Source organism: Phyllobates terribilis, unplaced genomic scaffold (genome assembly GCF_046119375.1).
Source record: "Phyllobates terribilis strain yellow unplaced genomic scaffold, ASM4611937v1 Scaffold_39__1_contigs__length_11870865, whole genome shotgun sequence".
Lineage (NCBI taxonomy): Eukaryota > Metazoa > Chordata > Amphibia > Anura > Dendrobatidae > Phyllobates > Phyllobates terribilis.
This window is the reverse complement of record NW_027362799.1, coordinates 6,318,532-6,459,385: the sequence shown is the minus strand read 5'-3', so window position 1 is coordinate 6,459,385 and position 140,854 is coordinate 6,318,532.

The following is a 140,854-nucleotide window of genomic DNA, read 5'->3' as shown; positions in this document are numbered from 1 at the left end:
GAAAAGACGTGCAGGTCGCAGTAGTTTAGCAAGACGGTTTGAATGCCCATTGGAAGAGACATGCAGGTCGCAGTAGCTTAACAAGACTGTTTAAATCCCCCTTGGAAGAGACGTGCAGGTCTCAGTAGCTTAACAAGAGGGTTTAAATGCCCCTTGGAATAGGCTTGCAGGTCGCAGTAGCTTAACAAAACGATTTAAATGCCCCTTGGAAGAGACGTGCAGGTCGCAGTAGCATAACAAGATGGTTTAAATGCCCCTTGGAAGAGCGGTGGCGGTAGCAGTAGCTTAACAAGACGGTTTAAATGCCACTTGGAAGACACATGCCGGTCGCAGCAGCTTAACAATACGGTTTAAATGCCACTTGGGAGAGACGTGAAGGTCGCAATGGCTTAAAAAGACGGTTTAAATGCCCCTTGGAAGAGACGTGCAGGTCGCAGTAGCTTAACAAGACGGTTTAAATGCCAGTTGGAAGAGCGGTGGAGGTCGCAGTAGCTTAACAAGACGGTTTAAATCCCACTTGGAAGAGATGTGCAGGTCGCAGTAGCTTAAAAAGAGAGTTTAAATGCCCCTTGGAATAGGCTTGCAGGTCGCAGTAGCTTATCAAGACGCTTTAAATGCCCCTTGGAAGAGACGTGCAGGTCGCAGTAGCTTAACAAGATGTTTTGAATGCCCCTTGGAAGAGCAGTGGAGGTCGCAGTAGCTTAACAAGACAGTTTAAATGCCCCTTGAAAGAGACGTGCAGGTTGCAGTAGCTTAACAAGACAGTTTAAATGCCCTTTGGAAGAGACATGCAGGTCGCAGCAGCTTAACAAGACAGTTTAAATGCCCCTTGGAAGAGACGTGCAGGTCGCAGTAGCTTAACAAGACGGTTTAAATGCCCCTTGGTAGAGACATGCAGGCCGCAGTAGTTTAACAAGACGGTTTAAATGCCCCATTGAAGAGACGTGCAGGTCGCATTAGCTTAACAAGACGGTTTAAATGCTCCTTGGAAAAGTGAAGGAGGTCGCAGAAGCTTAACATGATGGTTTAAATGCCCCTTGGAAGAGACGAGCAGGTCGCAGTAGCTTAACAATAAGGTTTAAATGGCCCTTGGAAGAGCGGTGAAGGTCGCAGTAGCTTAACAAGACGGTTTAAATGCCCCTTTGAAGAGTGGTGGAGGTCGCAGTACCTTAACAAGACGGTTTAAATGCCCCTTGGAAGAGACATGCGGGTCGCAGTAGCTTAACAAGATGGTTTAAATGCCCCTTGGAAGAGACGTGCAGGTCGCAGTAGCATAACAAGATGGTTTAAATGCCCCTTGGAAGAGCGGTGGCGGTAGCAGTAGCTTAACAAGACGGTTTAAATGCCACTTGGAAGACACATGCCGGTCGCAGCAGCTTAACAATACGGTTTAAATGCCACTTGGGAGAGACGTGAAGGTCGCAATGGCTTAAAAAGACGGTTTAAATGCCCCTTGGAAGAGACGTGCAGGTCGCAGTAGCTTAACAAGACGGTTTAAATGGCCCTTGGAAAAGACGTGCAAGGCGCAGTAGCTTAAGAAGACGGTTTAAATGCCCGCTGAAAGAGACGTGCAGGTCGCAGTAGCTTAACAACACGGTTAAAATGTCCCTTGGAAGAGCGGTGGCAGTAGCAGAAGCTTAACAAGACGATTTAAATGCCCCTTGGAAGATACGTGCAGGTCGCAGTAGCTTAACAAGAAGGTTTAAATGCCCCTTGGAAGAGCGGTGGAGTTCGCAGTAGCTTAAGAAGACGGTTTAAATGGCCCTTGGTTGAGACATGCAGGTCACAGCAGCTTAACAAGACGGTTTAAATGCCCCTTGGAAGAGACGTGCAGGTCGCAGTAGCTTAAAAAGATGGTTTAAATGCCCCTTGGAAGAGACATGCAGGTCGCAGTAGCTTAAAAAGACGGTTTAAATGCCCCTTGGAAGAGCGGTGAAGGTCGCAGTAGCTTAACAAGTCAGTTTAAATGCCCCTTGAAAGAGACGTGCAAGTCGCAGTAGCTTAACAAGACGGTTTAAATGCCCCTAAGAAGAGATGTGCAGGTCGCAGTAGCTTAACAAGACGGTTAAAATGCCCCTTGGAAGAGCGGTGGCGGTAGCAGTGGCTTAACAAAATGGTTTAAATGCCCCTTGGAAGAGGCGTGCAGGTTGCAGTAGCTTAACAAGACGGTTTAAAAGCCACTTGGAAGAGACATGCAGATCGCAGTAGCTTAACAAGACGGTTTAAATGCCCCTTGGAAGAGACGTGCAGGTCGCAGTAGCTTAACAAGACGGTTTAAATGCCCCTTGGAAGAGACATGCAGGTCGCAGTAGCTTAACAAGATGGCTTAAATGCCCCTTGGAAGAGCGGAGGAGGTCGCAGTAGCTTAACAAGATGGTTTAAGTGCCCCTTGGAAAAGACGTGCAAGTCACAGTAGCTTAACAAGACAGTTTAAATGCCTCTTGAAAGAGACGTGCAGGTCGCAGTAGCTCAACAAGACGGTTAAAATGCCCCTTGGAAGAGCGGTGGCGGTAGCAGTAGCTTAACAGGACAGTTTAAATGCCCCTTGGAAGAGCGATGGATGTCACAGTAGCTTAACAAGACGTTTTAAATGCCACTTGGAAGAGAAATGCAGGTCGCAGCAGCTTATCAAGACGGTTTAAATGCCACTTGGAAGAGAAATGCAGGTCGCAGCAGCTTATCAAGACGGTTTAAATACCCCTTGGATGAGACTTGCAGGTCGCAGTAGTTTAACAAGACGGTTTAAATGCCCCATTGAAGAGACATGCAGGTCGCATTAGCTTAACAAGACGGTTTAAATGCCCCTTGGAAAAGTGATGGAGGTTACAGTAGCTCAACAAGACGGTTTAGATGCCCCTTGGAAGAGACGTGCAAGTCGCAGTAGCTTAAAAAGACGGTTTAAATGCGCCTTGGAAGAGACGTGCAGGTCGCAGTAGCTTAACATGATGGTTTAAATGCCCCTTGGAAGAGACGAGCAGGTCGCAGTAGCTTAACAATAAGGTTTAAATGCCCCTTGGAAGAGCGGTGAAGGTCGCAGTAGCTTAACAAGACGGTTTAAATGCCCCTTTGAAGAGTGGTGGAGGTCGCAGTATCTTAACAAGACGGTTTAAATGCCCCTTGGAAGAGACATGCGGGTCGCAGTAGCTTAACAATATGGTTTAAATGTCCCTTGGAAGAGACGTGCTGGTCGCAGTAGCTTAACAAGACAGTTTAAATGCCCCTAGGAAAAGACATGCAGGTCACAGTAGCTTAATAAGACGGTTTTAATGCCCCTTGGAAAAGACGTGCAGGTCGCAGTAGTTTAGCAAGACGGTTTGAATGCCCATTGGAAGAGACATGCAGGTCGCAGTAGCTTAACAAGACTGTTTAAATCCCCCTTGGAAGAGACGTGCAGGTCTCAGTAGCTTAACAAGAGGGTTTAAATGCCCCTTGGAATAGGCTTGCAGGTCGCAGTAGCTTAACAAAACGATTTAAATGCCCCTTGGAAGAGACGTGCAGGTCGCAGTAGCATAACAAGATGGTTTAAATGCCCCTTGGAAGAGCGGTGGCGGTAGCAGTAGCTTAACAAGACGGTTTAAATGCCACTTGGAAGACACATGCCGGTCGCAGCAGCTTAACAATACGGTTTAAATGCCACTTGGGAGAGACGTGAAGGTCGCAATGGCTTAAAAAGACGGTTTAAATGCCCCTTGGAAGAGACGTGCAGGTCGCAGTAGCTTAACAAGACGGTTTAAATGCCAGTTGGAAGAGCGGTGGAGGTCGCAGTAGCTTAACAAGACGGTTTAAATCCCACTTGGAAGAGATGTGCAGGTCGCAGTAGCTTAAAAAGAGAGTTTAAATGCCCCTTGGAATAGGCTTGCAGGTCGCAGTAGCTTATCAAGACGCTTTAAATGCCCCTTGGAAGAGACGTGCAGGTCGCAGTAGCTTAACAAGATGTTTTGAATGCCCCTTGGAAGAGCAGTGGAGGTCGCAGTAGCTTAACAAGACAGTTTAAATGCCCCTTGAAAGAGACGTGCAGGTCGCAGTAGCTTAACAAGACGGTTTAAATGCCCCTTGGAAGAGACGTGCAGGTTGCAGTAGCTTAACAAGACAGTTTAAATGCCCTTTGGAAGAGACATGCAGGTCGCAGCAGCTTAACAAGACTGTTTAAATGCCCCTTGGAAGAGACGTGCAGGTCGCAGTAGCTTAACAAGACGGTTTAAATGCCCCTTGGTAGAGACATGCAGGCCGCAGTAGTTTAACAAGACGGTTTAAATGCCCCATTGAAGAGACGTGCAGGTCGCATTAGCTTAACAAGACGGTTTAAATGCTCCTTGGAAAAGTGAAGGAGGTCGCAGAAGCTTAACATGATGGTTTAAATGCCCCTTGGAAGAGACGAGCAGGTCGCAGTAGCTTAACAATAAGGTTTAAATGGCCCTTGGAAGAGCGGTGAAGGTCGCAGTAGCTTAACAAGACGGTTTAAATGCCCCTTTGAAGAGTGGTGGAGGTCGCAGTACCTTAACAAGACGGTTTAAATGCCCCTTGGAAGAGACATGCGGGTCGCAGTAGCTTAACAAGATGGTTTAAATGCCCCTTGGAAGAGACGTGCAGGTCGCAGTAGCATAACAAGATGGTTTAAATGCCCCTTGGAAGAGCGGTGGCGGTAGCAGTAGCTTAACAAGACGGTTTAAATGCCACTTGGAAGACACATGCCGGTCGCAGCAGCTTAACAATACGGTTTAAATGCCACTTGGGAGAGACGTGAAGGTCGCAATGGCTTAAAAAGACGGTTTAAATGCCCCTTGGAAGAGACGTGCAGGTCGCAGTAGCTTAACAAGACGGTTTAAATGCCAGTTGGAAGAGCGGTGGAGGTCGCAGTAGCTTAACAAGACGGTTTAAATCCCCCTTGGAAGAGATGTGCAGGTCGCAGTAGCTTAAAAAGAGGGTTTAAATGCCCCTTGGAATAGGCTTGCAGGTCGCCGTAGCTTACCAAGACGCTTTAAATGCCCCTTGGAAGAGACGTGCAGGTCGCAGTAGCTTAACAAGATGTTTTGAATGCCCCTTGGAAGAGCAATGGAGGTCGCAGTAGCTTAACAAGACAGTTTAAATGCCCCTTGAAAGAGACGTGCAGGTCGCAGTAGCTTAACAAGACGGTTTAAATGCCCCTTGGAAGAGGCTTGCAGGTCGCAGTAGCTTACCAAGACGATTTAAATGCCCCTTGGTAGAGACGTGCAGGTCGCAGTAGCTTAACAAGACAGTTTAAATGCCCCTTGGAAGAGAGGTGGAGGTCGCAGTAGCTTAGCAAGACAGTTTAAATGCCCCTTGGAAGAGACATGCAGGTAGCAGGATCTTAACAAGACAGTTTAAATGCCCCTTGGAAGAGACGTGCAGGTCGCAGTAGCTTAACAAGACGGTTTAAATGTCCCTTGGTAGAGACATGCAGGTCGCAGTAGCTAAACAAGACAGTTTAAATGCCCCTTGGAAGAGACGTGCAGGTCGCAGTAGCTTAATAAGACGGTTTAAATGCGCCTTGGAAGAGACGTGCAGGTCGCAGTAGCTTAACATGATGGTTTAAATGCCCCTTGGAAGAGACGAGCAGGTCGCAGTAGCTTAACAATAAGGTTTAAATGCCCCTTGGAAGAGCGGTGGAGGTCGCAGTAGCTTAACAAGACGGTTTAAATGCCCCTTTCAAGAGTGGTGGAGGTCGCAGTACCTTAACAAGATGGTTTAAATGCCCCTTGGAAGAGACATGCGGGTCGCAGTAGCTTAACAAGACGGTTTAAATGCCCCTTGGAAGAGACGTGCTGGTCGCAGTAGCTTAACAAGACAGTTTAAATGCCCCTATGAAAAGACATGCAGGTCACAGTAGCTTAATAAGACAGTTTAAATGCCCCTTGGAAGAGAAGTGCAGGTCGCAGTAGTTTAGCAAGACGGTTTGAATGCCCCTTGGAAGAGACGTGCAGGTCGCAGTAGCTTAACAAGACAGTTTAAATACCCCTTAGAAGAGACGTGCAGGTCGTAGTAGCTTAATAAGACACTTTAAATGTCCCTTGGAAGAGACGTGCAGGTCGCAGTAGCTTAACAAGACGGTTTAAATGCCCCTTGGAAGAGACATGCAGGTCGCAGTAGCTTAACAAGAATGTTTAAATGCCACTTGGAAGAGCAGTGGAGGTCGCAGTAGCTTAACAAGACAGTTTAAATGTCCCTTGGAAGAGACGTGCAGGTCGCAGTAGCTTAACAAGACGGTTTAAATCCCCCTTGGAAGAGACGTGCAGGTCGCAGTAGCTTAACAAGACGGTTTAACTGCCCCTTGGAATAGGCTTTCAGGTCTCAGTAGCTTAACAAGACGATTTAAATGCCCCTTGGTAGAGACGTGCAGGTCGCAGTAGCTTAACAAGACAGTTTAAATGCCCCTTGGAAGAGAGGTGGAGGTCGCAGTAGCTTAGCAAGACAGTTTAAATGCACATTGGAAGAGACATGCAAGTAGCAGCATCTTAACAAGACAGTTTAAATGCCCCTTGGAAGAGACGTGCAGGTCGCAGTAGCTTAACAAGACAGTTTAAATGCCCCTTGGAAGAGACGTGCAGGTCACAGTAACTTAATAAGACGGTTTAAATGTCCCTTGGAAGAGACGTGCAGGTCGCAGTAGCTGAACAAGACTGTTTAACTGCCCTTTTGAAGAGACGTGCAGGTCGCAGTAGCTTAACAAGACGGTTTAAATCGCCCTTTGAAGAGACGTGCAGGTAGCAGTAGCTTAACATGAGGGTTTAAAAGCCCCTTGGAATAGGCTTGCAGGTCGCAGTAGCTTACCAAGATGGTTTAAATGCCCCTTGGAAGAGACGTGCAGGTCGCAGTAGCTTAACAAGATGGTTTAAATGCCCCTTGGAATAGCGGAGGAGGTCGCAGTAGCTTAACAAGATGGTTTAAATGCCCCTTGGAAGAGACATGCAGTTCACAGCAGCGTAAAAAGACGGTTTAAATGCCCCTTGGAAGAGACGTGCAGGTCGCATTGGCTTAACAAGACTGTTTAAATGCCCCTTGGAAGAGACATGCAGGTCGCACTAGCTTAACAAGACGGTTTAAATGCCCCTTGGAAGAGACATGCAGGTAGAAGTAGCTTAACAAGTCGGTTTAAATGCCCCTTGGAAAAGTGGTGGAGGTTACAGTAGCTTAACAAGACGGTTTAAATGCCCCTTGGAAGAGACGTGCATGTCGCAATTTTTTTAAAAAGACGTTTAAATGCGCCTTGGAAAAGACGTGCAGGTCACAGTAGCTTAACAATACTGCTTAAATCCCCCTTGGAAGAGATGTGCAGGTCGCAGTAGCTTAACAAGAGGGTTTAAATGCCCCTTGGAATAGGCTTGCAGGTCGCAGTAAGTTTCCAAGACGCTTTAAATGCCCCTTGTTAGAGATGTGCAGGTCGCAGTAGCTTAACAAGATGGTTTAAATGCCCCTTGGAAGAGCGGTGGAGGTCGCAGTAGCTTAACAAGACGGTTTAAATGCCCCTTGGAAGAGACGTACAGGTCGCATTAGCTTAACAAGACGGTTTAAATGCCCCTTGGAAAAGTGATGGAGGTTACAGTAGCTTAACAAGACGGTTTAAATGCCCCTTGGAAGAGACGTGCAGGTCGCAGTAGCTTAAAAACGTAGTTTAAATGCGCCTTGGAAGACACGTGCAGGACGCAGTAGCTTAACAAGACGGTTTAAATGCCAACTGGAAGAGACGAGCAGGTCGCAGTAGCTTAACAAGAAGGTTTAAATGCCCCTTGGAAGAGCGGTGGAGGTCGCAGTAGCTTAACAAGACAGTTTAAATGCCCCTCGAAGAGACATGCAGGTCGCAGTAGCTTAACAAGATGATTTAAATGCCCCTTGGAAGAGACGTGCTGGTTGCAGTAGCTTAACAAGACCGTTTAAATGCCCCTAGGAAGAGACATGCAGGTCGCAGTAGTTTAACAAGACGGTTTAAATGCCCCTTGAAAGAGACGTGCAGGTCGCAGTAGCTTAACAAGACGTTTTAAATGCCCCTTGGAAAAGTGGTGGAGGTTACAGTAGCTTAACAAGACGGTTTAAATGCCCCTTGGAGAAGATGTGCAAGTCGCAGTAGCTTAACAAGACGGTTTAAATGCCCCTTGGAAGAGACGTGCAGGTCGCAGTAGCTTAACAAGACGGTTTAAATGCCCCTTGGAAGAGCGGTGGAGGTCGCAGTAGCTTAACAAGACGGTTTAAATGCCCCTTGGAAGAGACGTGCACGTCGCAGTACCTTAACAAGGCGGTTTAAATGCCCCTTGGAAGAGACGTGCGGGTCGCATTAGCTTAACAAGACGGTTTAAATGCCCCTTGGAAGAGACGTGCAGGTCGCAGAAGCTTAACAAGTTGATTTAAATGCCCCTTGGAAGAGATGTGGAGGTCGCAGTAGCTTAACAAGACGGTTTATATGCCCCTTGCAAGAGACGTGTAGGTTGCAGTAGCTTAACAAGACGGTTGAAATGCCCCTTGGAAGAGCGTTGGCGGTAGCAGTAGCTTAACAAGACAGTTTAAATGCCCCTTGGAACAGACGTGCAGGTCGCAGAAGCTTAACAAGACGGTTTAAATGCCCCTTGAAAGAGACTTGGAGGTCGCAGTAGCTTAACAAGACGGTTTAAATGCCCCTTGGAAGAGACATGCAGGTCGCAGCAGCTTAACAAGACAGTTTAAATGCCCCTTGGAAGAGACGTGCAGGTCGCAGTGGTTTAACAAGACGGTTTAAATGCCCCTTGGAAGAGACATGCAGGTCGCAGTAGCTTAACAAGACGATTTAAATGCCCCTTGGAAGAGACGTGCAGGTTGCAGGAGCTTAACAAGACGGTTTAAATGCCCCTTGGAAAAGAGGTGGAGGTTACAGTAGCTTAACAAGACGGTTTAAATGCCCGTTGAAAGAGACGTGGAGGTCGTAGTAGCTTAAAAAGACGGTTAAAATGCCCCTTGGAAGAGCGGTGGCGGAAGCAGTAGCTTAACAATATGGTTTAAATGCCCCTTGGAAGAGACGTGCAGGTCGCAGTAGCTTAACAAGATTGTTTAAGTGCCACTTGGAAGAGACATGCAGTTCGCAGTAGCTTAACAAGACGGTTTAAATGCCCCTTGGAAGAAAGGTAAAGGTCGCAGTAGCTTAACAAGACGGTTTAAATGCCCCTTGGAAAAGACGTGCAAGGCGCAGTACCTTAACAAGACTGTTTAAATGCCCGTTGAAAGAGACGTGCAGGTCGCAGTAGATTAACAACACGGTTAAAATGTCCCTTGGAAGAGCGGTGGCAGAATCAGTAGCTTAACAAGACGGTTTAAATGCCCCTTGGAAGAGACGTGCAGGTGGCAGTAGCTTAACAAGACGGTTTAAATGCCCCTTGGAAGAGCGGTGGAGTTCGCAGTAGCTTAAGAAGACGGTTTAAATGCCCCTTGGTTGAGACATGCAGGTCGCAGCAGCTTAACAAGACGGTTTAAATGCCCCTTGGAAGAGACGTGCAGGTCGCAGTAGCTTAAAAAGATGGTTTAAATGCCCTTTGGAAGAGACATGCTGGTCGCAGTAGCTTAACAAGACGATTTAAATGCCCGCTGAAAGAGACGTGCAGGTCGCAGTAGCTTAACAACACGGTTAAAATGTCCCTTGGAAGAGCGGTGGCAGTAGCAGTAGCTTAACAAGACGGTTTAAATGCCCCTTGGAAGAGACGTGCAGGTCGCAGTAGCTTAACAAGACGGTTTAAATGCCCCTTGGAAGAGCGGTGGAGGTCGCAGTAGCTTAACAAGACGGTTTAAATGACCCCTTGCAAAAGACGTGCACGTCGCAGTAGCTTAACAAGACGGTTTTAAATGCCCCTTGGAAAAGACGTGTAAGTCGCAGTAGCTTAACAAGACGGTATAAATGCCCCTTGGAAGAGACGTGCAGGTTGCAGTAGCTTTGAAGACGGTTTAAATGCCCCTTGGAAGAGACATGCAGGTCGCAGTAGCTTAACAAGATGGTTTAAATTCCCCTTGGAAGAAAGGTAAAGGTCGCAGTAGCTTAACAAGACGGTTTAAATGCCCCTTGGAAAAGACGTGCAAGGCGCAGTAGCTTAAGAAGACGGTTTAAATGCCCGCTGAAAGAGACGTGCAGGTCGCAGTAGCTTAACAACACGGTTAAAATGTCCCTTGGAAGAGCGGTGGCAGTAGCAGTAGCTTAACAAGACGATTTAAATGCCCCTTGGAAGAGACGTGCAGGTCGCAGTAGCTTAACAAGACGGTTTAAATGCCCCTTGGAAGAGCGGTGGAGGTCGCAGTAGCTTAAGAAGACGGTTTAAATGGCCCTTGGTTGAGACATGCAGGTCACAGCAGCTTAACAAGACGGTTTAAATGCCCCTTGGAAGAGACGTGCAGGTCGCAGTAGCTTAAAAAGATGGTTTAAATGCCCCTTGGAAGAGACATTCAGGTCGCAGTAGCTTAAAAAGACGGTTAAAATGCCCCTTGGAAGAGCGGTGGCGGTAGCAGTGGCTTAACAAAATGGTTTAAATGCCCCTTGGAAGAGGCGTGCAGGTTGCAGTAGCTTAACAAGACGGTTTAAAAGCCACTTGGAAGAGACATGCAGATCGCAGTAGCTTAACAAGACTGTTTAAATGCCCCTTGGAAGAGACGTCCAGGTCGCAGTAGCTTAACAAGACTGTTTAAATGCCCCTTGGAAGAGACATGCAGGTCGCAGTAGCTTAACAAGATGGCTTAAATGCCCCTTGGAAGAGCGGAGGAGGTCGCAGTAGCTTAACAAGATGGTTTAAATGCCCCTTGGAAAAGACGTGCAAGTCGCAGTAGCTTAACAAGATAGTTTAAATGCCTCTTGAAAGCGACGTGCAGGTCGCAGTAGCTCAACAAGACGGTTAAAATGCCCCTTGGAAGAGCGGTGGCGGTAGCAGTAGCTTAACAGGACAGCTTAAATGCCCCTTGGAAGAGCGATGGATGTCGCAGTAGCTTAACAAGACGTTTTAAATGCCACTTGGAAGAGAAATGCAGGTCGCAGCAGCTTATCAAGACGGTTTAAATACCCCTTGGATGAGACTTGCAGGTCGCAGTAGCTTAAAAAGACGGTTTAAATGCCCCTTGGAAGAGACGTGCAGGTTGCAGTAGCTTAACAAGACAGTTTAAATGCCCTTTGGAAGAAACATGCAGGTCTCAGCAGCTTAACAAGACTGTTTAAATGCCCATTGGAAGAGACGTGCAGGTCGCAGTAGCTTAACAAGACGGTTTAAATGCCCCTTGGTAGAGACATGCAGGCCGCAGTAGTTTAACAAGACGGTTTAAATGCCCCATTGAAGAGAAGTGCAGGTCGCATTAGCTTAACAAGATGGTTTAAATGCCCCTTGGAAAAGTGATGGAGGTTACAGTAGCTTAACAAGACGGTTTAGATGCCCCTTGGAAGAGACGTGCAAGTCGCAGTAGCTTAAAAAGACGGTTTAAATGCGCCTTGGAAGAGACGTGCAGGTCGCAGTAGCTTAACATGATGGTTTAAATGCCCCTTGGAAGAGACGAGCAGGTCGCAGTAGCTTAACAATAAGGTTTAAATGCCCCTTGGAAGAGCGGTGAAGGTCGCATAGCTTAACAAGACGGTTTAAATGCCCCTGTGAAGAGAGGTGGAGGTCGCAGTACCTTAACAAGACGGTTTAAATGCCCCTTGGAAGAGACATGCGGGTCGCAGTAGCTTAACAAGATGGTTTAAATGCCCCTTGGAAGAGACGTGCTGGTCGCAGTAGCTTAACAAGACAGTTTAAATGCCCCTAGGAAAAGACATGCAGGTCACAGTAGCTTAATAAGACGGTTTAAATGCCCCTTGGAAAAGACGTGCAGGTCGCAGTAGTTTAGCAAGACGGTTTGAATGCCCATTGGAAGAGACGTACAGGTCGCAGTAGCTTAACAAGACTGTTTAAGTCCCCCTTGGAAGAGACGTGCAGGTCGCAGTAGCTTAACAAGAGGTTTTAAATGCCCCTTGGAATAGGCTTGCAGGTCGCAGTAGCTTAACAAGACGGTTTAAATGCCCCTTGGAAGAGACGTGCAGGTCGCAGTAGCTTAACAAGATGGTTTAAATGCCCCTTGGAATAGCGGAGGAGGTCGCAGTAGCTTAACAAGATGGTTTAAATGCCCCTTGGAAGAGACATGCAGTTCACAGCAGCGTAAAAAGACGGTTTAAATGCCCCTTGGAAGAGACGTGCAGGTCGCATTGGCTTAACAAGACTGTTTAAATGCCCCTTGGAAGAGACATGCAGGTCGCACTAGCTTAACAAGACGGTTAAATGCCCCTTGGAAGAGACATGCAGGTAGAAGTAGCTTAACAAGTCGGTTTAAATGCCCCTTGGAAAAGTGGTGGAGGTTACAGTAGCTTAACAAGACGGTTTAAATGCCCCTTGGAAGAGACGTGCATGTCGCAATTTTTTTAAAAAGACGTTTAAATGCGCCTTGGAAAAGACGTGCAGGTCACAGTAGCTTAACAATACTGCTTAAATCCCCCTTGGAATAGATGTGCAGGTCGCAGTAGCTTAACAAGAGGGTTTAAATGCCCCTTGGAATAGGCTTGCAGGTCGCAGTAAGTTTCCAAGACGCTTTAAATGCCCCTTGTTAGAGATGTGCAGGTCGCAGTAGCTTAACAAGATGGTTTAAATGCCCCTTGGAAGAGCGGTGGAGGTCGCAGTAGCTTAACAAGACGGTTTAAATGCCCCTTGGAAGAGACGTACAGGTCGCATTAGCTTAACAAGACGGTTTAAATGCCCCTTGGAAAAGTGATGGAGGTTACAGTAGCTTAACAAGACGGTTTAAATGCCCCTTGGAAGAGACGTGCAGGTCGCAGTAGCTTAAAAACGTAGTTTAAATGCGCCTTGGAAGACACGTGCAGGACGCAGTAGCTTAACAAGACGGTTTAAATGCCAACTGGAAGAGACGAGCAGGTCGCAGTAGCTTAACAAGAAGGTTTAAATGCCCCTTGGAAGAGCGGTGGAGGTCGCAGTAGCTTATCAAGACAGTTTAAATGCCCCTCGAAGAGACATGCAGGTCGCAGTAGCTTAACAAGATGATTTAAATGCCCCTTGGAAGAGACGTGCTGGTTGCAGTAGCTTAACAAGACCGTTTAAATGCCCCTTGGAAGAGACATGCAGGTCGCAGTAGTTTAACAAGACGGTTTAAATGCCCCTTGAAAGAGACGTGCAGGTCGCAGTAGCTTAACAAGACGTTTTAAATGCCCCTTGGAAAAGTGGTGGAGGTTACAGTAGCTTAACAAGATGGTTTAAATGCCCCTTGGAGAAGATATGCAAGTCGCAGTAGCTTAACAAGACGGTTTAAATGCCCCTTGGAAGAGCGGTGGAGGTCGCAGTGGCTTAACAAGACGGTTTAAATGCCCCTTGGAAGAGACGTGCACGTCGCAGTACCTTAACAAGGCGGTTTAAATGCCCCTTGGAAGAGACGTGCGGGTCGCATTAGCTTAACAAGATGGTTTAAATGCCCCTTGGAAGAGACGTGCAGGTCGCAGAAGCTTAACAAGTTGGTTTAAATGCCCCTTGGAAGAGATGTGGAGGTCGCAGTAGCTTAACAAGACGGTTTATATGCCCCTTGCAAGAGACGTGTAGGTTGCAGTAGCTTAACAAGACGGTTGAAATGCCCCTTGGAAGAGCGTTGGGGGTAGCAGTAGCTTAACAAGACAGTTTAAATGCCCCTTGGAACAGACGTGCAGGTCGCAGAAGCTTAACAAGACGGTTTAAATGCCCCTTGAAAGAGACTTGGAGGTCGCAGTAGCTTAACAAGACGGTTTAAATGCCCCTTGGAAGAGACATGCAGGTCGCAGCAGCTTAACAAGACAGTTTAAATGCCCCTTGGAAGAGACGTGCAGGTCGCAGTGGTTTAACAAGACGGTTTAAATGCCCCTTGGAAGAGACATGCAGGTCGCAGTAGCTTAACAAGACGATTTAAATGCCCCTTGGAAGAGACGTGCAGGTTGCAGGAGCTTAACAAGACGGTTTAAATGCCCCTTGGAAAAGAGGTGGAGGTTACAGTAGCTTAACAAGACGGTTTAAATGCCCGTTGAAAGAGACGTGGAGGTCGTAGTAGCTTAAAAAGACGGTTAAAATGCCCCTTGGAAGAGCGGTGGCGGAAGCAGTAGCTTAACAATATGGTTTAAATGCCCCTTGGAAGAGACGTGCAGGTCGCAGTAGCTTAACAAGATTGTTTAAGTGCCACTTGGAAGAGACATGCAGTTCGCAGTAGCTTAACAAGACGGTTTAAATGCCCGTTGGAAGAGAGGTAAAGGTCGCAGTAGCTTAACAAGACGGTTTAAATGCCCCTTGGAAAAGACGTGCAAGGCGCAGTACCTTAACAAGACTGTTTAAATGCCCGTTGAAAGAGACGTGCAGGTCGCAGTAGATTAACAACACGGTTAAAATGTCCCTTGGAAGAGCGGTGGCAGAATCAGTAGCTTAACAAGACGGTTTAAATGCCCCTTGGAAGAGACGTGCAGGTCGCAGTAGCTTAACAAGACGGTTTAAATGCCCCTTGGAAGAGCGGTGGAGTTCGCAGTAGCTTAAGAAGACGGTTTAAATGCCCCTTGGTTGAGACATGCAGGTCGCAGCAGCTTAACAAGACGGTTTAAATGTCCCTTGGAAGAGACGTGCAGGTCGCAGTAGCTTAAAAAGATGGTTTAAATGCCCCTTGGAAGAGACATGCTGGTCGCAGTAGCTTAACAAGACGATTTAAATGCCCGCTGAAAGAGACGTGCAGGTCGCAGTAGCTTAACAACACGGTTAAAATGTCCCTTGGAAGAGCGGTGGCAGTAGCAGTAGCTTAACAAGACGGTTTAAATGCCCCTTGGAAGAGACGTGCAGGTCGCAGTAGCTTAACAAGACGGTTTAAATGCCCCTTGGAAGAGCGGTGGAGGTCGCAGTAGCTTAACAAGACGGTTTAAATGACCCCTTGCAAAAGACGTGCACGTCGCAGTAGCTTAACAAGACGGTTTTAAATGCCCCTTGGAAAAGACGTGTAAGTCGCAGTAGCTTAACAAGACGGTATAAATGCCCCTTGGAAGAGACGTGCAGGTTGCAGTAGCTTTGAAGACGGTTTAAATGCCCCTTGGAAGAGACATGCAGGTCGCAGTAGCTTAACAAGATGGTTTAAATTCCCCTTGGAAGAGAGGTAAAGGTCGCAGTAGCTTAACAAGACGGTTTAAATGCCCCTTGGAAAAGACGTGCAAGGCGCAGTAGCTTAAGAAGACGGTTTAAATGCCCGCTGAAAGAGACGTGCAGGTCGCAGTAGCTTAACAACACGGTTAAAATGTCCCTTGAAAGAGCGGTGGCAGTAGCAGTAGCTTAACAAGACGATTTAAATGCCCCTTGGAAGAGACGTGCAGGTCGCAGTAGCTTAACAAGACGGTTTAAATGCCCCTTGGAAGAGCGGTGGAGGTCGCAGTAGCTTAAGAAGACGGTTTAAATGGCCCTTGGTTGAGACATGCAGGTCACAGCAGCTTAACAAGACGGTTTAAATGCCCCTTGGAAGAGACGTGCAGGTCGCAGTAGCTTAAAAAGATGGTTTAAATGCCCCTTGGAAGAGACATTCAGGTCGCAGTAGCTTAAAAAGACGGTTAAAATGCCCCTTGGAAGAGCGGTGGCGGTAGCAGTGGCTTAACAAAATGGTTTAAATGCCCCTTGGAAGAGGCGTGCAGGTTGCAGTAGCTTAACAAGACGGTTTAAAAGCCACTTGGAAGAGACATGCAGATCGCAGTAGCTTAACAAGACGGTTTAAATGCCCCTTGGAAGAGACGTCCAGGTCGCAGTAGCTTAACAAGACTGTTTAAATGCCCCTTGGAAGAGACATGCAGGTCGCAGTAGCTTAACAAGATGGTTTAAATGCCCCTTGGAAGAGCGGAGGAGGTCGCAGTAGCTTAACAAGATGGTTTAAATGCCCCTTGGAAAAGACGTGCAAGTCGCAGTAGCTTAACAAGACAGTTTAAATCTCTCTTGAAAGCGACGTGCAGGTCGCAGTAGCTCAACAAGACGGTTAAAATGCCCCTTGGAAGAGCGGTGGCGGTAGCAGTAGCTTAACAGGACAGTTTAAATGCCCCTTGGAAGAGCGATGGATGTCGCAGTAGCTTAACATGACGTTTTAAATGCCACTTGGAAGAGAAATGCAGGTCGCAGCAGCTTATCAAGACGGTTTAAATACCCCTTGGATGAGACTTGCAGGTCGCAGTAGCTTAAAAAGATGGTTTAAATCCCCCTTGGAAGAGACGTGCAGGTTGCAGTAGCTTAACAAGACAGTTTAAATGCCCTTTGGAAGAGACATGCAGGTCTCAGCAGCTTAACAAGACTGTTTAAATGCCCATTGGAAGAGACGTGCAGGTCGCAGTAGCTTAACAAGACGGTTTAAATGCCCCTTGGTAGAGACATGCAGGCCGCAGTAGTTTAACAAGACGGTTTAAATGCCCCATTGAAGAGAAGTGCAGGTCGCATTAGCTTAACAAGACGGTTTAAATGCCCCTTGGAAAAGTGATGGAGGTTACAGTAGCTTAACAAGACGGTTTAGATGCCCCTTGGAAGAGACGTGCAGGTCGCAGTAGCTTAACATGATGGTTTAAATGCCCCTTGGAAGAGACGAGCAGGTCGCAGTAGCTTAACAATAAGGTTTAAATGCCCCTTGGAAGAGCGGTGAAGGTCGCAGTAGCTTAACAAGACGGTTTAAAAGCCCCTTTGAAGAGAGGTGGAGGTCGCAGTACCTTAACAAGACGGTTTAAATGCCCCTTGGAAGAGACATGCGGGTCGCAGTAGCTTAACAAGATGGTTTAAATGCCCCTTGGAAGAGACGTGCTGGTCGCAGTAGCTTAACAAGACAGTTTAAATGCCCCTAGGAAAAGACATGCAGGTCACAGTAGCTTAATAAGACGGTTTAAATGCCCCTTGGAAAAGACGTGCAGGTCGCAGTAGTTTAGCAAGACGGTTTGAATGCCCATTGGAAGAGACGTACAGGTCGCAGTAGCTTAACAAGACTGTTTAAGTCCCCCTTGGAAGAGACGTGCAGGTCGCAGTAGCTTAACAAGAGGGTTTAAATGCCCCTTGGAATAGGCTTGCAGGTCGCAGTAGCTTAACAGGACGGTTTAAATGCCCCTTGGAAGAGACATGCACGTCGCAGTAGCATAACAAGATGGTTTAAATGCCCCTTGGAAGAGCGGTGGCGGTAGCAGTAGCTTAACAAGACGGTTTAAATGCCACTTGGAAGACACATGCCGGTCGCAGCAGCTTAACAATACGGTTTAAATGCCACTTGGGAGAGACATGAAGGTCGCAATGGCTTAAAAAGACGATTTAAATGCCCCTTGGAAGAGACGTGCAGGTCGCAGTAGCTAAACAAGACGGTTTAAATGCCAGTTGGAAGAGCGGTGGAGGTCGCAGTAGCTTAACAAGACGGTTTAAATCCCCCTTGGAAGAGATGTGCAGGTCGCAGTAGCTTAAAAAGAATGTTTAAATGCCCCTTGGAATAGGCTTGCAGGTCGCAGTAGCTTACCAAGACGCTTTAAATGCCCCTTGGAAGAGACGAGCAGGTCGCAGTAGCTTAACAAGATGTTGTGAATGCCCCTTGGAAGAGCAGTGGAGGTCGCAGTAGCTTAACAAGACAGTTTAAATGCCCCTTGAAAGAGACGTGCAGGTCGCAGTAGCTTAACAAGACGGTTTAAATGCCCCTTAGAAGAGGCTTGCAGGTCGCAGTAGCTTACCAAGACGATTTAAATGCCCCTTGGTAGAGACGTGCAGGTCGCAGTAGCTTAACAAGATAGTTTAAATGCCCCTTGGAAGAGAGGTGGAGGTCGCAGTAGCTTAGCAAGACAGTTTAAACGCCCCTTGGAAGAGACATGCAGGTAGCAGGATCTTAACAAGACAGTTTAAATGCCCCTTGGAAGAGACGTGCAGGTCGCAGTAGCTTAACAAGACGGTTTAAATGTCCCTTGGTAGAGACATGCAGGTCGCAGTAGCTAAACAAGACAGTTTAAATGCCCCTTGGAAGAGACGTGCAGGTCGCAGTAGCTTAATAAGACGGTTTAAATGCGCCTTGGAAGAGACGTGCAGGTCGCAGTAGCTTAACATGATGGTTTAAATGCCCCTTGGAAGAGACGAGCAGGACGCAGTAGCTAAACAATAAGGTTTAAATGCCCCTTGGAAGAGCGGTGGAGGTCGCAGTAGCTTAACAAGACGGTTTAAAATGCCCCTTTCAAGAGTGGTGGAGGACGCAGTACCTTAACAAGACGGTTTAAATGCCCCTTGGAAGAGACATGCGGGTCGCAGTAGCTTAACAAGATGGTTTAAATGCCCCTTGGAAGAGACGTGCTGGTCGCAGTAGCTTAACAAGACAGTTTAAATGCCCCTAGGAAAAGACATGCAGGTCACAGTAGCTTAATAAGACGGTTTAAATGCCCCTTGGAAGAGACGTGCAGGTCGCAGTAGTTTAGCAAGACGGTTTGAATGCCCCTTGGAAGAGACGTGCAGGTCGCAGTAGCTTAACAAGACAGTTTAAATACCCCTTAGAAGAGACGTGCAGGTCGTAGTAGCTTAATAAGACACTTTAAATGTCCCTTGGAAGAGACGTGCAGGTCGCAGTAGCTTAACAAGATGGTTTAAATGCCCCTTGGAAGAGACGTGCAGGTCGCAGTAGCTTAACAAGAATGTTTAAATGCCACTTGGAAGAGCAGTGGAGGTCGCAGTAGCTTAACAAGACAGTTTAAATGTCCCTTGGAAGAGACGTGCAGGTCGCAGTAGCTTAACAAGACGGTTTAAATCCCCCTTGGAAGAGACGTGCAGGTCGCAGTAGCTTAACAAGACGGTTTAAATGCCCCTTGGAATAGGCTTGCAGGTCTCAGTAGCTTACCAAGACGATTTAAATGCCCCTTGGTAGAGACGTGCAGGTCGCAGTAGCTTAACAAGACAGTTTAAATGCCCCTTGGAAGAGAGGTGGAGGTCGCAGTAGCTTAGCAAGACAGTTTAAATGCACATTGGAAGAGACATGCAGGTAGCAGCATCTTAACAAGACAGTTTAAATGCCCCTTGGAAGAGACGTGCAGGTCGCAGTAGCTTAACAAGATGGTTTAAATGTCCCTTGGTAGAGACATGCAGGTCGCAGTAGCTTAACAAGACAGTTTAAATGCCCCTTGGAAGAGACGTGCAGGTCACAGTAACTTAATAAGACGGTTTAAATGTCCCTTGGAAGAGACGTGCAGGTCGCAGTAGCTTAACAAGACTGTTTAAATCGCCCTTTGAAGAGACGTGCAGGTCGCAGTAGCTTAACATGAGGGTTTAAAAGCCGCTTGGAATAGGCTTGCAGGTCGCAGTAGCTTACCAAGACGGTTTAAATGCCCCTTGGAAGAGACGTGCTGGTCGCAGTAGCTTAACAAGACAGTTTAAATGCCCCTAGGAAAAGACATGCAGGTCACAGTAGCTTAATAAGACGGTTTAAATGCCCCTTGGAAGAGACGTGCAGGTCGCAGTAGTTTAGCAAGACGGTTTGAATGCCCCTTGGAAGAGACGTGCAGGTCGCAGTAGCTTAACAAGACAGTTTAAATGCCCCTTGGAAGAGAGGTGGAGGTCGCAGTAGCTTAGCAAGACAGTTTAAATGCACATTGGAAGAGACATGCAGGTAGCAGCATCTTAACAAGACAGTTTAAATGCCCCTTGGAAGAGACGTGCAGGTCGCACTAGCTTAACAAGACGGTTTAAATGCCCGTTGGAAGAGACATGCAGGTAGAAGTAGCTTAACAAGTCGGTTTAAATGCCCCTTGGAAAAGTGGTGGAGGTTACAGTAGCTTAACAAGACGGTTTAAATGCCCCTTGGAAGAGACGTGCATGTCGCAATTTTTTTAAAAAGACGTTTAAATGCGCCTTGGAAAAGACGTGCAGGTCGCAGTAGCTTAACAATACTGCTTAAATCCCCCTTGGAAGAGATGTGCAGGTCGCAGTAGCTTAACAAGAGGGTTTAAATGCCCCGTGGAATAGGCTTGCAGGTCGCAGTAAGTTTCCAAGACGCTTTAAATGCCCCTTGTTAGAGATGTGCAGGTCGCAGTAGCTTAACAAGACGGTTTAAATGCCCCTTGGAAGAGACGTAGAGGTCGCATTAGCTTAACAAGACGGTTTAAATGCCCCTTGGAAAAGTGATGGAGGTTACAGTAGCTTAACAAGACGGTTTAAATGCCCCGTGGAAGAGACGTGCAGGTCGCAGTAGCTTAAAAACGTAGTTTAAATGCGCCTTGGAAGACACGTGCAGGACGCAGTAGCTTAACAAGACGGTTTAAATGCCAATTGGAAGAGACGAGCAGGTCGCTGTAGCTTAACAAGAAGGTTTAAATGACCCTTGGAAGAGCGGTGGAGGTCGCAGTAGCTTAACAAGACGGTTTAAATGCCCCTTTGAAGAGTGGTGGAGGTCGCAGTAGCTTAACAAGACAGTTTAAATGCCCCTCGAAGAGACATGCAGGTCGCAGTAGCTTAACAAGATGATTTAAATGCCCCTTGGAAGAGACGTGCTGGTTGCAGTAGCTTAACAAGACCGTTTAAATGCCCCTTGGAAGAGACATGCAGGTCGCAGTAGTTTAACAAGACGGTTTAAATGCCCCTTGAAAGAGACATGCAGGTCGCAGTAGCTTAACAAGACGTTTTAAATGCCCCTTGGAAAAGTGGTGGAGGTTACAGTAGCTTAACAAGACGGTTTAAATGCCCCTTGGAGAAGATGTGCAAGTCGCAGTAGCTTAACAAGACGGTTTAAATGCCCGTTGGAAGAGACGTGCAGGTCGCAGTAGCTTAACAAGACGGTTTAAATGCCCCTTGGAAGAGCGGTGGAGGTCGCAGTAGCTTAACAAGACGGTTTAAATGCCCCTTGGAAGAGACGTGCAGGTCGCAGTACCTTAACAAGGCGGTTTAAATGCCCCTTGGAAGAGACGTGCGGGTCGCATTTGCTTAACAAGACGGTTTAAATGCCCCTTGGAAGAGACGTCCAGGTCGCAGAAGCTTAACAAGTTGGTTTAAATGCCCCTTGGAAGAGATGTGGAGGTCGCAGTAGCTTAACAAGACGGTTTATATGCCCCTTGCAAGAGACGTGAAGGTTCCAGTAGCTTAACAAGACGGTTGAAATGCCCCTTGGAAGAGCGTTGGCGGTAGCAGTAGCTTAACAAGACAGTTTAAATGCCCCTTGGAACAGACGTGCAGGTCGCAGAAGCTTAACAAGACGGTTTAAATGCCCCTTGAAAGAGACTTGGAGGTCGCAGTAGCTTAACAAGACGGTTTAAATGCCCCTTGGAAGAGACATGCAGGTCGCAGCAGCTTAAAAAGACAGTTTAAATGCCCCTTGGAAGAGACGTGCAGGTCGCAGTTGTTTAACAAGACGGTTTAAATGCCCCTTGGAAGAGACATGCAGGTCGCAGTAGCTTAACAAGACGGTTTAAATGCCCCTTGGAAGAGCGGTGGAGGTAGCAGTAGCTTAAGAAGACGGTTTAAATGCCCCTTGGTTGAGACATGCAGGTCGCAGCAGCTTAACAAGACGGTTTAAATGGCCCTTGGAAGAGATGTGCATGTCGCAGTAGCTTAAAAAGATGGTTTAAATGCCCCTTGGAAGAGACATGCAGGTCGCAGTAGCTTAAAAAGACGGTTTAAATGCCCCTTGGAAGAGCGGTGGAGGTCACAGTAGCTTAACAAGTCAGTTTAAATGCCCCTTGAAAGAGACGCGCAGGTCGCAGTAGCTTAACAAGACGGTTAAAATGCCCCTTGGAAGAGCGGTGGAGGTCGCCGTAGCTTAACAAGACGGTTTAAATGACCCCTTGCAAAAGACGTGCACGTCGCAGTAGCTTAACAAGACGGTTAAATGCCCCTTGGAAGAGCGGTGGCGGTAGCAGTAGCTTAACAATATGGTTTAAATGCCCCTTGGAAGAGACGTGCAGGTCGCAGTAGCTTAACAAGATTGTTTAAGTGCCACTTGGAAGAGACATGCAGTTCGCAGTAGCTTAACAAGACGGTTTAAATGCCCCTTGGAAGAGAGGTAAAGGTCGCAGTAGCTTAACAATATGGTTTAAATGCCCCTTGGAAGAGACGTGCAGGTCGCAGTAGCTTAAAAAGATGGTTTAAATGCCCCTTGGAAGAGACGTGCTGGTCGCAGTAGCTTAACAAGACGGTTTAAATGCCCGCTGAAAGAGACGTGTCGGTCGCAGTAGCTTAACAACACGGTTAAAATGTCCCTTGGAAGAGCGGTGGCAGTAGCAGTAGCTTAACAAGACGGTTTAAATGCCCCTTGGAAGAGACGTGCAGGTCGCAGTAGCTTAACAAGACGGTTTAAATGCCCCTTGGAAGAGCGGTGGAGGTAGCAGTAGCTTAAGAAGACGGTTTAAATGCCCCTTGGTTGAGACATGCAGGTCGCAGCAGCTTAACAAGACGGTTTAAATGCCCCTTGGAAGAGCGGTGGAGGTCACAGTAGCTTAACAAGTCAGTTTAAATGCCCCTTGAAAGAGACGCGCAGGTCGCAGTAGCTTAACAAGACGGTTTAAATGACCCCTTGCAAAAGACGTGCACGTCGCAGTAGCTTAACAAGACGGTTAAATGCCCCTTGGAAAAGACGTGCAAGTCGCAGTAGCTTAACAAGACGGTATAAATGCCCCTTGGAAGAGACGTGCAGGCTGCAGTAGCTTTGAAGACGGTTTAAATGCCCATTGGAAGAGATGTGCAGGTCGCAGTAGCTTAACAAGACGATTTTAATGCCACTTGGAAGAGCTGTGGAGGTCGCAGTAGCTTAACAAGACTGTTTAAATTCCTCTTGGAAGAGACGTGCAGGTCTCAGTAGCTTAACAAGAAGGTTTAAATGCCCCTTGGAAGAGATGTGCAGGTCGCAGTAGCTTAACAAGACGGTTTAAATGCAACTTGGAAGAGACGTGGAGTTCGCAGTACCTTAACAAGACGGTTTAAATGCCCCTTGGAAGAGACATGCAGGTTGCAGTAGCTTAACAAGACGGTTGAAATGCCCCTTGGAAGAGCAGTGGCGGTAGCAGCAGCTTAACAAGAGGGTTTAAATGCCCCTTGGAAGAGACGTGCAGGTCGCAGTAGCTTAACAAGATGGTTTAAATGCCCCTTGTAAGAGCGGTGGAGGTCGCAGTAGCTTAACAAGACTGTTTAAATGCCCCTTGGAAGAGACATGCAGGTCGCAGTAGGTTAACAAGACGGATTAAATGCCCCTTGGAAGAGCGGTGGAGTTCGCATTAGCTTAACAAGTCAGTTTAAATGCCCCTTGAAAGAGACGCGCAGGTCGCAGTAGCCTAACAAGACGGTTAAAATGAAACTTGGAAGAGGGGTGGAGGTCGCAGCAGCTTAACAAGACGGCTTAAATGATGCCTTGCAAATGACGAGCAAGTCGCAGTAGCTTAACAAGACTGTTTAAATGCCCCTTGCAAGAGACGAGCAGGTCGCAGTAGCTTAATAAGACTGTTTAAATGCCCCTTGGTAGAAACGTGCAGGTCACAGTAGCTTAAAAAGATGGTTTAAATGCCACTTGGAAGAGACGTGCAGGTCGCAGTAGCTTAAAAAGACGGTTTAAATGCCCCTTGGAAGAGCGGTGGAGGTCGCAGTAGCTTAACAAGACGGTTTAAATGCCCCTTGGAAGAGACATGCAGGTCGCAGCAGCTTAACAAGACGGTTTAAATGCCCTTTGGAAGAGACGTGCAGGTCGAAGTAGCTTAACAAGACGGTTTAAATGCCCCTTGGAAGAGACTTGCAGGTCGCAGTAGCTTAACAAAATGGTTTAAATGCCACTTGGAAGAGACATGCAGGTCGCACTAGCTTAACAAGACGGTTTAAATGCCCCTTGGAAGAGACATGCAGGTCGCAGTAGCTTAACAAGACGGTTTAAATGTCCCTTGGAAAAGACGTGCAAGTCGCACTAGCTTAACAAGACAGATTAAATGCCCCTTGAAAGAGACGTGAAGGTCGCAGTAGCTTAACAAGACGGTTAAAATGCCCCTTGGAAGAGCGGTGGCGGTAGCAGTAGCTTAACAAGATGGTTTAAATGCCCCTTGGAAGAGACGTGCAGGTCGTAGTAGCCTAACAAGACGGTTAAAATGCCCCTTGGAAGAGACGTGCAGGTCGCAGTAGCTTAACAAGACGGTTTAAATGACCCCTTGCAAAAGACGTGCAAGTCGCAGTAGCTTAACAAGACGCTTTACATGCCCCTTGCAAGAGACGTGCATGTCGCAGTAGCTTAACAAGGCAGTTTAAATGCCCCTTGGAAGAGCGTTGGAGGTCGCAGTAGCTTAACAAGACGGTTTAAATGCCCCTTGGTTGAGACATGCAGTTCGCAGCAGCTTAACAAGACGGTTTAAATGCCCCTTGGAAGACACGTGCAGGTCGCAGTAGCTTAGCAAGATGGTTTAAATGCCCTTTGGAAAAGCGGAGGAGGTCGCATCAGCTTGTCAAGATGGTTTAAATGCCCCTTGGAAAAGACGTGCAGTTCGCAGTAGCTTAACAAGACGGTTTAAATGCCACTTGGAAGAGACGTGCAGGTTGCAGTAGCTTAACAAGACGGTTAAAATGCCCCTTGGAAGAACGGTGGCGGTAGCAGTAGCTTAACAAGACGGTTTAAATGCCCCTTGGAAGAGACGTGCAGGTCATAGTAGCTTAACAAGACGGTTTAAATGCCCCTTGGAAGAGCGTTGGAGGTCGCAGTAGCTTAACAAGATGGTTTAAATGCCCCTTGGAAGAGACATGCAGGTCGCATTAGCTTATCAAGACGGTTTAAATGCCCCTTGGAAGAGACTTGCAGGTCGCAGTAGCTTAACAAGACGGTTTAAATGCCCCTTGGAAGAGACTTGCAGGTCGCAGTAGCTTAACAAAATGGTTTAAATGCCACTTGGAAGAGACGTGCAGGTTACAGTAGCTTAACAAGACGGTTTAAATGCCCCTTGGAAAAGACGTGCAAGTCGCACTAGCTTAACAAGACAGATTAAATGCCCCTTGAAAGAGACGTGAAGGTCGCAGTAGCTTAACAAGACGGTTAAAATGCCCCTTGGAAGAGCGGTGGCGGTAGCAGTAGCTTAACAAGATGGTTTAAATGCCCCTTGGAAGAGACATGCAGGTCGTAGTAGCCTAACAAGACGGTTAAAATGACCCTTGGAAGAGACGTGCAGGTCGCAGTATCTTAACAAGACGGTTTAAATGACCCCTTGCAAAAGACGTGCAAGTCGCAGTAGCTTAACAAGACGCTTTACATGCCCCTTGCAAGAGACGTGCATGTCGCAGTAGCTTAACAAGACAGTATAAATGCCCCTTGGAAGAGCGTTGGAGGTCGCAGTAGCTTAACAAGACGGTTTAAATGCCCCTTGGTTGAGACATGCAGTTCGCAGCAGCTTAACAAGACGGTTTAAATGACCCTTGGAAGACACGTGCAGGTCGCAGTAGCTTAGCAAGATGGTTTAAATGCCCCTTGGAAAAGCGGAGGAGGTCGCATCAGCTTGTCAAGATGGTTTAAATGCCCCTTGGAAAAGACGTGCAGTTCGCAGTAGCTTAACAAGACGGTTTAAATGCCACTTGGAAGAGACGTGCAGGTTGCAGTAGCTTAACAAGACGGTTAAAATGCCCCTTGGAAGAACGGTGGCGGTAGCAGTAGCTTAACAAGACGGTTTAAATGCCCCTTGGAAGAGACGTGAAGGTCATAGTAGCTTAACAAGACGGTTTAAATGCCCCTTGGAAGAGCGTTGGAGGTCGCAGTAGCTTAACAAGATGGTTTAAATGCCCCTTGGAAGAGACATGCATGTCGCATTAGCTTATCAAGACGGTTTAAATGCCCCTTGGAAGAGACGTGCAGGTTACAGTAGCTTAACAAGACGGTTTAAATGCCCGTTGAAAGAGACGTGCAGGTCGCAGTAGCTTAACACGATGGTTAAAATGCCCCTTGGAGGAGCGGTGACGGTAGCAGTAGCTTAACAAAACGGTTTAAATGCCCCTTGGAAGAGAGGTGCAGGTCGCAGTAGCTTAACAAGACGGTTTAAATGCCCCTTGGAAGAGACATGCAGGTCGCAGTAGCTTAACAAGATGGTTTAAATGCCCCTTGGAAGAGCGATAAAGGTCGCAGTAGCTTAACAAGACTGTTTAAATGCCCCTTGGAAAAGACGTGCAAGGCGCAGTAGCTTAACAAGACGGTTTAAATGCCCGCTGAAAGGGACGTGCAGGTCACAGTAGCTTAACAACACGGTTAAAATGTCCCTTGGAAGAGCGGTGGCAGTAGCTTAACAAGACGGTTTAAATGCCCCTTGGAAGAGACGTGCAGGTCGCAGTAGCTTAACAAGACAGTTTAAATGCCCCTTGGAAGAGCGGTGGAGTTCGAAGTAGCTTAAGAAGACGGTTTAAATGCCCCTTGGCTGAGACATGCAGGTCGCAGCAGCTTAACAAGACGGTTTAAATGCCCCTTGGAAGAGAGGTGCAGGTCGCAGTAGCTTAAAAAGATGGTTTAAATGCCCCTTGGAAGAGACGTACTGGTCGCAGTAGCTTAAAAAGATGGTTTAAATGCCCCTTGGAAGAGACGTGCAGGTCGCAGTAGCTTAAAAAGATGGTTTAAATGCCCCTTGGAAGAGACATGCAGGTCGCAGTAGCTTAAACAGACGGTTTTAATGCCCCTTGGAAGAGCAGTGGAGGTCACAGTAGCTTAACAAGTCAGTTTAAATGCCCCTTGAAAGAGACGCGCAGGTCGCAGTAGCTTAATAAGACGGTTAAAATGCCCCTTGGAAGAGCGGTGGAGGTCACAGTAGCTTAACAAGACGGTTTAAATGCCCCTTGGAAGAGACATGCAGGTCGCATTAGCTTATCAAGACGGTTTAAATGCCCCTTGGAAGAGATTTGCAGGTCGCAGTAGCTTAACAAGACGGTTTAAATGCCCCTTGGAAGAGACTTGCAGGTCGCAGTAGCTTAACAAAATGGTTTAAATGCCACTTGGAAGAGACGTGCAGGTTACAGTAGCTTAACAAGACGGTTTAAATGCCCGTTGAAAGAGACGTGCAGGTCGCAGTAGCTTAACACGACGGTTAAAATGCCCCTTGGAGGAGCGGTGGTGGTAGCAGTAGCTTAACAAAACGGTTTAAATGCCCCTTGGAAGAGCCGTGCAGGTCGCAGTAGCTTAACAAGACGATTTAAATGCCCCTTGGAAGAGACATGCAGGTCGCAGTAGCTTAACAAGATGGTTTAAATGCCCCTTGGAAGAGCGGTAAAGGTCGCAGTAGCTTAACAAGATGGTTTAAATGCCCCTTGGAAAAGACGTGCAAGGCGCAGTAGCTTAACAAGACGGTTTAAATGCCCGCTGAAAGGGACGTGCAGGTCGCAGTAGCTTAACAACACGGTTAAAATGTCCCTTGGAAGAGCGGTGGCAGTAGCAGTAGCTTAACAAGACGGTTTAAATGCCCCTTGGAAGAGACGTGCAGGTCGCAGTAGCTTAACAAGACGGTTTAAATGCCCCTTGGAAGAGCGGTGGAGTTCGCAGTAGCTTAAGAAGACGGTTTAAATGCCCCTTGGCTGAGACATGCAGGTCGCAGCAGCTTAACAAGACGGTTTAAATGCCCATTGGAAGAGACGTGCAGGTCGCAGTAGCTTAAAAAGATGGTTTAAATGCCCCTTGGAAGAGACGTGCTGGTCGCAGTAGCTTAAAAAGATGGTTTAAATGCCCCTTGGAAGAGACGTGCAGGTCGCAGTAGCTTAAAAAGATGGTTTAAATGCCCCTTGGAAGAGACATGCAGGTCGCAGTAGCTTAAACAGACGGTTTTAAAGCCACTTGGAAGAGCGGTGGAGGTCACAGTAGCTTAACAAGTCAGTTTAAATGCCCCTTGAAAGAGACGCGCAGGTCGCAGTAGCTTAATAAGACGGTTAAAATGCCCCTTGGAAGAGCGGTGGAGGTCAGAGTAGCTTAACAAAACGTTTTAAATGACCCCTTGCAAAAGACATGCACGTCGCAGAAGCTTAACAAGACGGTTTAAATGCCCCTTGGAAAAGACGTGAAAGTCGCAGTAGCTTAACAAGACGGTATAAATGCCCCTTGGAAGAGACGTGCAGGTCGAAGTAGCTTAACAAGACGGTTTAAATGCCCCTTGGAAGAGACGTGCAGGTCGCAGTAGCTTAACAAGATGGTTTAAATGCCCATTGGAAAAGTGGTGGAAGTTACAGTAGCTTAACAAGACGGTTTAAATGCCCCTTGGAAGAGCGGTGGAGTTCGCAGTAGCTTAAGAAGACGGTTTAAATGCCCCTTGGCTGAGACATGCAGGTCGCAGAAGCTTAACAAGACGGTTTAAATGCCCATTGGAAGAGACGTGCTGGTCGCAGTAGCTTAAAAAGATGGTTTAAATGCCCCTTGGAAGAGACGTGCTGGTCGCAGTAGCTTAAAAAGATGGTTTAAATGCCCCTTGGAAGAGACGTGCAGGTCGCAGTAGATTAAAAAGATGGTTTAAATGCCCCTTGGAAGAGAAATGCAGGTCGCAGTATCTTAAACAGACGGTTTTAATGCCCCTTGGAAGAGCGGTGGAAGTCACAGTAGCTTAACAAGTCAGTTTAAATGCCCCTTGAAAGAGACGCGCAGGTCGCAGTAGCTTAATAAGACGGTTAAAATGCCCCTTGGAAGAGCGGTGGAGGTCACAGTAGCTTAACAAGACGGTTTAAATGACCCCTTGCAAAAGACGTGCACGTCGCAGTAGCTTAACAAGACGGTTTAAATGCCCATTGGAAAAGACGTGAAAGTCGCAGTAGCTTAACAAGACGGTATAAATGCCCCTTGGAAGAGACGTGCAGGTCGCAGAAGCTTAACAAGATGGTTTAAGTGCCCTTTGGAAAAGTGGTGGAAGTTACAGTAGCTTAAGAAGACGGTTTAAATGCCCCTTGGAAAAGACGTGCAAGTCACAGTAGCTTAACAATATGGTTTAAATGCCCCTTGGAAGAGACATGCAGGTCACAGTAGCTTAAAAAGACGGTTTAAATGCCCCTTGGAAAAGACATGCAGGTCGCAGTAGCTTAACAAGACGGTTTAAATGCCCCTTGTAAGAGACGTGCTTGTCGCAGTAGCTTAACAAGACCGTTTAAATGCACCTTGGTATAGACATGCAGGTCGCAGTAGCTTAACAAGATGGTTTAAATGCCCCTTGGAAGAGACGTGCAGGTCGCAGCAGCTTAACAAGACGTTTTAAATGCCCCTTGGAAAAGTGGTGGAGCTTACAGTAGCTTAACAAGACGGTTTAAATGCCCCTTGGAAAAGACGTGCAAGTCGCAGTTGCTTAACAAGACGGTTTAAATGCCCCTTGGAAGAGACGTGCAGGTTGCAGTAGCTTAACAAGACAGTTTAAATGCCCCTTTTAAGAGACATGCAGGTCGCAGTAGCTTAACAAGACGGTTTAAATGCCCCTTGGAAGAGACGTGCAGGTCGCAGTAGCTTAACAAGATGGTTTAAATGCCCCTTGGAAGAAACGTGCAGGTCCCAGTAGCTTAACAAGACGGTTTAAATGCCCCTTGGAAGAGAGGTAAAGGTCGCAGTAGCTTAACAAGACGGTTTAAATGCCCCTTGCAAGAGATGTGCAGGTTGCAGTAGCTTAACAAGACGGTTAAAATGCCCCTTGGAAGAGCGGTGGCGGTAGCAGTAGCTTAACAAGACGGTTTAAATGCCCCTTGGAAGAGACGTGCAGGTCGCAGTAGCTTAAAAAGATGGTTTGAATGTCCCTTGGAAGAGACGTGCTGGTCGCAGTAGCTTAAAAAGATGGTTTAAATGCCCCTTGGAAGAGACGTGCAGGTCGCAGTAGCTTAAAAAGATGGTTTAAATGCCCCTTGGAAGAGACATGCAGGTCGCAGTAGCTTAAACAGACGGTTTTAATGCCCCTTGGAAGAGCGGTGGAGGTCACAGTAGCTTAACAAGTCAGTTTAAATGCCCCTTGAAAGAGACGCGCAGGTCGCAGTAGCTTAATAAGACGGTTAAAATGCCCCTTGGTAGAGTGGTGGAGGTCACAGTAGCTTAACAAGACGGTTAAAATGCCCCTTGGAAGATTGGAAGAGCGGTGGAGGTCACAGTAGCTTAACAAGACGGTTGTCACGGGTGTGTTGCCACGAAGATCGTCACGAGTACACAGCCTGACTTCTCGCAGCTGACTTGTTGGTGCTTTGTGTTTTCTCGGCAGTGAAGGAGTTAATTCTCTCTCTCTCTGGGCTAGCTGAGGTCCAGCCTCGCCCAGCTGCAATCAATGCTTCGTTAGTGAGACTCCTTTATATTCCTGCAGGTCTGTTTGTGAGGTGTCGGTGAAAGCTTTTCATTCAGACTTACAGAGCGGATCGTGGTGTTTGGAGTTGCTGAGATAAGTGTATTTGGAAGTGTTATTTCCCTTTCCTCGCTTTATCATTTATCTCCTTTCCCGTTGGTGTTCCCTCTGTTGTAGTTGTGTTGAAGTTGTATGCAAGGTGGTTTTGGTTTTTCCCTTGTACTGTCTCGTTCGTCTAAATACTGTGTGTGGGCATATTATTGCTGGTTCCCAATTGTTGTGATCGGGGTCCTTCTCAGGACTAGATTACTGTGGTGCAGGGATCCTCAGGAGGTAGGGGTTACGCTGGCGGCCTGGACCTCTGTACCTTTAACAGTACCTCCAGGATGAGGGATTAGTCAGGGCCCCAGCTTAGGGTCAGCTTAGGCCCCCTACCTCCAGTATTCTGTGACAGTGTGACATTTTCACCGACCAACTTAGTTTTTCTCCAGCTACCATGGATCCAGTAGCCGGTCTAGCTCGGCAGTTGCAGAGTTTGTCCATGGGGCTGGCGGACGTTAGGTCCAAGGTTTTGCATCCTCTGGAGCAAGCCGGACCAGAACCTAAAGTAGCTCTCCCTGACAGGTTCACTGGGGGGCGGGACAAGTTTTTTGTTTTCCTGGAGGCATGCAAATTGTACTTTCGGCTGCGGCCTCGGTCATCGGGCAGTGAAGAACAAAGGGTGGGAATTGTCATCTCGCTCCTACAAGGGGACCCACAATCTTGGGCGTTCTCTCTTCCCCCAAGCTCCCCGGTTCTCCAGTCAGTGGATAGGTTTTTCGCTGCTTTGGGACTCGTATATGATGACCCAGATCGGATCTCCCTTGCTGAGTCTAAGTTACGTAGGATTCAGCAGGGAGATCGTCCGGCGGAGGAATTCTGTTCGGAGTTCCGTAGGTGGGCCACGGACACCCAGTGGAATGACCCGGCTCTTAGGAGCCAGTTTTGTCATGGTTTATCCGACAAATTACAGGATGTGTTGGCACAGTATGACTCTCCCGCGTCACTGGAAGCCGCTATGGCCCTTGCTATTCGCGTTGACAGACGGCTTCGGGAGAGGTGCGGGATAACTCTACCCCCAGTAATGTCTCCACCTCTTACAAGGTCCCCTCATATGGTGGTTCCCCTGGTCAGTCCGGAGGAGCCTATGCAATTAGGAGGGACATCATTTCGGGGAAGGGGACCGGTGGTGCGCCATAAGACAGGAAGGTGTTTCCTCTGCGGGAAAAAGGGACATTTTATTGGGGGGTGTCCATCCCGCCCCTTGCAGAGTAAAGAGTCGTCGAAAAAACTGTTGATCCCAGGTTGTGTGGTGGACGGCAATCTGGGAGTAGGTATTTCGTCCCTAGGTTCGTCTCAGTTTCTCGTACCGGCGGAGGTGGTGGTGGGTACGAGAACTGAGAGGATATCTGTTCTGCTGGATAGTGGGGCCGGGGCTAATCTGGTTGATGCTCGGTTTGCCCGGGTTCAAGGTATGCGATTGAGTGAGTTGGCTAAACCCATCCCCATATTCTCGATCGATGCCAGGCCTCTCGGTCAGGGAAGTTTTTTGCAAGCTGTGCATGGCGTAAAACTTCAAGTGGGGGCAATACATAAAGAACTGTTGTCTTGCTACGTGTTGGAGGGTCTTCCCACTCCTATAGTGTTGGGCCTTCCTTGGTTAGCTAAGCATAACCCGGTTATTAATTGGCAAACCAGAGAGATAAGCCAATGGAGTAAATTCTGTAATAAAAACTGCATGAACACGGTCATCGGTGCAGTTACTCCTTGGGTCTTACCTCCATTTCTGGCAGACTTTGAGGATGTATTCTCGGAGAATGGGTGTCAGGAACTACCTCCTCATCGCGAGTATGACTGTTCTGTAAAACTGCTCCCTGAGGCCAAGTTACCTAAAGCTAGGTTGTATAACCTTTCTGGTCCTGAGAGGCAGGCCATGAAGGATTATATTTCTGAAAGTCTGGCTAAGGGGCATATTAGACCTTCATCTTCACTGGTGGCCGCGGGGTTCTTCTTTGTTAAGAAGAAAGATGGAGGCCTACGCCCTTGTCTGGATTTCCGTGAACTTAATCGGATTACGGTCCGAGATCCGTATCCGCTCCCACTTATTCCCGATCTCTTTAATCAGATCGTGGGTGCCAAATGGTTCTCTAAGTTGGATCTCAGGGGGGCGTACAATCTGATTAGGATGAAGGAGGGGGATGAGTGGAAGACGGCTTTTAACACTCCGGAGGGGCATTATGAGAACCTTGTCATGCCATTCGGTCTGACTAATGCCCCGGCGGTGTTTCAACACTTTGTTAATGATATTTTTCGCCACCTGGTGGGACAGTTTGTTGTCATATATCTGGATGATATCTTAATTTACTCGCCGGATCTGGTGTCTCATCAGGAGCACGTTAGACAGGTGTTACAGATCTTGCGGGATAATAAACTGTATGCCAAGTGGGAAAAGTGTGTGTTCGCCGTACAGGAACTCCAGTTTTTAGGCTTCCTGGTTTCAGCGTCCGGTTTTCGTATGGACCCTGGGAAAGTGCGGGCAGTTCTTGAGTGGGATCGGCCGGAGAATCTTAAGGCACTACAACGTTTCCTGGGGTTTGCTAACTATTACCGGAAGTTCATTCGTAATTTATCGTCCATGGTTAAGCCTCTCACAGACATGACTAAAAAGGGGACGGATTTTTCTAGGTGGTCTGACAAGGCTTGTCAAGCATTCTCCTCCTTGAAAAAATGTTTTGCCTCGGCACCCATACTCATTCAACCTGATGCGTCTCAGCCATTCTTTGTAGAGGTAGACGCTTCCGAGGTAGGGGTGGGAGCAGTATTGTCACAGGGTTCGTCCCCTGGTAAGTGGCATCCGTGCGCCTTTTTCTCTAAAAAATTGTCGTCCGCTGAGAGGAATTACGATGTCGGCAATAGGGAACTCCTGGCCATTAAGTTAGCTTTTGAGGAGTGGCGCCATTTTTTGGAGGGGGCAGTTCATCCGGTCACCGTCATCACCGATCACAAGAACCTGCTATATCTGGAGTCCGCTAAACGTCTGAATCCCAGACAAGCTAGGTGGTCATTGTTTTTTACCAGGTTTAATTTCGTCGTTACATATCGTCCTGGGTCTAAAAATGTAAAGGCGGATGCCTTATCTCGTAGTTTCCCTGGGGCCGGGAATACGGACGACCCGATTCCTATTCTTCAGGAGGGGGTGGTGGTTTCGGCAGTATGCTCTGAGCTGGAGGAGGAGATATTGGAGGCTCAGGGGGACGCCCCTGTTGGACCTCCGGGGAGACTGTTCGTTCCAGATCAGTTGCGACAAAAGGTGATCGAGGCACACCATAACTCAGTTTTTGCAGGACACCCGGGGAGTAAAGCAACTGTGGATCTCCTCTCGCGTCGGTTTTGGTGGCCTAACTTACATAAAGAGGTGGTAACTTTTGTCGCGTCCTGTGGGGTTTGTGCGCGCTCTAAGACCTCACATACCCGTCCGTCTGGGGCCCTCTTACCTTTGAAGATCCCGGAGCGTCCTTGGACTCATCTGTCTATGGACTTTATTACGGACCTCCCTCCGTCTTCGGGTAAAACGGTCATACTCGTTGTAGTGGACAGGTTCAGCAAGATGGCACATTTTATCGCTCTTCCGGCTCTCCCTAATGCTAAAACTCTTGCGCAGGTGTTCATTGGGGAGATTGTGAGGCTTCACGGGGTACCCTCCGAGGTGGTGTCTGATCGGGGGTCTCAGTTTGTGTCCAAGTTCTGGAAGGCGTTTTGTGCACGGCGGGGGATGCATTTGTCATTTTCGTCGGCTTTTCATCCTCAGACCAATGGTCAGACGGAACGTATGAACCAGAGCTTGGAGACATATCTTCGGTGTTTTGTGTCAGAGAACCAGGAGGACTGGGCTTCTTTCCTACCTCTGGCAGAGTTTGCTCTCAATAATAGGCGGAGCGAGTCCACTGGTAAGTCCCCGTTTTTTGGGGCATATGGTTTTCACCCCCAGTTTTGTACTTTCAGTAGGGGGGGCTCTTCGGGGGTTCCGGAGGAGGAACGATTTTCCTCATCTCTCGCTTCAGTATGGAGAGGGGTGCTGAAGAATCTGAATACTATGGGGAACCGATACAAACGTATGGCTGATAGGAGGAGAGTGTCTGGTCCGGACCTAAGTGTGAACGATCAGGTATGGTTGTCTACCAGGAATATTAAACTTAAGGTTCCCTCCTGGAAACTGGGTCCCAGGTTCATCGGGCCGTACAGAATCAGTTCTGTTATTAATCCGGTGGCATTCCGTCTTGACCTCCCCCCTACGTTTAAAATTCACAACGTGTTTCACAGATCATTGCTTAAGAGGTATGTGGTGCCGGTGGTACCGTCACCTTCACCTCCCCCTCCTGTGGTTGTCAATGGTAACTTGGAGTTCCAGGTATCGAGGGTCATTGATTCACGCTTTAATCGCCGGTCCCTTCAGTACTTGGTTCATTGGAAGGGGTATGGTCCTGAGGAGAGGATGTGGGTTCCTGCGTCGGATATTAACGCAGACCGATTAGTTCGGGCCTTCCACACGACTCACCCGGATAAACCTGGCCCTGAGGGTCCGGAGGCCCCTCGTAGAAGGGGGGGTACTGTCACGGGTGTGTTGCCACGAAGATCGTCACGAGTACACAGCCTGACTTCTCGCAGCTGACTTGTTGGTGCTTTGTGTTTTCTCGGCAGTGAAGGAGTTAATTCTCTCTCTCTCTGGGCTAGCTGAGGTCCAGCCTCGCCCAGCTGCAATCAATGCTTCGTTAGTGAGACTCCTTTATATTCCTGCAGGTCTGTTTGTGAGGTGTCGGTGAAAGCTTTTCATTCAGACTTACAGAGCGGATCGTGGTGTTTGGAGTTGCTGAGATAAGTGTATTTGGAAGTGTTATTTCCCTTTCCTCGCTTTATCATTTATCTCCTTTCCCGTTGGTGTTCCCTCTGTTGTAGTTGTGTTGAAGTTGTATGCAAGGTGGTTTTGGTTTTTCCCTTGTACTGTCTCGTTCGTCTACATACTGTGTGTGGGCATATTATTGCTGGTTCCCAATTGTTGTGATCGGGGTCCTTCTCAGGACTAGATTACTGTGGTGCAGGGATCCTCAGGAGGTAGGGGTTACGCTGGCGGCCTGGACCTCTGTACCTTTAACAGTACCTCCAGGATGAGGGATTAGTCAGGGCCCCAGCTTAGGGTCAGCTTAGGCCCCCTACCTCCAGTATTCTGTGACAGTGTGACAACGGTTTAAATGACCCCTTGCAATAGACGTGCACGTCGCAGTAGCTTAACAAGACGGTTTAAATGCCCCTTGGAAAAGACGTGAAAGTCGCAGTAGCTTAACAAGACGGTATAAATGCCCCTTGGAAGAGACGTGCAGGTCGCAGTAGCTTTCAAGACGGTTTAAATGCCCCTTGGAAGAGACATGCAGGTCGCAGCAGCTTAACAAGACGGTTTAAATGCCCCTTGGAAGAGACGTGCAGGTCGAAGTAGCTTAACAAGACGGTTTAAATGCCCCTTGGAAGAGACGTGCAGGTCGCAGTAGCTTAAAAAGATGGTTTAAATGCCCATTGGAAAAGTGGTGGAAGTTACAGTAGCTTAACAAGACGGTTTAAATGCCCCTTGGAAAAGACGTGCAAGTCGCAGTAGCTTAACAATATGGTTTAAATGCCCCTTGGAAGAGACATGCAGGTCACAGTAGCTTAAAAAGACAGTTTAAATGCCCCTTGGAAAAGACATGCAGGTCGCAGTAGCTTAACAAGACGGTTTAAATGCCTCTTGTAAGAGACGTGCTTGTCGCAGTAGCTTAACAAGACCGTTTAACTGCACCTTGGAAGAGACATGCAGGTCGCAGTAGCTTAACAAGATGGTTTAAATGCCCCTTGGAAGAGACGTGCAGGTCGCAGCAGCTTAACAAGACGTTTTAAATGCCCCTTGGAAAAGTGGTGGAGCTTACAGTAGCTTAACAAGACGGTTTAAATGCCCCTTGGAAAAGACGTGCAAGTCGCAGTAGCTTAACAAGACGGTTTAAATGCCCCTTGGAAGAGACGTGCAGGTTGCAGTAGCTTAACAAGACAGTTTAAATGCCCCTTTTAAGAGACATGCAGGTCGCAGTAGCTTAACAAGACGGTTTAAATGCCCCTTGGAAGAGACGTGCAGGTCGCAGTAGCTTAACAAGACGGTTTAAATGCCCCTTGGAAGAGACGTGCAGGTCGCAGTAGCTTAACAAGACGGTTTAAATGCCCCTTGGAAGAGAGGTGCAGGTCGCAGTAGCTTAACAAGACGGTTTAAATGCCCCTTGCAAGAGATGTGCAGGTTGCAGTAGGTTAACAAGACGGTTTAAATGCCCCTTGGAAGAGCGGTGGCGGTAGCAATAGCTTAACAAGACTGTTTAAATGCCCCTGAGAAGAGACGTGCAGGTCGCAGTAGCTTAACAAGACGGTTTAAATGCCCCTTGCAAGAGATGTGCAGGTTGCAGTAGGTTAACAAGGCGGTTTAAATGCCCCTTGGAAGAGCGGTGGCGGTAGCAATAGCTTAACAAGACTGTTTAAATGCCCCTGAGAAGAGACATGCAGGTCGCAGCAGCTTAACAAGATGGTTTAAATGCCCCTTGGAAAAGACGTGCAAGTCTCACTAGCTTAACAAGACGGATTAAATGCCCCTTGAAAGAGACGTGAAGGTCGCAGTAGCTTAACAAGACGGTTTAAATGACCCCTTGCAAAAGACTTGCAAGTCGCAGTAGCTTAACAAGACGGTTTATATGCCCCTTGCAAGAGACGTGCAGGTCGCAGTAGCTTAACAAGACAGTATAAATGCCCCTTGGTAGAGCGGTGGAGGTCGCAGTAGCTTAGCAAGACGGTTTAAATGCCCCTTGGTTGAGACATGCAGGTCGCAGCAGCTTAACAAGATGGTTTAAATGCCCCTTGGAAGAGCGGAGGAGGTCGCAGTAGCTTAACAATATGGTTTAAATGCCCCTTGGAAAAGACGTGCAAGTCGCAGTAGCTTAACAAGACGGTTTAAATGCCTCTTGAAAAAGACGTGCAGGTCACAGTAGCTTAACAAGACGGTTAAAATGCCCCTTAGAAGAGCGGTGGCGGTAGCAGTAGCTTAACAAGACGGTTTAAACGCCCCTTGGAAGAGCGGTGGAGGTCGCAGTAGCTTAACAAGACGGTTTAAATGCCCCTTGGAAGAGATATGCAGGTCGCATCAGCTTATCAAGACGGTTTAAATGCCCCTTGGAAGAGACGTGCAGGTCGCAGTAGCTTAACAAGACCGTTTAAATGCCCCTTGGAGGAGACCTGCAGGTCGCAATAGCTTAACAAGATGGTTTAAATGCCCCTTGGAAGAGCGGTAAAGGTCGCAGTAGCTTAACAAGATGGTTTAAATGCCCCTTGGAAAAGACGTGCAAGGCGCAGTAGCTTAACAAGACGGTTTAAATGCCCGCTGAAAGAGACGTGCAGGTCGCAGTAGCTTAACAACATGGTTAAAATGTCCCTTGGAAGAGCGGTGGCAGTAGCAGTAGCTTAACAAGACGGTTTAAATGCCCCTTGGAAGAGACGTGCAGGTCGCAGTAGCTTAACAAGACGGTTTAAATGCCCCTTGGAAGAGCGGTGGAGGTAGCAGTAGCTTAAGAAGACGGTTTAAATGCCCCTTGGTTGAGACATGCAGGTCGCAGCAGCTTAACAAGACGGTTTAAATGCCCCTTGGAAGAGACGTGCAGGTCGCAGTAGCTTAAAAAGATGGTTTAAATGCCCCTTGGAAGAGACATGCAGGTCGCAGTAGCTTAAAAAGACGGTTTAAATGCCCCTTGGAAGAGCGGTGGAGGTCACAGTAGCTTAACAAGTCATTTTAAATGCCCCTTGAAAGAGACGCGCAGGTCACAGTAGCTTAACAAGACGGTTAAAATGCCCCTTGGAAGAGACGTGCAGGTCGCAGTAGCTTAAGAAGATGGTTTAAATGCCCCTTGGAAGAGCGGAGGAGGTCGCAGTAGATTAACAAGATGGTTTAAATGCCCCTTGGAAAAGACGTGCAAGTCGCAGTAGCTTAACAAGACAGTTTAAATGCCTCTTGAAAAAGACGTGCAGGTCACAGTAGCTTAACCAGACGGTTAAAATGCCCCTTGGAAGAGCGGTGGCGGTAGCAGTAGCTTAACAAGACGGTTTAAATGCCCCTTGGAAGAGCGGTGGAGGTCGCAGTAGCTTAACAAGACGGTTTAAATGCCCCTTGGAAGAGATATGCAGGTCGCATCAGCTTATCAAGACGGTTTAAATGCCCCTTGGAAGAGACTTGCAGGTCGCAGTAGCTTAACAAGACGGTTTAAATGCCCCTTGGAAGAGACGTGCAGGTTACAGTAGCTTAACAAGACGGTTTAAATGCCCGTTGAAAGAGACAGGTAGGTCGCAGTAGCTTAACAAGTCGGTTTAAATGCCGCTTGGAAGAGACGTGCAGGTCGCAGTAGCTTACCAATACGGTTTAAATGCCCCTTGGAGGAGACATGCAGGTCGCAGTAGCTTAACAAGATGGTTTAAATGCCCCTTGGAAGAGCGGTAAAGGTCGCAGTAGCTTAACAAGACGGTTTAAATGCCCCTTGGAAAAGACGTGCAAGGCGCAGTCGCTTAACAAGACGGTTAAATGCAACTTGGAAGAGACGTGCAGGTCGCAGTAGCTTAACAAGACAGTTTAAATGCCCCTTGGAAGAGCGGTGGAGTAAGCAGTAGTTTAAGAAGACGGTTTAAATGCCCCTTGGTTGAGACATGCAGGTCGCAGCAGCTTAACAAGACGGTTTAAATGCCCGTTGGAAGAGACGTGCAGGTCGCAGTAGCTTAAAAAGATGGTTTAAATGCCCCTTGGAAGAGACATGCAGGTCGCAGTAGCTTAAAAAGACGGTTTAAATGCCCCTTGGAAGAGCGGTGGAGGTCTCAGTAGCTTAACAAGTCAGTTTAAATGCCCCTTGAAAGAGACGTGCAGGTCGCAGTAGCTTAACAAGACGGTTAAAATGCCCCTTGGAAGAGCGGTGGAGGTCGCAGTAGCTTAACAAGACGGTTTAAATGACCACTTGCAAAAGACGTGCACGTCGCAGTAGCTTAACAAGACGGTTTAAATGCCCCTTGGAAAAGACGTGCAAGTCGCAGTAGCTTAACAAGACGGTATAAATGCCCCTTGGAAGAGACGTGCAGGTCGCAGTAGCTTTCAAGATGGTTTAAATGCCCCTTGGAAGAGACAAGCAGGTCACAGTAGCTTGAAAAGACGGTTTAAATTCCCCTTGGAAGAGATGTGGAGGTCACAGTAGCTTAACAGGTCAGTTTAAATTCCCCTTGAAAGAGACGCGCAGGCCGCAGTAGCTTAACAAGAATGTTAAAGTGCGCCTTGGAAGTGCGGTGGCGGTAGCAGTAGCTTAACATGACAGTTTAAATGCCCATTGGAAGAGACGTGCAGATCGCAGTAGCTTAACAAGACGGTTTAAATGCCCCTTGGAAGAGACGTGCAGGTCGCAGTAGCTTAACAAGAAGGTTTAAATGCCCCTTGGAAGAGATGTGCAGGTCGCACTTGCTTAACAAGACGGTTTAAATGCAACTTGGAAGAGACGTGGAGTTCGCAGTAGCTTAACAAGACGGTTTAAATGCCCCTTGGAAGAGACATGCAGGTTGCAGTCGTTTAACAAGACGGTTGAAATGCCCCTTGGAAGAGCAGTGGCGGTAGCAGTAGCTTAACAAGAGGGTTTAAATGCCCCTTGGGAGAGACGTGCAGGTCGCAGTAGCTTAACAAGATGGTTTAAATGCCACTTGTAAGGGCGGTGGAGGTCGCAGTAGCTTAACAAGACTATTTAAATGCCACTTGGAAGAGACATGCAGGTCGCAGCAGCTTAACAAGACGGTTTAAATGCCCCTAGGAAGAGATGTGCAGGTCGCAGTAGCTTAACAAGACAGTTTAAATGCCCCTTGGAAGAGACATGCAGGTCGCAGTAGCTTAACAAGATGGTTTAAATGCCCCTTGAAAGTGACGTGCAGGTCACAGTAGCTTAACAAGATGGTTTAAATGCCCCGTGTAAGAGCGGTGGAGGTCGCAGTAGCTTAACAAGACTGTTTAAATGCCACTTGGAAGAGACATGCAGGTCGCAGCAGCTTAACAAGACGGTTTAAATGCCCCTAGGAAGAGATGTACAGGTCGCAGTAGCTTAACAAGACAGTTTAAATGCCCCTTGGAAGAGACATGCAGGTCACAGTAGCTTAACAAGATGGTTTAAATGCCCCTTGGAAAAGACATGCAAGTCGCAGTAGCTTAACAAGACGGTTTAAATGCCTCTTGAAAAAGACGTGCAGGTCACAGTACCTTAACAAGACGGATAAAATGCCCCTTGGAAGAGCGGTGGCGGTAGCAGTAGCTTAACAAGATGGTTTAAATGCCCCTTGGAAGAGCGGTGGAGGTCGCAGTAGCTTAACAAGACGGTTTAAATGCCCCTTGGAAGAGATATGCAGGTCGCATCAGCTTATCAAGACGGTTTAAATGCCCCTTGGAAGAGACTTGCAGGTCGCAGTAGCTTAACAAGACGGTTTTAATGCCCCTTGGAAGAGACGTGCAGGTTGCAGTAGCTTAACAAGACGTTTTAAATGCCCCTTGGAAAAGAGGTGGAGGTTACAGTAGCTTAACAAGACGGTTTAAATGCCCGTTGAAAGAGACAGGTAGGTCGCAGTAGCTTAACAAGACGGTTTAAATGCCGCTTGGAAGAGACGTGCAGGTCGCAGTAGCTTACCAATACGGTTTAAATGCCGCTTGGAGGAGACATGCAGGTCGCAGTAGCTTAACAAGATGGTTTAAATGCCCCATGGAAGAGCGGTAAAGGTCGCAGTAGCTTAACAAGACGGTTTAAATGCCCCTTGGAAAAGACGTGCAAGGCGCAGTCGCTTAACAAGACTGTTTAAATGCCCCTTGGAAGAGACGTGCAGGTCGCAGTAGCTTAACAATACAGTTTAAATGCCCCTTGGAAGAGCGGTGGAGGTAGCAGTAGCTTAAGAAGACGGTTTAAATGCCCCTTGGTTGAGACATGCAGGTCGCAGCAGCTTAACAAGACGGTTTAAATGCCCCTTGGAAGAGACGTGCAGGTCGCAGTAGCTTAAAAAGATGGTTTAAATGCCCCTTGGAAGAGACATGCAGGTCGCAGTAGCTTAAAAAGACGGTTTAAATGCCCCTTGGAAGAGCGGTGGAGGTCACAGTAGCTTAACAAGTCAGTTTAAATGCCACTTGAAAGAAACGCGCAGGTCGCAGTAGCTTAACAAGACGGTTAAAATGCCCCTTGGAAGAGCGGTGGAGGTCGCAGTAGCTTAACAAGACGGTTTAAATGACCCCTTGCAAAAGACGTGCACGTCGCAGTAGCTTAACAAGATGGTTTGAATGCCCCTTGGAAAAGACGTGCAAGTCGCAGTAGCTTAACAAGACGGTATAAATGCCCCTTGGAAGAGACGTGAAGGTCGCAGTAGCTTTCAAGATGGTTTAAATGCCCCTTGGAAGAGACAAGCAGGTCGCAGTAGCTTGAAAAGACGGTTTAAATTCCCCTTGGAAGAGCGGTGGAGGTCACAGTAGCTTAACAAGTCAGTTTAAATGCCCCTTGAAAAAGAAGCAAAGGTCGCAGTAGCTTAACAAGAATGTTAAAGTGCCCCTTGGAAGTGCGGTGGCGGTAGCAGTAGCTTAACATGACAGTTTAAATGCCCATTGGAAGAGACGTGCAGGTCGCAGTAGCTTAACAAGACGGTTTTAATGCCACTTGGAAGAGCTGTGGAGGTCGCATTAGCTTAACAAGACTGTTTAAATGCTCCTTGGAAGAGACGTGCAGGTCGCAGTAGCTTAACAAGAAGGTTTAAATGCCCCTTGGAAGAGATGTGCAGGTCGCACTTGCTTAACAAGACGGTTTAAATGCAACTTGGAAGAGAGGTGGAGTTCGCAGTAGCTTAACAAGACGGTTTAAATGCCCCTTGGAAGAGACATGCAGGTTGCAGTAGTTTAACAAGACGGTTGAAATGCCCCTTGGAAGAGCAGTGGCGGTAGCAGTAGCTTAACAAGAGGGTTTAAATGCCCCTTGGAAGAGACATGCAGGTCACAGTAGCTTAAAAAGACAGTTTAAATGCCCCTTGGAAAAGACATGCAGGTCGCAGTAGCTTAACAAGACGGTTTAAATGCCCCTTGTAAGAGACGTGCTTGTCGCAGTAGCTTAACAAGACCGTTTAACTGCACCTTGGAAGAGACATGCAGGTCGCAGTAGCTTAACAAGATGGTTTAAATGCCCCTTGGAAGAGACGTGCAGGTCGCAGCAGCTTAACAAGACGTTTTAAATGCCCCTTGGAAAAGTGGTGGAGCTTACAGTAGCTTAACAAGACGGTTTAAATGCCCCTTGGAAAAGACGTGCAAGTCGCAGTAGCTTAACAAGACGGTTTAAATGCCCCTTGGAAGAGACGTGCAGGTTGCAGTAGCTTAACAAGACAGTTTAAATGCCCCTTTTAAGAGACATGCAGGTCGCAGTAGCTTAACAAGACGGTTTAAATGCCCCTTGGAAGAGACGTGCAGGTCGCAGTAGCTTAACAAGACGGTTTAAATGCCCCTTGGAAGAGACGTGCAGGTCGCAGTAGCTTAACAAGACGGTTTAAATGCCCCTTGGAAGAGAGGTGCAGGTCGCAGTAGCTTAACAAGACGGTTTAAATGCCCCTTGCAAGAGATGTGCAGGTTGCAGTAGGTTAACAAGACGGTTTAAATGCCCCTTGGAAGAGCGGTGGCGGTAGCAATAGGTTAACAAGACTGTTTAAATGCCCCTGAGAAGAGACGTGCAGGTCGCAGTAGCTTAACAAGACGGTTTAAATGCCCCTTGCAAGAGATGTGCAGGTTGCAGTAGGTTAACAAGACGGTTTAAATGCCCCTTGGAAGAGCGGTGGCGGTAGCAATAGCTTAACAAGACTGTTTAAATGCCCCTGAGAAGAGACATGCAGGTCGCAGCAGCTTAACAAGATGGTTTAAATGCCCCTTGGAAAAGACGTGCAAGTCTCACTAGCTTAACAAGACGGATTAAATGCCCCTTGCAAGAGACGTGAAGGTCGCAGTAGCTTAACAAGACGGTTTAAATGACCCCTTGCAAAAGACTTGCAAGTCGCAGTAGCTTAACAAGACGGTTTATATGCCCCTTGCAAGAGACGTGCAGGTCGCAGTAGCTTAACAAGACAGTATAAATGCCCCTTGGAAGAGCGGTGGAGGTCGCAGTATCTTAGCAAGACGGTTTAAATGCCCCTTGGTTGAGACATGCAGGTCGCAGCAGCTTAACAAGATGGTTTAAATGCCCCTTGGAAGAGCGGAGGAGGTCGCAGTAGCTTAACAAGATGGTTTAAATGCCCCTTGGAAAAGACGTGCAAGTCGCAGTAGCTTAACAAGACGGTTTAAATGCCTCTTGAAAAAGACGTGCAGGTCACAGTAGCTTAACAAGACGGTTAAAATGCCCCTTGGAAGAGCGGTGGCGGTAGCAGTAGCTTAACAAGACGGTTTAAACGCCCCTTGGAAGAGCGGTGGAGGTCGCAGTAGCTTAACAAGACGGTTTAAATGCCCGTTGGAAGAGATATGCAGGTCGCATCAGCTTATCAAGACGGTTTAAATGCCCCTTGGAAGAGACTTGCAGGTCGCAGTAGCTTAACAAGACGGTTTAAATGCCCCTTGGAAGAGACGTGCAGTTTGCAGTAGCTTAACAAGACGTTTTAAATGCTCCTTGGAAAAGAGGTGGTGGTTACAGTAGCTTAACAAGACGGTTTAAATGCCCGTTGAAAGAGACAGGCAGGTCGCAGTAGCTTAACAAGACGGTTTAAATGCCCCTTGGAAGAGACGTGCAGGTCGCAGTAGCTTAACAAGACCGTTTAAATGCCCCTTGGAGGAGACCTGCAGGTCGCAATAGCTTAACAAGATGGTTTAAATGCCCCTTGGAAGAGCGGTAAAGGTCGCAGTAGCTTAACAAGACGGTTTAAATGCCCCTTGGAAAAGACGTGCAAGGCGCAGTAGCTTAACAAGACGGTTTAAATGCCCGCTGAAAGAGACGTGCAGGTCGCAGTAGCTTAACAACATGGTTAAAATGTCCCTTGGAAGAGCGGTGGCAGTAGCAGTAGCTTAACAAGACGGTTTAAATGCCCCTTGGAAGAGACGTGCAGGTCGCAGTAGCTTAACAAGACGGTTTAAATGCCCCTTGGAAGAGCGGTGGAGGTAGCAGTAGCTTAAGAAGACGGTTTAAATGCCCCTTGGTTGAGACATGCAGGTCGCAGCAGCTTAACAAGACGGTTTAAATGCCCCTTGGAAGAGACGTGCAGGTCGCAGTAGCTTAAAAAGATGGTTTAAATGCCCCTTGGAAGAGACATGCAGGTCGCAGTAGCTTAAAAAGACGGTTTAAATGCCCCTTGGAAGAGCGGTGGAGGTCACAGTAGCTTAACAAGTCATTTTAAATGCCCCTTGAAAGAGACGCGCAGGTCACAGTAGCTTAACAAGACGGTTAAAATGCCCCTTGGAAGAGCGGTGGAGGTCGCAGTAGCTTAACAAGACGGTTTAAATGACCCCTTGTAAAAGACGTGCACGTCGCAGTAGCTTAACAAGATGGTTTAAATGCCCCTTGGAAAAGACGTGCAAGTCGCAGTAGCTTAACAAGACGGTATAAATGCCACTTGGAAGAGACGTGCAGGTCGCAGTAGCTTTCAAGATGGTTTAAATGCCCCTTGGAAGAGACAAGCAGGTCGCAGTAGCTTAAAAAGACGGTTTAAATGCCCATTGGAAGAGACGTGCAGGTCGCAGTAGCTTAACAAGACGGTTTAAATGCCCCTTGGAAAAGACGTGCAAGTCGCAGTAGCTTAACAAGATGGTTTAAATGCCCCTTGGAAGAGACATGCAGGTCACAGTAGCTTAAAAAGACGGTTTAAATGCCCCTTGGAAAAGACATGCAGGTCGCAGTAGCTTAACAAGACGGTTTAAATGCCCCTTGTAAGAGACGTGATTGTCGCAGTAGCTTAACAAGACCATTTAAATGCACCTTGGAAGAGACATGCAGGTCGCAGTAGCTTAACAAGATGGTTTAAATGCCCCTTGGAAGAGACGTGCAGGTCGCAGTAGCTTAACAAGACGTTTTAAATGCCCCTTGGAAAAGTGGTGGAGCTTACAGTAGCTTAACAAGACGGTTTAAATGCCCCTTGGAAAAGACGTGCAAGTCGCAGTAGCTTAACAAGACGGTTTAAATGCCCCTTGGAAGAGACGTGCAGGTTGCAGTAGCTTAACAAGACAGTTTAAATGCCCCTTTTAAGTGACATGCAGGTCGCAGTAACTTAACAAGACGGTTTAAATGCCCCTTGGAAGAGACGTGCAGGTCGCAGTAGCTTAACAAGACGGTCTAAATGCCCCTTGGAAGAGACGTGCAGGTCGCATTAGCTTAACAAGACGGTTTAAATGTCCCTTGGAAGAGACGTGCAGGTCGCAGAAGCTTAACAAGATGGTTTAAATGCCCCTTGGAAGAGACGTGGAGGTCGCAGTAGCTTAACAAGACGGTTTAAATGCCCCTTGCAAGAGATGTGCAGGTTGCAGTAGCTTAACAAGACGGTTGAAATCCCCCTTGGAAAAGCGGTGGCGGTAACAGTAGCTTAACAAGACGGTTTAAATGCCCCTTGGAAGAGACGTGCAGGTCGCAGTAGCTTAACAAGACGGTTTAATAGTCCCTTGAAAGAGACTTGGATGTCGCAGTAGCTTAACAAGATGGTTTAAATGCCCCTTGGAAGAGACATGCAGGTCGCAGAAGCTTAACAAGATGGTTTAAATGCCCCTTGGAAAAGACGTGCAAGTCGCACTAGCTTAACAAGACGGATTAAATGCCCCTTGAAAGAGACGTGAAGGTCGCAGTAGCTTAACAAGACGGTTAAAATGCCCCTTAGAAGAACGGTGGCAGTAGCAGCAGCTTAACAAGATGGTTTAAATGCCCCTTGGAAGAGACGTGCAGGTCGTAGTAGCCTAACAAGACGGTTAAAATGCCCCTTGGAAGAGACGTGCAGGTCGCAGTAGCTTAACAAGATGGTTTAAATGACCCCTTGCAAAAGACGTGCAAGTCGCATTAGCTTAACAAGACGGTTTAAATGCCCCTTGCAAGAGATGTGCAGGTCGCAGTAGCTTAACAAGACAGTATAAATGCCCCTTGGAAGAGCGGTGGAGGTCGCAGTAGCTTAACAAGACGGTTTAAATGCCCCTTGGTTGAGACATGCAGGTCGCAGCAGCTTAACAAGACGGTTTAAATGCCCCTTGGAAGAGACGTGCAGGTCGCAGTAGCTTAAGAAGATGGTTTAAATGCCCCTTGGAAGAGCGGAGGAGGTCGCAGTAGATTAACAAGATGGTTTAAATGCCCCTTGGAAAAGACGTGCAAGTCGCAGTAGCTTAACAAGACAGTTTAAATGCCTCTTGAAAAAGACGTGCAGGTCACAGTAGCTTAACCAGACGGTTAAAATGCCCCTTGGAAGAGCGGTGGCGGTAGCAGTAGCTTAACAAGACGGTTTAAATGCCCCTTGGAAGAGCGGTGGAGGTCGCAGTAGCTTAACAAGACGGTTTAAATGCCCCTTGGAAGAGATATGCAGGTCGCATCAGCTTATCAAGACGGTTTAAATGCCCCTTGGAAGAGACTTGCAGGTCGCAGTAGCTTAACAAGACGGTTTAAATGCCCCTTGGAAGAGACGTGCAGGTTACAGTAGCTTAACAAGACGGTTTAAATGCCCGTTGAAAGAGACAGGTAGGTCGCAGTAGGTTAACAAGATGGTTTAAATGCCGCTTTGAAGAGACGTGCAGGTCGCAGTAGCTTACCAATACGGTTTAAATGCCCCTTGGAGGAGACATGCAGGTCGCAGTAGCTTAACAAGATGGTTTAAATGCCCCTTGGAAGAGCGGTAAAGGTCGCAGTAGCTTAACAAGACGGTTTAAATGCCCCTTGGAAAAGACGTGCAAGGCGTAGTCGCTTAACAAGACGGTTTAAATGCAACTTGGAAGAGACGTGCAGGTCGCAGTAGCTTAGCAAGACAGTTTAAATGCCCCTTGGAAGAGCGGTGGAGTAAGCAGTAGCTTAAGAAGACGGTTTAAATGCCCCTTGGTTGAGACATGCAGGTCGCAGCAGCTTAACAAGACGGTTTAAATGCCCGTTGGAAGAGACGTGCAGGTCGCAGTAGCTTAAAAAGATGGTTTAAATGCCCCTTGGAAGAGACATGCAGGTCGCAGTAGCTTAAAAAGACGGTTTAAATGCCCCTTGGAAGAGCGGTGGAGGTCACAGTAGCTTAACAAGTCAGTTTAAATGCCCCTTGAAAGAGACGCGCAGGTCGCAGTAGCTTAACAAGACGGTTAAAATGCCCCTTGGAAGAGCGGTGGAGGTCGCAGTAGCTTAACAAGACGGTTTAAATGACCACTTGCAAAAGACGTGCACGTCGCAGTAGCTTAACAAGATGGTTTAAATGCCCCTTGGAAAAGACGTGCAAGTCGTAGTAGCTTAACAAGACGGTATAAATGCCCCTTGGAAGAGACGTGCAGGTCGCAGTAGCTTTCAAGATGGTTTAAATGCCCCTTGGAAGAGACAAGCAGGTCACAGTAGCTTGAAAAGACGGTTTAAATTCCCCTTGGAAGAGATGTGGAGGTCACAGTAGCTTAACAGGTCAGTTTAAATTCCCCTTGAAAGAGACGCGCAGGCCGCAGTAGCTTAACAAGAATGTTAAAGTGCGCCTTGGAAGTGCGGTGGCGGTAGCAGTAGCTTAACATGACAGTTTAAATGCCCATTGGAAGAGACGTGCAGATCGCAGTAGCTTAACAAGACGGTTTAAATGCCCCTTGGAAGAGACGTGCAGGTCGCAGTAGCTTAACAAGAAGGTTTAAATGCCCCTTGGAAGAGATGTGCAGGTCGCACTTGCTTAACAAGACGGTTTAAATGCAACTTGGAAGAGACGTGGAGTTCGCAGTAGCTTAACAAGACGGTTTAAATGTCCCTTGGAAGAGACATGCAGGTTGCAGTAGTTTAACAAGACGGTTGAAATGCCCCTTGGAAGAGCAGTGGCGGTAGCAGTAGCTTAACAAGAGGGTTTAAATGCCCCTTGGGAGAGACGTGCAGGTCGCAGTAGCTTAACAAGATGGTTTAAATGCCACTTGTAAGGGCGGTGGAGGTCGCAGTAGCTTAACAAGACTATTTAAATGCCACTTGGAAGAGACATGCAGGTCGCAGCAGCTTAACAAGACGGTTTAATTGCCCCTAGGAAGAGATGTGCAGGTCGCAGTAGCTTAACAAGACAGTTTAAATGCCCCTTGGAAGAGACATGCAGGTCGCAGTAGCTTAACAAGATGGTTTAAATGCCCCTTGAAACTGACGTGCAGGTCACAGTAGCTTAACAAGATGGTTTAAATGCCCCGTGTAAGAGCGGTGGAGGTCGCAGTAGCTTAACAAGACTGTTTAAATGCCACTTGGAAGAGACATGCAGGTCGCAGCAGCTTAACAAGACGGTTTAAATGCCCCTAGGAAGAGATGTGCAGGTCGCAGTAGCTTAACAAGACAGTTTAAATGCCCCTTGGAAGAGACATGCAGGTCACAGTAGCTTAACAAGATGGTTTAAATGCCCCTTGGAAAAGACATGCAAGTCGCAGTAGCTTAACAAGACGGTTTAAATGCCTCTTGAAAAAGACGTGCAGGTCACAGTACCTTAACAAGACGGATAAAATGCCCCTTGGAAGAGCGGTGGCGGTAGCAGTAGCTTAACAAGACGGTTTAAATGCCCCTTGGAAGAGCGGTGGAGGTCGCAGTAGCTTAACAAGACGGTTTAAATGCCCCTTGGAAGAGATATGCAGGTCGCATCAGCTTATCAAGACGGTTTAAATGCCCCTTGGAAGAGACTTGCAGGTCGCAGTAGCTTAACAAGACGGTTTTAATGCCCCTTGGAAGAGACGTGCAGGTTGCAGTAGCTTAACAAGACGTTTTAAATGCCCCTTGGGAAAGAGGTGGAGGTTACAGTAGCTTAACAAGACGGTTTAAATGCCCGTTGAAAGAGACAGGTAGGTCGCAGTAGCTTAACAAGACGGTTTAAATGCCGCTTGGAAGAGACGTGCAGGTCGCAGTAGCTTACCAATACGGTTTAAATGCCCCTTGGAGGAGACATGCAGGTCGCAGTAGCTTAACAAGATGGTTTAAATGCCCCATGGAAGAGCGGTAAAGGTCGCAGTAGCTTAACAAGACGGTTTAAATGCCCCTTGGAAAAGACGTGCAAGGCGCAGTCGCTTAACAAGACGGTTTAAATGCCCCTTGGAAGAGACGTGCAGGTCGCAGTAGCTTAACAATACAGTTTAAATGCCCCTTGGAAGAGCGGTGGAGGTAGCAGTAGCTTAAGAAGACGGTTTAAATGCCCCTTGGTTGAGACATGCAGGTCGCAGCAGCTTAACAAGACGGTTTAAATGCCCCTTGGAAGAGACGTGCAGGTCGCAGTAGCTTAAAAAGATGGTTTAAATGCCCCTTGGAAGAGACATGCAGGTCGCAGTAGCTTAAAAAGACGGTTTAAATGCCCCTTGGAAGAGCCGTGGAGGTCACAGTAGCTTAACAAGTCAGTTTAAATGCCCCTTGAAAGAGACGCGCAGGTCGCAGTAGCTTAACAAGACGGTTAAAATGCCCCTTGGAAGAGCGGTGGAGGTCGCAGTAGCTTAACAAGACGGTTTAAATGACCCCTTGCAAAAGACGTGCACGTCGCAGTAGCTTAACAAGATGGTTTGAATGCCCCTTGGAAAAGACGTGCAAGTCGCAGTAGCTTAACAAGACGGTATAAATGCCCCTTGGAAGAGACGTGAAGGTCGCAGTAGCTTTCAAGATGGTTTAAATGCCCCTTGGAAGAGACAAGCAGGTCGCAGTAGCTTGAAAAGACGGTTTAAATTCCCCTTGGAAGAGCGGTGGAGGTCACAGTAGCTTAACAAGTCAGTTTAAATGCCCCTTGAAAAAGACGCAAAGGTCGCAGTAGCTTAACAAGAATGTTAAAGTGCCCCTTGGAAGTGCGGTGGCGGTAGCAGTAGCTTAACATGACAGTTTAAATGCCCATTGGAAGAGACGTGCAGGTCGCAGTAGCTTAACAAGACGGTTTTAATGCCACTTGGAAGAGCTGTGGAGGTCGCAGTAGCTTAACAAGACTGTTTAAATGCCCCTTGGAAGAGACGTGCAGGTCGCAGTAGCTTAACAAGAAGGTTTAAATGCCCCTTGGAAGAGATGTGCAGGTCGCACTTGCTTAACAAGACGGTTTAAATGCAACTTGGAAGAGAGGTGGAGTTCGCAGTAGCTTAACAAGACGGTTTAAATGCCCCTTGGAAGAGACATGCAGGTTGCAGTAGTTTAACAAGACGGTTGAAATGCCCCTTGGAAGAGCAGTGGCGGTAGCAGTAGCTTAACAAGAGGGTTTAAATGCCCCTTGGGAGAGACGTGCAGGTCGCAGTAGCTTAACAAGATGGTTTAAATGCCCCTTGTAAGAGCGATGGAGGTCGCAGTAGCTTAACAAGACTGTTTAAATGGCACTTGGAAGAGACATGCAGGTCGCAGCAGCTTAACAAGACGGTTTAAATGCCCCTAGGAAGAGATGTGCAGGTCGCAGTAGCTTAACAAGACAGTTTAAATGCCCCTTGGAAGAGACATGCAGGTCGCAGTAGCTTAACAAGATGGTTTAAATGCCCCTTGAAAGTGACGTGCAGGTCACAGTAGCTTAACAAGATGGTTTAAATGCCCCTTGGAAAAGTGGTGGAGGATACAGTAGCTTAACAAAACGGTTTAAATGCCCCTTGGAAGAGACGTGCAGGTCGCAGTAGGTTAACAAGACGGATTAAATGCCCCTTGGAAGAAACGTGCAGGTCACAGTAGCTTAACAAGATGGTTTAAATGCCACTTGGAAGAGGGGTGGAGGTCGCAGTAGCTTAACAAGACGGTTTAAGTGACCCCTTGCAAAAGACGTGCAAGTCGCAGTAGCTTAAAAAGACGGTTTAAATGCACCTTGCAAGAGACGTGCAGGTCGCAGTAGCTTAACAAGACGGTTTAAATGCCCCTTGGAAGAGACATGCAGGTCGCAGCAGCTTATTAAGACGGTTTAAATGCCCCTTGGAAGAGACGTGCAGGTCGAAGTAGCTTAACAAGACGGTTTAAATGCCCCTTGGTAAAGACATGCGCGTCGCAGTAGCTTAACAAGACGTTTTAAATGTCCCTTGGAAGAGACGTGCAGGTCGCAGTAGCTTAACAAGACGTCTTAAATGCCCCTTGGAAAAGTGGTGGAGCTTACAGTAGCTTAACAAGACGGTTTAAATGACTCTTGGAAAAGACGTGCAAGTCGCAGTAGCTTAACAAGACAGTTTAAATGCCCCTTTTAAGAGACATGCAGGTCACAGTAGCTTAACAAGACGGTTTAAATGCCCCTTGGAAGAGACGTGCAGGTCGCAGTAGCTTAACAAGACGGTTTAAATGCCCCTTGGAAGAGACGTGCAGGTCGCAGTAGCTTAACAAGACGGTTTAAATGCCCCTTGGTTGAGACATGCAGGTCGCAGCAGCTTAACAAACGGTTTAAATGCCCCGTGGAAGAGATGTTCAGGTCGCAGTAGCTTAACATGATGGTTTAAATGCCCCTTGGAAGAGCGGAGGAGGTTGCAGTAGCTTAACAAGATGGTTTAAAAGCCCCTTGGAAAAGACGTGCAAGTTGCAGTAGCTTAACAAGACGGATTAAATGCCCCTTGAAAGAGACGTGCAGGTCGCAGTAGCTTAACAAGACGGTTTAAATGCCACTTGGAAAAGCGGTAAAGGTCGCAGTCGCTTAACAAGACGGTTTAAATGCCCCTTGGAAGAGCGGTAAAGGTCGCAGTAGCTTAACAAGACGGTTTAAATGCCCCTTGGAAAAGATGTGCAAGGCGCAGTAGCTTAACAAGACGGTTTAAATGCCCGTTGAAAGAGACGTGCAGGTCGCAGTAGCTTAACAAGACGGTTAAAATGCCGCTTGGAAGAGACATGCAGGTCGCAGTAGCTTAACAAGACGGTTTAAATGCCCCTTGGAAGAGCGGTAAAGGTCGCAGTAGCTTAACAAGACGGTTTAAATGCCCCTTGGAAGAGACGTGCAGGTCGCAGTAGCTTAACAAGATGGTTTAAATGCCCCTTGAAAGAGACATGCAGGTCGCAGTAGCTTAACAAGACGGTTTAAATGCCCCTTGGAAGAGCGGAGGAGGTCACAGTAGCTTAACAAAATGGTTTAAATGCCCCTTGGAAAAGACGTGCAAGTCGCAGTAGCTTAACAAGACGGATTAAATGCCCCTTGAAATAGATGTGCAGGTCGCAGTAGCTTAAAAAGACGGTTTAAATGCCCCTTGGAAGAGCGGTGGAGGTCGCAGTAGTGACGCGCCCCTTGGGCCTGTGTTGTGCAGGGGATACCCGGAGCCGGGCCTTCTGTATGATGCTGGGGGTTGTAATCTCCGTGTGGCGGCGACCCGGTCTGTGCCCAGGGTTGTCAAACCTGTGGCAGTCTTGATTTAATAGCAAATGTCCGACTACGCCACCCGTGGATTGCTGTCAGTGGGGACCGCCTCTGCGCTGCAGACCGCTGAGGCTGATGTAGTTTGCGCAGCCGAGTATGGAATAACTCCCCACGGGAGAAGTATTGCCTCAGGGCAGCTAGTGTGGAAGATGGGAGTGATGGTGTGAGTGTCCCAGTAGTAATGGTGCTGGTGCGGCGATGAAACACAGAGACGTGTGGTGCAGTTTCCAATGCTTTACTCACAGTTCTCATCCAGGTCACTTGTGCACATGAAGGACCGCCTAAGCCGTGCTGCGTTCACCAGGCAAGGGGCTCGACCATCTCCCAGGCAATTCCAGAGCGTGGCACAGGGCTCCCTTCCTTTCCTTTCTCTGGCTGTCCCCACCAGTGACCCACCTTTGTCCAGCTCCCTCGGGCCTTCTCTGGGCATGCTGATCTCTGCGTCCCTGACCCTATATGGTATGCCTTCCTGTTGGATGTAGTGAGGGGTCGCACCAAGATGTGGTAACAACCTCCGGTCTTTGGCTGAGGAATTTGTTGCCTCCACCAATTTGGGTTCCGGTACCCTGCTCTGCCAACCCTTCACCCTGTATCTCCTGGGCATATGGGGTTCCTTCTTTACTCGCGTCTCTGGGCCTTTCTTTGTGTTCCTTGCTTCCTTTTTCCTCTGTTCCAGTTCCTTTCTTACTTTCCTTTCCGCTCCTTCTCCTCTCTCTTTCTGCTGTTTCTGGCCTCCACTCCAGGCCTGCCTCTGGAGCTGGGCCCAGACTGAGCCACAGCTCCCTGTCAGCCCTCTCTGGCTGAGCTCCTGTCTTCTTCTCTGAACTGGACTGGACTGACTCCTGTTCTAAGATGGTGCCCACCTTATATACTTCCCTCTATGTGTTAGCCCAGGTGACTAGCAACCAATGGGCTCCTACCTATGCCCAGAGACCCACCCCTATCTGCTCCTACATCACTGAGTGTACTTTCCCCTCCCCACTCCAGACAGGGACAGATGCTGTCGTGCCTGCACTCTTGTCTCGTGGGAGCACCGTTGACCTGTCCCTCGGAAATGGGGTGTGTGTGGTGCATGCAGCCTACCGAGTCCTGGTCCACACTCCATCCTTACCCGGGAGTGGAATATCACACCTCTGGTTCGAGGTGCAATACCCCTAAAGCAGCCGAGCCCTCGGGGTGCTACAGTAGCTTAACAAGACGGTTTAAATGCCCCTTGGAAGAGCGGTGGCGGTAGCAGTAGCTTAACAAGACGGTTTAAATGCCCCTTGGAAGAGACGAGCAGGTCGCAGTAGCTTAACAAGTCGGTTTAAATGCCCCTTGAAAGAGACTTGGAGGTCGCAGTAGCTTAACAAGACGGTTTAAATGCCCCTTGGAAGAGACATGCAGGTCGCAGCAGCTTAACAAGATGGTTTAAATGCCCCTTGGAAGAGACTTGCAGGTCGCAGTAGCTTAACAAGACCGTTTAAATGCCCCTTGGAAGAGACATGCAGGTCGCAGTAGCTTAACAAGACCGTTTAAATGCCCCTTGGAAGAGACGTGCAGGTTGCAGTAGCTTAACAAGACGGCTTAAATGCCCCTTGGAAAAGAGGTGGAGGTTACAGTAGCTTAACAAGACGGTTTAAATGCCTCTTGGAAGAGTGGTGACGGTAGTAGTAGCTTAACAAGACGGTTTAAATGCCCCTTGGTAGAGACGTGCAGGTCGCAGTAGCTTAACAAGACAGTTTAAATGCCCCTTGGAAGAGACATGCAGGTCGCAGTAGCTTAACAAAACGGTTTAAATGCCCCTTGGAAGAGCGGTAAAGGTCGCAGTAGCTTAACAAGACGGTTTAAATGCCCGTTGAAAGAGACGTGCAGGTCGCAGTAGCTTAACAAGACGGTTAAAATGCCCCTTGGAAGAGACTTGCAGGTCGCAGTAGCTTAACAAGACGGTTTAAATGCCCCTTGGAAAAGAGGTGGAGGTTACAGTAGCTTAAGAAGACGGTTTAAATGCCTGTTGAAAGAGACGTGCACGTCGCAGTAGCTTAACAAGACGGTTAAAATGCCCCTTGCAAGAGCGGTGGCGGTAGCAGTAGCTTAACAAGACGGTTTAAATGCCCCTTGGAAGAGACGTGCAGGTCGCAGTAGCTTAACAATACGGTTTAAATGCCCCTTGGAAGAGACATGCAGGTCGCAGTAGCTTAACAAGACGGTTTAAATGCCCCTTGGAATAGCGGTAAAGGTCGCAGTAGCTTAACAAGACGGTTTAAATTCCCCTTGGAAAAGACGTGCAAGGCGCAGTAGCTTAACAAGACGGTTTAAATGCCCGTTGAAAGAGACGTGCAGGTCGCAGTAGCTTAACAAGACGCTTAAAATGCCCCTTCAAAGAGCGGTGGCAGTAGCAGTAGCTTAACAAGACTGTTTAAATGCCCCTTAGATGAGACGTGCAGGTCGCAGTAGCTTAACAAGATGGTTTAAATGCCCCTTGGAAGAGCGGTGGAGGTCGCAGTAGCTTAACAATACGGTTTAAATGCCCCTTGGAAGAGACATGCAGGTCGCAGTAGCTTAACAATACGGTTTAAATGCCCCTTGGAATAGCGGTAAAGGTCGCAGTAGCTTAACAAGACGGTTTAAATGCCCCTTGGAATAGCGGTAAAGGTCGCAGTAGCTTAACAAGACGGTTTAAATTCCCCTTGGAAAAGACGTGCAAGGCGCAGTAGCTTAACAAGACGGTTTAAATGCCCGTTGAAAGAGACATGCAGGCCGCAGTAGCTTAACAAGACGGTTAAAATGCCCCTTCAAAGAGCGGTGGCAGTAGCAGTAGCTTAACAAGACGGTTTAAATTCCCCTTGGAAGAGACATGCAGGTCGCAGCAGCTTATCAAGACGGTTTAAATGCCCCTTGGAAGAGACTTGCAGGTCGCAGTAGCTTAACAAGATGGTTTAAATGCCCCTTGGAAGAGACATGCAGGTCGCAGTAGCTTAACAAGACGGTTTAAATGCCCCTTGGAAGAGATGAGCAGGTCGCAGTAGCTTAACAAGACGGTTTAAATATCCCTTCGAAAAGTGGTGGAGGTTACAGTAGCTTGACAAGACGCTTTAAATGCCCCTTGGAAAAGAGTGCAAGTCGCCGTAGCTTAACAAGATGGTATAAATGCCCCTTGGTAGAGACGTGCAGGTTGCAGTAGCTTAACAAAACGGTTTAAATGCCCCTTGGAAAAGTGGTGGAGGTTACAGTAGCTTAACAAGACGGTTTAAATGCCCCTTGGAAGAGACGTGCAGGTCGCAGTAGCTTAACAAGACGGTTTAAATGCCCATTGGAAAAGTGGTGGAAGTTCCAGTACCTTAACAAGATGGTTTAAATGCCCCTTGGAAAAGACGTGCAAGTCGCAGTAGCTTAACAAGATGGTTTAAATGCCCATTGGAAGAGACATGCAGGTCGCAGTAGCTTAAAAAGACGTTTTAAATGCCCCTTGTAAGAGACGTGCTGGTCGCAGTAGCTTAACAAGACGGTTTAACTGCCCCTTGGAAGAGCGGTGGAGGTCACAGTAGCTTAACAAGATGGTATAAATGCCCCTTGGTAGAGACGTGCAGGTTGCAGTACCTTAACAAATTGGTTTAAATGCCCCTTGGAAAAGTGGTGGAGGTTACAGTAGCTTAACAAGACGGTTTAAATGCCCCTTGGAAGAGACGTGCAGGTCGCAGTAGCTTAACAAGACGGTTTAAATGCCCATTGGAAAAGTGGTGTAAGTTACAGTACCTTAACAAGACGGTTTAAATGCCCCTTGGAAAAGACGTGCAAGTCGCAGTAGCTTAACAAGATGGTTTAAATGCCCATTGGAAGAGACATGCAGGTCGCAGTAGCTTAAAAAGACGTTTTAAATGCCCCTTGTAAGAGACGTGCTGGTCGCAGTAGCTTAACAAGACCGTTTAAATGCCCCTTGGAAGAGACTTGCAGGTCGCAGAAGCTTAACAAGATGGTCTAAATGCCCCTTGGAAGAGACATGCAGGTCGCAGTAGCTTAACAAGACGATTTAAATTCCCCTTGGAGGAGACGAGCAGGTCGTAGTAGCTTAACAAGACGTTTTAAATGTCCCTTGGAAAAGTGGTGGAGGTTACAATAGCTTAACAAGACTGTTTAAATGCCCCTTGGAAAAGACGTGCAAGTCGCCGTAGCTTAACAAGATGGTATAAAGGCCCCTTGGTAGAGACGTGCAGGTTGCAGTAGCTTAACAAGACAGTTTAAATGCCCCTTGGAAAAGTGGTGGAGGTTACAGTAGCTTAACTAGACGTTTTAAATGCCCTTTGTAAGAGACGTGCAGGTCGCAGTAGCTTAACAAGACGTATTAAATGCCCCTTGGAAAAGTGGTGGAGCTTACAATAGCTTAACAAGACGGTTTAAATGCCCCTTGGAAAAGACGTGCAAGTCGCAGTAGCTTAACAAGACTGTTTAAATGCCCCTTGGAAGAGACGTGCAGGTTGCAGTAGCTTAACAAGACAGTTTAAATGCCCCTTTTAAGAGACATTCAGGTCGCAGTAGCTTAACAAGACTGTTTAAATGCCCCTTGGAAGAGCGGTGGAGGTCGCAGTAGCTTAAAAAGGCGGTTTAAATGCCACTTGGAAGAGACGTGCAGGTCGCAGAACCTTAACAAGATAGTTTAAATGCCCCTTGGAAGAGACGTGGAGGTCACAGTAGCTTAACAAGACGGTTTAAATGCCCCTTGCAAGAGACGTGCAGATTGCAGTAGCTTAACAAGATGGTTGAAATGCCCCTTGGAAGAGCGGTGGCGGTAGCAGTAGCTTAGCAAGACGGTTTAAATGCCCCTTGGAAGAGACGTGCAGGTCGCAGTAGCTTAACAAGACGGTTTAAATGCCCCTTGAAAGAGACTTGGAGGTCGCAGTAGCTTAACAAGACGGTTTAAATGCCCCTTGGAAGAGACGTGTGTGCCACCCTACCTGGATGCCATAAGTGTAATAAAGCTGTGTCTGAGAGCAAGGGGGAGGTTCTCTGGTCAGGGGAACATTAGCATGCAATGCTTCCTGTCTCAGGCCAGTAGGGGGAGCAGACTGCCCCTATAAAAGCTGGTACTGGGGACAGGGTTAGAGAGAACTGGATTGCCTGTCTCAGCTTTGAGACGTGTCCCAGAGTGGAGCAGGGACAGAAAGTTGCATTGTAACCTAAGAGGAAGTGTGGCAGTAGGAGAGAGCCACCAGCCAGAGACAAGAGGCGAAGACAGCCTGTCTTGGCAGAGAAAAGACTTAATTTTACCAGACTTTGGTGTCTGAGGCTGGAAGGATTCCACATCCCCCAGCAGAGAACCAGCCCGCAAGGGACTGTACATTCCTTGGCCTAAGAAGCCTGGAGGCCCTGCCACAACCGAAGGGACCAGTAAAGCCGTACAAGGCTGGGAGCAGAAAGGAACCCACGTCGCAGGCCATACAGGCGAGAAAACACGGTAGCTCGGAAACGTGGGCTGTTACCCTATAACGAGGAGATAGCCAGAAGGAGCGCAGAAAGCACGGTAGGCCTACACCCTCACCCTGACCAGGGCCAATTTCCCCGTTGCTCTCAAACATCCAGGTCCCCTCCTAGCCGGGACTGTTTGTGGGTCAGTTTACCTGTTCAAGTAAAGACCCTGGACTGCAACCTGTTGTCTGTGTGCTCCTTGCTCCTCCAGCACTATCATCACTGGGACTCTCACTACCATCACTCCCACCATCCACTATACTGCCCTGGGGCCGCACTCTTCCCGTGGGGAGTCACACTACCATAGCTGCACACCTCATCAGCCCCAGCGGTCTGCATGCAGCGGCGGTTCCTAATAATAGCAATCCACGGGTGGCGTAGTCGGACATAATCAATATAACGGACTACCACTGGCCTGACCACCCTGAGCCACGGAACCGGGTTGCCACTACTACTCCCATCGTTTCCCTAATTGCCCGGAACCGAGTGCCCCACGGCCCAGGGGGCGAGTCAGCTTTGGCGTAGTCGGCATTATTTCGTGCCCGCAACCACCGGGTACTGCGTGCCTGAAAAAGACTTTTGTAAACTTGCCGGTGGAGAAGTTTCCCGCCATCAGATGCCATCTTGGACCGTTTCCCGCCATCTTCTGCCGTCTTCCCGCCATCGGACGCCATCTTCAGGACGCCGCGCGGGAAGAAGAGGGGCGTGGACGTCAAAACCGTGCGAGATCCGAAGCTCCGCCCCACGCACCGACGCTGCGCAAGGTCCTGGAAGGGAGAGAGAGCGACGCTGACGTCATCAGGACGCGACGCCAGGTCCTCGTCCATAGCAGCAGCAGCGGAGCCGCGGCCTACAGAAAAGGATCGCCGGAAGGTAGGCCACGCTTAACTAGGGGGGAGGAAGATGTCGGACACAGAGGCGCCCACTACCACCAACGCAGCTGCAGCAGCGGTGATGCCCTTTTCCTTGCCCTACATCCCTGGAGCGGCCTGGCTGCCCAAATACTCAGGGGAGCCCCATGCCCTAACTGACTTCAAGGAAAGACTGTATAGTTTGTTCCAAGTTTACCCCCTGACAGAGGAACAGAAGGTCAGCATATTGACAGGGCAGTTAACTGGCGCAGCCCAAAGGGAGGTAAAATCATGGCCCATTGAGGAGAAAGGGACAGTGTAGGGTATTCTGGCCCAGCTGCGGGGTACCTTTGATACACGTACCTCCGCTGAAATTAAAATGAGGTTCTATGGATGTAAGCAGCGGGCACAGGACAGCATCAGAGACTATGCCCTAAATCTGCAGGAAGCCTTGAGGGCTATTCAACAAACTGACCCTGGCAGTGTGCAGGAAACCGATAAGCTGCTAACAGAACAATTCATAGAGGGTCTGCTGTCCAGCGCCCACAGGGCCCAGCTGCGCCTCATGTTCTTTCAGAACCCCAACCTGACCTTTGCCCAATTTAAGGACAGGGCCATAAGGGTGCTCCGTGAATCTGCACCCAGTGGCGCTATAAACCCCCGGCGCCCTGCTATCATCTACCACCAGGAGGCGGCGCCCTCCTCTATGGACTCCGTGGAGGCTGATGCACAGGCCCTGAACCAAGCCCCGTCGAAAGGCCTGCACCACCAAGTCCAGGAGCTGACCAGGAGCGTCGCGGCGTTGACCAGGACCGTCCAGGCGTTGCAAGTGGACCCGTCAAGACCCATCAAGCTGGCTTCAAGTCCGGAGGATGTCCCGTGGCGTCGACAGAGGAGGATCCCGTCGTTCCGAGGGAGGCCCACAGACCGCTACGCAGAGGATGGACAGCCCATTTGCCGTCGATGCAACCAGCCCGGACACATTTCCAGGTACTGTAATTTAAACGGGTCCAACCTGGGGCAGAGGGCCAACCCCCAGGCATAAGATCACCAGGCCCTTACAATTGGCGTGATAAGTACGTTGGGGGGCGCCCGGTTTTACCCATGGTGCTGGACGGTATCCCCATGAGCGCCTTGCTGGATACTGGGTCGCAAGTAACCACAATCCCTTATGTACTTTTTAAGCAGTATTGGACTGATGCTGATATCACACGGTATCCAGACAGTAACTTGAGCATCATCGCCAGTAATGGCTTGCCCGTGCCGCAGATGGGGTTCAAGGAGATGACCATTAAAATTGGTAAAGTTGAACTGCCGGCACAGGGAGTGATTATTTTGGACATTGACCGTCATGAAAGTCACCCTAAAATAACTGTGGGTACTAACATAATTGAAAATTGTCTTTCAGAAGTAATTGTAATTCTACAACAGGTGGCGGTGAATGCTAGTTCCAGCCTACAGAGAGTCCTCAACAAGGAGATAAAAGCCCTGATGAGACGGCAGCAGGTAGAACTGTCTGGTGGTGAGATCGGTAGCGTAAGACTCAGTGATCCATTCCCCATTTCCATGCCTCCCAAAAGTGAAATGATGATCTGGTGTCGGACTGCAATCGGGTTGAGAGGTAGAGACTACCAAGCCATGGTAGAACCCGTGTACTCAGACAGCAGGCCCACCATTTTGACAGCCCGGGGGGTGGTTGATGTCCGTCATGGGAGGGTGCCCGTCCGCATCCTCAACATTGGGGAGAGGGAAGTACACTTACCCAGGTACGCTACACTCGCCAAACTGTTTGTTGTCAAACACCAAGCTATCAGGGCCGTGGAACCCTTGCCTCCATCTCCTCAGGCGGAGGGTAATGGCTCCCAGAAACAAAAGGAGGACTGGTGCCAGAAACTCCACGTGGGTGCTGACTCCACTCCCCTGCACCAAAAACAAGGAATCTACCGGGTGGTACAGGAGTACGAGAGAGTCTTTAGTAAGCACCCATCTGACTTAGGCAGAGTAAAAGGGATAAAACACCACATCCCCACAGGGAGCCACCCACCAATAAAAGAGAGGCACAGACCTGTACCCCCTGCACATTATCAGAACGCCAAGGGTATGCTGCGGGAAAGGAAAGAAGCTGGGGTCATTAGAGATAGCTGTAGCCCCTGGGCAGCCCCCTTGGTTCTGGTCAAAAAGAAAGACGGCACCATGAGAATGTGCATGGACTATAGACAAATCAACCGTATCACCCACAAAGACGCATATCCGCTGCCTAGAATAGAAGAGTCTTTAGCCGCACTAAAATCTGCTAACTTCTTTTCTACTTTGGACCTTACTAGCGGGTACTGGCAGGTTCCTGTGGCAGAGGCTGACAAGGAGAAGACCGCCTTCACCACCCCGATGGGACTGAGCGAATTCAACTGTATGCCTTTCGGGCTCTGCAATGCACCAGGGACCTTCCAGCGGCTGATGGAATGCTGTCTAGGGCACCGAAACTTCGAGACGGTCCTCCTTTACCTGGACGACGTGATCGTCTATTCGAAAACCTACGAGGACCACCTAAAGCACCTGGCCGAGGTGTTCGAAGCCCTGGCAGGCTATGGCCTGAAGGTAAAACCATCGAAGTGTCACCTGCTGAAACCAAAGGTCCAGTACCTAGGGCACGTGGTAAGCGTGGAAGGAGTGGCCCCCGACCCTGACAAGGTCACGGCAATCAAGAGCTGGCCAAGCCCCTCGAACATCAAAGAGGTGAGACAGTTTCTCGGGTTGGTAGGCTACTACCGAAGGTTCATCCCCGGGTTCACTAAGATGGCAGCTCCTATGCAGGACCTCCTGATCGGACAGTCTAAGTCCCGAAGTCAAAAGCCACCCTTCAAGTGGGATACACCGGAAGAGGAGTCCTTCCGCCAGCTAAAGTTGGCCCTCACTGGGGATGAGATCCTGGCCTACCCTGATTATGGCCAGCCTTTCATTCTCCACACAGATGCCAGTAATGTGGGACTGGGAGCCGTACTGTCCCAAAACCAACAGGGCAGAGAACGGGTGATCGCATACGCCAGCCGGAAGCTGAGGCCCACCGAGAGGAACCCGGAGAATTACAGCTCCTTCAAGCTAGAATTCTTGGCGGTGGTGTGGGCCGTGACGGAACGCTTCAAGCATTACCTGGCCTCCGCAAAGTTCACCGTGTACACGGACAACAACCCGTTGACACACCTGGACAATGCAAGACTGGGTGCCCTGGAACAGCGGTGGATGGCCCGTCTCTCCAACTATGACTTCGTGATCAAGTACCGGGCAGGCAAAACCAACGCCAACGCAGACGCCCTATCAAGAATGCCTCACTTACCTGAAGGTGACGAAGACCCAGAAGAGCTGGAAGAGGTAGAACTCCCCGCGTTTCACCGGTATGGAGCCGCTCAACACTCTCACCGCGTGAAGGAGGAGGATCTAACAACTGTGATGATGAATCCCCTACCTCACCACAGCTGGGCCAAAACCCAAGATAGTGACCCTGCTGTCCGCCTGGTGAAAGATCTGCTGACCCGGGAAGACGCCCGCCTAGATCCAGATGCCCCAGAGGAAGCCAAGCAGCTATGGAAGGAGAAGAGCAAGCTATTCCTCTACGAAGGCAAGTTGTGCAGAAGGATTGTCAACCACCGGACGCACGAGCTGACCTGGCAAGTCGTGGTCCCAAGGCGAGATGCAGCTATGGTCCTGGGAGCTTACCATGACAGAGCGGGACACTTCGGTTGGAAGAAACTGGAGTTCCTACTAAGAGGAAGGTTCTTTTGGGTCGGCATGAGAGGAGCAGTAGAAAAGTGGTGCAGAGACTGTGGCCCTTGTCACCTGAGGAGGAAGGACCGCACCAGCCAGAAGACACCCTTGAGGCCCATCGTCACCACGCAGCCTCTTGAGCTGGTAGCTCTGGACCACGTCAAATTGGCTCCAAGCCGGTCTGGATACATCTATGCCCTGACAATCGTGGACCACTATTCCCGTTTTCTAGTGGTGGTCCCGGTAAAGGACTTGACAGCCCAAACAGCGGCCCGAGCCTTCCAGCAATACTTCTGCCGTCCACACGGGTATCCGGAACAGGTCCTGACAGACCAGGGTCCAGCGTTTGAAGCTGAAATCTTCCAGGAGTTCTGCAACCTCTATGGCTGTAAGAAGATTCGGACAACGCCTTACCACCCACAAACCAACGGGATGTGTGAGAAGATGAACAATATAGTCATTGATCTCCTGAAGACGTTGCCCCTGGAGGAACACAGCCTGTGGCCAGAAAAACTGCCGGACCTGGTAGACATGTACAACAATATCCCGGTGAACGCTACAAACTGCACCCCGGCTTACCTGATGCGAGCTAGACCAGGAAAGCTGCCCGTAGACCTGGAGATGGGAGTCCTAATACCTGAGGACACCTCCCCGGATGCGGACTGGGATACGGAAAGGCAACTGCAGTACAAGAAGGTACAGGAGAGTGTGGAGAAGAGCCTGGCCCAGGTGAGAGAGAAGCAAGAAAGACTCTTCAATCAACACGCCCCTGCTAGTCCCCTAGAACCTGGTGAGCAAGTCCTAAAGCGAAAAAGAAGGCTACATAAGTTGGACGACCAGTGGGAAAGGGAACCCTACACCGTACTGCAGTCTGACCACGACAACCCAAAGGTGTGCGTAATCACCAAGGACGGAGGAGAAACCACTAGTGTCGTCTCCAGAGACCACCTCAAAAGGTGCCCCGAGCAACTCCGTAGTGCAGAAGAGGATCAGAGTGACATTGAACCCGCAGAGGACAAGGAAGAAATGATCAGCACCGTTCTCGGAGAGTTTCCTCAGTCCTGGACTCGCATAAATGATGCCATAGTGGTACCTGTCCTGCATTTCCTGCAACCGGCACAGCAACAACCAACACCAGAGCCGGAAGGTGAAGAGGAGCAAGCGGTTCCAGAGGCAGAAGAGCCTGTACCAGCAGCCCAGGAGAGTCAACCCTCTGCTGACAGTGAGCCTGCCATGCCTGCGGTAAGCCAAAGAACCCGCAGACAGCTGCCTGCCCTACCTGTACACCCAGCTGGTAGCTGTACCCCTAACGCTAGTGGGGAAAGCCAAGTCAGTCCACCACCAGACAGTGGGTTAAGGAGGTCAACCAGGAGCACAAAGGGACAGATACCCGCTCGCTGGAGAATATAGAGTGTACTAAAATTGTAAATAACCCTGTTGCCAAATGTTAAAATGTTTGCCAAAATTACCTGCATGTTTATTGATAGTGTGTTTCAGTTTCTTGCAGCTACCGTAAGGACTCAAAGGTTATGAACTTTTATAACCGGGACCTTGTATGGACTGCATTCTGAGCCTAACCCCGGAATGAACTAAGACTGTGAAGGACTTGGGGTAGGACAGACCCCCACCTGGTTAAGGCTCCCGTTGTTTTGGTGATATGGACACCCGGTCACAGGCCACACTGTGACCTTAAGAACTCAATTTGTGCGTCGTCTGTCTATTAATGTTTTATTGTTATGTATATTATCTTTGTTTACTGTTTAGTCCCGGAGTACTAAATTTCACTAGGGGGGAATGTGTCACCCTACCTGGATGCCACAAGTGTAATAAAGCTGTGTCTGAGAGCAAGGGGGAGGTTCTCTGGTCAGGGGAACATTAGCATGCAATGCCTCCTGTCTCAGGCCAGTAGGGGGAGCAGGCTGCCCCTATAAAAGCTGGTACTGGGGACAGGGTTAGAGAGAACTGGATTGCCTGTCTCAGCTTTGAGACGTGTCCCAGAGTGGAGCAGGGACAGAAAGTTGCATTGTAACCTAAGAGGAAGTGTGGCAGTAGGAGAGAGCCACCAGCCAGAGACAAGAGGCAAAGAGAGCCTGTCTTGGCAGAGAAAAGACTTAATTTTACCAGACTTTGGTGTCTGAGGCTGGAAGGATTCCACATCCCCCAGCAGAGAACCAGCCCGCAAGGGACTGTACATTCCTTGGCCTAAGAAGCCTGGAGGCCCTGCCACAACCGAAGGGACCAGTAAAGCCGTACAAGGCTGGGAGCAGAAAGGAACCCACGTCGCAGGCCATACAGGCGAGAAAGCACGGAAGCTCGGAAACGTGGGCTGTTACCCTATAACGAGGAGATAGCCAGAAGGAGCGCAGAAAGCATGGTAGGCCTACACCCTCACACTGACCAGGGCCAATTTCCCCGTTGCTCTCAGACATCCAGGTCCCCTCCTAGCCGGGACTGTTTGTGGGTCAGTTTACCTGTTCAAGTAAAGACCCTGGACTGCAACCTGTTGTCTGTGTGCTCCTTGCTCCTCCAGCACTATCATCACTGGGACTCTCACTACCATCACTCCCACCATCCACTATACTGCCCTGGGGCCGCACTCTTCCCGTGGGGAGTCACACTACCATAGCTGCACACCTCATCAGCCCCAGCGGTCTGCATGCAGCGGCGGTTCCTAATAACCGCAATCCACGGGTGTCGTAGTCGGACATAATCAATATAACGGACTACCACTGGCCTGACCACCCTGAGCCACGGAACCGGGTTGCCATCGTTTCCCTAATTGCCCGGAACCGAGTGCCCCACGGCCCAGGGGGCGAGTCACGTGCAGGTCGCAGTAGCTTAACAAGACCGTTTAAATGCCCCTTGGAAGAGACATGCAGGTCGCAGTAGCTTAACAAGACGGTTTAAATGCCCCTTGGAAGAAACGTGCAGGTTGCAGTAGCTTAACAAGACGGTTTAAATGCCCCTTGGAAAAGAGGTAGAGGTTACAGTAGCTTAACAAGACGGTTTAAATGCCCCTTGGAAGAGCAGTGGCGGTAGCAGTAGCTTAACAAGACGGTTTAAATGCCCCTTGGAAGAGACGTGCAGGTCGCAGTAGCTTAACAATACGGTTTAAATGTCCCTTGGAAGAGACATGCAGGTCACAGTAGCTTAACAAGACTGTTAAAATGCCCGTTGGAAGAGCGGTGGCAGTAGCATTAGCTTAACAAGATGGTGTAAATGCCCCTTGGAAGACACGTGCAGGTCGCAGTAGCTTAACAAGACGGTTTAAATGCCCCTTGGAAGAGACGTGCAGGTCGCAGTAGCTTAACAAGACGGTTTAAATGCCCCCTGGAAGAGACATGCAGGTTGCAGTAGCTTAACAAGACTGTTAAAATGCCCCTTGGAAGAGCGGTGGCGGTAGCTGTAGCTTAACAAGATGGTGTAAATGCCCCTTGGAAGAGACGTGCAGGTCGCAGCAGCTTTACAAGACGGTTTAAATGCCCCTTGGAAGAGACGTGCAGGTCGCAGTAGCTTAACAAGATGGTTTAAATGCCCCTTGGAAGAGACATGCAGGTCGCAGTAGCTTAACAAGACGGTTTAAATGCCCCTTGGAAGAGCGGAGGAGGTCGCAGTAGCTTAACAAGATGGTTTAAATGCCCCTTGGAAAAGACGTGCAAGTCGAAGTAGCTTAACAAGACGGATTAAATGCCCCTTGAAAGAGACGTGCAGGTCGAAGTAGCTTAACAAGACGGTTAAAATGCCCCTTGGAAGAGCGGTGGCGGTAGCAGTAGCTTAACAAGATGGTTTAAATGCTCCTTGGAAGAGACGTGCAGGTCGCAACAGCTTATCAAGACGGTATAAATGTCCCTTGGAAGAGACTTCCAGGTCACAGTAGCTTAACAAGACGGTTTAAATGCCCTTTGGAAGAGACGTGCAGGTTGCAGTAGCTTAACAAGACGGTTTAAATGCCCATTGTAAAAGAGGTGGAGGTTACAGTAGCTTAACAAGACGGTTTAAATGCCCGTTGAAAGAGACGTGCACGTCGCAGTAGCTTAACAAGACGGTTAAAATGCCCCTTGGAAGAGCAGTGGCAGTAGCAGTAGGTTAGCAAGACAGTTTAAATGCCCCTTGGAAGAGACGTGCAGGTCGCAGTAGCTTAACAAGACGGTTTAAATGCCCATTGGAAGAGACATGCAGGTCGCAGTAGCTTAACAAGACGGTTTAAATGGCCCTTGGAAGAGCGGTAAAGGTCGCAGTAGCTTAACAAGACCGTTTAAATGCCCCTTGGAAAAGACGTGCAGGTCGCAGTAGATTAACAAGATGGTTTAAATGCCCCTTGGAAGAGCGGTGGAGGTCGCAGTAGCTTAACAAGACGGTTTAAATGCCCCTTGGTTGAGACATGCAGGTCGCAGCAGCTTAACAAGACGGATTAAATGCCTCTTGGAAGAGCGGTGGAGGTCGCAGTAGCTTAACAAGACAGTTTAAATGCCCCTTGGAAGAGACATGCAGGTCGCAGCAGCTTATCCAGATGGTTTAAATGCCCCTTGGAAGAGACTTGCAGGTCACAGTAGCTTAACGAGATGGTTTAAATTCCCCTTGGAAGAGACATGCAGGTCGCAGTAGCTTAACAATACGGTTTAAATGCCCCTTGGAAGAGACGAGCAGGTCGCAGTAGATTAACAAGACGGCTTAAAAGTCCCTTGGAAAAGTGGTGGAGGTTACAATAGCTTAACAAGACGGTTTAAATGCCCCTTGGAAAAGACATGCAAGTCGGTGTAGCTTAACAAGATGGTTTAAATGCCCCTTGGTAGAGACGTGCAGGTTGCAGTAGCTTAACAAGATGGTTTAAATGTCCCTTGGAAAAGTGGTGGAGGGTACAGTGGCTTAACAAGACGGTTTAAATGCCCCTTGGAAAAGACGTGCAAGTAGCAGTAGCTTAACAAGACGGTTTAAATGCCCCTTGGAGGAGACGTGCAGGTCGCAGTAGCTTTTCAAGACGGTTTAAATGCCCCTTGGAAGAGACATGCAGGTCAGAGTAGCTTAACAAGACGGTTTAAATGCCCCTTGGTAGAGCGGTGGCGGTTGCAGTAGCTTAACAAGACAGTTTAAATGCCCCTTGAAAGAGACATGCAGGTCGCAGTAGCTTAACAAGACGGTTAAAATGCCCCTTGGAAGTGCGGTGGCGGTAGCAGTAGCTTAACAAGACGGTTTAAATGCCCCTTGGAAGAGACGTGCAGGTCGCAGTAGCTTAACAAGACGGTTTAAATGCCCCTTGGAAGAGCGGTGGAGGTCGCAGTAGCTTAACAAGAAGGTTTAAATGCCCCTTGGAAGAGATGTGCAGGTCGCAGTAGCTTAACAAGACGGTTTAAATGCACCTTGGAAGAGACGTGGAGGTCGCAGTAGCTTAGCAAGACGGTTTAAATCCCCCTTGCAAGAGAAATGCAGGTTGCAGTAGCTTAACAAGACGGTTGAAATGTCCCTTGGAAGAGCAGTGGCGGTAGCAGTAGCTTAACAAGAGGGTTTAAATGACCCCTTGCAAAAGACGTGCATGTCGCAGTAGCTTAACATGACTGTTTAAATGCCCCTTGGAAAAGACGTGCAAGTCGCAGTAGCTTTTCAAGACGGTTTAAATGCCCCTTGGTAGAGCTGTGGCGATTGCAGTAGCTTAACAAGACAGTTTAAATGCCCCTTGAAAGAGACATGCAGGTCGCAGTAGCTTAACAAGACGGTTAAAATGCCCCTTGGAAGTGCGGTGGCGGTAGCAGTAGCTTAACAAGACGGTTTAAATGCCCATTGGAAGAGACGTGCAGGTCGCAGTAGCTTAACAAGACGGTTTAAATGATTCCTTGGAAGAGCAGTAGTGGTCGCAGTAGCTTAACAAGACAGTTTAAATGCCCCTTGAAAGAGACGTGCAGGTCGCAGTAACTTAACAAGACGGTTAAAGTGCCCCTTGGAAGTGCGGTGGCGGTAGCAGTAGCTTAATAAGACGGTTTAAATGCCAATTGGAAGAGACGTGCAGGTCGCAGTAGCTTAACAAGACGGTTTAAATGCCCCTTGGAAGAGCGGTGGAGGTCGCAGTAGCTTAACAAGACTGTTTAAATGCCCCTTGGAAGAGACGTGCAGGTCGCAGTAGCTTAACAAGAAGGTTTAAATGCCCTTTGGAAAAGATGTGTAGGTCGCAGTAGCTTAACAAGACGATATAAGTGCCCCTTGGAAGAGACATGCAGGTCGCAGTAGCTTTACATGACGGTTTAAATGACCCCTTGCAAAAGACGTGCAAGTCGCAGTAGCTTAACATGACAATTTAAATGACCCCTTGCAATAGACGTGCAGGTCGCAGTAGCTTAACAAGAAGGTTTAAATGCCCCTTGGAAGAGATGTGCAGGTCGCAGTAGCTTAACAAGACGGTTTAAATGCCCGTTGGTAGAGACATGTAGGTCGCAGTAGCTTAACAAGACTGTTTAAATGCCCCTTGGAAGAGACGTGCAGGTTGCAGTAGCTTAACAAGACGGTTTAAATGCCCCTTGGAAAAGAGGTGGAGGTTACAGTAGCTTAACAAGACGGTTTAAATGTCCGTTGAAAGAGAAGTGCAGGTCGCAGTAGCTTAACAAAACGGTTAAAATGCCCCTGGGAAGAGCGGTGGCGGTAGCAGTAGCTTAACAAGACAGCTTAAATGCCCCTTGGAAGAGACGTGCAGGTCGCAGTAGCTTAACAAGACGGTTAAAGAGCCCCTTGGAAGTGCGGTGGCGGTAGCAGTAGCTTAACAAGACGGTTTAAATCCCCCTTGGAAGAGACATGCAGGTCGCAGTAGCTTAACAATACGGATTAAATGCTCCTTGGAAGAGACGTGCAGGTTGCAGTAGCTTAACAAGACGGTTTCAATGACCCCTTTCAAAAGACGTGCAAATCGCAGTAGCTTAACATGACGGTTTAAATGCCCCTTGGAAAAGACGTGCAAGTCGCAGTAGCATTTCAAGACGGTTTAAATGCCCCTTGGAAGAGGCATGCAGGTCGCTGTAGCTTAACAAGACGGTTTAAATGCCCCTTGGTAGAGGTGTGGCGATTGCAGTAGCTTAACAAGACAGTTTAAATGCCCCTTGAAAGAGACATGCAGGTCGCAGTAGCTTAACAAGACGGTTAAAATGACCCTTGGAAGTGCGGTGGCGGTAGCAGTAGCTTAACAAGACGGTTTAAATGCCCATTGGAAGAGACGTGCAGGTCGCAGTAGCTTAACAAGACGGTTTAAATGACCCCTTGGAAGAGCAGTAGCGGTCGCAGTAGCTTAACAAGACAGTTTAAATGCCCCTTGAAAGAGACGTGCAGGTCGCAGTAACTTAACAAGACGGTTAAAGTGCCCCTTGGAAGTGCGGTGGCGGTAGCAGTAGCTTAATAAGACGGTTTAAATGCCAATTGGAAGAGACGTGCAGGTCGCAGTAGCTTAACAAGACGGTTTAAATGCCCCTTGGAAGAGCGGTGGAGGTCGCAGTAGCTTAACAAGACTGTTTAATTGCCCCTTGGAAGAGACGTGCAGGTCGCAGTAGCTTAACAAGAAGGTTTAAATGCCCTTTGGAAAAGATGTGTAGGTCGCAGTAGCTTAACAAGACGATATAAGTGCCCCTTGGAAGAGACATGCAGGTCGCAGTAGCTTTACATGCCGGTTTAAATGACCCCTTGCAAAAGACGTGCAAGTCGCAGTAGCTTAACATGACGGTTTAAATGACCCCTTGCAATAGACGTGCAGGTCGCAGTAGCTTAACAAGAAGGTTTAAATGCCCCTTGGAAGAGATGTGCAGGTCGCAGTAGCTTAACAAGACGGTTTAAATGCCCGTTGGTAGAGACATGTAGGTCGCAGTAGCTTAACAAGACTGTTTAAATGCCCCTTGGAAGAGACGTGCAGGTTGCAGTAGCTTAACAAGACGGTTTAAATGCCCCTTGGAAAAGATGTGGAGGTTACAGTAGCTTAACAAGACGGTTTAAATGCCCGTTGAAAGAGAAGTGCAGGTCGCAGTAGCTTAACAAAACGGTTAAAATGCCCCTGGGAAGAGCGGTGGCGGTAGCAGTAGCTTAACAAGACAGTTTAAATGCCCCTTGGAAGAGACGTGGAGGTCGCAGTAGCTTAACAAGACGGTTAAAGAGCCCCTTGGAAGTGCGGTGGCGGTAGCAGTAGCTTAACAAGACGGTTTAAATGCCCCTTGGAAGAGACATGCAGGTCGCAGTAGCTTAACAAGACGGATTAAATGCTCCTTGGAAGAGACGTGCAGGTTGCAGTAGCTTAACAAGACGGTTTCAATGACCCCTTTCAAAAGACGTGCAAATCGCAGTAGCTTAACATGACGGTTTAAATGCCCCTTGGAAAAGACGTGCAAGTCGCAGTAGCATTTCAAGACGGTTTACATGCCCCTTGGAAGAGGCATGCAGGTCGCAGTAGCTTAACAAGACGGTTTAAATGCCCCTTGGAAGAGCGGTAGCGGTCGCAGTAGCTTAACAAGACAGTTTAAATGCCACTTGAAAGAGACGTGCAGGTCGCAGTAGCTTACCAAGACGATTTAAATGCCCCTTGGAAGAGCGGTGGAGGTTGCAGTAGCTTAACAAGACTGTTTAAATGCCCCTTGGAAGAGACGTGCAGGTCGCAGTAGCTTAACAAGAAGGTTTAAATGCCCCTTGGAAGAGATGTGCAGGACGCAGTAGCTTAACAAGACGGTTTAAATGCCCCTTGGAAAAGAGGTGGAGGTTACAGTAGCTTAACAAGACGGTTTAAATTCCCGTTGAAAGAGAAGTGCAGGTCGCAGTAGCTTAACAAAACGGTTAAAATGCCCCTGGGAAGAGCGGTGGCGATAGCAGTAGCTTAACAAGACGGTTTAAATGCCCCTTGAAAGAGACGTGCAGGTCGCAGTAGCTTAACAAGATGGTTTAAATGCCCCTTGGAAGAGACATGCAGGTCGCAGTAGCTTAACAAGACGGTTTAAATGCCCATTGGAAGAGCGGTAAAGGTCGCAGTAGCTTAACAAGACGGTTTAAATGCCCCTTGGAAAAGACGTGCAAGGCGCAGTAGCTTAACAAGACGGTTTAAATGCCCCTTGGAAAAGACGTGCAAGTCGCAGTAGCTTTTCAAGATGGTTTAAATTCCCCTTGGAAGAGACATACAGGTCGTGGTAGCTTAACAAGACGGTTTAAATGCCCCTTGGAAGAGCGGTAGCGGTCGCAGTAGCTTAACAAGACAGTTTAAATGCCCCTTGAAAGAGACGTGCAGGTCGCAGTAGCTTAATAAGACGGTTAAAGAGCCCCTTGGAAGTGCGGTGGCGGTAGCAGTAGCTTAACAAGACGGTTTAAATGCCCCTTGGAAGAGACATGCCGGTCGCAGTAGCTTAACAAGACGGTTTAAATGCTCCTTGGAAGAGACGTGCAGGTTGCAGTAGCTTAACAAGACGGTTTAAATGCCCCTCGGAAAAGAGGTGGAGGTTATAGTAGTTTAACAAGACGGTTTAAATGCCCCTTGGAAGAGCGGTCGCGGTAGCAGTAGCTTAACATGACGGTTTAAATGACCCCTTGCAAAAGACGTGCAAGTTGCAGTAGCTTAACATGACGGTTTAAATGCCCCTTGGAAAAGACGTGCATGTCGCAGTAGCTTTTTAAGACGGTTTAAATGCCCCTTGGAAGAGACATGCAGGTCGCAGTAGCTTAACAAGACGGTTTAAATGCCCCTTGGACGAGCGATAGCGGTCGCAGTAGCTTAACAAGACAGTTTAAATGCCCCTTGAAAGAGACGTGCAGGTCGCAGTAGCTTAACAAGACGGTTAAAGTGCCCCTTGGAAGTGCGGTCGCGGTAGCAGTAGCTTAACAAGACGGTTTAAATGCCCATTGGAAGAGACGTGCAGGTCGCAGTAGCTTAACAAGACGGTTTAAATGCCTCTTGGAAGAGCGGTGGAGGTCGCAGTAGCTTAACAAGACTGTTTAAATGCCCATTGGAAGAGACGTGCAGGTCGCAGTAGCTTAAAAAGAAGGCTTAAATGCCCCTAGGAAGAGACGTGCAGGTTGCAGTAGCTTAACAAGTTGGTTTAAATGCCCCTTGGAAAAGAGGTGGAGGTTACAGTAGCTTAACAAGACGGTTTATATGCCCGTTGAAAGAGAAGTGCAAGTCGCAGTAGCTTAACAAAACGGTTAAAATGCCCCTGGGAAGAGCGGTGGCGGTAGCAGTAGCTTAACAATACAGTTTGAATGCCCCTTGGAAGAGACGTGCAGGTCGCAGTAGCTTAACAAGACGGTTTAAATGCCCCTTGGAAGAGACATGCAGGTCGCAGTAGCTTAACAAGACGGTTTAAATGCCCCTTGGAAGAGTGGTAAAGGTCGCAGTAGCTTAACAAGACCGTTTAAATGCCCCTTGGAAAAGACGTGCAAGGCGTAGAAGCTTAACAAGACGGTTTAAATGCCCATTGAAAGAGACGTGCAGGTCGCAGTAGCTTAACAAGATGGTTAAAATGCCCCTTGGAAGAGGGGTGGCAGTAGCAGTAGCTTAACAAGACGATTTAAATGCTCTTTGGAAGAGACGTGCAGGTCGCAGAAGCTTAACAAGATGGTTTAAATGCCCCTTGGAAGAGCGGTGGAGGTCGCAGTATCTTAACAAGACGGTTTAAATGCCCTTTGGTTGAGACATGCAGGTCGCAGCAGCTTAACAAGATGGCTTAAATGTCCCTTGGAAAAGTGGTGGAGGTTACAATAGCTTAACAAGACGGTTTAAATGCCCCTTGGAAAAGACATGCAAGTCGCCGTAGTTTAACAAGATGGTTTAAATGCCCCTTGGTAGAGACGTGCAGGTTGCAGTAGCTGAACAAGATGGTTTAAATGCCCCTTGGAAAAGTGGTGGAGGGTACAGTAGCTTAACAAGACGGTTTAAATGCCCCTTGGAAGAGACATGCAGGTCGCAGTAGCTTAACAAGACGGTTTAAATGCCCCTTGGTAGAGCTGTGGCGATTGCAGTAGCTTAACAAGACAGTTTAAATGCCCCTTGAAAGAGACATGCAGGTCGCAGTAGCTTAACAAGACGGTTAAAATGCCCCTTGGAAGTGCGGTGGCGGTAGCAGTAGCTTAACAAGACGGTTTAAATGCCCATTGGAAGAGACGTGCAGGTCGCAGTAGCTTAACAAGACGTTTTAAATGACCCCTTGGAAGAGCAGTAGCGGTCGCAGTAGCTTAACAAGACAGTTTAAATGCCCCTTGAAAGAGACGTGCAGGTCGCATTAACTTAACAAGACGGTTAAAGTGCCCCTTGGAAGTGCGGTGGAGGTAGCAGTAGCTTAATAAGACGGTTTAAATGCCCATTGGAAGAGACGTGCAGGTCGCAGTAGCTTAACAAGACGGTTTAAATGCCCCTTGGAAGAGCGGTGGAGGTCGCAGTAGCTTAACAAGACTGTTTAAATGCCCCTTGGAAGAGACGTGCAGGTCGCAGTAGCTTAACAAGAAGGTTTAAATGCCCTTTGGAAAAGATGTGTAGGTCGCAGTAGCTTAACAAGACGATTTAAGTGCCCCTTGGAAGAGACATGCAGGTCGCAGTAGCTTTACATGATGGTTTAAATGACCCCTTGCAAAAGACGTGCAAGTCGCAGTAGCTTAACATGACGGTTTAAATGACCCCTTGCAATAGACGTGCAGGTCGCAGTAGCTTAACAAGAAGGTTTAAATGCCCCTTGGAGGAGATGTGCAGGTCGCAGTAGCTTAACAAGACGGTTTAAATGCCCGTTGGTAGAGACATGTAGGTCGCAGTAGCTTAACAAGACTGTTTAAATGCCCCTTGGAAGAGACGTGCAGGTTGCAGTAGCTTAACAAGACGGTTTAAATGCCCCTTGGAAAAGAGGTGGAGGTTACAGTAGCTTAACAAGACGGTTTAAATGCCCGTTGAAAGAGAAGTGCAGGTCGCAGTAGCTTAACAAAACGGTTAAAATGCCCCTGGGAAGAGCGGTGGCGGTAGCAGTAGCTTAACAAGACAGTTTAAATGCCCCTTGGAAGAGACGTGCAGGTCGCAGTAGCTTAACAAGACGGTTAAAGAGCCCCTTGGAAGTGCGGTGGCGGTAGCAGTAGCTTAACAAGACGGTTTAAATGCCCCTTGGAAGAGACATGCAGGTCGCAGTAGCTTAACAAGACGGATTAAATGCTCCTTGGAAGAGACGTGCAGGTTGCAGTAGCTTAACAAGACGGTTTCAATGACACCTTTCAAAAGACGTGCAAATCGCAGTAGCTTAACATGACGGTTTAAATGCCCCTTGGAAAAGACGTGCAAGTCGCAGTAGCATTTCAAGACGGTTTAAATGCCCCTTGGAAGAGACATGCAGGTCGCAGTAGCTTAACAAGACGGTTTAAATGCCCCTTGGAAGAGCGGTAGCGGTCGCATTAGCTTAACAAGACAGTTTAAATGCCACTTGAAAGAGACGTGCAGGTCGCAGTAGCTTACCAAGACGATTTAAATGCCCCTTGGAAGAGCGGTGGAGGTTGCAGTAGCTTAACAAGACTGTTTAAATGCCCCTTGGAAGAGACGTGCAGGTCGCAGTAGCTTAATAAGAAGGTTTAAATGCCCCTTGGAAGAGATGTGCAGGACGCAGTAGCTTAACAAGACGGTTTAAATGCCCCTTGGAAGAGACGTGCAGGTTGCAGTAGCTTAACAAGACAGTTTAAATGCCCCTTGGAAAAGAGGTGGAGGTTACAGTAGCTTAACAAGACGGTTTAAATTCCCGTTGAAAGAGAAGTGCAGGTCGCAGTAGCTTAACAAAACGGTTAAAATGCCCCTGGGAAGAGCGGTGGCGGTAGCAGTAGCTTAACAAGACGGTTTAAATGCCCCTTGAAAGAGATGTGCAGGTCGCAGTAGCTTAACAAGATGGTTTAAATGCCCCTTGGAAGAGACATGCAGGTCGCAGTAGCTTAACAAGATGGTTTAAATGCCCATTGGAAGAGCGGTAAAGGTCGCAGTAGCTTAACAAGACGGTTTAAATGCCCCTTGGAAAAGACGTGCAAGGCGCAGTAGCTTAACAAGACGGTTTAAATGCCCCTTGGAAAAGACGTGCAAGTCGCAGTAGCTTTTCAAGATGGTTTAAATGTCCCTTGGAAGAGACATGCAGGTCGTGGTAGCTTAACAAGACGGTTTAAATGCCCCTTGGAAGAGCGGTAGCGGTCGCAGTAGCTTAACAAGACAGTTTAAATGCCCCTTGAAAGAGACGTGCAGGTCGCAGTAACTTAATAAGACGGTTAAAGAGCCCCTTGGAAGTGCGGTGGCGGTAGCAGTAGCTTAACAAGACGGTTTAAATGCCCCTTGGAAGAGACATGCCGGTCGCAGTAGCTTAACAAGACGGTTTAAATGCTCCTTGGAAGAGACGTGCAGGTTGCAGTAGCTTAACAAGACGGTTTAAATGCCCCTCGGAAAAGAGGTGGAGGTTATAGTAGCTTAACAAGACGGTTTAAATGCCCCTTGGAAGAGCGGTCGCGGTAGCAGTAGCTTAACATGACGGTTTAAATGACCCCTTGCAAAAGACGTGCAAGTCGCAGACGCTTAACATGACGTTTTAAATGCCCCTTGGAAAAGACGTGCATGTCGCAGTAGCTTTTTAAGACGGTTTAAATGCCCCTTGGAAGAGACATGCAGGTCGCAGTAGCTTAACAAGACGGTTTAAATGCCCCTTGGACGAGCGATAGCGGTCGCAGTAGCTTAACAAGACAGTTTAAATGCCCCTTGAAAGAGACGTGCAGGTCGCAGTAGATTAACAAGACGGTTAAAGTGCCCCTTGGAAGTGCGGTCGCGGTAGCAGTAGCTTAACAAGACGGTTTAAATGCCCATTGGAAGAGACGTGCAGGTCGCAGTAGCTTAACAAGACGGTTTAAATGCCTCTTGGAAGAGCGGTGGAGGTCGCAGTAGCTTAACAAGACTGTTTAAATGCCCATTGGAAGAGACGTGCAGGTCGCAGTAGCTTAAAAAGAAGGCTTAAATGCCCCTTGGAAGAGACGTGCAGGTTGCAGTAGCTTAACAAGACGGTTTAAATGCCCCTTGGAAAAGAGGTGGAGGTTACAGTAGCTTAACAAGCCGGTTTATATGCCCGTTGAAAGAGAAGTGCAAGTCGCAGTAGCTTAACAAAACGGTTAAAATGCCCCTGGGAAGAGCGGTGGCGGTAGCAGTAGCTTAACAATACGGTTTAAATGCCCCTTGGAAGAGACGTGCAGGTCGCAGTAGCTTAACAAGACGGTTTAAATGCCCCTTGGAAGAGACATGCAGGTCGCAGTAGCTTAACAAGACGGTTTAAATGCCCCTTGGAAGAGTGGTAAAGGTCGCAGTAGCTTAACAAGACCGTTTAAATGCCCCTTGGAAAAGATGTGCAAGGCGTAGAAGCTTAACAAGACGGCTTAAATGCCCGTTGAAAGAGACGTGCAGGTCGCAGTAGCTTAACAAGATGGTTAAAATGCCCCTTGGAAGAGGGGTGGCAGTAGCAGTAGCTTAACAAGACGATTTAAATGCTCTTTGGAAGAGACGTGCAGGTCGCAGAAGCTTAACAAGATGGTTTAAATGCCCCTTGGAAGAGCGGTGGAGGTCGCAGTAGCTTAACAAGACAATTTAAATGCCCCTTGGTTGAGACATGCAGGTCGCAGCAGCTTAACAAGATCGCTTAAATGTCCCTTGGAAAAGTGGTGGAGGTTACAATAGCTTAACAAGACGGTTTAAATGCCCCTTGGAAAAGACATGCAAGTCGCCGTAGTTTAACAAGATGGTTTAAATGCCCCTTGGTAGAGACGTGCAGGTTGCAGTAGCTGAACAAGATGGTTTAAATGCCCCTTGGAAAAGTGGTGGAGAGTACAGTAGCTTAACAAGACGGTTTAAATGCCCCTTGGAAAAGACGTGCAAGTCGCAGTAGCTTAACAAGACGGTTTAAATGCCCCTTGGAAGAGACGTGCAGGTCGCAGTAGCTTTTCAAGACGGTTTAAATGCCCCTTGTAAAAAACATGCAGGTCGCAGTAGCTTAACAAGACGGTTTAAATGCCCCTTGGAAAAGTGGTGGAGGTTACAGTAGCTTAACAAGACGGTTTAAATGCCCCTTGGAAGACACGTGCAGGTCGCAGTAGCTTAACAAGACTGTTAAATTGCCCCCTTGGAAGAGCGGTGGCGGTAGCAGTAGCTTAAAAAGATGGTTTAAATGCCCCTTGGAAGAGACGTGCAGGTCGTAGTAGCTTAACAAGGTGGTTTAAATGCCCCTTGGAAGAGCGGTGGAGGTCGCAGTAGCTTAACAAGACGGTTTAAATGCCCCTTGGAAGAGACATGCAGGTCGCAGAAGCTTAACAAGACGGTTTAAATGCCCCTTGGAAGAAACGTGCAGGTCGCAGTAGCTTAACAAGACCGTTTAAATGCCCCTTGGAAGAGACTTGCAGGTCGCAGTAGCTTAACAAGACGGTTTAAATGCCCCTTGGAAGAGACATGCAGGTCGCAGCAGCTTAACAAGACGGTTTAAATGCCCCTTGGAAGAGACGTGCAGGTCGCAGTAGCTTAACAAGATGGTTTAAATGCCCCTTGGATGAGACGTGCAGGTTGCAGTAGCTTAACATGACCGTTTAAATGCCCATTGGAAGAGACGTGCAGGTCGCAGTAGCTTAACAAGACGGTTTAAATGCCCCTTGGAAGAGCGGTGGAGGTCGCAGTAGCTTAACAAGAAGGTTTAAATGCCCCTTGGAAGAGATGTGCAGGTCGCAGTAGCTTAACAAGACGGTTTAAATGCACCTTGAAAGAGACGTGGAGGTCGCAGTAGCTTAGCAAGATGGTTTAAATGCCCCTTGCAAGAGAAATGCAGGTTGCAGTAGCTTAACAAGACGGTTGAAATGTCCCTTGGAAGAGCAGTGGCGGTAGCAGTAGCTTAACAAGAGGGTTTAAATGACCCCTTGCAAAAGACGTGCAAGTCGCAGTAGCTTAACATGACGGTTTAAATGCCCCTTGGAAAAGACGTGCATGTCGCAGTAGCTTAACAAGACGGTTTAAATGCCCCTTGGAAGAGCAGAAAGGTCGCAGTAGCTTAACAAGACGGTTTAAATGCCCCTTGGAAGAGACGTGCAGGTCGCAGTAGCTTAAAAAGACGGTTAAAATGCCCCTTGGAAGAGCGCTGGCGGTAGCAGTAGCTTAACAAGATGGTTTAAATGCCCCTTGGAGGAGAAGTGCAGGTCGTAGTAGCTTAACAAGGCGTTTTAAATGCCCCTTGGAAGAGCGGTGGAGGTCGCAATAGCTTAACAAGACGGTTTAAATGCCCCTTGGAAGAAACATGAAGGTCGCAGAAGCTTAACAAGACGGTTTAAATGCCCCTTGGAAGAGACGTGCAGTTCGCAGTAGCTTAACAAGACCGTTTAAATGCCCCTTGGAAGAGACATGCAGGTCGCAGCAGCTTAACAAGACGGTTTAAATGCCCCTTGGAAGAGACGTGCAGGTTGCAGTAGCTTAACAAGACGGTTTAAATGCCCCTTGGAAGAGACATGCAGGTCGCAGTAGCTTAACAAGACAGTTTAAATGCCCCTTGGAAGAGACGTGCAGGTCGCAGTAGCTTAACAAGACGGTTTAAATGCCCCTTGGAAGAGCGGTGGAGGTTGCAGTAGCTTAACAAGAAGGTTTAAATGCTCCGTGGAAGAGATGTGCAGGTCGCAGTAGCTTAACAAGACGGTTTAAATGCACCTTGAAAGAGACGTGGAGGTCGCAGTAGCTTAGCAAGACGGTTTAAATGCCACTTGCAAGAGAAATGCAGGTTGCAGTAGCTTAACAAGACCGTTGAAATGTCCCTTGGAAGATCAGTGGCGGTAGCAGTAGCTTAACAAGAGGGTTTAAATGACCCCTTGCAAAAGACGTGCAAGGAGCAGTAGCTTAACAAGACGGTTTAAATGCCCCTTGGAAGAGACGTGCAGGTCGCAGTAGCTTAACAAGATGGTTTAAATGCCCCTTGGAAAAGACGTGCAAGGAGCAGTAGCTTAACAAGACAGTTTAAATGTCCCTTGGAAAAGACGTGCAAGGAGCAGTAGCTTAACAAGACTGTTTCAATGCCCCTTGGAAAAGACGTGCAAGTCGCAGTAGCTTTTCAAGATGGTTTAAATGCCCCTTGGAAGAGACATGCAGGTCGCAGTAGCTTAACAAGACGGTTTAAATGCCCCTTGGAAGAGCGGTAGCGGTCGCAGTAGCTTAACAAGACAGTTTAGATGCACCTTGAAAGAGACGTGCAGGTCGCAGTAGCTTAACTAGACGGTTAAAGTGCCCCTTGGAAGTGCGGTGGCGGTAGCAGTAGCTTAACAAGACGGTTTAAATGCCCCTTGGAAGAGACATGCAGGTCGCAGTAGCTTAACAAAACGGTTTAAATGCTCCTTGGAAAAGACGTGCAGCTTGCAGTAGCTTAACAAGACGGTTTAAATGCCCCTTGGAAAAGAGGTGGAGGTTACAGTAGCTTAACAAGACGGTTTAAATGCCCCTTGGAAGAGCGGTCGCGGTAGCAGTAGCTTAACATGACGGTTTAAATGACCCCTTGCAAAAGACGTGCAAGTCGCAGTAGCTTAGCAAGACGGTTTAAATGCCCCTTGCAAGAGAAATGCAGGTTGCAGTAGCTTAACAAGACGGTTGAAATGTCCCTTGGAAGAGCAGTGGCGGTAGCAGTAGCTTAACAAGAGGGTTTAAATGACCCCTTGCAAAAGACGTGCAAGTCGCAGTAGCTTAACATGACTGTTTAAATGCCCCTTGGAAAAGACGTGCAAGTCGCAGTAGCTTTTCAAGATGGTTTAAATGCCCCTTGGAAGAGACATGCAGGTCGCAGTAGTTTAACAAGACGGTTTAAATACCCCTTGGAAGAGCAGTAGCGGTCGCAGTAGCTTAACAAGACAGTTTAAATGCCGCTTGAAAGAGACGTGCAGGTCGCAGTAACTTAACAAGAAGGTTTAAATGCCCCTTGGAAGAGATGTGCAGGTCGCAGTAGCTTAACAAGACGGTTTAAATGCCCATTGGAAGAGCGGTAGCGGTCGCTGTAGCTTAACAAGACAGTTTAAATGCCCCTTGAAAGAGACGTGCAGGTCGCAGTAGCTTAACAAGACGGTTAAAGTGCCCCTTTGAAGTGCGGTGGCGGTAGCAGTAGCTAAACAAGACGGTTTAAATGCCCATTGGAAGAGACGTGCAGGTCGCAGTAGCTTAACAAGAAGGTTTAAATGCCCCTTGGAAGAGATGTGCAGGTCGCAGTAGCTTAACAAGACGGTTTAAATGCCACTTGGTAGAGACAGCAGGTGGCAGTAACTTAACAAGACGGTTTAAATGCCCCTTGGAAGAGACGTGCAGGTTGCTGTAGCTTAACAAGACAGTTTAAATGCCCCTTGGAAAAGAGGTGGAGGTTACAGTATCTTAACAAGACGGTTTAAATGCCCCTTGGAAGAGACGTGCAGGTCGCAGTAGCTTAACAAGAAGGTTTAAATGCCCTTTGGAAAAGATGTGTAGGTCGCAGTAGCTTAACAAGACGATTTAAGTGCCCCTTGGAAGAGACATGCAGGTCGCAGTAGCTTTACATGACGGTTTAAATGACCCCTTGCAAAAGACGTGCAAGTCGCAGTAGCTTAACATGACGGTTTAAATGACCCCTTGCAATAGACGTGCAGGTCGCAGTAGCTTAACAAGAAGGTTTAAATGCCCCTTGGAAGAGATGTGCAGGTCGCAGTAGCTTAACAAGACGGTTTAAATGCCCGTTGGTAGAGACATGTAGGTCGCAGTAGCTTAACAAGACTGTTTAAATGCCCCTTGGAAGAGACGTGCAGGTTGCAGTAGCTTAACAAGACGGTTTAAATGCCCCTTGGAAAAGAGGTGGAGGTTACAGTAGCTTAACAAGACAGTTTAAATGCCCGTTGAAAGAGAAGTGCAGGTCGCAGTAGCTTAACAAAACGGTTAAAATGCCCCTGGGAAGAGCGGTGGCGGTAGCAGTAGCTTAACAAGACAGTTTCAATGCCCCTTGGAAGAGACGTGCAGGTCGCAGTAGCTTAACAAGACGGTTAAAGAGCCCCTTGGAAGTGCGGTGGCGGTAGCAGTAGCTTAACAAGACGGTTTAAATGCCCCTTGGAAGAGACATGCAGGTCGCAGTAGCTTAACAAGACGGATTAAATGCTCCTTGGAAGAGACGTGCAGGTTGCAGTAGCTTAACAAGACGGTTTCAATGACACCTTTCAAAAGACGTGCAAATCGCAGTAGCTTAACATGACGGTTTAAATGCCCCTTGGAAAAGACGTGCAAGTCGCAGTAGCTTAGCAAGACGGTTTAAATGCCCCTTGCAAGAGAAATGCAGGTTGCAGTAGCTTAACAAGACGGTTGAAATGTCCCTTGGAAGAGCAGTGGCGGTAGCAGTAGCTTAACAAGAGGGTTTAAATGACCCCTTGCAAAAGACGTGCAAGTCGCAGTAGCTTAACATGACTGTTTAAATGCCCCTTGGAAAAGACGTGCAAGTCGCAGTAGCTTTTCAAGATGGTTTAAATGCCCCTTGGAAGAGACATGCAGGTCGCAGTAGTTTAACAAGACGGTTTAAATACCCCTTGGAAGAGCAGTAGCGGTCGCAGTAGCTTAACAAGACAGTTTAAATGCCGCTTGAAAGAGACGTGCAGGTCGCAGTAACTTAACAAGAAGGTTTAAATGCCCCTTGGAAGAGATGTGCAGGTCGCAGTAGCTTAACAAGACGGTTTAAATGCCCATTGGAAGAGCGGTAGCGGTCGCTGTAGCTTAACAAGACAGTTTAAATGCCCCTTGAAAGAGACGTGCAGGTCGCAGTAGCTTAACAAGACGGTTAAAGTGCCCCTTTGAAGTGCGGTGGCGGTAGCAGTAGCTAAACAAGACGGTTTAAATGCCCATTGGAAGAGACGTGCAGGTCGCAGTAGCTTAACAAGAAGGTTTAAATGCCCCTTGGAAGAGATGTGCAGGTCGCAGTAGCTTAACAAGACGGTTTAAATGCCACTTGGTAGAGACAGCAGGTGGCAGTAACTTAACAAGACGGTTTAAATGCCCCTTGGAAGAGACGTGCAGGTTGCTGTAGCTTAACAAGACAGTTTAAATGCCCCTTGGAAAAGAGGTGGAGGTTACAGTATCTTAACAAGACGGTTTAAATGCCCCTTGGAAGAGACGTGCAGGTCGCAGTAGCTTAACAAGAAGGTTTAAATGCCCTTTGGAAAAGATGTGTAGGTCGCAGTAGCTTAACAAGACGATTTAAGTGCCCCTTGGAAGAGACATGCAGGTCGCAGTAGCTTTACATGACGGTTTAAATGACCCCTTGCAAAAGACGTGCAAGTCGCAGTAGCTTAACATGACGGTTTAAATGACCCCTTGCAATAGACGTGCAGGTCGCAGTAGCTTAACAAGAAGGTTTAAATGCCCCTTGGAAGAGATGTGCAGGTCGCAGTAGCTTAACAAGACGGTTTAAATGCCCGTTGGTAGAGACATGTAGGTCGCAGTAGCTTAACAAGACTGTTTAAATGCCCCTTGGAAGAGACGTGCAGGTTGCAGTAGCTTAACAAGACGGTTTAAATGCCCCTTGGAAAAGAGGTGGAGGTTACAGTAGCTTAACAAGACAGTTTAAATGCCCGTTGAAAGAGAAGTGCAGGTCGCAGTAGCTTAACAAAACGGTTAAAATGCCCCTGGGAAGAGCGGTGGCGGTAGCAGTAGCTTAACAAGACAGTTTCAATGCCCCTTGGAAGAGACGTGCAGGTCGCAGTAGCTTAACAAGACGGTTAAAGAGCCCCTTGGAAGTGCGGTGGCGGTAGCAGTAGCTTAACAAGACGGTTTAAATGCCCCTTGGAAGAGACATGCAGGTCGCAGTAGCTTAACAAGACGGATTAAATGCTCCTTGGAAGAGACGTGCAGGTTGCAGTAGCTTAACAAGACGGTTTCAATGACACCTTTCAAAAGACGTGCAAATCGCAGTAGCTTAACATGACGGTTTAAATGCCCCTTGGAAAAGACGTGCAAGTCGCAGTAGCATTTCAAGACGGTTTAAATGCCCCTTGGAAGAGACATGCAGGTCGCAGTAGCTTAACAAGACGGTTTAAATGCCCCTTGGAAGAGCGGTAGCGGTCGCATTAGCTTAACAAGACAGTTTAAATGCCACTTGAAAGAGACGTGCAGGTCGCAGTAGCTTACCAAGACGATTTAAATGCACCTTGGAAGAGCGGTGGAGGTTGCAGTAGCTTAACAAGACTGTTTAAATGCCCCTTGGAAGAGACGTGCAGGTCGCAGTAGCTTAATAAGAAGGTTTAAATGCCCCTTGGAAGAGATGTGCAGGACGCAGTAGCTTAACAAGATGGTTTAAATGCCCCTTGGAAGAGACGTGCAGGTTGCAGTAGCTTAACAAGACAGTTTAAATGCCCCTTGGAAAAGAGGTGGAGGTTACAGTAGCTTAACAAGACGGTTTAAATTCCCGTTGAAAGAGAAGTGCAGGTCGCAGTAGCTTAACAAAACGGTTAAAATGCCCCTGGGAAGAGCGGTGGCGGTAGCAGTAGCTTAACAAGACGGTTTAAATGCCCCTTGAAAGAGACGTGCAGGTCGCAGTAGCTTAACAAGATGGTTTAAATGCCCCTTGGAAGAGACATGCAGGTCGCAGTAGCTTAACAAGATGGTTTAAATGCCCATTGGAAGAGCGGTAAAGGTCGCAGTAGCTTAACAAGACGGTTTAAATGCCCCTTGGAAAAGACGTGCAAGGCGCAGTAGCTTAACAAGACGGTTTAAATGCCCCTTGGAAAAGACGTGCAAGTCGCAGTAGCTTTTCAAGATGGTTTAAATGCCCCTTGGAAGAGACATGCAGGTCGTGGTAGCTTAACAAGACGGTTTAAATGCCCCTTGCAAGAGCGGTAGCGGTCGCAGTAGCTTAACAAGACAGTTTAAATGCCCCTTGAAAGAGACGTGCAGGTCGCAGTAACTTAATAAGACGGTTAAAGAGCCCCTTGGAAGTGCGGTGGCGGTAGCAGTAGCTTAACAAGACGGTTTAAATGCCCCTTGGAAGAGACATGCCGGTCGCAGTAGCTTAACAAGATGGTTTAAATGCTCCTTGGAAGAGACGTGCAGGTTGCAGTAGCTTAACAAGACGGTTTAAATGCCCCTCGGAAAAGAGGTGGAGGTTATAGTAGCTTAACAAGACGGTTTAAATGCCCCTTGGAAGAGCGGTCGCGGTAGCAGTAGCTTAACATGACGGTTTAAATGACCCCTTGCAAAAGACGTGCAAGTCGCAGACGCTTAACATGACGTTTTAAATGCCCCTTGGAAAAGACGTGCATGTCGCAGTAGCTTTTTAAGACGGTTTAAATGCCCCTTGGAAGAGACATGCAGGTCGCAGTAGCTTAACAAGACGGTTTAAATGCCCCTTGGACGAGCGATAGCGGTCGCAGTAGCTTAACAAGACAGTTTAAATGCCCCTTGAAAGAGACGTGCAGGTCGCAGTAGATTAACAAGACGGTTAAAGTGCCCCTTGGAAGTGCGGTCGCGGTAGCAGTAGCTTAACAAGACGGTTTAAATGCCCATTGGAAGAGACGTGCAGGTCGCAGTAGCTTAACAAGACGGTTTAAATGCCTCTTGGAAGAGCGGTGGAGGTCGCAGTAGCTTAACAAGACTGTTTAAATGCCCATTGGAAGAGACGTGCAGGTCGCAGTAGCTTAAAAAGAAGGCTTAAATGCCCCTTGGAAGAGACGTGCAGGTTGCAGTAGCTTAACAAGACGGTTTAAATGCCCCTTGGAAAAGAGGTGGAGGTTACAGTAGCTTAACAAGCCGGTTTATATGCCCGTTGAAAGAGAAGTGCAAGTCGCAGTAGCTTAACAAAACGGTTAAAATGCCCCTGGGAAGAGCGGTGGCGGTAGCAGTAGCTTAACAATACGGTTTAAATGCCCCTTGGAAGAGACGTGCAGGTCGCAGTAGCTTAACAAGACGGTTTAAATGCCCCTTGGAAGAGACATGCAGGTCGCAGTAGCTTAACAAGACGGTTTAAATGCCCCTTGGAAGAGTGGTAAAGGTCGCAGTAGCTTAACAAGACCGTTTAAATGCCCCTTGGAAAAGATGTGCAAGGCGTAGAAGCTTAACAAGACGGTTTAAATGCCCGTTGAAAGAGACGTGCAGGTCGCAGTAGCTTAACAAGATGGTTAAAATGCCCCTTGGAAGAGGGGTGGCAGTAGCAGTAGCTTAACAAGACGATTTAAATGCTCTTTGGAAGAGACGTGCAGGTCGCAGAAGCTTAACAAGATGGTTTAAATGCCCCTTGGAAGAGCGGTGGAGGTCGCAGTAGCTTAACAAGACAATTTAAATGCCCCTTGGTTGAGACATGCAGGTCGCAGCAGCTTAACAAGATGGCTTAAATGTCCCTTGGAAAAGTGGTGGAGGTTACAATAGCTTAACAAGACGGTTTAAATGCCCCTTGGAAAAGACATGCAAGTCGCCGTAGTTTAACAAGATGGTTTAAATGCCCCTTGGTAGAGACGTGCAGGTTGCAGTAGCTGAACAAGATGGTTTAAATGCCCCTTGGAAAAGTGGTGGAGAGTACAGTAGCTTAACAAGACGGTTTAAATGCCCCTTGGAAAAGACGTGCAAGTCGCAGTAGCTTAACAAGACGGTTTAAATGCCCCTTGGAAGAGACGTGCAGGTCGCAGTAGCTTTTCAAGACGGTTTAAATGCCCCTTGTAAAAAACATGCAGGTCGCAGTAGCTTAACAAGACGGTTTAAATGCCCCTTGGAAAAGTGGTGGAGGTTACAGTAGCTTAACAAGACGGTTTAAATGCCCCTTGGAAGAGACGTGCAGGTCGCAGTAGCTTAACAAGACTGTTAAATTGCCCCCTTGGAAGAGCGGTGGCGGTAGCAGTAGCTTAAAAAGATGGTTTAAATGCCCCTTGGAAGAGACGTGCAGGTCGTAGTAGCTTAACAAGGTGGTTTAAATGCCCCTTGGAAGAGCGGTGGAGGTCGCAGTAGCTTAACAAGACGGTTTAAATGCCCCTTGGAAGAGACATGCAGGTCGCAGAAGCTTAACAAGACGGTTTAAATGCCCCTTGGAAGAAACGTGCAGGTCGCAGTAGCTTAACAAGACCGTTTAAATGCCCCTTGGAAGAGACTTGCAGGTCGCAGTAGCTTAACAAGACGGTTTAAATGCCCCTTGGAAGAGACATGCAGGTCGCAGCAGCTTAACAAGACGGTTTAAATGCCCCTTGGAAGAGACGTGCAGGTCGCAGTAGCTTAACAAGACGGTTTAAATGCCCCTTGGATGAGACGTGCAGGTTGCAGTAGCTTAACATGACCGTTTAAATGCCCATTGGAAGAGACGTGCAGGTCGCAGTAGCTTAACAAGACGGTTTAAATGCCCCTTGGAAGAGCGGTGGAGATCGCAGTAGCTTAACAAGAAGGTTTAAATGCCCCTTGGAAGAGATGTGCAGGTCGCAGTAGCTTAACAAGACGGTTTAAATGCACCTTGAAAGAGACGTGGAGGTCGCAGTAGCTTAGCAAGACGGTTTAAATGCCACTTGCAAGAGAAATGCAGGTTGCAGTAGCTTAACAAGACCGTTGAAATGTCCCTTGGAAGAGCAGTGGCGGTAGCAGTAGCTTAACAAGAGGGTTTAAATGACCCCTTGCAAAAGACGTGCAAGGAGCAGTAGCTTAACAAGACGGTTTAAATGCCCCTTGGAAGAGACGTGCAGGTCGCAGTAGCTTAACAAGATGGTTTAAATGCCCCTTGGAAAAGACGTGCAAGGAGCAGTAGCTTAACAAGACAGTTTAAATGTCCCTTGGAAAAGACGTGCAAGGAGCAGTAGCTTAACAAGACTGTTTAAATGCCCCTTGGAAAAGACGTGCAAGTCGCAGTAACTTTTCAAGATGGTTTAAATGCCCCTTGGAAGAGACATGCAGGTCGCAGTAGCTTAACAAGACGGTTTAAATGCCCCTTGGAAGAGCGGTAGCGGTCGCAGTAGCTTAACAAGACAGTTTAGATGCACCTTGAAAGAGACGTGCAGGTCGCAGTAGCTTAACTAGACGGTTAAAGTGCCCCTTGGAAGTGCGGTGGCGGTAGCAGTAGCTTAACAAGACGGTTTAAATGCCCCTTGGAAGAGACATGCAGGTCGCAGTAGCTTAACAAAACGGTTTAAATGCTCCTTGGAAAAGACGTGCAGCTTGCAGTAGCTTAACAAGACGGTTTAAATGCCCCTTGGAAAAGAGGTGGAGGTTACAGTAGCTTAACAAGACGGTTTAAATGCCCCTTGGAAGAGCGGTCGCGGTAGCAGTAGCTTAACATGACGGTTTAAATGACCCCTTGCAAAAGACGTGCAAGTCGCAGTAGCTTAGCAAGACGGTTTAAATGCCCCTTGCAAGAGAAATGCAGGTTGCAGTAGCTTAACAAGACGGTTGAAATGTCCCTTGGAAGAGCAGTGGCGGTAGCAGTAGCTTAACAAGAGGGTTTAAATGACCCCTTGCAAAAGACGTGCAAGTCGCAGTAGCTTAACATGACTGTTTAAATGCCCCTTGGAAAAGACGTGCAAGTCGCAGTAGCTTTTCAAGATGGTTTAAATGCCCCTTGGAAGAGACATGCAGGTCGCAGTAGTTTAACAAGACGGTTTAAATACCCCTTGGAAGAGCAGTAGCGGTCGCAGTAGCTTAACAAGACAGTTTAAATGCCGCTTGAAAGAGACGTGCAGGTCGCAGTAACTTAACAAGAAGGTTTAAATGCCCCTTGGAAGAGATGTGCAGGTCGCAGTAGCTTAACAAGACGGTTTAAATGCCCATTGGAAGAGCGGTAGCGGTCGCTGTAGCTTAACAAGACAGTTTAAATGCCCCTTGAAAGAGACGTGCAGGTCGCAGTAGCTTAACAAGACGGTTAAAGTGCCCCTTGGAAGTGCGGTGGCGGTAGCAGTAGCTAAACAAGACGGTTTAAATGCCCATTGGAAGAGACGTGCAGGTCGCAGTAGCTTAACAAGAAGGTTTAAATGCCCCTTGGAAGAGATGTGCAGGTCGCAGTAGCTTAACAAGACGGTTTAAATGCCACTTGGTAGAGACAGCAGGTGGCAGTAACTTAACAAGACGGTTTAAATGCCCCTTGGAAGAGACGTGCAGGTTGCTGTAGCTTAACAAGACAGTTTAAATGCCCCTTGGAAAAGAGGTGGAGGTTACAGTAGCTTAACAACACGGTTTAAATGCCCGTTGAAAGAGAAGTGCAGGTCGCAGTAGCTTAACAAAACGGTTAAAATGCACCTGGGAAGAGCGGTGGCGGTAGCAGTAGCCTAACAAGACGGTTTAAATGCCCCTTGGAAGAGACGTGCAGGTCGCAGTAGCTTAACAAGATGGTTTAAATGCCCCTTGGAAAAGACGTGCAAGGAGCAGTAGCTTAACAAGACGGTTTAAATGTCCCTTGGAAAAGACGTGCAAGGAGCAGTAGCTTAACAAGACTGTTTAAATGCCCCTTGGAAAAGACGTGCAAGTCGCAGTAGCTTTTCAAGATGGTTTAAATGCCCCTTGGAAGAGACATGCAGGTCGCAGTAGCTTAACAAGACGGTTTAAATGCCCCTTGGAAGAGCGGTAGCGGTCGCAGTAGCTTAACAAGACAGTTTAGATGCCCCTTGAAAGAGACGTGCAGGTCGCAGTAGCTTAACAAGACGGTTAAAGAGCCCCTTGGAAGTGCGGTGGCGGTAGCAGTAGCTTAACAAGACGGTTTAAATGCCCCTTGGAAGAGACATGCAGGTCGCAGTAGCTTAACAAAACGGTGTAAATGCTCCTTGGAAGAGACGTGCAGCTTGCAGTAGCTTAACAAGACGGTTTAAATGCCCCTTGGAAAAGAGGTGGAGGTTACAGTAGCTTAACAAGACGGTTTAAATGCCCCTTGGAAGAGCGGTCGCGGTAGCAGTAGCTTAACATGACGATTTAAATGACCCCTTGCAAAAGACGTGCAAGTCGCAGTAGCTTAACATGACGGTTTAAATGCCCCTTGGAAAAGACGTGCAAGTCGCAGTAGCTTTTCAAGACGGTTTAAGTGCCCCTTGGAAGAGACATGCAGGTCGCAGTAGCTTAACAAGAAGGTTTAAATGCCCCTTGGAAGAGCGGTAGCAGTAGCTTAACAAGACAGTTTAAATGCCCCTTGGAAGAGATGTGCAGGTCGCGGTAGCTTAACAAGACGGTTTAAATGCCCATTGGTAGAGACATGCAGGTCACAGTATCTTAACAAGACGGTTTAAATGCCCTTTGGAAGAGACGTGCAGGTTGCAGTAGCTTAACAAGACGGTTTAAATGCCCCTTGGAAAAGAGGTGGAGGTTACAGTAGTTTAACAAGACGGTTTAAATGCCCGTTGAAAGAGAAGTGCAGGTCGCAGTAGTTTAACAAAACGGTTAAAATGCCCCTGGGAAGAGCGGTGGCGGTAGCATTAGCTTAACAAGACTGTTTAAATGCCCCTTGGAAGAGACGTGCAGGTCGCAGTAGCTTAACAAGATGGTTTAATTGCCCCTTGGAAGAGACAGGCAGGTCGCAGTAGCTTAACAAGACGGTTTAAATGCCCCTTGGAAGAGCAGAAAGGTCGCAGTAGCTTAACAAGACGGTTTAAATGACCCTTGGAAAAGACGTGCAAGGCGCAGTAGCTTAACAAGACGGTTTAAATGCCCCTTGGAAAAGAAGTGCAAGGCGCAGTAGCTTAACAAAACGGTTTAAATGCCCCTTGGAAAAAACGTGCAAGTCGCAGCAGCTTTTCAAGATGGTATAAATGCCCCTTGGAAGAGAAATGCAGGTCGCAGTGGCTTAACAAGACGGTTTAAATGCCCCTTGGAAGAGCGGTAGCGGTCGCAGTAGCTTAACAAGACAGTTTAAATGCCACTTGAAAGAGACGTGCAGGTCGCAGTAGCTTAACAAGACGGTTAAAGAGCCCCTTGGAAGTGCGGTGGCGGTAGCAGTAGCTTAACAAGACGGTTAAAATGCCCCTTGGAAGAGACATGCAGGTCGCAGTAGCTTAACAAGACGGTTTAAATGCTCCTTGGAAGAGACGTGCAGGTTGCAGTAGCTTAACAAGACGGTTTAAATGCCCCTTGGAAAAGAGGTGGAGGTTACAGGAGCTTAACAAGACAGTTTAAATGCCCCTTGGAAGATCGGTCGCAGTAGCAGTAGCTTAACATGACGGTTTAAATGACCCCTTGCAAAAGACGTGCAAGTCGCAGTAGCTTAACATGACGGTTTAAATGCCCCTTGGAAAAGACGTGCAAGTCGCAGTAGCTTTTCAAGACGGTTTAAATGCCCCTTGGAAGAGACATGCAGGTCGCAGTAGCTTAACAAGACGGTTAAAGTGCCCCTTGAAAGAGACGTGCAGGTCGCAGTAGCTTAACAAGACGGTTAAAGTGCCCCTTGGAAGTGCGGTCGCGGTAGCAGTAGCTTAACAAGACTGTTTAAATGCCCATTGGAAGAGACGTGCAGGTCGCAGTAGCTTAACAAGACGGTTTAAATGCCCCTTGGAAGACACGTGCAGGTCGCAGTAGCTTAAAAAGAAGGTTTAAATGCCCCTTGGAAGAGATGTGCAGGTCGCAGTAGCTTAACAAGACGGTTTAAATGCCCCTTGGTAGAGACATGCAGGTCGCAGTAGCTTAACAAGATGGTTTAAATGCCCCTTGGAAGAGACGTGCAGGTTATTGTAGCTTTACAAGACTGTTTAAATGCCCCTTGGAAAAGAGGTGGAGTTTACAGTAGCTTAACAAGACGGTTTAAATGCCCGTTGAAAGAGAAGTGCAGGTCGCAGTAGCTTAACAAAACGTTTAAAATGCCCCTGGGAAGAGCGGTGGCGGTAGCAGTAGCTTAACAAGACGGTTTAAATGCCCCTTGGAAGAGACGTGCAGGTCGCAGTAGCTTAACAAGATGGTTTAAATGCCCCTTGGAAGAGACATGCAGGTCGCAGTAGCTTAACAAGATGGTTTAAATGCCCCTTGGAGGAGCCGTAAAGATCGCAGTAGCTTAACAAGTCTTTTTAAATGCCCCTTGGAAAAGACGTGCAAGGCGCAGTAGCTTAGCAAGAGCGTTTAAATGCCCCTTGGAAAAGACGTGCAAGTCGAAGTAACTTTTCAAGAAGGTTTAAATGCCCCCTGGAAGAGACATGCAGGTCGCAGTAGCTTAACAAGACGGTTTAAATGCCACTTGGAAGAGCGGTAGCGGTCGCAGTAGCTTAACAAGACAGTTTAAATGCCCCTTGAAAGAGACGTGCAGGTCGCAGTAGCTTAACAAGACGGTTAAAGAGCCCCTTGGAAGTGCGGTGGCGGTAGCAGTAGCTTAATAAGACGGTTTAAATGCCCCTTGGAAGAGACATGCAGGTCTCAGTAGCTTAACAAGACAGTTTAAATGCTCCTTGGAAGAGACGTGCAAGTTGCAGTAGCTTAACAAGACGGTTTAAATGCCACTTGGAAAAGAGGTGGAGGTTACAGGAGCTTAACAAGACGGTTTAAATGACCCTTGGAAGAGCGGTCGCGGTAGCAGTAGCTTAACAAGACAGTTTAAATGCCCATTGGAAGAGACGTGCAGGTCGCAGTAGCTTAACAAGACGGTTTAAATGCACCTTGGAAGAGCGGTGGAGGTCGCAGTAGCTTAACAAGACGGTTTAAATGCCCCTTGGAAGAGACGTGCAGGTCGCAGTAGCTTAACAAGACGGTTAAAATGCCCCTTGGAAGAGCGGTGGCGGTAGCAGTAGCTTAACAAGATGGTTTAAATGCCCCTTGGAAGAGACGTGCAGGTCGTAGTAGCTTAACAAGATGGTTTAAATACCCCTTGGAAGAGACATGCAGGTCGCAGTAGCTTAACAAGATGGTTTAAATGCCCCTTGGAGGAGCCGTAAAGGTCGCAGTAGCTTAACAAGTCTTTTTAAATGCCCCTTGGAAAAGACGTGCAAGGCGCAGTAGCTTAGCAAGAGCGTTTAAATGCCCCTTGGAAAAGACGTGCAAGTCGAAGTAACTTTTCAAGAAGGTTTAAATGCCCCCTGGAAGAGACATGCAGGTCGCAGTAGCTTAACAAGACGGTTTAAATGCCACTTGGAAGAGCGGTAGCGGTCGCAGTAGCTTAACAAGACGGTTTAAATGCCACTTGGAAGAGCGGTAGCGGTCGCAGTAGCTTAACAAGACAGTTTAAATGCCCCTTGAAAGAGACGTGCAGGTCGCAGTAGCTTAACAAGACGGTTAAAATGCCCCTTGGAAGAGCGGTGGCGGTAGCAGTAGCTTAACAAGATGGTTTAAATGCCCCTTGGAAGAGACGTGCAGGTCGTAGTAGCTTAACAAGACGGTTTAAATGCCCCTTGGAAGAGCGGTGGAGGTCGCAGTAGCTTAACAAGATGGTTTAAATGCCCCTTGGAAGAGACATGCAGGTCGCAGCAGCTTAACAAGACGACTTAAATGCCCCTTGGAAGAGACGTGCAGGTCGCAGTAGCTTAACAAGACCGTTTAAATGCCCCTTGGAAGAGACATGCAGGTCGCAGTAGCTTAACAAGACGGTTTAAATGCCCCTTGGAAGAGACGTGCAGGTTGCAGTAGCTTAACAAGACGGTTTAAATGCCCCTTGGAAGAGACATGCAGGTCGCAGTAGCTTAACAAGACAGTTTAAATGCCCCTTGGAAGAGCGGTGGAGGTCGCAGTAGCTTAACAAGACGGTTTAAATGCCCCTTGGAAGAGACGTGCAGGTCGCAGTAGCTTAACAAGACGGTTAAAATGCCCGTTGCAAGAGCGGTGGCGGTAGCAGTAGCTTAACAAGATGGTTTAAATGCCCCTTGGAAGAGAAGTGCAGGTAGTAGTATCTTAACAAGGCGGTTTAAATGCCCCTTGGAAGCGCGGTGGAGGTCGCAATAGCTTAACAAGACGGTTTAAATGCCCATTGGAAGAGACATGCAGGTCGCAGAAGCTTAACAAAACGGTTTAAATGCCCCTTGGAAGAGACGTGCAGTTCGCAGTAGCTTAACAAGACCGTTTAAATGCCCCTTGGAAGAGGCATGCAGGTTACAGTAGCTTAACAAGACGGTTTAAATGCCCCTTGGAAGAGCGGTGGAGGTCACAGTAGCTTAACAAGACGGTTTAAATGCCCCTTGGAAGAGACGTGCAGGTTGCAGTAGCTTAACAAGACGGTTTAAATGCCCCTTGGAAGAGACATGCAGGTCGCAGTAGCTTAACAAGACAGTTTAAATGCCCCTTGGAAGAGCGGTGGAGGTCACAGTAGCTTAACAAGACGGTTTAAATGCCCCTTGGAAGAGACGTGCAGGTCGCAGTAGCTTAACAAGACTGTTAAATTGCCCCTTGGAAGAGTGGTGGCGGTACCAGTAGCTTAACAAGATGGTTTAAATGCCCCTTGGAAGAGACGTGCAGGTCGTAGTAGCTTAACAAGGTTGTTTAAATGCCCCTTGGAAGAGCAGTGGAGGTCGCAGTAGCTTAACAAGACGGTTTAAATGCCCCTTGGAAGAGACATGCAGGTCGCAGAAGCTTAACAAGACGGTTTAAATGCCCCTTGGAAGAGACGTGCAGGTCGCAGTAGCTTAACAAGACCGTTTAAATGCCCCTTGGAAGAGCGGTGGCGGTAGCAGTAGCTTAACAAAATGGTTTTAATGCCCCTTGGAAGAGACGTGCAGGTCGTAGTAGCTTAACAAGACGGTTTAAATGCCCCTTGCAAGAGCGGTGTAGGTCGCAGTAGCTTAAAAAGACGGTTTAAATGCCCCTTGGAAGAGACATGCAGGTCGCAGAAGCTTAACAAGACGGTTTAAATGCCCCTTGGAAGAGCGGTGGAGGTCGCAATAGCTTAACAAGACGGTTTAAATGCCCCTTTAAGAGACATGCAGGTCGCAGCAGCTTAACAAGACGGCGTAAATGCCCCTTGGAAGAGACGTGCAGGTCGCAGTAGCTTAACAAGACCGTTTAAATGCCCCTTGGAAGAGACATGCAGGTCGCAGTAGCTTAACAAGATGGTTTAAATGCCCCTTGGAAGAGACGTGCAGGTTGCAGTAGCTTAACAAGACGGTGTAAATGCCCCTTGGAAGAGACATGCAGGTCGCAGTAGCTTAACAAGACAGTTTAAATGCCCCTTGGAAGAGCGGTGGAGGTCGCAGTAGCTTAACAAGACGGTTTAAATGCCCCTTGGAAGAGACATGCAGGTCGCAGAAGCTTAACAAGACGGTTTAAATGCCCCTTGGAAGAGACGTGCAGGTCACAGTAGCTTAACAAGACCGTTTAAATGCCCCTTGGAAGAGACTTGCAGGTCGCAGTAGCTTAAGAAGACAGTTTAAATGCCCCTTGGAAGAGACATGCAGGTCGAAGTAGCTTAACAAGACGGTTTAAATGCCCCTTGGATGAGACGTGCAGGTTGCAGTAGCTTAATATGACCGTTTAAATGCCCCTTGGAAGAGACATGCAGGTCGCAGTAGCTTAACAAGACAGTTTAAATGACCCTTGGAATAGAGGTGGAGTTTACAGTAGCTTAACAAGACGATTTAAATGCCCCTTGGAAGAGCGGTGGCGGTAGCTGTATCTTAACAAGACGGTTTAAATGCCCCTTGGAAGAGACGTGCAGTTCGCAGTAGCTTAACAAGACGGTTTAAATGCCTCTTGGAAGAGACATGCAGGTCGCAGTAGCTTAACAAGATGGTTTAAATGCCCCTTGGAAGAGCGGTGGAGGTCGCAGTAGCTTAACAAGACGTTTTAAATGCCCCTTGGTTGAGACATGCAGGTGCAGCAGCTTAACAAGACGGTTTAAATGCCCCTTGGAAGAGACGTGCAGGTCGCAGTAGCTTATCAAGACGGTTTAAATGACCCCTTGCAAAAGACATGCAAGTCGCAGTAGCTTAACATGACGGTTTAAATGCCCCTTGGAAAAGACGTGCAAGTCGCAGTAGCTTTTCAAGACGGTTTAAGTGCCCCTTGGAAGAGACATGCAGGTCGCAGTAGCTTAACAAGACGGTTTAAATGCCCCTTGGAAGAGCGGTAGCTGTCGCAGTAGCTTAACAAGACAGTTTAAATGAACCTTGAAAGAGTCGTGCAGGTCGCAGTAGCTTAACAAGACGGTTAGAGTGCCCCTTGGAAGTGCGGTCGCGGTAGCAGCAGCTTAACAAGACGGTTTAAATGCCCATTGGAAGAGACGTGCAGGTCGCAGTAGCTTAACAAGACGGTTTAAATGCCCATTGTAAGAGCGGTGGAGGTCGCAGTAGCTTAACAAGTCTGTTTAAATGCCCCTTGGAAGAGACGTGCAGGTCGCAGTAGCTTAACAAGACGGTTTAAATGCCCCTTGGTAGAGACATGCAGGTCACAGTAGCTTAACAAGACTGTTTAAATGCCCCTTGGAAGAGACGTGCAGGTTGCAGTAGCTTAACAAGTCGGTTTAAATGCCACTTGGAAAAGAGGTGGAGGTTACAGTAGCTTAACAAGACGGTTTAAATGCCCGTTGAAAGAGAAGTGCAGGTCGCAGTAGCTTAACAAAACGGTTAAAATGCCCCTGGGAAGAGCGGTGGCGGTAGCAGTAGTTTAACAAGACGGTTTAAATGCCCCTTGGAAGAGACGTGCAGGTCGCAGTAGCTTAACAAGATGGTTTATATGCCCCTTGGAAGAAACATGCAGGTCGCAGTAGCTTAACAAGAAGGTTTAAATGCCCCTTGAAAGAGCGGTAAAGGTCGCAGTAGCTTAACAAGACGGTTTAAATGCCCCTTGGAAAAGACGTGCAAGGCGCAGTAGCTTAACAAGACGGTTTAAATGCCCATTGGAAAAGGCGTGCAAGTCGCAGTAGCTTTTCAAGATGGTTTAAATGCCCCTTGGAAGAGACATGCAGGTCGCAGAAGCTTAACAAGACGGTTTAAATGCCCCTTTGAAGAGCGATAGCGGTCGCAGTAGCTTAAAAAGACAGTTTAAATACCCCTTGAAAGAGACGTGCAGGTCGCAGTAGCTTAACAAGACGGTTAAAGAGCCACTTGGAAGTGCGGTGGCGGTAGCAGTAGCTTAACAAGATGGTTTAAATGCCCCTTGGAAGAGACATGCAGGTTGTAGTAGCTTAACAAGACGGTTTAAATGCCCCTTGGAAAAGAGGTGGAGGTTACAGGAGCTTAACAAGACGGTTTAAATGCCCCTTGGAAGAGCGGTCGCGGTAGCAGTAGCTTATCAAGACGGTTTAAATGCCCATTGGAAGAGACGTGCAGGTCGCAGTAGCTTAACAAGACGGTTTAAATGCACCTTGGAAGAGCGGTGGAGGTCGCAGTAGCTTAACAAGACGGTTTAAATGCCCCTTGGAAGAGACGTGCAGGTCGCAGTAGCTTAACAAGACGGTTAAAATGCCCCTTGGAAGAGCGGTGGCGGTAGCAGTAGCTTAACAAGATGGTTTAAATGCCCCTTGGAAGAGACGTGCAGGTCGTAGTAGCTTAACAAGACGGTTTAAATGCCCCTTGGAAGAGCGGTGGAGGTCGCAGTAGCTTAACAAGACGGTTTAAATGCCCCTTGGAAGAGACATGCAGGTCGCAGCAGCTTAACAAGACGGCGTAAATGCCCCTTGGAAGAGACATGCAGGTCGCAGTAGCTTAACAAGACGGTTTAAATGCCCCTTGGAAGAGACGTGCAGGTTGCAGTAGCTTAACAAGACGGTTTAAATGCCCCTTGGAAGAGACATGCAGGTCGCAGTAGCTTAACAAGACAGTTTAAATGCCCCTTGGAAGAGCGGTGGAGGTCGCAGTAGCTTAACAAGACGGTTTAAATGCCCCTTGGAAGAGACGTGCAGGTCGCAGTAGCTTAACAAGACGGTTAAAATGCCCCTTGGAAGAGCGGTGGCGGTAGCAGTAGCTTAACAAGATGGTTTAAATGCCCCTTGGAAGAGAAGTGCAGGTCGTAGTAGCTTAACAAGGTGGTTTAAATGTCCCTTGGAAGAGCGGTGGAGGTCGCAATAGCTTAACAAGACGGTTTAAATGCCCCTTGGAAGAGACGTGCAGGTTGCAGTAGCTTAACAAGACGGATTAAATGCCCCTTGGAAAAGAGGTGGAGGTTACAGTAGCTTAACAAGACGGTTTAAATGCCCGTTGAAAGAGAAGTGCAGGTCGCAGTAGCTTAACAAAACGGTTAAAATGCCCCTGGGAAGAGCGGTGGCCGTAGCAGTAGCTTAACAAGATGGTTTAAATGCCCCTTGGAAGAGACGTGCAGGTCGCAGTAGCTTAACAAGATGGTTTAAATGCCCCTTGGAAGAAACATGCAGGTCGCAGTAGCTTAACAAGACGGTTTAAATGCCCCTTGGAAGAGCGGTAAAGGTTGCAACAGCTTAACAAGACGGTTTAAATGCCCCTTGGAAAAGACGTGCAAGGCGCAGTAGCTTAACAGGACGGTTTAAATGCCCCTTGGAAAAGACGTGCAAGTTGCAGTAGCTTTTCAAGATGGTTTAAATGCCCTTTGGAAGAGACATGCAGGTCGCAGTATATTAACAAGACGGTTTAAATGCCCCTTGGAAGAGCGGTAGCGGTCGCAGTAGCTTAACAAGACAGTTTAAATGCCCCTTGAAAGAGACGTGCAGGTCGCAGTAGCTTAACAAGACGGTTAAAGAGCCCCTTGGAAGTGCGGTGGCGGTAGCAGTAGCTTAACAAGACGGTTTAAATGCCCCTTGGAAGAGACATGCAGGTCGCAGTTGCTTAACAAGATGGTTTAAATGCTCCTTGGAAGAGACGTGCAGGTTGCAGTAGCTTAACAAGACGGTTTAAATTCCCCTTGGAAAAGAGGTGGAGGTTACAGTAGCTTAACAAGACGGTTTAATTGGCCCTTGGAAGAGCGGTCGCGGTAGCAGTAGCTTAACAAGATGGATTAAATGCCCCTTGAAAGAGACGTGCAGGTCGCAGTAGCTTAACAAGACGGTTAAAATGCCCCTTGGAAGAGCGGTGGCGGTAGCAGTAGCTTAACAAGATGGTTTAAATGCCCCTTGGAAGAGATGTGCAGATCGTAGTAGCTTAACAAGACCGTTTAAATGCCTCTTGGAAGAGCGGTGGAGGTCGCAGTAGCTTAACAAGACAGTTCAAATACCCCTTGGAAGAGACATGCAGGTCGCAGCAGCTTATCAAGACGGTTTAAATGCCCCTTGGAAGAGACTTGCAGGTCGCAGTAGCTTAACAAGACGGTTTAAATGCTCCTTGGAAGAGACGTGCAGGTTGCAGTAGCTTAACAAGACGGTTTAAATGCCCCTTGGAAAAGAGGTGGAGGTTACAGTAGCTTAACAAGACAGTTTAAATGCCCCTTGGAAGAGCGGTCGCGGTAGCAGTAGCTTAAAATGACGGTTTAAATGACCCCTTGCAAAAGACGTGCAAGTCGCAGTAGCTTAACATGACGGTTTAAATGCCCCTTGGAAAAGACGTGCAAGTCGCAGTAGCTTTTCAAGACGGTTTAAATGCCCCTTGGAAGAGACATGCAGGTCACAGTAGCTTAACAAGACGATTTAAATGCCCCTTGGAATAGCGGTAGCGGTCGCAGTAGCTTAACAAGACAGTTTAAATGCCCCTTGAAAGAGACGTGCAGGTCGCAGTAGCTTAACAAGACGGTTAAAGTGCCCCTTGGAAGTGCGGTGGCGGTAGCAGTAGCTTAATAAGACGGTTTAAATGCCCATTGGAAGAGACATGCAGGTCGCAGTAGCTTAACAAGACGGTTTAAATGCCCCTTGGAAGAGCGGTAGCGGTCGCAGTAGCTTAACAAGACAGTTTAAATGAACCTTGAAAGAGACGTACAGGTCGCAGTAGCTTAACAAGACGGTTAAAGTGCCCCTTGGAAGTGCGGTCGCGGTAGCAGTAGCTTAACAAGATGGTTTAAATGCCCATTGGAAGAGACGTGCAGGTCGCAGTAGCTTAACAAGACGGTTTAAATGCCCCTTGGAAGAGCGGTGGAGGTCGCAGTAGCTTAACAAGTCTGTTTAAATGCCCCTTGGAAGAGACGTGCAGGTCGCAGTAGCTTAACAAGAAGGTTTAAATGCCCTTGGAAGAGATGTGCAGGTCGCAGTAGCTTAACAGGACGGTTTAAATGCCCCTTGGTAGAGACATGCAGGTCGCAGTAGCTTAACAAGATGGTTTAAATGCCCCTTGGAAGAGACGTGCAGGTTGCAGTAGCTTAACAAGACGGTTTAAATGCCCCTTGGAAAAGAGGTGGAGGTTACAGTAGCTTAACAAGACGGTGTAAATGCCCGTTGAAAGAGAAGTGCAGGTCGCAGTAGCTTAACAAAACGTTTAAAATGCCCCTGGGAAGAGCGGTGGCGGTAGCAGTAGCTTAACAAGACGGTTTAAATGCCCCTTGGAAGAGACGTGCAGGTCGCAGTAGCTTAACAAGATGGTTTAAATGCCCCTTGGAAGAAACATGCAGGTCGCAGTAGCTTAACAAGACGGTTTAAATGCCCCTTGGAAGAGCGGTAAAGGTCGCAGCAGCTTAACAAGACGGTTTAAATGACCCTTGGAAAAGACGTGCAAGGCGCAGTAGCTTAACAAGACGGTTTAAATGCCCCTTGGAAAAGACGTGCAAGTCGCAGTAGCTTTTCAAGATGGTTTAAATGCCCCTTGGAAGAGACATGCAGGTCGCAGTAGCTTAACAAGACGGTTTAAATGCCCCTTGGAAGAGCGGTAGCGGTCGCAGTAGCTTAACAAGACAGTTTAAATGCCCCTTGAAAGAGACGTGCAGGTCGCAGTAGCTTAACAAGACGGTTAAAGTGCCCCTTGGAAGTGCGGTGGCGGTAGCAGTAGCTTAACAAGATGGTTTAAATGCCCCTTGGAAGAGACGTGCAGGTCGTAGTAGCTTAACAAGACGGTTTAAATGCCCCTTGGAAGAGCGGTGGAGGTCGCAGTAGCTTAACAAGACGGTTTAAATGCCCCTTGGAAGAGACATGCAGGTCGCAGCAGCTTAACAAGACGGCGTAAATGCCCCTTGGAAGAGACATGCAGGTCGCAGTAGCTTAACAAGACGGTTTAAATGCCCCTTGGAAGAGACGTGCAGGTTGCAGTAGCTTAACAAGACGGTTTAAATGCCCCTTGGAAGAGACATGCAGGTCGCAGTAGCTTAACAAGACAGTTTAAATGCCCCTTGGAAGAGCGGTGGAGGTCGCAGTAGCTTAACAAGACGGTTTAAATGCCCCTTGGAAGAGACGTGCAGGTCGCAGTAGCTTAACAAGACGGTTAAAATGCCCCTTGGAAGAGCGGTGGCGGTAGCAGTAGCTTAACAAGATGGTTTAAATGCCCCTTGGAAGAGAAGTGCAGGTCGTAGTAGCTTAACAAGGCGGTTTAAATGTCCCTTGGAAGAGCGGTGGAGGTCGCAATAGCTTAACAAGACGGTTTAAATGCCCCTTGGAAGAGACGTGCAGGTTGCAGTAGCTTAACAAGACGGATTAAATGCCCCTTGAAAAAGAGGTGGAGGTTACAGTAGCTTAACAAGACGGTTTAAATGCCCGTTGAAAGAGAAATGCAGGTCGCAGTAGCTTAACAAAACGGTTAAAATGCCCCTGGGAAGAGCGGTGGCCGTAGCAGTAGCTTAACAAGATGGTTTAAATGCCCCTTGGAAGAGACGTGCAGGTCGCAGTAGCTTAACAAGATGGTTTAAATGCCCCTTGGAAGAAACATGCAGGTCGCAGTAGCTTAACAAGACGGTTTAAATGCCCCTTGGAAGAGCGGTAAAGGTTGCAACAGCTTAACAAGACGGTTTAAATGCCCCTTGGAAAAGACGTGCAAGGCGCAGTAGCTTAACAGGACGGTTTAAATGCCCCTTGGAAAAGACGTGCAAGTTGCAGTAGCTTTTCAAGATGGTTTAAATGCCCCTTGGAAGAGACGTGCAGGTCGTAGTAGCTTAACAAGACGGTTTAAATGCCCCTTGGAAGAGCGGTGGAGGTCGCAGTAGCTTAACAAGACGGTTTAAATGCCCCTTGGAAGAGACATGCAGGTCGCAGCAGCTTAACAAGACGGCGTAAATGCCCCTTGGAAGAGACATGCAGGTCGCAGTAGCTTAACAAGACGGTTTAAATGCCCCTTGGAAGAGACGTGCAGGTTGCAGTAGCTTAACAAGACGGTTTAAATGCCCCTTGGAAGAGACATGCAGGTCGCAGTAGCTTAACAAGACAGTTTAAATGCCCCTTGGAAGAGCGGTGGAGGTCGCAGTAGCTTAACAAGACGGTTTAAATGCCCCTTGGAAGAGACGTGCAGGTCGCAGTAGCTTAACAAGACGGTTAAAATGCCCCTTGGAAGAGCGGTGGCGGTAGCAGTAGCTTAACAAGATGGTTTAAATGCCCCTTGGAAGAGAAGTGCAGGTCGTAGTAGCTTAACAAGGCGGTTTAAATGTCCCTTGGAAGAGCGGTGGAGGTCGCAATAGCTTAACAAGACGGTTTAAATGCCCCTTGGAAGAGACGTGCAGGTTGCAGTAGCTTAACAAGACGGATTAAATGCCCCTTGGAAAAGAGGTGGAGGTTACAGTAGCTTAACAAGACGGTTTAAATGCCCGTTGAAAGAGAAATGCAGGTCGCAGTAGCTTAACAAAACGGTTAAAATGCCCCTGGGAAGAGCGGTGGCCGTAGCAGTAGCTTAACAAGATGGTTTAAATGCCCCTTGGAAGAGACGTGCAGGTCGCAGTAGCTTAACAAGATGGTTTAAATGCCCCTTGGAAGAAACATGCAGGTCGCAGTAGCTTAACAAGACGGTTTAAATGCCCCTTGGAAGAGCGGTAAAGGTTGCAACAGCTTAACAAGACGGTTTAAATGCCCCTTGGAAAAGACGTGCAAGGCGCAGTAGCTTAACAGGACGGTTTAAATGCCCCTTGGAAAAGACGTGCAAGTTGCAGTAGCTTTTCAAGATGGTTTAAATGCCCCTTGGAAGAGACATGCAGGTCGCAGTATATTAACAAGACGGTTTAAATGCCCCTTGGAAGAGCGGTAGCGGTCGCAGTAGCTTAACAAGACAGTTTAAATGCCCCTTGAAAGAGACGTGCAGGTCGCAGTAGCTTAACAAGACGGTTAAAGAGCCCCTTGGAAGTGCGGTGGCGGTAGCAGTAGCTTAACAAGACGGTTTAAATGCCCCTTGGAAGAGACATGCAGGTCGCAGTTGCTTAACAAGATGGTTTAAATGCTCCTTGGAAGAGACGTGCAGGTTGCAGTAGCTTAACAAGACGGTTTAAATTCCCCTTGGAAAAGAGGTGGAGGTTACAGTAGCTTAACAAGACGGTTTAATTGGCCCTTGGAAGAGCGGTCGCGGTAGCAGTAGCTTAACAAGATGGATTAAATGCCCCTTGAAAGAGACGTGCAGGTCGCAGTAGCTTAACAAGACGGTTAAAATGCCCCTTGGAAGAGCGGTGGCGGTAGCAGTAGCTTAACAAGATGGTTTAAATGCCCCTTGGAAGAGATGTGCAGATCGTAGTAGCTTAACAAGACCGTTTAAATGCCTCTTGGAAGAGCGGTGGAGGTCGCAGTAGCTTAACAAGACAGTTCAAATACCCCTTGGAAGAGACATGCAGGTCGCAGCAGCTTATCAAGACGGTTTAAATGCCCCTTGGAAGAGACTTGCAGGTCGCAGTAGCTTAACAAGACGGTTTAAATGCTCCTTGGAAGAGACGTGCAGGTTGCAGTAGCTTAACAAGACGGTTTAAATGCCCCTTGGAAAAGAGGTGGAGGTTACAGTAGCTTAACAAGACAGTTTAAATGCCCCTTGGAAGAGCGGTCGCGGTAGCAGTAGCTTAAAATGACGGTTTAAATGACCCCTTGCAAAAGACGTGCAAGTCGCAGTAGCTTAACATGACGGTTTAAATGCCCCTTGGAAAAGACGTGCAAGTCGCAGTAGCTTTTCAAGACGGTTTAAATGCCCCTTGGAAGAGACATGCAGGTCACAGTAGCTTAACAAGACGATTTAAATGCCCCTTGGAATAGCGGTAGCGGTCGCAGTAGCTTAACAAGACAGTTTAAATGCCCCTTGAAAGAGACGTGCAGGTCGCAGTAGCTTAACAAGACGGTTAAAGTGCCCCTTGGAAGTGCGGTGGCGGTAGCAGTAGCTTAATAAGACGGTTTAAATGCCCATTGGAAGAGACATGCAGGTCGCAGTAGCTTAACAAGACGGTTTAAATGCCCCTTGGAAGAGCGGTAGCGGTCGCAGTAGCTTAACAAGACAGTTTAAATGAACCTTGAAAGAGACGTACAGGTCGCAGTAGCTTAACAAGACGGTTAAAGTGCCCCTTGGAAGTGCGGTCGCGGTAGCAGTAGCTTAACAAGATGGTTTAAATGCCCATTGGAAGAGACGTGCAGGTCGCAGTAGCTTAACAAGACGGTTTAAATGCCCCTTGGAAGAGCGGTGGAGGTCGCAGTAGCTTAACAAGTCTGTTTAAATGCCCCTTGGAAGAGACGTGCAGGTCGCAGTAGCTTAACAAGAAGGTTTAAATGCCCTTGGAAGAGATGTGCAGGTCGCAGTAGCTTAACAGGACGGTTTAAATGCCCCTTGGTAGAGACATGCAGGTCGCAGTAGCTTAACAAGATGGTTTAAATGCCCCTTGGAAGAGACGTGCAGGTTGCAGTAGCTTAACAAGACGGTTTAAATGCCCCTTGGAAAAGAGGTGGAGGTTACAGTAGCTTAACAAGACGGTGTAAATGCCCGTTGAAAGAGAAGTGCAGGTCGCAGTAGCTTAACAAAACGTTTAAAATGCCCCTGGGAAGAGCGGTGGCGGTAGCAGTAGCTTAACAAGACGGTTTAAATGCCCCTTGGAAGAGACGTGCAGGTCGCAGTAGCTTAACAAGATGGTTTAACTGCCCCTTGGAAGAAACATGCAGGTCGCAGTAGCTTAACAAGACGGTTTAAATGCCCCTTGGAAGAGCGGTAAAGGTCGCAGCAGCTTAACAAGACGGTTTAAATGACCCTTGGAAAAGACGTGCAAGGCGCAGTAGCTTAACAAGACGGTTTAAATGCCCCTTGGAAAAGACGTGCAAGTCGCAGTAGCTTTTCAAGATGGTTTAAATGCCCCTTGGAAGAGACATGCAGGTCGCAGTAGCTTAACAAGACGGTTTAAATGCCCCTTGGAAGAGCGGTAGCGGTCGCAGTAGCTTAACAAGACAGTTTAAATGCCCCTTGAAAGAGACGTGCAGGTCGCAGTAGCTTAACAAGACGGTTAAAGTGCCCCTTGGAAGTGCGGTGGCGGTAGCAGTAGCTTAACAAGATGGTTTAAATGTCCCTTGGAAGAGACATGCAGGTCGCAGTTGCTTAACAAGACGGTTTAAATGCTCCTTGGAAGAGACGTGCAGGTTGCAGTAGCTTAACAAGACGGTTTAAATGCCCCTTGGAAAAGAGGTGGAGGTTACAGTAGCTTAACAAGACGGTTTAAATGCCCCTTGGAAGAGCGGTCGCGGTAGCAGTAGCTTAACATGACGGTTTAAATGACCCCTTGCAAAAGACGTGCAAGTCGCAGTAGCTTTACAAGACGGTTAAAATGCCCCTTGGAAGAGCGGTGGCGGTCGCAGTAGCTTAACAAGATGGTTTAAATGCCCCTTGGAAGAGACGTGCAGATCGTAGTAGCTTAACAAGACCGTTTAAATGCCCCTTGGAAGAGCGGTGGAGGTCGCAGTTGCTTAACAAGACAGTTCAAATGCCCCTTGGAAGAGACATGCAGGTCGCAGCAGCTTATCAAGACGGTTTAAATGCCCCTTGGAAGAGACTTGCAGGTCGCAGTAGCTTAACAAGACGGTTTAAATGCTCCTTGGAAGAGACGTGCAGGTTGCAGTAGCTTAACAAGACGGTTTTAATGCCCCTTGGAAAAGAGGTGGAGGTTACAGTAGCTTAACAAGACGGTTTAAATGCCCCTTGGAAGAGCAGTCGCGGTAGCAGTAGCTTAACATGACGCTTTAAATGACCCCTTGCAAAAGACGTGCAAGTCGCAGTAGCTTAACATGACGGTTTAAATGCCCCTTGGAAAAGACGTGCAAGTCGCAGTAGCTTTTCAAAACGGTTTAAAGGCCCCTTGGAAGAGACATGCAGGTCGCAGTAGCTTAACAAGACGATTTAAATGCCCCTTGGAAGAGCGGTAGCGGTCGCAGTAGCTTAACAAGACAGTTTAAATGCCCCTTGAATGAGACGTGCAGGTCGCAGTAGCTTAGCAAGACGGTTAAAGGGCCCCTTGGAAGTGCGGTGGCGGTAGCAGTAGCTTAACAAGACGGTTTAAAAGCCCATTGAAAGAGACGTGCAGGTCGCAGTGGTTTAACAAGACGGTTTAAATGCCCCTTGGTAGAGACATGCAGGTCGCAGTAGCTTAACAAGACGGTTTAAATGCCCCTTGGAAGAGACGTGCAGGTTGCAGTAGCTTAACAAGACGGTTTAAATGCCCCTTGGAAAAGAGGTGGAGGTTACAGTAGCTTAACAAGACGGTTTAAATGCCCGTTGAAAGAGAAGTGCAGGTCGCAGTAGCTTAACAAAACGGTTAAAATGCCCCTGGGAAGAGCGGTGGCGGTAGCAGTAGCTTAACAAGACGGTTTAAATGCCCCTTGGAAGAGACGTGCAGGTCGCAGTAGCTTAACAAGATGGTTTAAATGCTCCTTGGAAGAAACATGCAGGTCGCAGTAGCTTAACAAGACGGTTTAAATGCCCCTTGGAAGAGCGGTAAAGGTTGCAGTAGCTTAACAAGACGGTTTAAATGCCCCTTGGAAAAGACGTGCAAGGCGCAGTAGCTTAACAAGACGGTTTAAATGCCCATTGGAAAAGACGTGCAAGTCGCAGTAGCTTTTCAAGATGGTTTAAATGCCCCTTGGAAGAGACATGCAGGTCGCAGAAGCTTAACAAGACGGTTTAAATGCCCCTTTGAAGAGCGGTAGCGGTCGCAGTAGCTTAACAACACAGTTTAAATGCCCCTTCAAAGAGACGTGCAGATCGCAGTAGCTTAACAAGACGGTTAAAGAGCCCCTTGGAAGTGCGGTGGCGGTAGCAGTAGCTAAACAAGACGGTTTAAATGCCCTTTGGAAGAGACGTGTAGGTTGCAGTAGCTTAACTAGACGGTTTAAATGCCCCTTGTAATGAGGTGGAGGTTACAGTAGCTTAACAAGACGGTTAAAATGCCCCTTGGAAGAGCGGTGGCGGTAGCAGTAGCTTAACAAGATGGTTTAAATGCCCCTTGGAAGAGACGTGCAGGTCGTAGTAGCTTAACAAGGCGCTATAAATGCCCCTTGGAAGAGCGGTGGAGGTCGCAGTGGCTTAACAAGACGGTTTAAATGCCACTTTGAAGAGACGTGCAGGTCGCAGTAGCTTAACAAGACGGTTAAAATGCCCCTTGGAAGAGCGTTGGCTGTAGCAGTAGCTTAACAAGATGGTTTAAATGCCCCTTGGAAGAGACGTGCAGGTCGTAGTAGCTTAAGAAGACGGTTTAAATGCCCCTTGGAAGAGCGGTGGAGGTCGCAGTAGCTTAACTAGACGATTTAAATGCCCCTTGGAAGAGACATGCAGGTCGCAGCAGCTTAAAAAGACGGCTTAAATGCCCCTTGGAAGAGACGTGCAGGTCGCAGTAGCTTAACAAGACCGTTTAAATTCCCCTTGGAAGAGACATGCAGGTCGCAGTAGCTTAACAAGATGGTTTAAATGCCGCTTGGAAGAGACGTGCAGGTTGCAGTAGCTTAACAAGACGGTTTAAATGCCCCTTGGAAGCGACATGCAGGTCGCAGTGGCTTTACAAGACAGTTTAAATGTCCCTTGGAAGAGCGGTGGAGGTCGCAGTAGCTTAACAAGACGGTTTAAATGCCCCTTGGAAGAGACGTGCTGGTCGCAGTAGCTTAACAAGACGGTTAAAATGCCCCTTGGAAGAGCGGTGGCGGTAGCAGTAGCTTAACAAGATGGTTTAAATGCCCCTTGGAAGAGACGTGCAGGTCGTAGTAGCTTAACAAGGCGGTTTAAATGCCCCTTGGAAGACCGGTGGAGGTCGCAGTAGCTTAACAAGATGGTTTAAATGCCCCTTGGAAGAGACATGCAGGTCGCAGCAGCTTAACAAGACGGTTTAAATGCCCCTTGGAAGAGACGTGCAGGTTGCAGTAGCTTAACAACACGGTTTAAATGCCCCTTGGAAGAGACATGCAGGTCGCAGTAGCTTAACAAGACAGTTTAAATGCCCCTTGGAAGAGCGGTGGAGGTCACAGTAGCTTAACAAGATGGTTTAAATGCCCCTTGGAAGAGACATGCAGGTCGCAGTAGCTTAACAAGACGGTTAAAATGCCCCTTGGAAGAGCGGTGGCGGTAGCAGTAGCTTAACAAGATGGTTTAAATGCCCCTTGGAAGAGACGTGCAGGTCGTAGTATCTTAACAAGGCGGTAAAAATGCCCCTTGGAAGAGCGGTGGAGGTCGCAGTAGCTTAACAAGACTGTTTAAATGCCCCTTGGAAGAGACATGCAGGTCGCAGTTGCTTAACAAGATGGTTTAAATGCTCCTTGGAAGAGACGTGCAGGTTGCAGTAGCTTAACACGACGGTTTAAATGCCACTTGGAAAAGAGGTGGAGGTTACAGTAGCTTAACAAGACGGTTTAAATGCCCCTTGGAAGAGCGGTAGCGGTAGCAGAAGCTTAACAAGACGGATTAAATGCCCCTTGAAAGAGACGTGCAGGTCGCAGTAGCTTATCAAGACGGTTAAAATGCCCCTTGGAAGAGCGGTGGCTGTAGCAGTAGCTTAACAAGATGGTTTAAATGCCCCTTGGAAGAGACGTGCAGATCGTAGTAGCTTAACAAGACCGTTTAAATGCCCCTTGGAAGAGCGGTGGAGGTCGCAGTACCTTAACAAGACAGTTCAAATGCCCCTTGGAAGAGACATGCAGGTCGCAGCAGCTTATCAAGACGGTTTAAATGCCCCTTGGAAGAGACTTGCAGGTCGCAGTAGCTTAACAAGATGGTTTAAATGCTCCTTGGAAGAGACGTGCACGTTGCAGTAGCTTAACAAGACGGTTTAAATGCCCCTTGGAAAAGAGGTGGAGGTTACAGTAGCTTAACAAGACGGTTTAAATGCCCCTTGGAAGAGCGGTCGCGGTAGCAGTAGCTTAACATGACGGTTTAAATTACCCCTTGCAAAAGACGTGCAAGTCGCAGTAGCTTAACATGACGATTTAAATGTCCCTTGGAAAAGACGTGCAAGTCGCAGTAGCTTTTCAAGACGGTTTAAATGCCCCTTGGAAGAGACATGCAGGTCGCAATAGCTTAACAAGACAGTTTAAATGCCCCTTGAAAGAGACGTGGAGGTCGCAGTAGCTTAACAAGACGCTTAAAGTGTCCCTTGGAAGTGCGGTGGCGGTAGCAGTAGCTTAACAAGACGGTTTAAATGCCCATTGGAAGAGACGTGCAGGTCGCAGTAGCTTAACAAGACGGTTTAAATGCCCCTTGGAACAGCGGTGGAGGTCGCAGTAGCTTAACAAGTCTGTTTAAATGCCCCTTGGAAGAGACGTGCAGGTCGCAGTAGCTTAACAAGAAGGTTTAAATGCCCCTGGGAAGAGATGTGCAGGTCGCAGTAGCTTAACAAGACGGTTTAAATGCCCCTTGGTAGAGACATGCAGGTCGCAGTAGCTTAACAAGACGGTTTAAATGCCCCTTGGAAGAGACGTGCAGGTTGCAGTAGCTTAACAAGACGGTTTAAATGCCCCTTGGAAAAGAGGTGGAGGTTACAGTAGCTTAACAAGACGGTTTAAATGCCCGTTGAAAGAGAAGTGCAGGTCGCAGTAGCTTAACAAAACGGTTAAAATGCCCCTGGGAAGAGCGGTGGCGGTAGCAGTAGCTTAACAAGATGGTTTAAATGCCTATTGGAAGAGACGTGCAGGTCGTAGTATCTTAACAAGGCGCTAAAAATGCCCCTTGGAAGAGCGGTCGAGGTCGCAGTAGCTTAACAAGACGGTTTAAATGCCCCTTGTAAGAGACATGCAGGTCGCAGTTGCTTAACAAGACGGTTTAAATGCTCCTTGGAAGAGACGTGCAGGTTGCAGTAGCTTAACAAGACGGTTTAAATGCCCCTTGGAAAAGAGGTGGAGGTTACAGTAGCTTAACAAGACGGTTTAAATGCCCCTTGGAAGAGCGGTCGCGGTAGCAGTAGCTTAACAAGATGGATTAAATGCCCCTTGAAAGAGAAGTGCAGGTCGCAGTAGCTTAACAAGATGGTTAAAATGCCCCTTGGAAGAGCGGTGGCGGTAGCAGTAGCTTAACAAGATGGTTTAAATGCCCCTTGGAAGAGACGTGCAGATCGTAGTAGCTTAACAAGACCGTTTAAATGCCCCTTGGAAGAGCGGTGGAGGTCGCAGTACCTTAACAAGACAGTTCAAATGCCCCTTGGAAGAGACATGCAGGTCGCAGCAGCTTATCAAGACGGTTTAAATGCCCCTTGGAAGAGACTTGCAGGTCGCAGTAGCTTAACAAGACGGTTTAAATGCTCCTTGGAAGAGACGTGCACGTTGCAGTAGCTTAACAAGACGGTTTAAATGCCCCTTGGAAAAGAGGTGGAGGTTACAGTAGCTTAACAAGACGGTTTAAATGCCCCTTGGAAGAGCGGTCGCGGTAGCAGTAGCTTAACATGACGGTTTAAATGACCCCTTGCAAAAGACGTGCAAGTCGCAGTAGCTTAACATGACGGTTTAAATGTCCCTTGGAAAAGTCGTGCAAGTCGCAGTAGCTTTTCAAGACGGTTTAAATGCCCCTTGGAAGAGACATGCAGGTCGCAATAGTTAACAAGACGGTTTAAATGCCCCTTGGAAGAGCGGTAGCGGTCGCAGTAGCTTAACAAGACAGTTTAAATGCCCCTTGAAAGAGACGTGCAGGTCGCAGTAGCTTAACAAGATGGTTAAAGTGTCCCTTGGAAGTGCGGTGGCGGTAGCAGTAGCTTAACAAGACGGTTTAAATGCCCATTGGAAGAGACGTGCAGGTCGCAGTAGCTTAACAAGACGGTTTAAATGCCCGTTGGAACAACGTTGGAGGTCGCAGTAGCTTAACAAGTCTGTTTAAATGCCCCTTGGAAGAGACGTGCAGGACGCAGTAGCTTAACAAGAAGGTTTAAATGCCCCTTGGAAGAGATGTGCAGGTCGCAGTAGCTTAACAAGACGGTTTAAATGCCCATTGGTAGAGACATGCAGGTCGCAGTAGCTTAACAAGACGGTTTAAATGCCCCTTGGAAGAGACGTGCAGGTTGCAGTAGCTTAACAAGATGGTTTAAATGCCCCTTGGAAAAGAGGTGGAGGTTACAGTAGCTTAACAAGACGGTTTATATGCCCGTTGAAAGAGAAGTGCAGGTCGCAGTAGCTTAACAAAACGGTTAAAATGCCCCTGGGAAGAGCGGTGGCGGTAGCAGTAGCTTAACAAGACGGTTTAAATGCCCCTTGGAAGAGAAGTGCAGGTCGCAGTAGCTTAACAAGATGGTTTAAATGCCCCTTGGAAGAAACATGCAGGTCGCAGTAGCTTAACAAGACGGTTTAAATGCCCCTTGGAAGAGCGGTAAAGGTCGCAGTAACTTAACAAGACAGTTTAAATGCCCCTTGGAAAAGACGTGCAAGGCGCAGTAGCTTAACAAGACGGTTTAAATGCCCCTTGGAAAAGACGTGCAAGTCGCAGTAGCTTTTCAAGATGGTTTAAATGCCCCTTGGAAGAGACATGCAGGTCGCAGGAGCTTAACAAGACGGTTTAAATGCCCCTTGGAAGAGCGGTAGCGGTCGCAGTAGCTTAACAAGACAGTTTAAATGCCCCTTGAAAGAGACGTGCAGGTCGCAGTAGCTTAACAAGACGGTTAAAGAGCCCCTTGGAAGTGCGGTTGCGGTAGCAGTAGCTTAACAAGACGGTTTAAATGCCCCTTGGAAGAGACATGCAGGTCGCAGTTGCTTAACAAGATGGTTTAAATGCCCCTTGGAAAAGAGTTGGAGGTTACAGTAGCTTAACAAGACGGTTTAAATGCCCCTTGGAAGAGAGGTCGCGGTAGCAGTAGCTTAACAAGACGGATTATATGCCCCTTGAAAGAGACGTGCAGGTCGCAGTAGCTTAACAAGACGGTTAAAATGCCCCTTGGAAGAGCGGTGGCGGTAGCAGTAGCTTAACAAGATGGTTTAAATGCCCCTTGGAAGAGACGTGCAGATCGTAGTAGCTTAACACGACCGTTTAAATGCCCCTTGGAAGAGCGGTGGAGGTCGCAGTAGCTTAACAAGACAGTTCAAATGCCCCTTGGAAGAGACATGCAGGTCGCAGCAGCTTATCAAGACGGTTTAAATGCCCGTTGGAAGAGACTTGCAGGTCGCAGTAGCTTAACAAGACGGTTTAAATGCTCCTTGGAAGAGACTTGCAGGTTGCAGTAGCTTAACAAGACGGTTTAAATGCCCCTTGGAAAAGAGGTGGAGGTTACAGTAGCTTAACATGACGGTTTAAATGACCCCTTGCAAAAGACTTGCAAGTCGCAGTAGCTTAACATGACGGTTTACATGCCCCTTGGAAAAGACGTGCAAGTCGCAGTAGCTTAACAAGACGGTTAAAATGCCCCTTGGAAGAGCGGTGGCTGTAGCAGTAGCTTAACAAGATGGTTTAAATGCCCCTTGGAAGAGACGTGCAGGTCGTAGTAGCTTAACAAGACGGTTTAAATGCCCCTTGGAAGAGCGGTGGAGGTCGCAGTAGCTTAACAAGACGGTTTAAATGCCCCTTGGAAGAGACATGCAGCTCGCAGCAGCTTAACAAGACGGCTTAAATGCACCTTGGAACAGACGTGCAGGTCGCAGTAGCTTAACAAGACCGTTTAAATGCCCCTTGGAAGAGACATGCAGGTCGCAGTACCTTAACAAGACGGTTTAAATGCCTCCTTGGAAGAGAAGTGCAGGTTGCAGTAGCTTAACAAGACAGTTTAAATGCCCCTTGGAAGAGACATGCAGGTCGCAGTAGCTTAACAAGACAGTTTAAATGCCCCTTGGAAGAGCGGTGGAGGTCACAGTAGCTTAACAAGACGGTTTAAATGCCCCTTGGAAGAGACATGCAGGTCGCAGTAGCTTAACAAGACGGTTAAAATGCCCCTTGAAAGAGCGGTGGCGGTAGCAGTAGCTTAACAAGATGGTTTAAATGCCCCTTGGAAGAGACGTGCAGGTCGTAGTAGCTTAACAAGGCGGTTTAAATGCCCCTTGGAAGAGCGGTGGAGGTCGCAGTAGCTTAACAAGACCGTTTAAATGCCCCTTGGAAGAGACATGCAGGTCGCAGAAGCTTAACAAGACGGTTTAAATGCCCCTTGGAAGAGACGTGCAGGTCGCAGTAGCTTAACAAGACCGTTTAAATGCCCCTTGGAAGAGACATGCAGGTCGCAGTAGCTTAACAAGACGTTTTAAATGCCCCTTGGAAGAGACATGCACGTCGCAGCAGCCTAACAAGACGGTTTAAATGCCCATTTTAAGAGACGTGCAGGTCGCAGTAGCTTAACAAGACCGTTTAAATGCCCCTTGGAAGAGACATGCAGGTCGAAGTAGCTTAACAAGACGGTTTAAATGCCCCTTGGATGAGACGTGCTGGTTGCAGTAGCTTAACAAGACGGTTTAAATGCCCCTTGGAAGAGACATGCAGGTCCCAGTAGCTTAACAGGACAGTTTAAGTGTCCCTTGGAAGAGACATGCAGGTCGCAGTAGCTTAACAAGACGGTTAAAATGCCCCTTGGAAGAGCGGTGGCGGTAGCAGTAGCTTAACAGGATGGTTTAAATGCCCCTTGGAAGAGACGTGCAGGTCGTAGTAGCTTAACAAGGCGGTTTAAATGCCCCTTGGAAGAGCGGTGGAGGTCGCAGTAGCTTATCAAGACCGTTTATATGCCCCTTGGAAGAGACATGCAGGTCGCAGAAGCTTAACAAGACGGTTCAAATGCCCCTTGGAAGAGACGTGCAGGTCGCAGTAGCTTAACAAGACCGTTTAAATGCCCCTTGGAAGAGACATGCAGGTCGCAGTAGCTTAACAAGACGGTTTAAATGCCCCTTGGAAGAGACATGCAGGTCGCAGCAGCTTAACAAGACGGTTTAAATGCCCCTTTTAAGAGACGTGCAGGTCGCAGTAGCTTAACAAGACCGTTTAAATGCCCCTTGGAAGAGACATGCAGGTCGAAGTAGCTTAACAAGACGGTTTAAATGCCATGAGACGTGCTGGTTGCAGTAGCTTAACAAGACCGTTTAAATGCCCCGTGGAAGAGACATGCAGGTCGCAGTGGCTTAAGTAGACAGTTTAAGTGCCCCTTGGAAGAGACATGCAGGTCGCAGTAGCTTAACAAGACAGTTTAAAAGCCCCTTGGAAAAGAGGTGGAGTTTACAGTAGCTTAACAAGACGGTTTAAATGCCCCTTGGAAGAGCGGTGGCGGTAGCTGTAGCTTAACAAGAAGGTTTAAATGCCCCTTGGAAGAGACGTGCAGGTCGCAGTAGCTTAACAAGACATTTTAAATGCCCCTTGGAAGAGACATGCAGGTCGCAGTAGCTTAACAAGACTGTTAAAATGCCCCTTGGAAGAGCGGTGGCGGTAGCAGTAGCTTAACAAGACGGTTTAAATGCCCGTGGAAGAGACATGCAGGTCGCAGTAGCTTAACAAGACGGTTTAAATGCCCCTTGGAAGAGCGGTAAAGGTCGCAGTAGTTTAACAAGACGTTTTAAATGCCCCTTGGAAAAGACGTGCAAGGCGCAGTAGCTTAACAAGACGGTTTAAATGCCCGTTGAAAGAGACGTGCAGGTCGCAGTAGCTTAACAAGACGGTTTAAATGCCTCTTGGAAGAGACGTGCAGGTCGCAGTAGCTTAACAAAACAGTATAAATGCCCCTTGGAAGAGCGGTGGAGGTCGCAGTATCTTAACAAGACGTTTTAAATGCCCCTTGGTTGAGACATGCAGGTGCAGCAGCTTAACAAGACGGTTTAAATGCCCCTTGGAAGAGACGTGCAGGTCGCAGTAGCTTAACAAGATGGGTTAAATGCCCCTTGGAAGAGACATGCAGGTCTCAGTAGCTTAACAAGACGGTTTAAATGCCCCTTGGAAGAGCGGAGGATGTCGCAGTAGTTTAACAAGATGGTTTAATTGCACCTTGGAAAATACTTGCAAGTCGCAGTAGCTTAACAAGACGGATTAAATGCCCCTTGAAAGAAACGTGCAGGTCGCAGTAGCTTAACAAGACGGTTGAAATGGCCCTTGGAAGAGCGGTGGTGGTAGCAGTAGCTTAACAAGATGGTTTAAATGCCCCTTGGAAGAGACGTGCAGATCGTAGTAGCTTAACAAGACGGTTTAAATGCCCCTTGGAAGAGCGGTGGAGGACGCAGTAGCTTAACAAGACAGTTCAAATGCCCCTTGGAAGAGACATGCAGGTCTCAGTAGATTAACAAGACGGATTAAATGCCCGTTGAAAGAGAATTGTACGTCGCAGTAGCTTAACAAGACGGTTAAAATGCCCCTTGGAAGAGCGGTGGCGGTAGCAGTAGCTTAACAAGACGGTTTAAATGCCCCTTGGAAGAGACGTGCAGGTTGCAGTAGCTTAAGAAGACAGTTTAAATGCCCCTTGGAAGAGACATGCAGGTCGCAGTAGCTTAACAAGACAGTTTAAATGACCCTTGAAAGAGCGGTGGAGGACACAGTAGCTTAACAAGATGGTTTAAATGCCCCTTGGAAGAGACGTGCAGGTCGTAGTAGCTTAACAAGGCGGTATAAATGCCCCTTGGAAGAGCGGTGGAGGTCGCAGTAGCTTAACAGGACGGTTTAAATGCCACTTGGAAGAGACATGCAGGTCGCAGTTGCTTAACAAGACGGTTTAAATGCTCCTTGGAAGAGACGTGCAGGTTGCAGTAGCTTAACAAGACGGTTTAAATGCCCCTTGGAAAAGAGGTGGAGGTTACAGTAGCTTAACAAGACGGTTTAAATGCCCCTTGGAAGAGCGGTCGCGGTAGCAGTAGCTTAACATGACGGTTTAAATGACCCCTTGCAAAAGACGTGCAAGTCGCAGTAGCTTAACATGACGGTTTAAATGTCCCTTGGAAAAGTCGTGCAAGTCGCAGTAGCTTTTCAAGACGGTTTAAATGCCCCTTGGAAGAGACATGCAGGTCGCAATAGTTAACAAGACGGTTTAAATGCCCCTTGGAAGAGCGGTAGCGGTCGCAGTAGCTTAACAAGACAGTTTAAATGCCCCTTGAAAGAGACGTGCAGGTCGCAGTAGCTTAACAAGATGGTTAAAGTGTCCCTTGGAAGTGCGGTGGCGGTAGCAGTAGCTTAACAAGACGGTTTAAATGCCCATTGGAAGAGACGTGCAGGTCGCAGTAGCTTAACAAGACGGTTTAAATGCCCGTTGGAACAACGTTGGAGGTCGCAGTAGCTTAACAAGTCTGTTTAAATGCCCCTTGGAAGAGACGTGCAGGACGCAGTAGCTTAACAAGAAGGTTTAAATGCCCCTTGGAAGAGATGTGCAGGTCGCAGTAGCTTAACAAGACGGTTTAAATGCCCCTTGGTAGAGACATGCAGGTCGCAGTAGCTTAACAAGACGGTTTAAATGCCCCTTGGAAGAGACGTGCAGGTTGCAGTAGCTTAACAAGATGGTTTAAATGCCCCTTGGAAAAGAGGTGGAGGTTACAGTAGCTTAACAAGACGGTTTATATGCCCGTTGAAAGAGAAGTGCAGGTCGCAGTAGCTTAACAAAACGGTTAAAATGCCCCTGGGAAGAGCGGTGGCGGTAGCAGTAGCTTAACAAGACGGTTTAAATGCCCCTTGGAAGAGAAGTGCAGGTCGCAGTAGCTTAACAAGATGGTTTAAATGCCCCTTGGAAGAAACATGCAGGTCGCAGTAGCTTAACAAGACGGTTTAAATGCCCCTTGGAAGAGCGGTAAAGGTCGCAGTAACTTAACAAGACAGTTTAAATGCCCCTTGGAAAAGACGTGCAAGGCGCAGTAGCTTAACAAGACGGTTTAAATGCCCCTTGGAAAAGACGTGCAAGTCGCAGTAGCTTTTCAAGATGGTTTAAATGCCCCTTGGAAGAGACATGCAGGTCGCAGGAGCTTAACAAGACGGTTTAAATGCCCCTTGGAAGAGCGGTAGCGGTCGCAGTAGCTTAACAAGACAGTTTAAATGCCCCTTGAAAGAGACGTGCAGGTCGCAGTAGCTTAACAAGACGGTTAAAGAGCCCCTTGGAAGTGCGGTTGCGGTAGCAGTAGCTTAACAAGACGGTTTAAATGCCCCTTGGAAGAGACATGCAGGTCGCAGTTGCTTAACAAGATGGTTTAAATGCCCCTTGGAAAAGAGTTGGAGGTTACAGTAGCTTAACAAGACGGTTTAAATGCCCCTTGGAAGAGAGGTCGCGGTAGCAGTAGCTTAACAAGACGGATTATATGCCCCTTGAAAGAGACGTGCAGGTCGCAGTAGCTTAACAAGACGGTTAAAATGCCCCTTGGAAGAGCGGTGGCGGTAGCAGTAGCTTAACAAGATGGTTTAAATGCCCCTTGGAAGAGACGTGCAGATCGTAGTAGCTTAACACGACCGTTTAAATGCCCCTTGGAAGAGCGGTGGAGGTCGCAGTAGCTTAACAAGACAGTTCAAATGCCCCTTGGAATAGACATGCAGGTCGCAGCAGCTTATCAAGACGGTTTAAATGCCCGTTGGAAGAGACTTGCAGGTCGCAGTAGCTTAACAAGACGGTTTAAATGCTCCTTGGAAGAGACTTGCAGGTTGCAGTAGCTTAACAAGACGGTTTAAATGCCCCTTGGAAAAGAGGTGGAGGTTACAGTAGCTTAACATGACGGTTTAAATGACCCCTTGCAAAAGACTTGCAAGTCGCAGTAGCTTAACATGACGGTTTACATGCCCCTTGGAAAAGACGTGCAAGTCGCAGTAGCTTAACAAGACGGTTAAAATGCCCCTTGGAAGAGCGGTGGCTGTAGCAGTAGCTTAACAAGATGGTTTAAATGCCCCTTGGAAGAGACGTGCAGGTCGTAGTAGCTTAACAAGACGGTTTAAATGCCCCTTGGAAGAGCGGTGGAGGTCGCAGTAGCTTAACAAGACGGTTTAAATGCCCCTTGGAAGAGACATGCAGCTCGCAGCAGCTTAACAAGACGGCTTAAATGCACCTTGGAACAGACGTGCAGGTCGCAGTAGCTTAACAAGACCGTTTAAATGCCCCTTGGAAGAGACATGCAGGTCGCAGTACCTTAACAAGACGGTTTAAATGCCTCCTTGGAAGAGAAGTGCAGGTTGCAGTAGCTTAACAAGACAGTTTAAATGCCCCTTGGAAGAGACATGCAGGTCGCAGTAGCTTAACAAGACAGTTTAAATGCCCCTTGGAAGAGCGGTGGAGGTCACAGTAGCTTAACAAGACGGTTTAAATGCCCCTTGGAAGAGACATGCAGGTCGCAGTAGCTTAACAAGACGGTTAAAATGCCCCTTGAAAGAGCGGTGGCGGTAGCAGTAGCTTAACAAGATGGTTTAAATGCCCCTTGGAAGAGACGTGCAGGTCGTAGTAGCTTAACAAGGCGGTTTAAATGCCCCTTGGAAGAGCGGTGGAGGTCGCAGTAGCTTAACAAGACCGTTTAAATGCCCCTTGGAAGAGACATGCAGGTCGCAGAAGCTTAACAAGACGGTTTAAATGCCCCTTGGAAGAGACGTGCAGGTCGCAGTAGCTTAACAAGACCGTTTAAATGCCCCTTGGAAGAGACATGCAGGTCGCAGTAGCTTAACAAGACGTTTTAAATGCCCCTTGGAAGAGACATGCACGTCGCAGCAGCCTAACAAGACGGTTTAAATGCCCATTTTAAGAGACGTGCAGGTCGCAGTAGCTTAACAAGACCGTTTAAATGCCCCTTGGAAGAGACATGCAGGTCGAAGTAGCTTAACAAGACGGTTTAAATGCCCCTTGGATGAGACGTGCTGGTTGCAGTAGCTTAACAAGACGGTTTAAATGCCCCTTGGAAGAGACATGCAGGTCGCAGTAGCTTAACAAGACAGTTTAAGTGTCCCTTGGAAGAGACATGCAGGTCGCAGTAGCTTAACAAGACGGTTAAAATGCCCCTTGGAAGAGCGGTGGCGGTAGCAGTAGCTTAACAGGATGGTTTAAATGCCCCTTGGAAGAGACGTGCAGGTCGTAGTAGCTTAACAAGACCGTTTAAATGCCCCTTAGAAGAGACATGCAGGTCGAAGTAGCTTAACAAGACGGTTTAAATGCCCCTTGGATGAGACGTGCTGGTTGCAGTAGCTTAACAAGACCGTTTAAATGCCCCTTGGAAGAGACATGCAGGTCGCAGTAGCTTAACAAGACAGTTTAAGTGTCCCTTGGAAGAGACATGCAGGTCGCAGTAGCTTAACAAGACGGTTAAAATGCCCCTTGGAAGAGCGGTGGCGGTAGCAGTAGCTTAACAGGATGGTTTAAATGCCCCTTGGAAGAGACGTGCAGGTCGTAGTAGCTTAACAAGGCGGTTTAAATGCCCCTTGGAAGAGCGGTGGAGGTCGCAGTAGCTTATCAAGACCGTTTATATGCCCCTTGGAAGAGACATGCAGGTCGCAGAAGCTTAACAAGACGGTTCAAATGCCCCTTGGAAGAGACGTGCAGGTCGCAGTAGCTTAACAAGACCGTTTAAATGCCCCTTGGAAGAGACATGCAGGTCGCAGTAGCTTAACAAGACGGTTTAAATGCCCCTTGGAAGAGACATGCAGGTCGCAGCAGCTTAACAAGACGGTTTAAATGCCCCTTTTAAGAGACGTGCAGGTCGCAGTAGCTTAACAAGACCGTTTAAATGCCCCTTGGAAGAGACATGCAGGTCGAAGTAGCTTAACAAGACGGTTTAAATGCCATGAGACGTGCTGGTTGCAGTAGCTTAACAAGACCGTTTAAATGCCCCGTGGAAGAGACATGCAGGTCGCAGTGGCTTAAGTAGACAGTTTAAGTGCCCCTTGGAAGAGACATGCAGGTCGCAGTAGCTTAACAAGACAGTTTAAAAGCCCCTTGGAAAAGAGGTGGAGTTTACAGTAGCTTAACAAGACGGTTTAAATGCCCCTTGGAAGAGCGGTGGCGGTAGCTGTAGCTTAACAAGAAGGTTTAAATGCCCCTTGGAAGAGACGTGCAGGTCGCAGTAGCTTAACAAGACATTTTAAATGCCCCTTGGAAGAGACATGCAGGTCGCAGTAGCTTAACAAGACTGTTAAAATGCCCCTTGGAAGAGCGGTGGCGGTAGCAGTAGCTTAACAAGACGGTTTAAATGCCCGTGGAAGAGACATGCAGGTCGCAGTAGCTTAACAAGACGGTTTAAATGCCCCTTGGAAGAGCGGTAAAGGTCGCAGTAGTTTAACAAGACGTTTTAAATGCCCCTTGGAAAAGACGTGCAAGGCGCAGTAGCTTAACAAGACGGTTTAAATGCCCGTTGAAAGAGACGTGCAGGTCGCAGTAGCTTAACAAGACGGTTTAAATGCCTCTTGGAAGAGATGTGCAGGTCGCAGTAGCTTAACAAAACAGTATAAATGCCCCTTGGAAGAGCGGTGGAGGTCGCAGTATCTTAACAAGACGTTTTAAATGCCCCTTGGTTGAGACATGCAGGTGCAGCAGCTTAACAAGACGGTTTAAATGCCCCTTGGAAGAGACGTGCAGGTCGCAGTAGCTTAACAAGATGGGTTAAATGCCCCTTGGAAGAGACATGCAGGTCTCAGTAGCTTAACAAGACGGTTTAAATGCCCCTTGGAAGAGCGGAGGATGTCGCAGTAGTTTAACAAGATGGTTTAATTGCACCTTGGAAAATACTTGCAAGTCGCAGTAGCTTAACAAGACGGATTAAATGCCCCTTGAAAGAAACGTGCAGGTCGCAGTAGCTTAACAAGACGGTTGAAATGGCCCTTGGAAGAGCGGTGGTGGTAGCAGTAGCTTAACAAGATGGTTTAAATGCCCCTTGGAAGAGACGTGCAGATCGTAGTAGCTTAACAAGACGGTTTAAATGCCCCTTGGAAGAGCGGTGGAGGACGCAGTAGCTTAACAAGACAGTTCAAATGCCCCTTGGAAGAGACATGCAGGTCTCAGTAGATTAACAAGACGGATTAAATGCCCGTTGAAAGAGAATTGTACGTCGCAGTAGCTTAACAAGACGGTTAAAATGCCCCTTGGAAGAGCGGTGGCGGTAGCAGTAGCTTAACAAGACGGTTTAAATGCCCCTTGGAAGAGACGTGCAGGTTGCAGTAGCTTAACAAGACAGTTTAAATGCCCCTTGGAAGAGACATGCAGGTCGCAGTAGCTTAACAAGACAGTTTAAATGCCCCTTGGAAGAGCGGTGGAGGTCACAGTAGCTTAACAAGACGGTTTAAATGCCCCTTGGAAGAGACATGCAGGTCGCAGTAGCTTAACAAGACGGTTAAAATGCCCCTTGAAAGAGCGGTGGCGGTAGCAGTAGCTTAACAAGATGGTTTAAATGCCCCTTGGAAGAGACGTGCAGGTCGTAGTAGCTTAACAAGGCGGTTTAAATGCCCCTTGGAAGAGCGGTGGAGGTCGCAGTAGCTTAACAAGACCGTTTAAATGCCCCTTGGAAGAGACATGCAGGTCGCAGAAGCTTAACAAGACGGTTTAAATGCCCCTTGGAAGAGACGTGCAGGTCGCAGTAGCTTAACAAGACCGTTTAAATGCCCCTTGGAAGAGACATGCAGGTCGCAGTAGCTTAACAAGACGTTTTAAATGCCCCTTGGAAGAGACATGCACGTCGCAGCAGCCTAACAAGACGGTTTAAATGCCCATTTTAAGAGACGTGCAGGTCGCAGTAGCTTAACAAGACCGTTTAAATGCCCCTTGGAAGAGACATGCAGGTCGAAGTAGCTTAACAAGACGGTTTAAATGCCCCTTGGATGAGACGTGCTGGTTGCAGTAGCTTAACAAGACGGTTTAAATGCCCCTTGGAAGAGACATGCAGGTCGCAGTAGCTTAACAAGACAGTTTAAGTGTCCCTTGGAAGAGACATGCAGGTCGCAGTAGCTTAACAAGACGGTTAAAATGCCCCTTGGAAGAGCGGTGGCGGTAGCAGTAGCTTAACAGGATGGTTTAAATGCCCCTTGGAAGAGACGTGCAGGTCGTAGTAGCTTAACAAGACCGTTTAAATGCCCCTTAGAAGAGACATGCAGGTCGAAGTAGCTTAACAAGACGGTTTAAATGCCCCTTGGATGAGACGTGCTGGTTGCAGTAGCTTAACAAGACCGTTTAAATGCCCCTTGGAAGAGACATGCAGGTCGCAGTAGCTTAACAAGACAGTTTAAGTGTCCCTTGGAAGAGACATGCAGGTCGCAGTAGCTTAACAAGACGGTTAAAATGCCCCTTGGAAGAGCGGTGGCGGTAGCAGTAGCTTAACAGGATGGTTTAAATGCCCCTTGGAAGAGACGTGCAGGTCGTAGTAGCTTAACAAGGCGGTTTAAATGCCCCTTGGAAGAGCGGTGGAGGTCGCAGTAGCTTATCAAGACCGTTTATATGCCCCTTGGAAGAGACATGCAGGTCGCAGAAGCTTAACAAGACGGTTCAAATGCCCCTTGGAAGAGACGTGCAGGTCGCAGTAGCTTAACAAGACCGTTTAAATGCCCCTTGGAAGAGACATGCAGGTCGCAGTAGCTTAACAAGACGGTTTAAATGCCCCTTGGAAGAGACATGCAGGTCGCAGCAGCTTAACAAGACGGTTTAAATGCCCCTTTTAAGAGACGTGCAGGTCGCAGTAGCTTAACAAGACCGTTTAAATGCCCCTTGGAAGAGACATGCAGGTCGAAGTAGCTTAACAAGACGGTTTAAATGCCATGAGACGTGCTGGTTGCAGTAGCTTAACAAGACCGTTTAAATGCCCCGTGGAAGAGACATGCAGGTCGCAGTGGCTTAAGTAGACAGTTTAAGTGCCCCTTGGAAGAGACATGCAGGTCGCAGTAGCTTAACAAGACAGTTTAAAAGCCCCTTGGAAAAGAGGTGGAGTTTACAGTAGCTTAACAAGACGGTTTAAATGCCCCTTGGAAGAGCGGTGGCGGTAGCTGTAGCTTAACAAGAAGGTTTAAATGCCCCTTGGAAGAGACGTGCAGGTCGCAGTAGCTTAACAAGACATTTTAAATGCCCCTTGGAAGAGACATGCAGGTCGCAGTAGCTTAACAAGACTGTTAAAATGCCCCTTGGAAGAGCGGTGGCGGTAGCAGTAGCTTAACAAGACGGTTTAAATGCCCGTGGAAGAGACATGCAGGTCGCAGTAGCTTAACAAGACGGTTTAAATGCCCCTTGGAAGAGCGGTAAAGGTCGCAGTAGTTTAACAAGACGTTTTAAATGCCCCTTGGAAAAGACGTGCAAGGCGCAGTAGCTTAACAAGACGGTTTAAATGCCCGTTGAAAGAGACGTGCAGGTCGCAGTAGCTTAACAAGACGGTTTAAATGCCTCTTGGAAGAGATGTGCAGGTCGCAGTAGCTTAACAAAACAGTATAAATGCCCCTTGGAAGAGCGGTGGAGGTCGCAGTATCTTAACAAGACGTTTTAAATGCCCCTTGGTTGAGACATGCAGGTGCAGCAGCTTAACAAGACGGTTTAAATGCCCCTTGGAAGAGACGTGCAGGTCGCAGTAGCTTAACAAGATGGGTTAAATGCCCCTTGGAAGAGACATGCAGGTCTCAGTAGCTTAACAAGACGGTTTAAATGCCCCTTGGAAGAGCGGAGGATGTCGCAGTAGTTTAACAAGATGGTTTAATTGCACCTTGGAAAATACTTGCAAGTCGCAGTAGCTTAACAAGACGGATTAAATGCCCCTTGAAAGAAACGTGCAGGTCGCAGTAGCTTAACAAGACGGTTGAAATGGCCCTTGGAAGAGCGGTGGTGGTAGCAGTAGCTTAACAAGATGGTTTAAATGCCCCTTGGAAGAGACGTGCAGATCGTAGTAGCTTAACAAGACGGTTTAAATGCCCCTTGGAAGAGCGGTGGAGGACGCAGTAGCTTAACAAGACAGTTCAAATGCCCCTTGGAAGAGACATGCAGGTCTCAGTAGATTAACAAGACGGATTAAATGCCCGTTGAAAGAGAATTGTACGTCGCAGTAGCTTAACAAGACGGTTAAAATGCCCCTTGGAAGAGCGGTGGCGGTAGCAGTAGCTTAACAAGACGGTTTAAATGCCCCTTGGAAGAGACGTGCAGGTTGCAGTAGCTTAAGAAGACAGTTTAAATGCCCCTTGGAAGAGACATGCAGGTCGCAGTAGCTTAACAAGACAGTTTAAATGACCCTTGAAAGAGCGGTGGAGGACACAGTAGCTTAACAAGATGGTTTAAATGCCCCTTGGAAGAGACGTGCAGGTCGTAGTAGCTTAACAAGGCGGTATAAATGCCCCTTGGAAGAGCGGTGGAGGTCGCAGTAGCTTAACAGGACGGTTTAAATGCCACTTGGAAGAGACATGCAGGTCGCAGTAGCTTAACAAGACGGTTTAAATGCCCCTTGGAAAAGAGGTGGAGGTTACAGTAGCTTAACAAGATGGTTTAAATGCCCCTTGGAAGAGCGATCGCGGTAGCAGTAGCTTAACAAGACGGATTAAATGCCCCTTGAAAGAGAAGTGCAGGTCACAGTAGCTTAACAAGACGGTTAAAATGCCCCTTGGAAGAGCGGTGGCGGTAGCAGTAGCTTAACAAGATGGTTTAAATTCCCATTGGAAGAGACGTGCAGATCGTAGTAGCTTAACAAGACCGTTTAAATGCCCCTTGGAAGAGCGATGGAGGTCGCAGTAGCTTAAAAAGACAGTACAAATGCCCCTTGGAAGAGACATGCAGGTCGCAGCAGCTTATCAAGACGGTTTAAATGCCCCTTGGAAGAGACTTGCAGGTCGCAGTAGCTTAACAAGACGGTTTAAATGCTCCTTGGAAGAGAAGTGCAGGTTGCAGTAGCTTAACAAGACGGTTTAAATGCCCCTTGGAAAAGAGGTGGAGGTTACAGTAGCTTAACAAGACGGTTTAAATGCCCCTTGGAAGAGCGGTCGCGGTAGCAGTAGCTTAACATGACGGTTTAAATGACCCCTTGCAAAAGACGTGCAAGTCGCAGTAGCTTAACATGACAGTTTAAATGCCCCTTGGAAAAGACGTGCAAGTCGCAGTAGCTTTTCAAGACGGTTTAAATGCCCCTTGGAAGAGACATGCAGGTCGCAGTAGCTTAACAAGACGGTTAAAATGCCCCTTGGAAGAGCGGTGGCTGTAGCAGTAGCTTAACAAGATGGTTTAAATGCCCCTTGGAAGAGACGTGCAGGTCGTAGTAGCTTAACAAGACGGTTTAAATGCCCCTTGGAAGAGCGGTGGAGGTCGCAGTAGCTTAACAAGACGGTTTAAATGCCCCTTGGAAGAGACATGCAGGTCGCAGCAGCTTAAAAAGACGGCTTAAATGCCCCTTGGAAGAGACGTGCAGGTCGCAGTAGCTTAACAAGACAGTTTAAATGCCCCTTGGAAGAGACATACAGGTCGCAGTAGCTTAACAAGATGGTTTAAATGCCCCTTGGAAGAGACGTGCAGGTTGCAGTAGCTTAACAAGATGGTTTAAATGCCCCTTGGAAGAGACGTGCAGGTCGCAGTAGCTTAACAAGACAGTTTAAATGCCCCTTGGAAGAGCGGTGGAGGTCGCAGTAGCTTAACAAGACGGTTTAAATGCCCCTTGGAAGAGACGTGCAGGTCGCAGTAGCTTAACAAGACGGTTAATATGCCCCTTGGAAGAGGGGTGGCGGTAGCAGTAGCTTAACAAGATGGTTTAAATGCCGCTTGGAAGAGACGTGCAGGTCGTAGTAGCTTAACAAGGCGGTTTAAATGCCCCTTGGAAGAGTGGTGGAGGTCGCAGTAGCTTAACAAGATGGTTTAAATGCCCCTTGGAAGAGACATGCAGGTCGCAGAAGCTTAACAAGACGGTTTAAATGCCCCCTGGAAGAGACGTGCAGTTCGCAGTAGCTTAACAAGACCGTTTAAATGCCACTTGGAAGAGACAAGCAGGTCGCAGTAGCTTAACAAGACGGATTAAATGCCCCTTGGAAGAGACGTGCAGGTTGCAGTAGCTTAACAAGACGGTTTAAATGCCCCTTGGAAGAGACATGCAGGTCGCAGTAGCTTAACAAGACAGTTTAAATGCCCCTTGGAAGAGCGGTGGAGGTCACAGTAGCTTAACAAGACTGTTTAAATGCCCCTTGGAAGAGACATGCAGGTCGCAGTAGCTTAACAAGACGGTTAAAATGGCCCTTGGAAGAGCGGTGGCGGTAGCAGTAGCTTAACAAGATGGTTTAAATGCCCCTTGGAAGAGCGGTAAAGGTCGCAGTAGCTTAACAAGACGGTTTAAATGCCCCTTGGAAAAGACGTGCATGGCGCAGTAGCTTAACAAGACGGTTTACAGGCCCGTTGAAAGAGACGTGCAGGTCGCAGTAGCTTAACAAGACAGTATAAATGCCCCTTGGAAGAGCGGTGGAGGTCGCAGTAGCTTAACAAGATGGTTTAAATGCCCCATGGAAGAGACATGCAGGTCGCAGTAGCTTAACAAGACGGTTTAAATGCCCCTTGGAAGAGCGGAGGAGGTCGCAGTAGCTTAACAAGATGGTTTAATTGCCCCTTGGAAAATACTTGCAAGTCGCAGTAGCTTAACAAGACGGATTAAATGCCCCTTGAAAGAAACGTGCAGGTCGCAGTAGCTTAACAAGACGGTTAAAATGCCCCTTGGAAGAGCGGTGGTGGTAGCAGTAGCTTAACAAGATGGTTTAAATGCCCCTTGGAAGAGACGTGCAGATCGTAGTAGCTTAACAAGACAGTTTAAATGCCCCTTGGAAGAGAGGTGGAGGTCGCAGTAGCTTAACAAGACAGTTCAAATGCCCCTTGGAAGAGACATGCAGGTCGCAGTAGATTAACAAGACGGATTAAATGCCCGTTGAAAGAGACGTGCACGTCGCAATAGCTTAACAAGACGGTTAAAATGCCCCTTGGAAGAGCGGTGGCGGTAGCAGTAACTTAACAAGATGGTTTAAATGCCCGTTGGTAGAGACGTGCAGGTCGCAGTAGCTTAACAAGACGGTTTAAATGCCCCTTGGAAGAGACATGCAGGTCGCAGTAGCTTAACAAGACGGTTTAAATGCCCCTTGGAGGAGATGTGCAGGTCGCAGTAGCTTAACAAGACGGTTTAAATGCCCCTTGGTAGAGACATGCAGGTCGCAGTAGCTTAACAAGATGGTTTAAATGCCCCTTGGAAGAGACTTGCAGGTTGCAGAAGCTTAACAAGACGGTTTAAATGCCCCTTGGAAAAGAGTTGGAGGTTACAGTAGCTTAACAAGACGGTTTAAATGCCCATTGAAAGAGAAGTGCAGGTCGCAGTAGCTTAACAAAACGGTTAAAATGCCCCTGGGAAGAGCGGTGGCGGTAGCAGTAGCTTAACAAGACGTTTTAAAGGCCCCTTGGAAGAGACGTGCAGGTCGCAGTAGCTTAACAAGATGGTTTAAACGCCCCTTGGAAGAGACATGCAGGTCGCAGTAGCTTAACAAGACGGTTTAAATGCCCCTTGGAAGAGCGGTAAAGTTTGCAGTAGCTTAACAAGACGGTTTAAATGCCCCTTGGAAAACACGTGCAAGGCGCAGTAGCTTAACAAGACGGTTTAAATGCCCCTTGGAAAAGACGTGCAAGTCGCAATAGCTTTTCAAGATTGTTTAAATGCCCCTTGGAAGAGACATGCAGGTCGCAGTAGCTTAACAAGACGGATTTGATGCACCTTGGAAGAGCGCTGGCGGTAGCAGTAGCTTAAAAAGACGGTTTAAATGCCCCTTGGAAGAGACATGCAGGTCGCAATAGCTTAACAAGACGGTTTAAATGCTCCTTGGAAGAGACGTGCAGGTTGCAGTAGCTTAACAAGACGGTTTAAATGCCCATTGGAAAAGAGTTGGAGGTTACAGTAGCTTAACAAGATGGTTTAAATGCCCCTGGGAAGAGCGGTCGCGGTAGCAGTAGCTTAATATGACGGTTTAAATGACCCCTTGCAAAAGACGTGCAAGTCGCAGTAGCTTAACATGACGGTTTAAATGCCCCTTGGAAAAGAAGTGCAAGTCGCAGTAGCTTTTCAAGACGGTTTAAATGCCCCTTGGAAGAGACATGCAGGCCGCAGTAGCTTAACAAGACGGTTTAAATGCCCCTTGGAAGAGCGGTAGCGGTCGCAGTAGCTTAACAAGACAGTTTAAATGGCCCTTGAAAGAGACGTGCAGGTCGCAGTAGCTTAACAAGACGGTTAATTTGCCCCTTGGAAGTGCGGTCGCGGTAGCAGTAGCTTAACAAGACGGTTTAAATGCCCCTTGGAAGAGACGTGCAGGTTGCAGTAGCTTAACAAGACGGTTTAAATGCCCCTTGGAAGAGACATGCAGGTCGCAGTAGCTTAACAAGACAGTTTAAATGCCCCTTGGAAGAGCGGTGGAGGTCACAGTAGCTTAACAAGACTGTTTAAATGCCCCTTGGAAGAGACATGCAGGTCGCAGTAGCTTAACAAGACGGTTAAAATGCCCCTTGGAAGAGCGGTGGCGGTAGCAGTAGCTTAACAAGATGGTTTAAATGCCCCTTGGAAGAGACGTGCAGGCCGTAGTAGCTTAACAAGGCGTTTTAAATGCCCCTTGGAAGAGAGGTGGAGGTCGCAGTAGCTTAACAAGATGGTTTAAATGCCCCTTGGAAGAGACGTGCAGGTCGAAGTAGCTTAACAAGACCGTTTAAATGCCCCTTGGAAGAGACATGCAGGTCGCAGTAGCTTAACAAGACGGTTTAAATGCCCCTTGGAAGAGACATGCAGGTCGTAGCAGCTTAACAAGATGGTTTAAATGCCCCTTTTAAGAGACGTGCAGGTCGCAGTAGCTTAACAAGACCGTTTTAATGCCCCTTGGAAGAGACATGCAGGTCGAAGTAGCTTAACAAGACGGTTTAAATGCCCCTTGGATGAGACGTGCAGGTCGCAGCAGCTTGACAAGCCGGTTTAAATGCCCCTTTTAAGAGACGTGCAGGTCGCAGTAGCTAACAAGACCGTTTTAATGCCCCTTTAAAGAGACATGCAGGTCGAAGTAGCTTAACAAGACGGTTTAAATGCCCCTTGGATGAGACGTGCAGGTTGCAGTAGCTTAACAAGACCGTTTAAATGCCCCTTGGAAGAGACATGCAGGTCGCAGTAGCTTAGCAAGACAGTTTAAATGCCCCTTGGAAGAGACATGCAGGTCGAAGCAGCTTAACAAGACGGTTTAAATGCCCCTTTTAAGAGACGTGCAGGTCGCAGTAGCTTAACAAGACCGTTTTAATGCCCCTTGGAAGAGACATGCTGGTCGAAGTAGCTTAACAAGACGGTTTAAATGCCCCTTGGATGAGACGTGCAGGTTGTAGTAGCTTAACAAGACCGTTTAAATACCCCTTGGAAGAGACATGCAGGTCGCAGTAGCTTAACAAGACAGTTTAAGTGCCCCTTGGAAGAAACATGCAGGTCGCAGTAGCTTAACAAGACAGTTTAAATGCCCCTTGGAAAAGAGGTGGAGTTTACAGTAGCTTAACAAGACGGTTTAAATGCCCCTTGGAAGAGCGGTGGCGGTAGCTGTAGCTTAACAAGACGGTTTAAATGCCCCTTTGAAGAGACGTGCAGGTCGCAGTAGCTTAACAAGACGGTTTAAATGCCCCTTGGAAGAGACATGCATGTCGCAGTAGCTTGACAAGACTGTTAAAATGCCCCTTGGAAGAGCGGTGGCGGTAGCAGTAGCTTAACAAGACCGTTTAAATGCCCCTTGGAAGAGACATGCAGGTCGCAGTAGCTTAACAAGACGGTTTAAATGCCCCTTGGAAGAGACATGCAGGTCGCAGTAGCTTAACAAGACGGTTTAAATGCCCCTTGGAAGAGCGGTAAAGGTCGCAGTAGCTTAACAAGACGGTTTAAATGCCCCTTGGAAAAGACGTGCAAGGCGCAGTAGCTTAACAAGACGGTTTAAATGCCCGTTGAAAGAGACGTGCAGGTCGCAGTAGCTTAACAAGACGGTTTAAATGCCCCTTGGAAGAGACGTGCAGGTCGCAGTAGCTTAACAAGACGTTTTAAATGCCCCTTGGTTGAGACATGCAGGTGCAGCAGCTTAATAAGACGGTTTAAATGCCCCTTGGAAGAGACGTGCAGGTCGCAGTAGCTTAACAAGATGGTTTAAATGCCCCTTGGAAGAGACATGCAGGTCGCAGTAGGTTAACAAGACGGTTTAAATGTCCCTTGGACGAGCGGAGGAGGTCGCAGTAGCTTAACAAGATGGTTTAAATGCCCCTTGGAAAATACTTGCAAGTCGCAGTAGCTTAACAAGACGGATTAAATGCCCCTTGAAAGAAACGTGCAGGTCGCAGTAGCTTGACAAGACTGTTAAAATGCCCCTTGGAAGAGACGTGCAGATCGTAGTAGCTTAACAAGACGGTTTAAATGCCCCTTGGAAGAGAGGTGGAGGTCGCAGTAGCTTAACAAGACAGTTCAAATGCCCCTTGGAAGAGACATGCAGGTCGCAGTAGCTTAACAAGACGGATTAAATGCCCGTTGAAAGAGACGTGCACGTCGCAGTAGCTTAACAAGACGGTTAAAATGCCCCTTGGAAGAGCGGTGGCGATAGCAGTAGCTTAACAAGATGGTTTAAATGCCCCTTGGAAGAGACGTGCAGGTCGCAGTAGCTTAACAAGACGGTTTAATTGCCCCTTGGAAGAGACATGCAGATCGCAGTAGCTTAACAAGACGGTTTAAATGCCCCTTGGAGGAGATGTGCAGGTCGCAGTAGCTTAACAAGACGGTTTAAATGCCCCTTGGAAAAGAGGTGGAGGTTACAGTAGCTTAACAAGACGGTTTAAATGCCCGTTGAAAGAGAAGTGCAGGTCGCAGTAGCTTAACAAAACGGTTAAAATGCCCCTGGGAAGAGCGGTGGCGGTAGCAGTAGCTTAACAAGACGGTTTAAATGCCCCTTGGAAGAGACGTGCAGGTCGCAGTAGCTTAACAAGATGGTTTAAGAGCCCCTTGGAAGAGACATGCAGGTCGCAGTAGCTTAACAAGACGGTTTAAATGCCCCTTGGAAGAGCGGTAAAGGTTGTAGTAGCTTAACAAGACGGTTTAAATGCCCCTTGGAAAAGACGTGCGAGGCGCAGTAGCTTAACAAGACGGTTTAAATGCCCCTTGGAAAAGACGTGCAAATCACAATAGCTTTTCAAGATTGTTTAAATGCCCCTTGGAAGAGACATGCAGGTCGCAGTAGCTTAAAAAGACGGTTTAAGTGCTCCTTGGAAGTTACGTGCAGGTTGCAGTAGCTTAACAAGACGTTTTAAATGCCCATTGGAATAGAGGTGGAAGTTACAGTAGCTTAACAAGATGGTTTAAATGCCCCTTGGAAGAGCGGTCGCGGTAGCAGTAGCTTAATATGACGGTTTAAATGACCCCTTGCAAAAGACGTGCAAGTTGCAGTAGCTTAACATGACGGTTTAAATGACCCTTGGAAAAGAAGTGCAAGTCGCAGTAGCTTTTCAAGACGGTTTAAATGCCCCTTGGAAGAGACATGCAGGTCGCAGTAGCTTAACAAGACGGTTTAAATGCCCCTTGGAAGAGCGGTAGCGGTCGCAGTAGCTTAACAAGACAGTTTAAATGGCCCTTGAAAGAGACGTGCAGGTCGCAGTAGCTTAACAAGACGGTTAAAGTGCCCCTTGGAAGTGCGGTCGAGGTAGCAGTAGCTTAACAAGACGGTTTAAATGCCCCTTGGAAGAGACATGCAGGTCACAGTAGCTTAACAAGACAGTTTAAATGCCCCTTGGAAGAGCGGTGGAGGTCACAGTAGCTTAACAAGACTGTTTAAATGCCCCTTGGAAGAGACATGCAGGTCGCAGTAGCTTAACAAGACGGTTAAAATGCCCCTTGGAAGAGCGGTGGCGATAGCAGTAGCTTAACAAGATGGTTTAAATGCCCCTTGGAAGAGACGTGCAGGTCGTAGTAGCTTAACAAGGCGGTTTAAATGCCCCTTGGAAGAGACATGCAGGTCGCAGAAGCTTAACAAGACGGTTTAAATGCCCCTTGGAAGAGATGTGCAGGTCGGAGTATCTTAACAAGACCGTTTAAATGCCCCTTGGAAGAGACATGCAGGTCGCAGTAGCTTAACAAGACGGTTTAAATGCCCCTTGGAAGAGACATGCAGGTCGCAGAAGCTTAACAAGATGGTTTAAATGCCCCTTTTAAGAGACGTGCAGGTCGCAGTAGCTTAACAAGACCGTTTTAATGCCCCTTGGAAGAGACATGCAGGTCGAAGTAGCTTAACAAGACGGTTTAAATGCCCTTTGGATGAGACGAGCAGGTCGCAGCAGCTTGACAAGACGGTTTAAATGCCCCTTCTAATAGACGTGCAGGTCGCAGTAGCTTAACAAGACCGTTTTAATGCCCCTTGGAAGAGACATGCAGGTCGAAGGAGCTTAACAAGACGGTTTAAATGCCCCTTGGATGAGACGTGCAGGTTGCAGTAGCTTAACAAGACCGTTTAAATGCCCCTTGGAAGAGACATGCAGGTCGCAGTAGCTTAACAAAACGGTTTAAATGCCCCTTGGAAGAGATATGCAGGTCGCAGCAGCTTAACAAGACGGTTTAAATGTCCCTTTTAAGAGACGTGCAGGTCGCAGTAGCTTAACAAGACCGTTTTAATGCCCCTTGGAAGAGACATGCAGGTCGAAGTAGCTTAACAAGACGGTTTAAATGCCCCTTGGATGAGACGTGCAGGTTGCAGTAGCTTAACAAGACCGTTTAAATACCCCTTGGAAGAGACATGCAGGTCGCAGTAGCTTAACAAGACAGTTTAAGTGCCCCTTGGAAGAGACATGCAGGTCGCAGTAGCTTAACAAGACAGTTTAAATGCCCCTTGGAAAAGAGGTGGAGTTTACAGTAGCTTAACAAGACGGTTTAAATGCCCCTTGGAAGAGCGGTGGCGGTAGCTGTAGCTTAACAAGACGGTTTAAATGCCCCTTTGAAGAGACGTGCAGGTCGCAGTAGCTTAACAAGACGGTTTAAATGCCCCTTGGAAGAGACATGCATGTCGCAGTAGCTTGACAAGACTGTTAAAATGCCCCTTGGAAGAGAGGTGGCGGTAGCAGTAGCTTAACAAGACGGTTTAAATGCCCCTTGGAAGAGACATGCAGGTCGCAGTAGCTTAACAAGACGGTTTAAATGCCCCTTGGAAGAGACATGCAGGTCGCAGTAGCTTAACAAGACGGTTTAAATGCCCCTTGGAAGAGCGGTAAAGGTCGCAGTAGCTTAACAAGACGGTTTAAATGCCCCTTGGAAAAGACGTGCAAGGCGCAGTAGCTTAACAAGACGGTTTAAATGCCCATTGAAAGAGACGTGCAGGTCGCAGTAGCTTAACAAGACAGTTTAAATGCCCCTTGGAAGAGACGTGCAGGTCGCAGTAGCTTAACAAGACAGTATAAATGCCCCTTGGAAGAGCGGTGGAGGTCGCAGTAGCTTAACAAGACGGTTTAAATGCCCCTTGGTTGAGACATGCAGGTGCAGCAGCTTAATAAGACGGTTTAAATGCCCCTTGGAAGAGACGTGCAGGTCGCAGTAGCTTAACAAGATGGTTTATATGCCCCTTTGAAGAGACATGCAGGTCGCAGTAGCTTAACAAGACGGTTTAAATGCCCCTTGGAAGAGCGGAGGAGGTCGCAGTAGCTTAACAAGATGGTTTAATTGCCCCTTGGAAAATACTTGCAAGTCGCAGTGGCTTAACAATACGGATTGATTGCCACCTTGGAAGAGACATGCAGGTCGCAGTAGCTTAACAAGACGGTTTAAATGCCCCTTGGAGGAGATGTGCAGGTCGCAGTAGCTTAACAAGACGGTTTAAATGCCCCTTGTTAGAGACATGCAGGTCGCGGTAGCTTAACAAGACGGTTTAAATGCCCCTTGGAAGAGACTTGCAGGTTGCAGAAGCTTAACAAGACGGTTTAAATGCCCCTTGGAAAAGAGGTGGAGGTTACAGTAGCTTAACAAGACTGTTTAAATGCCCCTTGGAAGAGACATGTAGGTCGCAGTAGCTTAACAAGACGGTTAAAATGCCCCTTGGAAAAGCGGTGGCGGTAGCAGTAGCTTAACAAGATGGTTTAAATGCCCCTTGGAAGAGACGTGCAGGTCGTAGTAGCTTAACAAGGCATTTTAAATGCCCCTTGGAAGAGCGGTGGAGGTCGCAGTAGCTTAACAAGATGGTTTAAATGCCCCTTGGAAGAGACGTGCAGGTCGGAGTAGCTTAACAAGACCGTTTAAATGCCCCTTGGAAGAGACATGCAGGTCGCAGTAGCTTAACAAGACGGTTTAAATGCCCCTTGGAAGAGACATGCAGGTCGTAGCAGCTTAACAAGATGGTATAAATGCCCCTTTTAAGAGACGTGCAGGTCGCAGTAGCTTAACAAGACCGTTTTAATGCCCCTTGGAAGAGACATGCAGGTCGAAGTAGCTTAACAAGACGGTTTAAATGCCCCTTGGATGAGACGTGCAGGTCGCAGCAGCTTGACAAGCCGGTTTAAATGCCCCTTTTAAGAGACGTGCAGGTCGCAGTAGCTTAACAAGACCGTTTTAATGCCCCTTTAAAGAGACATGCAGGTCGAAGTAGCTTAACAAGACGGTTTAAATGCCCCTTGGATGAGACGTGCAGGTTGCAGTAGCTTAACAAGACCGTTTAAATGCCCATTGGAAGAGACATGCAGGTCGCAGTAGCTTAGCAAGACAGTTTAAATGCCCCTTGGAAGAGACATGCAGGTCGAAGCAGCTTAACAAGACGGTTTAAATGCCCCTTTTAAGAGACGTGCAGGTCGCAGTAGCTTAACAAGACCGTTTTAATGCCCCTTGGAAGAGACATGCTGGTAGAAGTAGCTTAACAAGACGGTTTAAATGCCCCTTGGATGAGACGTGCAGGTTGCAGTAGCTTAAAAAGACCGTTTAAATACCCCTTGGAAGAGACATGCAGGTCGCAGTAGCTTAACAAGACAGTTTAAGTGCCCCTTGGAAGAGACATGCAGGTCGCAGTAGCTTAACAAGACAGTTTAAATGCCCCTTGGAAAAGAGGTGGAGTTTACAGTAGCTTAACAAGACGGTTTAAATGCCCCTTGGAAGAGCGGTGGCGGTAGCTGTAGCTTAACAAGAAGGTTTAAATGCCCCTTGGAAGAGACGTGCAGGTCGCAGTAGCTTAACAAGACATTTTAAATGCCCCTTGGAAGAGACATGCAGGTCGCAGTAGCTTAACAAGACTGTTAAAATGCCCCTTGGAAGAGCGGTGGCGGTAGCAGTAGCTTAACAAGACGGTTTAAATGCCCGTGGAAGAGACATGCAGGTCGCAGTAGCTTAACAAGACGGTTTAAATGCCCCTTGGAAGAGCGGTAAAGGTCGCAGTAGTTTAACAAGACGTTTTAAATGCCCCTTGGAAAAGACGTGCAAGGCGCAGTAGCTTAACAAGACGGTTTAAATGCCCGTTGAAAGAGACGTGCAGGTCGCAGTAGCTTAACAAGACGGTTTAAATGCCTCTTGGAAGAGATGTGCAGGTCGCAGTAGCTTAACAAAACAGTATAAATGCCCCTTGGAAGAGCGGTGGAGGTCGCAGTATCTTAACAAGACGTTTTAAATGCCCCTTGGTTGAGACATGCAGGTGCAGCAGCTTAACAAGACGGTTTAAATGCCCCTTGGAAGAGACGTGCAGGTCGCAGTAGCTTAACAAGATGGGTTAAATGCCCCTTGGAAGAGACATGCAGGTCTCAGTAGCTTAACAAGACGGTTTAAATGCCCCTTGGAAGAGCGGAGGATGTCGCAGTAGTTTAACAAGATGGTTTAATTGCACCTTGGAAAATACTTGCAAGTCGCAGTAGCTTAACAAGACGGATTAAATGCCCCTTGAAAGAAACGTGCAGGTCGCAGTAGCTTAACAAGACGGTTGAAATGGCCCTTGGAAGAGCGGTGGTGGTAGCAGTAGCTTAACAAGATGGTTTAAATGCCCCTTGGAAGAGACGTGCAGATCGTAGTAGCTTAACAAGACGGTTTAAATGCCCCTTGGAAGAGCGGTGGAGGACGCAGTAGCTTAACAAGACAGTTCAAATGCCCCTTGGAAGAGACATGCAGGTCTCAGTAGATTAACAAGACGGATTAAATGCCCGTTGAAAGAGAATTGTACGTCGCAGTAGCTTAACAAGACGGTTAAAATGCCCCTTGGAAGAGCGGTGGCGGTAGCAGTAGCTTAACAAGACGGTTTAAATGCCCCTTGGAAGAGACGTGCAGGTTGCAGTAGCTTAAGAAGACAGTTTAAATGCCCCTTGGAAGAGACATGCAGGTCGCAGTAGCTTAACAAGACAGTTTAAATGACCCTTGAAAGAGCGGTGGAGGACACAGTAGCTTAACAAGATGGTTTAAATGCCCCTTGGAAGAGACGTGCAGGTCGTAGTAGCTTAACAAGGCGGTATAAATGCCCCTTGGAAGAGCGGTGGAGGTCGCAGTAGCTTAACAGGACGGTTTAAATGCCACTTGGAAGAGACATGCAGGTCGCAGTAGCTTAACAAGACGGTTTAAATGCCCCTTGGAAAAGAGGTGGAGGTTACAGTAGCTTAACAAGATGGTTTAAATGCCCCTTGGAAGAGCGATCGCGGTAGCAGTAGCTTAACAAGACGGATTAAATGCCCCTTGAAAGAGAAGTGCAGGTCGCAGTAGCTTAACAAGACGGTTAAAATGCCCCTTGGAAGAGCGGTGGCGGTAGCAGTAGCTTAACAAGATGGTTTAAATTCCCATTGGAAGAGACGTGCAGATCGTAGTAGCTTAACAAGACCGTTTAAATGCCCCTTGGAAGAGCGATGGAGGTCGCAGTAGCTTAAAAAGACAGTACAAATGCCCCTTGGAAGAGACATGCAGGTCGCAGCAGCTTATCAAGACGGTTTAAATGCCCCTTGGAAGAGACTTGCAGGTCGCAGTAGCTTAACAAGACGGTTTAAATGCTCCTTGGAAGAGAAGTGCAGGTTGCAGTAGCTTAACAAGACGGTTTAAATGCCCCTTGGAAAAGAGGTGGAGGTTACAGTAGCTTAACAAGACGGTTTAAATGCCCCTTGGAAGAGCGGTCGCGGTAGCAGTAGCTTAACATGACGGTTTAAATGACCCCTTGCAAAAGACGTGCAAGTCGCAGTAGCTTAACATGACAGTTTAAATGCCCCTTGGAAAAGACGTGCAAGTCGCAGTAGCTTTTCAAGACGGTTTAAATGCCCCTTGGAAGAGACATGCAGGTCGCAGTAGCTTAACAAGACGGTTAAAATGCCCCTTGGAAGAGCGGTGGCTGTAGCAGTAGCTTAACAAGATGGTTTAAATGCCCCTTGGAAGAGACGTGCAGGTCGTAGTAGCTTAACAAGACGGTTTAAATGCCCCTTGGAAGAGCGGTGGAGGTCGCAGTAGCTTAACAAGACGGTTTAAATGCCCCTTGGAAGAGACATGCAGGTCGCAGCAGCTTAAAAAGACGGCTTAAATGCCCCTTGGAAGAGACGTGCAGGTCGCAGTAGCTTAACAAGACAGTTTAAATGCCCCTTGGAAGAGACATACAGGTCGCAGTAGCTTAACAAGATGGTTTAAATGCCCCTTGGAAGAGACGTGCAGGTTGCAGTAGCTTAACAAGATGGTTTAAATGCCCCTTGGAAGAGACGTGCAGGTCGCAGTAGCTTAACAAGACAGTTTAAATGCCCCTTGGAAGAGCGGTGGAGGTCGCAGTAGCTTAACAAGACGGTTTAAATGCCCCTTGGAAGAGACGTGCAGGTCGCAGTAGCTTAACAAGACGGTTAATATGCCCCTTGGAAGAGGGGTGGCGGTAGCAGTAGCTTAACAAGATGGTTTAAATGCCGCTTGGAAGAGACGTGCAGGTCGTAGTAGCTTAACAAGGCGGTTTAAATGCCCCTTGGAAGAGTGGTGGAGGTCGCAGTAGCTTAACAAGATGGTTTAAATGCCCCTTGGAAGAGACATGCAGGTCGCAGAAGCTTAACAAGACGGTTTAAATGCCCCCTGGAAGAGACGTGCAGTTCGCAGTAGCTTAACAAGACCGTTTAAATGCCACTTGGAAGAGACAAGCAGGTCGCAGTAGCTTAACAAGACGGATTAAATGCCCCTTGGAAGAGACGTGCAGGTTGCAGTAGCTTAACAAGACGGTTTAAATGCCCCTTGGAAGAGACATGCAGGTCGCAGTAGCTTAACAAGACAGTTTAAATGCCCCTTGGAAGAGCGGTGGAGGTCACAGTAGCTTAACAAGACTGTTTAAATGCCCCTTGGAAGAGACATGCAGGTCGCAGTAGCTTAACAAGACGGTTAAAATGGCCCTTGGAAGAGCGGTGGCGGTAGCAGTAGCTTAACAAGATGGTTTAAATGCCCCTTGGAAGAGCGGTAAAGGTCGCAGTAGCTTAACAAGACGGTTTAAATGCCCCTTGGAAAAGACGTGCATGGCGCAGTAGCTTAACAAGACGGTTTACAGGCCCGTTGAAAGAGACGTGCAGGTCGCAGTAGCTTAACAAGACAGTATAAATGCCCCTTGGAAGAGCGGTGGAGGTCGCAGTAGCTTAACAAGATGGTTTAAATGCCCCATGGAAGAGACATGCAGGTCGCAGTAGCTTAACAAGACGGTTTAAATGCCCCTTGGAAGAGCGGAGGAGGTCGCAGTAGCTTAACAAGATGGTTTAATTGCCCCTTGGAAAATACTTGCAAGTCGCAGTAGCTTAACAAGACGGATTAAATGCCCCTTGAAAGAAACGTGCAGGTCGCAGTAGCTTAACAAGACGGTTAAAATGCCCCTTGGAAGAGCGGTGGTGGTAGCAGTAGCTTAACAAGATGGTTTAAATGCCCCTTGGAAGAGACGTGCAGATCGTAGTAGCTTAACAAGACAGTTTAAATGCCCCTTGGAAGAGAGGTGGAGGTCGCAGTAGCTTAACAAGACAGTTCAAATGCCCCTTGGAAGAGACATGCAGGTCGCAGTAGATTAACAAGACGGATTAAATGCCCGTTGAAAGAGACGTGCACGTCGCAATAGCTTAACAAGACGGTTAAAATGCCCCTTGGAAGAGCGGTGGCGGTAGCAGTAACTTAACAAGATGGTTTAAATGCCCGTTGGTAGAGACGTGCAGGTCGCAGTAGCTTAACAAGACGGTTTAAATGCCCCTTGGAAGAGACATGCAGGTCGCAGTAGCTTAACAAGACGGTTTAAATGCCCCTTGGAGGAGATGTGCAGGTCGCAGTAGCTTAACAAGACGGTTTAAATGCCCCTTGGTAGAGACATGCAGGTCGCAGTAGCTTAACAAGATGGTTTAAATGCCCCTTGGAAGAGACTTGCAGGTTGCAGAAGCTTAACAAGACGGTTTAAATGCCCCTTGGAAAAGAGTTGGAGGTTACAGTAGCTTAACAAGACGGTTTAAATGCCCATTGAAAGAGAAGTGCAGGTCGCAGTAGCTTAACAAAACGGTTAAAATGCCCCTGGGAAGAGCGGTGGCGGTAGCAGTAGCTTAACAAGACGGTTTAAAGGCCCCTTGGAAGAGACGTGCAGGTCGCAGTAGCTTAACAAGATGGTTTAAACGCCCCTTGGAAGAGACATGCAGGTCGCAGTAGCTTAACAAGACGGTTTAAATGCCCCTTGGAAGAGCGGTAAAGTTTGCAGTAGCTTAACAAGACGGTTTAAATGCCCCTTGGAAAACACGTGCAAGGCGCAGTAGCTTAACAAGACGGTTTAAATGCCCCTTGGAAAAGACGTGCAAGTCGCAATAGCTTTTCAAGATTGTTTAAATGCCCCTTGGAAGAGACATGCAGGTCGCAGTAGCTTAACAAGACGGATTTGATGCACCTTGGAAGAGCGCTGGCGGTAGCAGTAGCTTAACAAGACGGTTTAAATGCCCCTTGGAAGAGACATGCAGGTCGCAATAGCTTAACAAGACGGTTTAAATGCTCCTTGGAAGAGACGTGCAGGTTGCAGTAGCTTAACAAGACGGTTTAAATGCCCATTGGAAAAGAGTTGGAGGTTACAGTAGCTTAACAAGATGGTTTAAATGCCCCTGGGAAGAGCGGTCGCGGTAGCAGTAGCTTAATATGACGGTTTAAATGACCCCTTGCAAAAGACGTGCAAGTCGCAGTAGCTTAACATGACGGTTTAAATGCCCCTTGGAAAAGAAGTGCAAGTCGCAGTAGCTTTTCAAGACGGTTTAAATGCCCCTTGGAAGAGACATGCAGGCCGCAGTAGCTTAACAAGACGGTTTAAATGCCCCTTGGAAGAGCGGTAGCGGTCGCAGTAGCTTAACAAGACAGTTTAAATGGCCCTTGAAAGAGACGTGCAGGTCGCAGTAGCTTAACAAGACGGTTAATTTGCCCCTTGGAAGTGCGGTCGCGGTAGCAGTAGCTTAACAAGACGGTTTAAATGCCCCTTGGAAGAGACGTGCAGGTTGCAGTAGCTTAACAAGACGGTTTAAATGCCCCTTGGAAGAGACATGCAGGTCGCAGTAGCTTAACAAGACAGTTTAAATGCCCCTTGGAAGAGCGGTGGAGGTCACAGTAGCTTAACAAGACTGTTTAAATGCCCCTTGGAAGAGACATGCAGGTCGCAGTAGCTTAACAAGACGGTTAAAATGCCCCTTGGAAGAGCGGTGGCGGTAGCAGTAGCTTAACAAGATGGTTTAAATGCCCCTTGGAAGAGACGTGCAGGCCGTAGTAGCTTAACAAGGCGTTTTAAATGCCCCTTGGAAGAGAGGTGGAGGTCGCAGTAGCTTAACAAGATGGTTTAAATGCCCCTTGGAAGAGACGTGCAGGTCGAAGTAGCTTAACAAGACCGTTTAAATGCCCCTTGGAAGAGACATGCAGGTCGCAGTAGCTTAACAAGACGGTTTAAATGCCCCTTGGAAGAGACATGCAGGTCGTAGCAGCTTAACAAGATGGTTTAAATGCCCCTTTTAAGAGACGTGCAGGTCGCAGTAGCTTAACAAGACCGTTTTAATGCCCCTTGGAAGAGACATGCAGGTCGAAGTAGCTTAACAAGACGGTTTAAATGCCCCTTGGATGAGACGTGCAGGTCGCAGCAGCTTGACAAGCCGGTTTAAATGCCCCTTTTAAGAGACGTGCAGGTCGCAGTAGCTAACAAGACCGTTTTAATGCCCCTTTAAAGAGACATGCAGGTCGAAGTAGCTTAACAAGACGGTTTAAATGCCCCTTGGATGAGACGT